The following is a 144179-nucleotide window of genomic DNA, read 5'->3' as shown; positions in this document are numbered from 1 at the left end:
GAAAAGTATTTGTACCTATAACTGACAGACGGAAAATCGGATGCCCTTTTTATTTCTCTCTCTCTTTTGCTTTCTTTTCTTTTTCATTTCTTCTTCTTTCCTTGCTTTCCTGAGTGTGTGTGTCCTCTACTCTGGGTTACTGAGGGGACTGTACTCACAGGAAGGTGATGGTTGGCTGGTGAAGGACCCGATATGAGACTCTGATTCTAAAAATCTGCTGCTTTGTGTTAAGTTGTGGGTGAACATATCAGACGACACAGCGATTCTTCAAACAGCTCTTGTTTATTCACAGGCCAGAACTGAACTAAACTGAAGGGTTCAGTCAGCCTGCTTATATAGAGCTCCACTAGAACGCAACAGTAACCACTTTCTGTAACTGTCCAATCACTGAACATCACTTTCGATCCCTTATTTGCATAACTATTTACAGTATCCCCCTGCTGGCCCAGGGTGAGAACTTCAGTACATAACACTTTGCAGGACATCTGTGAGATAAGAAAAGGCTAAGGAGTAGAACCTACACAAATCTGGAGTGGAGTCCCTAAAACAGTTGGATGGTGCCTTGTACACCTCCTTCCAGCAACTCCTGCAGCCAAGCTGGTACCAAACATATTGCTCTGCTTTCTTTGGACCAGGCTTGCCCCAAAGAAGTCACTTTGGTGTTGCTAACACAGTGATTTGACTTCACCCCTGGAGGCACACTCCATTGTCTCTAGAGACAGATAGATGCCAACAAGGCAGTTGAAGGATGACTGAGGGCAGGCTGAGGTTGATGAAGCAGTGCTCTGTCTGCTCCAATGGACCAGCCTCCCCCCACCTCTAAGCCATACTCCATCTGGTACGCAGGATGAGACCCTACCTGTCTTGCCAGCCTGGTGCATGCTCGTTATCTCCTGCTTGGACTACTGCAATGCACTCTACGTGGGGTTACCTTTGAAGGTGACCCAGAAACTACAACTAATCCAGAATGCGGCAGCTAGACTGGTGACTGGGAGCGGCTGCCAAGACCACATAACACCAGTCTTGCAAGACCTACATTGGCTCCCAGCACATTTCTGAGCACAATTCAAAGTGTTGGTGCTGACCTTAAGGCCCTAAATGCCCTTGGTCCATTATACCTGAAGGAGCGTCTCCACCTCCATCCTTCTGCCCGGACACTGAGGTTTAGCGCCGAGGGCCTTCTGGCGGTTCCCTCACTGCGAGAAGTGAGGTTACAGGGAACCAGGCAGAGGATCTTCTCGGTAGTGGCACCCGCCCTGTCGAACACCCTCCCACCAGATGTCAAAGAGAAAAACAACTACCAGACTTTTAGAAGACATCTGAAGGCAGAACTGTTTAGGGAAGCTTTTAATGTTTAACAGACTACTGTATTTTAATACTTTGTTGGAAGCCGCCCAGAGTGGCTGGGGAAACCCAGCCAGATGGGCAGGGTATTATTATTATTATTATTATTATTATTATTAATAATAATAATAATACAGTGGTACCTCGGGTTAAGTACTTAATTCATTCCGGAGGTCCGTACTTAACCTGAAACTGTTCTTAACCTGAAGCACCACTTTAGCTAATGGGGCCTCCCGCTGCTGCCGCGCCGCGGGAGCCCAATTTCTGTTCTCATCCTGAAGCAAAGTTCTTAACCTGAAGCACTATTTCTGGGTTAGCGGAGTCCATAACGGGAAGCGTATGTAACCTGAAGCGTATGTAACCTGAGGGACCACTGTATTATACTTTGGCTTACTGTGATGTGTGAACCAGGCCAGAGACTTTCACCCAGCTGAGAACTTTACAGTTGAGAAATGGATCCTAGTGTTGAACCTGAATCTACACTTGTCCGGTCAGGCTCTCTAACCACTGCACCACCCTGCCTCTCAGATGGAAGCGATGGCTGCATTCAGCCTGGTTAACCACAAATCACGGAGTCTTGCCGGGCCACCGTGCTGCCCAAAGCCATTCCAGTTAAGCAATACGTGACTAATGTGATGCTAAAAGCCTGCTGAGAAACGAAACAGCAGCTTGTCAAAAATGTGTGGAGATTTTTAAAAACTCAGGAACAATAACACGATGCACAAACAAACAAAAAACCCAAACAAAAACCAAGACTCTCTTGCGAAATTTGCAGTGGCCTTTTCAGGCATTGATGAATCTGTTGAGGGAACATTGTCAGGGCAGGAAGACATTTGGATTCCAAACTGTCAGCAAATACAGCAAAGCGATGATTGGGGTTAAGGTGTGCGCTGGTAATAATTGCAGTGGGTTCTAAAAAAATAAAAATAACAGTAATGGCATAAAACAGCGTAAGAAGAAGACAGAAGAAAAAGAAACACGCCACCTCCCCCTTACTCAAAACAGGCTTCATGTAAGCTCTCCCCCTCCTCCTCACCATTTCTGCCTTTTCTGGTTGTGAGTTGGCTTCTGAAAAATCCTGGAGCTGTAGTTAAGGGATAAGTGGATTTGTATCACACTGAAACATTCCCACACTGTGTTTCTGTGGGCGTTACAAATTGCTAAGCAGATTTCAAGTGTTCTTTTGAGTTGTGAGCTGCAGATTTTCTGCACATACTGATCATTCCTTCTTCTTCTTCTTCTTCTTCTTCTTCTTCTTCTTCTTCTTCTTCTTCTTCTTCTTCTTCCCCCAAAGCACTGTGGGCATGATCCTACAATTGTTGTCCCTATTAAAAAAAATAAAATTAGGACTAGGAGAATCCCCCCCCCCCGCTCCTTTTGGATAAGGGTTGTAGGATTAGCCTCAATTAGCTGAGTTATAGGATATAATTTGATGAATCTACTCTGTGCCACCGCCTCTCGCTTGCATAAGGATCAGGCAACAGGGCACAGAATCAGACAATAGAGTCTTCCATTCACACAGCCCACACAGCATGCGCACAATGCAAGCCCATGAACGCCGTGCGAAATGGTGCATTTAAGCACAATAGTGATGTGTAGTTTAAGTGGAGATGGCAGCACTAGTTCTGCTATAGCACCTGTTTACGCTGCCATGAAAGCTTCGCCAAGCTGATTATAGCATAGAGACCGACCCTTTCGGGACTTCAGAATTAGCTTCTCTGCTCACACCCACTCGGTGCTGTTGGGGTCCCGTGTTCCACCGAGAAGGAGCGGAGCTCAGAGCAAAAGATGTGGGCTTGCTGTCTTTGTGGGATCCAATTTGAAAGGAGGCAGGGATCCGGCATCGTTGAGTTAGCCGTACCATAGAGTTAATTCCCCCCTCCTCATTTTATAATGGAGCAAGGATGACTCACAACCGTGTAGGCCTTCAAACTCTGTTGGTCCAGAGCTCTGGACCGACGCAACTGATTTTATGCAATTTTACTCAGAAGTAAACCCAACAGAGTTTGGCAGAACCAAGGAAGCATGCACAGGGCTTCAGCAAGAAGCAGGGTGGCCCACTCACACATTGCAAAAAAAAAGAAAGAGGACATGGAAGGGCTTTAAAAGGGATGTTTGGACTGACACTTTGCCTGAGCAGCAGTGGTCTTTCTGGCTCTTGTGTGTTTCCAGGGCCAGCCCAACCGTTAGACAGAGTGAGGCAACTCCCTTAGGCAAGAGATGCTGAGGGGAGGGTGGCCACAAGGTGTTGGAAGGCAGGGCTGTATGTGCCACACTGAGCTAGCCAGCTGCCATCACTTTTGTATGCGAAACGGGGAGGATGCAGCCTTGCCTTTTACCTAGGGCAGAAAAATACATTGCCCTGCTCCTGCACACGTGTCAAAGGAGCCAGTCAGTAATCACACAGTTCAAAGGTGGCCCTCTCCGCAGATTTGTTTGAGTGTCAAGCCTAATGAGCAGAGCAGCTCCTTCCCATGAAAACCAGCTTACTCCATGAAAATCACTTGCCGAGACTGAAAGTCCCCTGCATCTTCACAGCCATCTATGTCCCCTCTTCTCCAGGGTTTTCCCAAGCAATTGGAGACTGCGCCTGTTGCTGCTCTGCTCTTTTCATATCTCTTCTGGTTCTGGGAGACCAGAGGGGATGAGAGCTTTTTGCAGCAGGAGGGGGAGACACCTGTAACCCTTCCCCAGCCTAACTCCTCTCTCTCTGCCTCTTCGCCTCCCTCCTCCCACTCTACTGCTTCAGCTTCTGTCTCTGATTCTGGACTTCTCTCTGCCTCAGACTCTACCAGCTCACTGAGTCCTGTTACCTCTTCATCTTCCAATGCCTCCTTCTCTCAGTCTTCTTCCTCTGACCACTCATCACTATCCCACCACTACCCCTTGGGCTTTGAGCCTTCTCCCCTTGGTGGTTTCCCACTTGGTTCCTCCCACCGTTCCTCTGTGTCCAACCAGTCTGTGACAACACGTTTCTGTGCCCCGCCCTCTTGTCTGACCCCCCCCCCAGCTCAGTCCTTATACTGTTGAGAGTTACCATTTGAAAAAAGTTAGTAGGACCCCTTGCCAATTTGACTAGCAAGACTGCATGTCTTTCTCTTCTCTTTCTGTACAGTCCCCTCCAAAGGAATGGCTAAAGATTACCATGTTACTACTTTACCTTATCTGGGCCAATGTTAAAAGAGCTTGCAAAGTGAAATAACATGGGCAAAATGTGGCCTTACAGCTCAATCCAAGTGCTAGGAGCCATACAATATAATGTCACAGAAATGAAAAGCAGCATTGCTTGTAATCCAAAACCAGGGTGATGCCGTGTAGTGGTTAGAGCAGGAGTAGCCAATGTGGTTGCTGTTGGACCACAATTCCCATCACCCCTGACCATTGACTAGGCTCGCTGGGGCAGATGGGAACTGTAGTCCAGCAACATCTGAAGGGTACCACACTAGCTATTTCTGGGTTAGAGGGTCAGATTAAGATTCAGGTGCTGTAGGCTCATAACCCCACTGAGCATCGATGCTCACCGAGTGGCCTTGGGCCAGTCACAATCCCATTGCCTAACCTATCTTACAAGGTTGCTTTTGTTCTGATATTCGGTTCCACCTTAACAGATGTATGGAGTTGTTGTATGTCACATGTCTGTTTACATTCCAGCACAGCTTACTGGTAACTTCCGTTGTGTGTATAGCTTTTGCTTATGCTGTTTGCTTGGACACGAAGGGGAGAAGACATGTTTTTCCCTTTGTCCTGATGCTGAATAAAATGCCTGTAAATACGCTTTACACAGCCTCTATCTGTCCTTCTGTTGCGAAGAGTTATTTGCTGATTAGCGCATGCTCCAGTTTCTGAAGGCTTCTGAAGCTGTGGGTCACTGTTTCATGCTGAGCCAAAGACCGGAGATCACCTGGCTACTGGCGGGTGGGCTGGAGCCAGCTGGGGCTTGCTAATTGCCCCCGATTCCTTGGAAGTATCCCAACAGTTTTGCGGGGTAAAAAGTGGGAGGCAGAAGGCCTTGTATGCCATGAACCTAGGAAGAGTCTACTGACTCAGGCACATAGCTGTCAACCGTCCCTTATTTGGCAGGAAACTGCCTTATCCCAGCGCCGTTTCCCACTGCTGTCCCGGATTGATGATGTCCCTTAAATTTCCCGGGTTTCAAAGGAAGCAGCTCCTCTCCCTTCCTCCCTGCCAGAGGAAGGAGGCTCCAATTGTGTTGCTTGGCTGCGTTGCTCACCCAATAAGGAGTCTAAGAATGGCTGGGGGGTGGAGCTTGCATGCCTTGTGCCCGCCCCGTTGCCTTTGCTCAGCGCTTCCCAGCGGAGAGGTGACGGTGGTCTTCCTTGCTGCATCCCCTTTGCCGGGTTGCTGTTCTGTGGGAACCACCGCTTGAGGCTTCGTTTGGCTGCTGGCTGGGCTTTCTGCCTTTGGCTCGGAGGGGCTCAGAAGTTGAACATACCTGTGCTTAGAATCGGATGGATATGACATCGACGGCCCACTCACCCTTGCCGGGGAAAAGGTCTGTCTGGAGTGGGGGCACATGGTGGGGGGAAAGGAAAGGAGCTGATTGAGTACAATGGCGGGCGACAATCTCGTGGGGGGGGGGGCGGGCTTTGGATTTGTTTTGGAGGCTCCTTTGATTGACTGGTTTGGGGAAAAGGAAAGGAGCTGGTTGACTAAAATCCCTTATTTTGGCTGCTGGTCCCTTATTTTCAAATCTGTAAGTTGACAGCCAAGGGCCCATCTAGTCCAGCACCCTGTTCTCACAGTGGCCAATCAGATGCCTGTGGGGAACCCCCAAATGGGACCCGAGTGCAAGGGCGCTCTCCCCTCCTGTGGTTTCCAGCAACTCATATTCAGTAATCATTTCCTGCCTCCAACTATGAAGGCAGAGCGTAGGCATCATGGCAAGTACTTATTGATAGCCTTCTCCTCCACAAATCTGCCCAATCCTCTTTTAAACCCATCAAAGTTAAACAGGGGGATAATAAACAGTAATAAATGTTTTCAGGTCCCAAGTGCAAAAAGGCGGCGGCGGCGGGGGGGGGGGGGAGAGGTAGTGGTACAATCTGAGAAGAAACTGGTGTTCTATTGAACATGTTTGTACAATACACACACACACACACACACACACACACACACACACACACACACACCCCTCTCTGTCAAAGGGCATCTTGGGATTAAAAGCTGAAACGGATGCCAAGCCGCCCTTGAATTAATCTGTGGGTCCAGGAGACACAGCTTTTAAAAAGAAGAAGATTCTGGTCCAGTGTAGAAACAGTGACCGATCCCTTTCACGATAATCGCTTGCCATCACTTATATCTCACGCTGAGAACAATGACCATGAGAAGCAAGGTGAAGGCCTGCGGAAGAAACAGCATCTTCAGTTAAATGCTTGTTCTGTGGCTGACATGTAACACCAGGATGAAGGAGCTGAATTCTCGTTCCGTTACTAAGGAGCCGTCGCACAGTATTGAATGGGGAAGGTGATCCAATCACGGAACGAGAGAGAGAGAATGAGAGAGAGAGAGAGATGATCACAGCAGGGGTAAGGAAGCTCATTCCTCTCCTCTCCTGCACACACCAATTTGAAAATGGTTTGACATAAAGAGATGGTTTCTTTCTCCTCTGAGGTGCTGTTGCAAGCCCGATACTGACAAGAAATCCTACATGTTGAAAACAACAACAACAACAACATCTCATTGAGAAAACCACAGGTAGCCATGATGGACCCACAGTAAGGTGGGAGTGGGGGCACAATACAAAGCTAACTGTAGGCTAATAGTAATATGTAACAATGAAGTTAGTTTGAATCAGTTAAAACTTTATGACTTGGGTCACACACACGGCAGCAAGACAGGGACACACCAGATTTAGGGTGGTATGGGCAGTCGTTCCCCCGGCCGGGTGTCAAGCTGAGGGGGCACAAAACAACAATAAGCTATATTATGCAGGTACCTATTCAAAGTACCAAAGGTTTTATGTATTGAAGTTCTCACCCTGGCCACCAGGGGTATTGTGTATATAGTTTTCACTCAGGTCCATGTAAGTTAATTTAGGTGTTAAGTTAATTTGTTGTTCATTTGTTGTTACAATGCTGACAGCCAGTTGCCTACAAAAGCAGGCTATCTGAGCTGTTCAGTTCAGTTCAGTTCAGTTCAGTTCCAGCTTACTTATAAAGAACTGCTTGGAGAAATCTCTGTGTCGTCTGCTATGTCCACCCACTACTTAACAAAAAGGAATATTGCGAAGATAAGAAATATTTAGGGGGGGGGGAGCGCCAAATTTTGCCCTCACTCATGATGCCATATTAGCAAAATCTGCCCCTGGCTAGGAGTTACCAGTCTAATTACTTCATTGGTGCCCCCAGGAAGGGCCCCCCGACTTGGAACTTCTTCTTTCTTATAAAGTACGTCTCTGCCCCCCCCCCGAAATAAACTTATGAAGCAAAATATGCATATACCCTTCTAAGCGATTGCTGTGAAATGAGTTACCTGGCTGCTCACGTCTGTCAGTGTTATCAGTCAAGATGGAGATGCTATCAGGCAAGTTGTTTAGACACAAAGCAATAGGAATCCCTGGGATCCTAAATTGCTGCTGTTTCTCCCTCCCCTTTAACACCCTTTTCCTGCTTCTGTCTTATTTTCTAGGCATAAATTCAGCAGGCTAAGTCTCTTCTTGTATGGAAATATGATTATAGAAACCTACTTGTGGAATGCTCTCCCCAGAGACGCTTGCCTGGTGCCTTCATTACATATCTTTAGGCACCAGGCAAAAACATTTCTCTTCTCACAGGCCTTTGGCTAATTAAATAATCTATGATCTTTTAAACTGTGGGTGGGGATTATTGTTTTTTGGTTGGCATTATGCACCTTTGTGTTTTTATATTTGTAAACTGCCCTGTTATCCTTAGGTAAAGGTGGTATAGAAATTTAATAAATAATACTAATAATATGGGGGGAAAGCTTCGCCGTGACTGAACTCTCTCTAGTCTGCTATGCCTTGATCCCCATGGCAGCCATTTTGTGTTATGCCACCGCCCCATGGCAGCCATTTTGTGTGATATGCCACAGCAGAGCTTTTTCACGTTGACAACACACTTTTTAGACATGCATCCTTTCGCAACACAGTAATTCAGATTTACTAGCAAACCAGAGGTTAAACTAACACCTTTCCAGCCCTGGGAGGAACACAGGGAGTGCTTGCGCGACACACCTACACACTGCAACTGACACACTAATGTGTTGCAGCACACAGTTTAGAAAGCTCTGTGCTGCAACCCCATGGCAGCCATTTTGTGTTGGGCACCCACAGCACTGTTTCAAAATTCAAAATGGTTGCCAGCCCCTGCAGTGAGCCAAACTATAGCTTTCAGGCTCCAGGAGAGTCACTTTGCTTCTCCCTGGTCCATTTTATTGCCACACTGCACTGAGCTAAGCCAACATTTGACTTGGCATGTTATTAGAACCTGTAGCTGGGGGGGAGGGAGGGGGTTGAAATTCAATTCTGTCCACATTTATAGGCAAATCTACCTAATTTGCCTTTTCCAAAACAATGCAAAGTAAAATGCAGCCATCCCTCGAAATTCACACTTTTCTGAATTTTGCAACGCAGTTCTTCCTCCAACTAATGTGCACAAAAACATACATATTAGTGAAAACAGCATATACAAAGGCATCATATATGGGGAAACTCCTTTGCAAAGAAATCTTTGCTTTGCAAAGAACGTGTATTAGGCAAGATTCTATCCAAAGACGTGTATTTTGGAAGCAATTTGCACTGAGCTGCTGCTGAATTTTCATGAGGACTTGCTTCTTAAAATAAATATGCAAATTGAGGTGGAAATGTGGAGGACTGAACTTATGGTGGGGGAAAACGAGAAACTGAGAGAAACTGAAATTGACAGATTTGCCCATTCTTAGCTGTAATTTTCTTCTTGGCTACAGCTTATGGCATGGGTAGGCAAACTAAGGCCCGGGGGCCGGATCCAGCCCAATTGCCTTCTAAATCTGGCCCACAGACAGTCTGGGAATCAGCGCGTTTTTACATGAGTAGAATGTGTCCTTTTATTTAAAATGTGTTTCTGGGTTATTTGTGGGGCAAAGGAATTCGTTCATTTCCCCCCTAAAAAATATAGTCTGGCCTGAAGGACAGTGGACTGCTGAAAAAGTTTGCTGACCCCTGGCTTATGGTTAATGATCTGGCTGGCATCCATCTATTGTCAGGATGATACGTGGGTGATATGTCGAGAAACAATGGAGGAGTGCACCTTTAATAATAATAATAATTTTTATTTATACCCCGCCCTCCCCAGCCAAGGCTGGGCTCAGGGCGGCTAACAAGCAATAATAAAAACAAGTTGAATGAATATAACTTAAAAACAAAATTAAAATACAACATTAAAACACTGAAACATTAAAATGCAGCCTCATCGCAGGAGGAGAAAGGAAAAAGAAAGAGGGGGAGGGAATCAAATTGGCTCCAAGCCAAAGGCCAGTCGGAACAACTCTGTCTTACAGGCCCTGCGGAAAGAAATCAGATCCTGCAGGGCCCTGGTTTCATGAGGCAGAGTGTTCCACCAGGCCGGAGCCAGTGTTGAAAAGGCCCTGGCTCTGGTTGAAGCTAATCTGACTTCCTTAGGGCCCGGGACCACTAGGGTGTTGCTATTTATGGACCTTGAGGCTCTCTGTGGGGCATACTGGGAGAGGCGGTCCCGTAGGGGGATGAAGTCAAACTGTTGGAAGATTACAATGGCTGTAGAGACATATGTGGGAGAGACATGTTTTGTTGCAGCTGCGGCAGGCAGATGAAGGCGTCTGGTTGTATTGCTGCAGATGCAACAGGAGATTTCTTCTCTCTGTGCTCCTCCCAGTGCTCATTCCTCCTCTGGTCACTGCTGTGGATACACAACCTGACTGTCTGTCTCCAGGCCCTGTGGTCATCTGCAAGGGATTGCTACCCAGCAGGGTTGAGGTTGCCAGCCTACATGTTGGCAAGGGATATCTTTGTGACACAGAGTTGGTCTGCCAGCGGGCCTGGTGCCTGAAGCCAGCTCCCCACAGAGCACATCCTTGGGATCCTGCCATCTTCCATGCTGTGGATATGACCAAGCCAGCTTAGATGTCACTGAGACAGGAATGTGAACATGCTGGGAATGTTGGGCTTGGGACAGCTTGTGGTTAGTGAGGAGAGTGCTTCATTACAAGTCCTGGTTCCGATGATATGGGCAACACAGCAGTAAAAAAGATGAGGAGTGCTGCACGGTTGCCCAGTCACAGTGGACTACGGTTTGGCCTACCGTGTTGCATGAACCAAGCCTACGACAGCCTGAAAGTTAAGCAAAAGAAAAACTAGCCAGGGCAGAGGAGGAAGGGATATGCCTGGGCTAGAAGAGAGAAAAGGCTGTGCTTTACACAGGGCCAGATTTAGGTCTGAGGTGGCCCTAAGCTACTGAAGGTAATGGGGCCCTTTGTATCCCCAGCTGTCCTTTGTCAACAACAAATTGCCGCTGTTTTTTGTGTTGAATATATGCTATATGGTCATTTATGGACCTAATAGGTATCTAAAGCCATTTGCACATAACAAAATATGTATTTTATCAAAGTAATTGATATAGAAATGAGAAAACCAGTGATATTTTAGGGAGCAGGCTAGCAGGCGAGGCCCATTACGTACCTCATAGGAGCCTACACAACACAAAACACTGTTGCTGTATGTGGGTTTTATTTTATTTGTTTTTTATCTTATATTTTGGAAATGTGCATCCAGGTTTTTTCCCTTTAATTTTTTTGGGGGCCCCCAAGAGAGCAGGGCCCTAAGCTATAGCTTGTTTAGCTTATACATAAATCCGGCACTGGCCCTACAGTCCACAAGTATTAAGAGAAATGGCAGTGGTGTCACACTAAAAAATATTGCTCCTATGCTGACACGTTTTTTCTGGAATTGTCATTCTTTATTTTCACAATTTTTACAGATATTTCAAGAGATGTGATCATCAGTTCTTGTTGCAGTTCAGTGTGTTCTCCTGTTACTTTCTCTTGAGATCTCAAGTTTTTGTTTTGCCGTAGAATTACAGCACCACCCTGTCCACGGTGTATCCTGTCCTTCAAAATATTATTAAGTCTGTTCAGGACTCTGGTGCCTTTAATTAAGTTTCCTGTTTGCAGATCCCACCTGTTTTATTGCTTCCTGTTGAACTTGGCTGAGGAACTCGGTGATTTTGAATAAACTCTTAATAACCCCTTGGATCGCTTCTCTTAATTGTCCCAGTTGTAGTTTCTGTTCCCTGGTGAGGGGCAAGGAGGTAGACTTTTGTTATTGGTTTCCTATTCAGATTTAATATAGCCATGTTGCTCTTGCTATAAAAGTGAAAAGTGAAATAAAACCTAAAGCTTTTCCTCTTGCAGAAACTGGTGCTGAGGCAATTAAGGGAGGCTACTCAAGGAATAGTTCAGAATAGTCCTCATTAAACACCCCAGCCATGTTCAACAAGAAGTAATAAAATGGACAGAAGATGTGCACAGGAACCTTTTAACGAACAGTGGAAAGGAACTTTGTGGAATGAGACTTAAAGAGCAATCCTCACCTCTCCTTGAAGGTTGGGTGAAAGAGGTTAGGTTGGAGTGAAAGCCCCCCTCTGATGGTGGAAAAGAGTTTTGCTAGGTGGTGCAGCAAATCTATCCTAGAGGCCCTTGGAACACCCACTGAAAACTCTGTAGTCACAGATCTATCGTTTCCAGTGTTTCTGCTGGAGGTGGAGGAGAAAAATCTGATATTTTGGAGCAACCTTGGGGCCACCAGATTCAAAAACCCCTTGTTTCCCTGATGCCAGTGAGAGGGGGGAAAACAGAAAAATAAATGAAAAAATAGCACAGTGGGGAAACAAGCAACACCACCCACACCCACACCACCCACACTTTCAGGGACTGGGGTGTGCACTGGGGGGGACGACTAGAGTCTGACTCAGAAGAGGGGGGCAGTAGTAGTCTGTCAGAACTGTACCAGCCAGGAAGCAAGAGTTGGAGGCAGGGGGAGGTTCAGAGCTGGAGGGTGGGGCACAGGATGGGTTGGAAGAAGAGGAAGAAGAGGTAGGCCAAGCAAGCGAAGGGCCAGGTGCTCCCCAACCTCTCCTGCACCACTGTCTCCCAGAACCAGGAGCGAACTGAAAAGGGAAGAGCAGAGGAAGCTTCCACGCAGGCACAATCTCTGGCTGCATGTGTGCAGCTCATTATGGGAAGGTACATAAACTAGTTGAGGGGGAGTGGTCCCCAGTAGCTGCAAATGCTCCATAGAGTAGGGTTACCAGACGTCCCCAGTTCCTGGGGACAGTCCCTGGATTTGCAAATCTGTCCCCGGGAAATGTGGCAGCAGCAGTCTCAGCAGCCCAGAGCCAGCCTGGTAGTGCAGTTGGCTCTGGCTGGCTTCAAGAGCTGCTCGCTGCCGCCGCCACTGCCGAAGGGGAACCAGGGACATCCGGCGGTACAGATCTCCTGCTCCCTTCCCCCTTTGTTTTGACAGATCGGAGGAGGCTCGGGAGTCGCAGGTGGGCGGCCGTTGCCCAGGAGGGGCGCAAGGCGCACGGTTTCTCTGCCGGGTAAGGTGCAAAGCCCTTATTTTGCACCCTGTGAAACATAAATGCGCAGAATTTTAAAAAAAACTGGGCAATGGCCACCCTACGACTCCCGAGCCTCCCCCATCAGTCAAAACAAAAGGGGAAGGGGGAAGGAGATGGGGGGGGGCTCGGGAGTCGTGGGCTGGTGGCCATTGCCCAGTTTTTTAAAAAAACTCTGCACATTTATCTTTCACAGGGTGCAAAAGAAGGGCTTTGCACCTTTATACAATATGCATGTGTGCTTGGGCCCAGGGTCTTTTGCCTCACCATCCCCACTACTGACTCCTGTTGCTACTCAGCTTCAAAAAAAAAAAAAAAAAAAAAGAGGTGTCCCCGGATTCATTGAAAAACATCTGGTAACCATACCATGGGACGTGGGTGGCGCTGTGGGTTAAACCACAGAGCCTAGGACTTGCCGATCAGAAGGTCGGTGGTTTGAATCCTTGCGATGGGGTGAGCTCCCGTTGCTCAGTCCCTGCTCCTGCCAACCTAGCAGTTCAAAAGCATGTCAAAGTGCAAGTAGATAAATAGGTACCACTCTGGCAGGAAGGTAAACGGCGTTTCCGTGCACTGCTCTGGTTCGCCAGAAGCGGCTTAGTCATGCTGGCCACATGACCTGGAAGCTGTACGCCGGCTCCCTCGGCCAATAAAGCGAGATGAGCGCTGCAACCCCAGAGTCGGTCACGACTGGACCTAATGGTCAGGGGTCCCTTTACCTTTACCTTTAACCATACCATAGAGCAGTGACCAGGGAATAGCTGCCTAGATGCGAGATTGGTGTGTGTAGATCTTCAGAGCTGTAGAAGCGACTTTAAATGTCAGCTTTGACAATAAAGAGCTAACTCTCGGTCCTGTGCATTTCTTGGTGGGGAAGTGCCCTTGGCACTGGCTGGGGCAAGCTATCACAGCTTTGAAGGTGATGTTGGCTCTGCGGTGGATCTCACATACACATTTAGGATCGTTCTGTCCATAGCGGGAAAACCTCATAGAAGGATCTCAACCATGGGGAACGGCTGTGAGGAACCTCCATTATAATCCCACCTCCAACTAATTATGGAGAAGCAATGCCTAACTGGCCTTACAGAGGTCTAGCATGTGGGCCGCCATCATTAGATCAGGGCGTGCAGAAAGAAAGAAAGGCAGAATAAATCCCTCCGGTTGCACCAAAGATATGACAGCAGAGATGCGTGGCTGTTCTCTGCATGAAAATGTACAAGCCAGCAGTGATTCAGCTCTAGCATGGATAGGAGCACACAGGTCCCTGGCAGTGAGGTAGTTCCTATCTAAATGCCTTTATTGGAACAAACTTAAAGGTCACCGAAAGAGAAGCAACATTATGAGTTCATTAATTAAAAGTTTTAATCTGGCTGTGTTTTAAGCATGTAGAGAAGCGGGGCAAAGAATGCTGGTGGAAAAGATGGGGAAGGAAGTAAGTTCTAGCTTGCAGTTTTGTAAGGCTGTGCACCTGCAACATTTTATTTTAGAATCAACGGACTTTGAGAACTTGTTTTTTCCTCCTACATAGCCCACATATAGCCTAGGTCTATGGCAAGCTTTTTTTTTTTTGCCCCTGGAAAGTGCTTCTTGAGAAACTAGTTCATTCCAAAAATAAAAGCTCATTGCAGAAGGATTCTGCATGACTGCAGTGTGTTCATCTGAGAACAAATGTAGGTGGTTGCAGCTATGTGTATGCTTATCTGCACCTGAACACCCTGCAAGCTTCCTGGAAAAACTGGGACATCCCATTTTTTCCCCCTCCTGTGAGATCATGGCGGCTATTTTGGTCGCCGTGATTTTGCGTGATTTTGCGCTGCAGTCTCACCCCGAGAAAAGCGCCCTTGGGGCTCCATGATATTGTGCAGGCCACGTGACTCGTGCGGGACCACAGACAGGAAGACACACGTCCTAATTTTCAGGCTGAATGTGTTGGAGGGTATGCCTCTGCCCAATGACATTGTGGGTGGGCGCACACCAACCTCACAATTGCCACTTCCATCTTCATTCACCTGGGCCATGTGCAGAGAAGGAAATGAAACAGATAATCTAACCAAAGGGAAGGTTTGCAAATGCATAACAAGTAACCACACCCATTCTTTTGGATGTCAGGATCTTCTTCTTCTTGTTGTTTAGTCGTTTAGTCGTGTCCGACTCTTCGTGACCCCATGGACCAGAGCACGCCAGGCACTCCTGTCTTCCACTGCCTCCCACAGTTTGGTCAAACTCATGTTGGTGTTGGGATACTGCCGGGAAGACGGGGGCATCAGGCAGGCATCAGGCAGGCCCCCAGTTGGCTCCAGCCACCAGCCACCAGCCGGTCTCCCTTGGAACAGCATCAATCAGTGACACGAGCCTCAGATACGTTTAGAGACCTGTACACGCTCTATCACGTTTGTGTGTAAATCTTATCACAGCAGAAGAGGCGGACAGAGAAATGTGTAAGCATAATGCACAGCATTTTATTCAGCACAGTTCAGGAACAGAGGAAAACATGTCTGCTTCCCTTCGTCTCCAGCAAAACAGCAGTAAGCAAAAGCAATATACAAACGGAAATTCCCAGCAGATCTATGCTGGAAGTAAACAGGTATGTGACACTCAACAGTCATGCCTGTACCCTTTTAAGGTGGAATGGAACTATATCTTAACATCTGGTAGCTTCGAGAACACTGTCCAACAGAAAGTAGCATGCTGAGGATGAGCACGAGTGATTCTGGATTGAGAAAAACTACGGTATATTTTCACGCTACAAATGGGTTCTTAAAATGGATTGGTGGATTTTAAAAAGACATATTCTGTTCACCATTGCGTTCTCCTGCTCCTGTTCTTTTACATGTTTATTCTTTGCATTGTTGGCCCTTAATGGTGATCACGCACTGCAATCCCTATGCACATTGTCTTGATGGGAGTAACCTCAACTGAAATCAGTGAGATTTTCTTAGCTTCTGCTATTTATTAATTGAACCTTAGGACTTAAGCAGAAGAGCTGGGTTGTTTTTTAATCATTCCAAAGTCTGTGCCGAGTGCACTTTTGTAATTGTGCGGCATGAATGCCACCCAATCTACACTGTCCTTGGTGTAGCCTATAACATCACCGAATCTTGCCAGTGAAGGGTGCAGGAGCAAAGCTGGGTCAAACATGCTTCTGAATACATGTGCATGGGATGGGGTAGGGGAATATAAATCATTCTCCCACAAGATTAACATAATGTCCCCTATCCCTATTCAACAGCATTCAACACTGTAAATATTCTCCTATTCAATAGTGCAAATAGGAACGGCTTGCCCATTTAACTGGCAAAGTGTACCTATTTAATTGGTACAACATATTTTCCGTGACCGTGTGTGTCATCCGGCCCTCTGCCAAATTTCAACGGAACAGGGAACTCTTGGGTGACTTGCAAACAAGTGAATTTTGAAGTGCCAATAGTGTTTCCTGCAAAAGTTAATTTTTTTTAGTAGTTAAGAGTGTCAGACTAGGACCTGGAAGAACAGGGTTTGAATCTCTACTCAGCTATGAAGCTCCCTGGGTGATTTTGGGCCATTTGCAGTCCTTCAGCCTAACCTACCTCGCAGGATTGTTGTGATCTATTCCAAGGATTACCCTTAGACAAGTTAAAAGCAGAGCAAAAGTTACATCCCATCAGTCTGCTTACTTTAATTTTTCTCTTTTTGCTGCCGCAGTCAAAAATCAGAAGGTGCCAGGGTTCAGTCTTTCCAATGATGGTGAGGTGTGTATTGTGTTGTGTTGGCATCCGACTGCCTTGGGAGACGATGGAAGAATGTGCCTTTGTGGGTCAAGTCAAACCGTTGGAAGAGGTAAAGCCTGCTGTGGCTGCAGAGGCCGATACAGGAGAGACATGTTTTGTTGCATCTGGGGCAGATGAAGGTGTCCGGTTTCTTTGGGGCGGATGCACCATGGCGCTTCCTCTCTCTGTGCTCCGTTTATTTATTTTCCGTTACGTTTATTCTCCCCTGTATTTCCATTTAAATTACAGTAATTCTTTCTAAATCTGCATCTACACATATAAATTAGTATATGCACATTCTATGCGAACCTGTAGCCTCTCTATTAGCGATGGGTAGGCATCATTCTTGGCTGGCAAGCTGCTAATACTAATTAAGCTGTTCTGCTCTTTAGCAAACACAGCTCTGATGACCCCATCGCTCTGTCTCTTCCTCCCCGGTGCGAAGTGACACATGCCTCCAGGGGTATTCCAAGGTTAATTCAAGGAGCAAAGGGAATTAATAATACGTTTTAGTGATTCACCTGAGCCATGGTGGGAACAGGCATAGAGAAATCTCTCCCGCTTTCGGCAGGCTTTGATCTGCTTCGGGGAGCTGAAGGCAAGCATCCCTTCTGCAGCCTGTTAAAAAGTGCCGAAGGTATCCAGGCAACATTCCTGCTCCGGAGCTCAGAGAAAAAGAAAGCTATCAAGAAATATCTGCTAACCGACAGAGAGTTCAGATGTGTCCCTTTGCCTGGTTTGGCCTCTTTCAAGTCCCAGTTCAAGGGAGCAGTGGGTGTGGAAGACTTCAACTGCTGGCACTTCCAGACCCTTGCTATTTGGGGGCAGGATTCAATCCCATGCCAGCAAATTCGCAATTAAAGCTGACGTGGAGCTTGTGCGCATTTACTGTGCGTAATAATTGAGGCTGTAAAGAAGGTGATGGTAGCTGTTGGGTCTCGAATCTTTGGTGAGTTAAGGACTTCCCCTGCATGCGAAGACAGGCTTGGGTGGATTTTAAAAGAATAAAAACTGCTCCTTTTCCCTTATGAGGTACCCAAGAGCCTGTATAGAGTCCTTTTTTAGGTTGTCTATCAGTAGGAGAAAATAACAGAGGCCAGCCAGAGAATATTGAGAAGCAAAGCAGCTAGTAAGCCTGATCTTTATTAACTGTTGCAACAGGGTGCTCCCCTCACACGCAGGAGAGAGGAGGAGGACCCAGAACAAAGGTGTGCCCGCCCTTATACAGTGGTACCTCGGGTTAAGTACTTAATTCATTCCGGAGGTCCGTTCTTAACCTGAAACTTCTTAACCTGAAGCACCACTTTAGCTAATGGGGCCTCCCACTGCTACCGCGCTGCAGCCACGCGATTTCTGTTCTCATCCTGAAGCAAAGTTCTTAACCCGAGGTATTATTTCTGGGTTAGCGGAGTCTGTAACCTGAAGCGTATGTAACCCGAGGTACCACTGTATAGACTTTTGGAATTACCCGCCCTCAAACTCCAGACCACCCACAGAAACATCATGCCCTACATCACAGAAGGGGTGTAGCCCAAGACCACCCCCCAGATACATCATACCTACATCACAGAAAAGGCGGTCAACAACAGAAATCTGAGTGCGTTGTTTATCTCCTGTCTGGCAAGTTACCTGATTGCATTATCTGGGTTTTGGCCACTCTTTTGTTATAACTACTTAATTCCTGAATCTAGGTCACAGGTCACAGGCTCACCCTGTTCATATCTTGAATGTGCCCTTAAGACAAGATTTGTGAGGACAGGATTTGTGAGGAAAGAGACAATGGGGAGGTTTCTCACTTTGACCTTGAGGAAATATTTGAGGTCAATTTGTTCAGGACCTTGTCTATGGGGTTTCAGACATGTGGTTTATATATACAGTTATGAACATTTTATATATATACAGTATATATATATATACAGTATTTATAGGAACTCAAACACTGAGATCCCGCTCTGTTCCAGTAACAAGAAGCCGAAAGCACCAGCCTGAAGATGACGAGTGAGACCTCGTCGAAACGTCGCCTAGACACCCCAACTTTTACACGGGAAGACACCCGAGGACACCAAAACCTGCATTCCTGTACCCGTGAAAATCTACGATAACAAGAAGCCGAAAGCACCAGCCTGAAGATGACGAGTGAGACCTCGTCGAAACGTCGCCTAGACACCCCAACTTTTACACGGGAAGACACCCGAGGACACCAAAACCTGCATATATATATATATATATATATGACTTTAGAATTCATATAACAGGACCAGTAATGGGGCCTTTGCTCCTTTGCACTGAAATGAATGGGGTGGAATAATGTAATTACTCCTGCCCCCATTCATCCATTCAAGACATTTCCATGCTGCTTCATTATTCAAATGAGGAAACAATCCACAGAAAACAGGACAACAAAACAATAAAAACTTATCACAAAACCAGAACACTACCTTAAAATGCCTGCTGGAACAAGGAAGTCTTCATCATGTGCCCAAAATTCAGCAAGGAGGGCAATGACAACCTTATGTAGGTAAATTGCATGATTTCCTCACAGCAAGACACATAACTTTGGTTTTGCCCAAAGATGAACAGCAGCGCAATAGAAACCTGAGCTTAGAATGCAGGGTCTCGCTGCATTAACACTCCCCAAGATCTTGTTTTTCCTTCAGATTTCCAGGAAAGTCCCAAAGCCCAGCACAGGGCAAGACATGTCTCTTTCTCTGTGAAATATACTCGGAGTCAAGAGTGGATTTCATGCTCTTTATTCAGGTCATAGTGGTGAGGAGGAATGCAAGTTCCCCCAGAATGTCTGCTTTATATACATTATTTACACAATGGGCCCCACGTGATTGACTAATTCCGGGATTCTCCTGTAGGCCAATCAGGTTGTGGATTCACTTCCACCTGGAGCTGGATTGGGTGGCTCCTGTGGACCAATCAGACTGCTGCACTCTGAATCCTATTGTTCTAGAACCAATCAGACTGCTGCATTTTGGATCCTGTTCAACTCAGTACTTCTGTGGAACGCCCTCCCACCAGATGTCAAAGAGAAAAATAACTACCAAACTTTTAGAAGACATCTAAAGGCAGCCCTCTTCCCAGGAGAGTTCAGGAAAATGCCTACCCCTTTTCCTGGGGACATCATAACTTGGCTCATTCTTTGAGATGCTGATGAGCACATCACTGGCCACCTAAAGCCATTACCTTGACAAAGGGACTAGTTGGCAGGCTTCCCCCAATATACATGCTACCCTCACAGGTACAATTTGACAGTTTGTAAGGGTGACAGCAGTCACAAAATTAAAAGATACCTTCTTCTTGGGAGAAAAGCAATGACAAACCTAGACAGCATCTTAAAAAGCAGAGACATCATCTTTCCAACAAAGGTCTGTATAGTTATAGCTGTGGCTTTTCCAGTAGTGATGTATGGAAGTGAGAGCTGGACCATAAAAAAGGCTGATCTCCGAAGAATCGATGCTTTTGAATTATGGTGCTGGAGGAGACTCTTGAGAGTCCCATGGACTGCAAGAAGATCAAACCTATCCATTCTGAAGGAAATCAGCCCTGAGTGCTCACTGGAAGGACAGATCCTGAAGCTGAGGCTCCAATACTTTGGCCACCTCATGAGAAGAGAAGACTCCCTGGAAAAGACCCTGATGTTGGGAAAGATGGAGGGCACAAAGAGAAGGGGATGACAGAGGACGAGATGGTTGGACAGTGTTCTCAAAGCTATTAACATGAGTTTGACCAAACTGCGGGAGGCAGTGGAAGACAGGAGTGCCTGGCGTGCTCTGGTCCTTGGGGTCATGAAGAGTCGGATGCAACTAAATGACTAAACAACAACAACAAAGGGCTACCCAGGGCATCATCCAGACTGACCCCCGCAACTCCTAACAATACATTTGTTTGAAAGAAAGTCAGAATCTGTCCCGCCCTGTGGTACCTAAAACTATTACCTCAAACAGCTCCCCACCACCACCTCCAGCTTTCCAGAGTCGTTTGAATCTCCCTTTGTATGCAGTGCATTTGGAGAGATGACTTAAAACTCCATTTAAGAGGGTGAGGAGGGGGGAACAGTTTGAAAACAACATGGATTTCAAGGGGGCTTATTAGAGAGGCATTAAGCAGCAAGACGAAAAGGCAACGCTTGCATCTGTTCTTTGGTAAGCTGTAAATCGCCCTGCCTCCTCCAGTGATTGGCAGAGTTCATGGTTTGTTGGGTAATTATTGCCCTGCATTAGATGCTAAGCTGCTAAATAGTTTCATTTTGTTTTGTAAAAAGGAGGACCCCCCCCCCCCAATTAACAGTGAGCAGCTAGAGAGCAGTCCGAGATGAGTTGTGGAGCAAAATAAAACAAAACCCGTTCCTTAACCGGGTAATAGTAATAGTAATTTATTATTTGTTCCCCGCCCACTCTGGGCGGCTTCTAACAAAGATTAAAAATACATTAAAATGTCACCCATTAAAAACTTCCCTGAGCAGGGCTGCCTTCAGATGTCTTCTAAATGTCAGGTAGTTGTTTATCTCTTTGACATCTGATGGGAGGGCGTTCCACAGGGCGGGTGTCACTACCGAAAAGGCCCTCTGCCTGGTTCCCTGTAGCTTAGCTTCTCGCAGTGAGGAAACCGCCAGAAGGCCCTCGGCACTGGACCTCAGTGTCTGGGCAGAATGATGGGGGTGGAGACGCTCCTTCAGGTACCGAGGTCTTTGGTCTTTCAGATTTCAGCGGCGCCCTGTGCAGGGCCAAAATTGGACAGCCCTATGCCCCCTCGCCTTCTGTTCTGCTCAATTCAGTAACTATGCTATAGCTGAAATGCCCGGCAGTGCCCTCTCGGGTTGGCGCCCGGTGCAGTAGAACCAGTTGCACAGCCCTGAATCCGCATCTACCTTAATAGTAATTCAGTGACAGCTTTAAAAGAAAACTAAGGACCTTTAGGAAGGTAGAAAGCTGCTTTATAATGAATCAGACCGCTGGCCTATCTAGCTCAGTGTTGTCTACACTGACTGGCAGAAGCTTTCCAGAGTTTCAGGCAGCAGCCTTTCTGCAGTGTCACCTAGAGAAACTGCAGACTGAAACTGGGACCTTCTGCATGTAAAGGAATTCTGGCCCTTTCCCTTCTCTCTCCCCCCCCCCCCCGTTTTTGAGGCCCTGTCTCATTGGCTGCTGAGTACAGTGTCACAGTTTTATCAACTATAGCCAGGGTGGCCACTTTCTCCTCTGGTGGCAGCAGCCAAGAAGGAATTGAGACAATTGTGAAAGTAGCAGGGGGTGTCCTCTTTTCCCGGACACCACAGCTCTGACTTCCTCATCATTGGTGTCTTCTGATATTACCTGTATTTAAAAAACACACACACACAGAAACAGAAAGAGAGAGAGAGAGAGAGAGAGAGAGAGAGAGAGAGAGAGAGAGAGAGAGAGAAACAGAAAGAGAGGAAAAGAGGAATCTGCCAATTCAGGTGTGCCAACTCTTTGGGGCTGAGGCCTCTACAGCCCCCACAATGTCCGCTGGGACGGGGCTCAACCTCTTCCCCCAACCTTGAGGAGGCCTGGCGTCATGTCGTCGTGTACTGTGCAGCATCAGGAGAAGTTGTGTGGACCAGCATGGCTTCGCACATGAATGTCGCATTGGGAGGAGGCCTGGTCAGCCCCCCCCCCAATGTTGGGTGCAACTTGACACCTGTGAGCTGCCTTGCACCTAATTGGATCACTGTCCCAGCCAGCCTAGTAATATAGACCAGGACAGGCAGCCGTTGTGCAGGTTTCAGGCTGGGGACAATCCCAGCTCTACTGGAAGATGCCAAGAACTGAACCTGGAACGTTCTGCATGCAAGGCAGTTGCCTTTTCACCGAACTACAGCAACGTGCATTTTCTGTATCACACCTGATTTCACCCTAAGTCAGTCACACATAGCTGTCAACTGTTCCCTTTTCTTGCGAGGAATCCTATTCGGAATAAGGGAATTTCCCTTTAAAAAAGGGAAACGTTGACAGCTATGTATTAACAGTTTCAGTCAAGCAAAGTGGCCCAGATTTTTTAAACACACAGGAGAGAGAGAGAGAGAGAGAGAGAGAGAGAGAGAGAGAGAGAGAGAGAGAACCCTCTGAATCCAGAGTGTTTTGTGAACATTGTTTCAGAACAGACAAGAATAGCTGCAGCAGCAACAAGAACAGGGCTTGTTAATAACATCAGATGCCATCTAGATTTGTCAAAATTTGGCATCCCTGGCTATACACATGCCTGCAAAAAGTGCATATGAGTACATGGGAGAGAAGTGGATAGTTTAATGAGGTTGCTTCTACTTTTTCCAGGAGTTACTACATAAACCTAGTATTAGCTGAAAAAAGGCAAGACCATTGCCACAATAAACCAGATAAGCCCAGTCTGCACATTCAAAAGCTTTTTCTTAACTACCACCATCAGTTGGTAGAGCGCAAGACCCCTAATCTCAGGGTCGTGGGTCCAAACCCCACACTGGGCAAAAGATTCCTGCACTGCAGCGGGTTGGACTAGATGACCTTTGTGGCCCCTTCCAAATCTACAATTCCACGGTTCTATTATTTCGGGCTGCAGGCATTACAGTGCATGTTAGAATGCTCCCAGGTTTAAAGCAAGCAAGCAAACAAACAAACTACTGCATATAAATTCTGGCATTTCAAGAAACAGGAATCAGCTTCTCTCTTCTCCCTGCCATGCTAATGTTCTGCACATGAGGCGAAGAGTTCTTTTCCCACAGGAGTGCAAAGACGCAGTCCTTCCCTGCATTCTATTACTCAGGAAAAGCTTCACTTCTTGATCCTGCCAACTATATGAACTGGTCCTTGCAGTCGATGGCAAGGGTTGCCTTCTGATCACCAGTGGTCCGCAAGCTTCTATTCATGTGGTCCACGATGTGTCTTATATAAGAAGTACTTATAATCTGGATTCTATGGAATTCAAATAGCAATACAATAGATTGCATGATAAGAATGCAAATATAATATAAATATAAAGAAGCAATGCAAATATAATTGAAGATGGCCCAGCAGCATTTAGCACAGTGCATTGCAACTGCGATTAACGAGCAGGGGGGAAATAATAATTAAGTGGTCCGCAAAAACCTTCAGCAATTTCCAAGTGATCCATGGGGGGCAAAGTTTGGGAACTGCTGATGTGTGTGTGTGTGTATATTCTGGGTGTGTGCCTCCCTCCTGCCCCCCTAGTATTTGCATGCTAGAAGAAAAGGTCAACGGGCTCCTGTGTATTTGCCAGCATTGAATTACAAGCTGTTGGGATACAGTGTGAAAGCAAGCACATTATTCCCAGCTTTCCACCACCACCACCTACAAGGAAACAGGCTGGCAGCGAGAGCGGTACAGATTGCTTACAGAGCCATGCAGCTCTAAAAGTCACATCGATTTGCTGCGAGCTACGAGGTGACACCCACATCCGTTGCCAGTGTAAGCTCAGTTTGTGGGCCGGAAGGCCAAAACAATGCAGCCCTGCCCCCTTCTTTCCCCACTTCTCCCTTGCACAACAACCCCAGATGCAGCTTCATTGAAGGCTCAACCCGGAGAGGGGCCAAATCTTAAAGCGTCCTCGGAGCTGAAGCAAACAACACCGTTTTGCTCCAGGGAGGAACAGGAGTACGTGGGGAAACTTGCAAACAAGACCAGCTCAAACGACACAGAATAGAGAGGTTGCAGATGTGTCATTCCTTTAAATCTCATCTGCCCCCCGAAAATATCTTGGGAACTGTAGTTTGCCCCTCACAGAGCTACGGTTCCCGGCACCCTTAACAAACTACAGTTGCCAGGAGTCTGGAGTGCTTTAAAGATGTGGTGTGGACATAGCACAAGTTAAACCATTGATCTATCCAACTCAGTACAGTGGTACCTCGGGTTACATACGTTTCAGGTTACACACGCTTCAGGTTACAGACTCTGCTAACCCAGAAATAATACCTCGGGTTAAGAACTTTGCTTCAGGATGAGAACAGAAATCGTGCTCCGGCGGCGCGGCAGCAGCTGGAGGCCCCATTAGCTAAAGTGGTGCTTCAGGGTAAGAACAGTTTCAGGTTAAGAACGGACCTCCGGAACGAATTAAGTGCTTAACCCAAGGTACCACTATATTGATTACACCAGGGTTCGCTGACCTTTCTGAGTCCGGGGACATATGGGCAGCTTCCGTTCTGACTTGAAATGTTAATCTTGGGCTACTCAGAATAAGAATAAGAATAAGAATAAGAATAAGAATAAGAATAAGAATAAGAATTTATACCCCACCCATCTGGCTGGGTTTCCCAAGCCACTCTGGGCGGCTTCCAACCGAATATTAAAAACAATACAGCATCAGACATTAAAAACTTCCCTAAACAGGCCTGCCTTCAGGTGTCTTTTAGAAGTAAAATAGTTGTTTATTGCCTTGGCATCTGCTGGGAGGGTGTTCCACAGGGCAGGTGCCACTACCAAGAAGGCCCTCTGCCTGGGTCCCTGTAACCTCACTTCTTGCAGCAAGGGAACCAACAGAAGACCCTCAGCGCTGGATCTCAGTGTCCGGGCTGAACGATGGGGGTGGAGATGCTCCTTCAGGTATACAGGACCGAGGCTGTTTAGGGCTTTAAAGGTCAGCACCAACATTTTGAATTGTGCTTGGAAACATGCTGGGAGCCAGTGTAGGTCTTTCAAGACCGATGTTATGTGGTCTTGCCGGCCGCTCCCAGTCACCAGTCTAGCTGCTGCATTCTGGATTAATTGCAGTTTCTGAGTCACCTTCAAAGGTAGCCCCACGTAGAGCACATTGCAGTAGTCCAAGCGGGAGATAACTAGCACATAATGGCAAGAAGCAGCTGAGGGGAGTGCCAGCCTGCAATGCTACCCACCTGAGAGGTGTCCGAACTGTGCTCAGGTGTGCTCTGGCTGGAAAAAAGAAGCAGCCCTGGTTGGAATCCAGATGTGGATCTGTAACATACAAAGATGTCCTAGGAGGCACTCTCAAGTCTAAGGTCATACGTTGTCTTCCAGGTGCAGAAACAACACCATTCCTGCTACAGGCTCATTCTTAGGTGGTTTCCAGGCTTTTCAACTTCCATTTACTTTGGCCCACAACATGTGCACTTCTAGAAAGTGATGCTTTTATACGGTGGCTCATTTGCCTACTGGATTTCCTGTTTGTAGCTTCAGGCCTCCACTACTCAACATTTATTGCGCTCCAATGATGGGCCAGCTTTCAGGAAAATGGAATTATTATTTGTCATGTTTATATTTAAAATTTATCAAGTTACCTTTTTGTTATTCTCTCGAGGTGTATGTTTTTTTCTTTTTTTAATGTCACTCACATAAAATGAGCAATAAAATGTTTAAGGTGCGTAGACCAGCAGCACATTAACCCATGATCTGGTGCTTAAAGCTATTTTTGTATTTATTGTTAAATGTACGTCCTACCCTTCCCCGCCAAAGGACCTAGGGTGGCATTGTAGAGCAGTACAAAATCACAAAGAAGATTTCACAGGCAGACACACTCTAGGGATAACCGTTGTAACGTACAGTTACTGACTCACACTTGTGTGCATGAAAGGGTTAACCTGAGCCCTGCGCTCAAGTTGCCAATGTGGGTGTGGCTTAGCAGGTTCTCAGCAGCCTCTGCTGCCACCCCCTTTCTCTCTCTCTTTGTGCTTCCTGGAACAAGCAAGGAAGGAGCCATGCGGCCATAGCTCCCTGGCAAGTGAACTGAATCTCTCTAAAGAAGATTTTAAAGCCTGTATCTTTGCTAACCCAAAGATTGTATTATCCTTTTTGTAAGGAAAACAAGTTATTTTCTTTTAAAAGTTGTTCGGAACTGTATTCTTCTTTATTTTTTTGCCAGAGGATGGAAATTTGTTTGCTGTAATTTGTTTGCTGAAAACTTGGTGAGTAAAACATTCACATATGCAAGGCTAAGTGTCTGTGATTTATTCTAGCCTAAGTATTTTCATGGCAGACATTTGTTTAAAGGTAGATAGAAATCTAACAAAGTTTTAACGTGCTTCAATCAATCATCACTGTGCTTAACTCTGCTACTGAAGAGTAGGCTCTCTCTTCCAAATCTCTTAATCTGACCCCTATGGACTAATGTGGCCATGTGTCCTATGTTACAGAGGACTGGTCTAAATTTTGAGAAGTTCTCTATTGACAATCTGGGTCTGGTTTAAAGATCAATAATCCGAAAATGGGAGATCAAGTGGGTTTTGAAATCACATCAACTGTCGACAGATGGACAGCAGACCGGGGTGGGATTCAGTCACATTCTGGCAAATTCAGGTTGCACAGTTATAGTTGACTGAGAAGTCTTGCACAACAAACTCATTTCTCCAACAGATCGGGTTTTGTGTTTGCTTTGCAAAAAGTGATTGAGGGGGAAATGCATCAAAAAGGATGGGGTAACACTTGCTTTGAGACAGCATCATCTAACCTCTCCACAAACAAATCAGGATGATGAATCTTCATTAAACAGCCAACATCACCTAATCTCCCTGTGAGCAAATGATGATGAACGCTCAATACTCAGATTGTATGGAAATGTCCCAGGGTCACGGTCTTCCCCACTTTCTAATCACACTATAGTAGTTATTTTTCATCTGCATCTGGACATATAAATTACCATGTACATTTTTAAATGGAAACCTGTGACCCTCTTTTTTGATAATGGGTAAGGGGCCACTTTACTATTTTAATCAGTTTCAAATGCATGGAAAAGGGGTGGCTGGGTAAACTCATTAAAAGTTGCAAGAGATGGAGTCCACAATGTTATATCCAGGGCTTTTTTTCCAGCTGGAACTCGCCAAAGCTCAGTTCCAGCACCTCTCAGGTAGGCACCATTGCCATTATACGAGAATGAGGGAGGTCTTCATGATGAGTTCCGGCACCTTTTATTCTAGAAAAATAACACTGGTCATGACTGGATGCTCCATAATTTAAGCCCTTCATAGTAGATGGACATCAACATCCTGAGCAAATCTAAATCAGCCAGTGTCTCCAAACATATGCTCAGCACCCAGACCATTGCCTGGAAAACAGAGCAACCTCTGAAAGTGCAGAATCTATATTTACAATGGGATAATGCCCTTACAGCTTAGCAACCACCTTGTGAAACAGGTTCAGCTGACACACAGCTGAAGAGAAGTCATCCAGGGAGTTTAGTGGCTGAGCAGATTTAAACCTGCACCCCCCCAGTCCCACATTCTCCACTCTGCCACACTGGCTGTTCCCAAAGAGGAGCCAGGATGCCCATTTCAACATACGGTTGGTGTTATGTACTGGGTTGAATAGGATCCAAAATGCAGCAGTCTGATTGGTCCTAGAACAATAGGATTCAGAATGCAGCAGTCTGATTGGTCCTAGAACAATAGGATCCAGAATGCAGCAGCCTGATTGGTCCACAGGAGCCATCCAATCCAGCTCCAGGTGGAAGTGAATCCGCAACCTGATTGGCCTACAGGAGAATCCCGGAATTAGCCAATCACGTGGGGCCCATTGTGTAAATAATGTGTATAAAGCAGACATTCTGGGGGAACTTCCATTCCTCCTCACCACTATGAGCTGAATAAAGAGCATGAAATCCACTCTTGACTCTGAGTATATTTCAGTTGGGCAGCTATCTTTACAGCAGGGATTGCCAGCTCAGCAACCTGCCAGTACCTCCAATGGCACCTGTGAACAGTCTCAGTAAATGTCGCCCCAAATATCCATAATGCACAAGAGACTTATTGCTTTTCCTGCTCACTTCCTGTTTGCATTGGTAATAATAATAATAATAATAATAATAATAATAATAATAATAATAATAATAATAATAATAAATAATACTTTATTATTTATACTCCACCCATCTCAGTGTCTGGGCAGAACAATGGGGGTGGAGACGCTCCTTCAGGTATATTGAGCCAAGCCCGTTTAGGGCTTTAAAGGTCAGCACCAACACTTTGAATTGTGCTCAGAAACGGACTGGGAGCCAATGAAGATCTTTCAGGACCGGTGTTATATGGTCTCGGCAGCCGCTCCCAGTCACCAGTCTAGCTGCCGCATTCTGGATTAATTGCAGTTTCCGGGTCACCTTCAAAGGTAGCCCCACATAGAGTGCATTGCAGTAGTCCAAGCGGGAGATAACTAGAGCATGCACCACTCTGGCGAGACAGTCCGTGGGCAGATAGGGTCTCAGCCTGCGTACCAGATGGAGCTGGTAAACAGCTACCCTGGGCACAAAATTGACCTGCGCCTCCATGGATAGCTGTGAGTCCAAAATGACTCCCAAGCTGTGCATGTGGCTTAGCCTCTCTCCTTTAAATATGCCACATTTCATTGAATGCCACAATTTGACACCCACCTTCCCATTTGTTCTGAACAAAGAAGAGGCACAAAGATCTTCTCTGTGTAAGCAAGTACAGTACAGGCAGATATAGGTGCCTTTCCCCCATTGTTGTGGTGGGGGAGCAACACATGCCTGCACTGTTTTGTGGCCCTGAATTTGAGCTTCATTAATGTGTAATATTGACATTTTTGGATCCCCTCCAAACCGTGGCTCTCTAGGATTTCAGGCAAGGAACATTCCCAGTCCTTCCTGGACGTGTCAGGAACTGAACGTGGGATTTTATTGCATGAAAAGACAATATTTTACTAGGCCTTTCCTGTACCTACAAACTGAACGTTGACTGTCAGTTCTGAAGCTGACTTATCCTTCTTGCATAAAGGCAGCAGACTTGATTTATAATAATGGGTTTGTTTGGATATCTTGAAGTAACGTCATCCTCTGTGTGATGGTGGTGGGTAGATTTATTTATTTGTTTTTTTAAAAAAGAGAAAAATATGCAAATATCTTAAGACCTGAATAAATAGGAAGGCAGTCCACCAGCTGTGGTGGAAATGTCATGGTATTCTACCAAAATGTCTCCAAAATCCGTCTAGTCTGTTAGAATCCTTCCTCAGGTTGAGTTTTGTCCTCAGAGGTTTCTTTTTCAAATGACATCTCGATTATTTCTAATACTGGAGGTTTAAATCTAAAGAAGTTGTTTTCAAACTTTCTGGCTTCAGCTCAGGAAACCATTCCCACATCTAATTATCTGACAAGTACCTCTGCAATAGAACTGCCACATCCTGCAGAGGAGCCTGGGAAGTTTTCAAGACCAGAGTTCTTCAATCCTGGGTCCTGCGCTGTGGGATGTTGTTTACTCAGAAGCAAGCTTTGCTGGGTTGATGGGTGGCTTACTCCGAAGTAAATGTACACAGGATCGGAACTCTTTTTATATATTTATATAATTTTTTTTTAATTAATTTTCCAATACATTTATACATTTTTAACCAAACTGTAACAAAACATCTCTTTTGGACTTCCTTCAGCTTCCCCGTCAATCATCCATGTTTATCTCTTAATTACGCATTCCCTTAACACATATTGCCATTTGTCTTCCCTCTCCCTTCTATTTCTTTTTTGACAATATCTCTCAGTTTTTACAGCGCCTCTCAAAACCCCACTAGCGTTGTTTGTATATCGCATACATTTTTCAGATACTCTACAAACTTTCCCCAGTCTTTGGTCTCGGGCATATCTGATTTTCCCAGTTAATTTGTCCAGTTCCGCATAGTCTGTCAATTTCAATCTCCATTCTTCTATTGTCGGTAATTTCTCTTGTTTCCATTTTTGAGCCAATAAAATCCTTGCCACTGTAACTGCATACTGAAAGAGTTTACAGTCTTTTCTTCTTATATCTTTTCCTGTAATTCCTAAAAGAAAGGCTTCTGGTTTCTTCACAAAAGTAAATTTTAACATCGTTTTCAATTCATTATAAATCGCATCCCATAAACCTTTCACCTTCTTACATTCCCACCACATATGGTAAAATGTTCCTTCTTTTTCTTTACATTTCCAACACTTATTTACATGTCTTATACATTTTTGCTAATTTTACCGGTGTGATATACCATCTGTAAAACATTTTCATAACATTTTCCTTCAACGCAGTACATGCAGTAAATTTCAGGTTTTCTTTCCACAATTTTTCCCAATCGTCAAATTGTATATTATAACCAAAGTCTTTGGCCCATTGTATCATTACCGATTTAACCTCTTCATCTTACATGTTCCATTCCAACAGTATTTTATACATTTTTGACAGAATTTTACATTCATTATTTATTATATCTACTTGAAACTTTAATCTTTTTCTCCATATCCACATTCTTTTATGTCTTTTTTAAACATGTTCTTTAATTTGTTCATATGGCTTTAACTTCCATTTTCCCTCCTCTTTAATCACCATTTCACCATATGTAATCCAATTGCCTCTCATATTAATTTTCTTTACACTCATAACTTCTAACGGAGATAGCCAGTGTGGAACTTTTGGTTCCAGTAAATTTTTGTACCTGTCCCATACCTCTATCAACGAATTCCTAAAGATGTGGTTCCCAAAACCTTTATGAATTTTCTTCTTATCACACCATAGGTATGCATGCCACCCAAATCTGTTATCAAAACCTTCAAGGTCTAATAATTCCTTATTGTCTAATTTTATCCATTCTTTTAACCAGCAAAGACATACTGCTTCATAATATAGTTTCATATCTGGCAGGGCGAAGCCTCCTCTTTCTTTTACATCTGTTAATAACTTATATTTTATTCTTGGCTTCTTGCCCTGCCAGATATACCTTGAAATCACTTTTTGCCACTCTTTGAAAATCCCTATCCCCTTTATAATGGGGATAGTCTGAAATAAAAATAACATCTTTGGAAGCACACTCATCTTTATCGTGGAAATTCTGCCCCAAAAGGACAGTTTCATTCTGCCCCACACCTCTAGATCTTTTTTTCTTTCCTTCCAAACCAGTACATAATTATTCTGGAACAGGTCAATATTTTTAGGTGTTAACCAAATCCCCAAATATTTTACTTTTTTCACAACCTTTATCTCTGTCTGTTGTTGCATTGTTTCTATCTTATTTTGTTCCATATTTTTAGCAATTATTTTGGTCTTTTTCTTATTCAATCTAAATCCTGCCATTTTTCCAAATTGTTCTATTTCCTCCAAGACTTCTTTTACACTTTCCAGTGGTTCTTCAATTGTTATAACCAGATCATCGGCAAAGTCTTTCACTTTATATTCATTCTGCCCCACTGTTACCCCTTTAATTGATTTATTTTGTCTAATCGCACTTAAAAAGACCTCTAGGACCGTTATAAATAATAATGGCGAGAGCGGACAACCCTGTCTTGTTCCTTTTGATATTTTTATATCCTCTGTAATTACGTTATTGACTAGCAGTTTAGCTCTCTGTTCTGTGTATATTGCCTTAATTCCACTGAAGAACTCTTTCCCCACATCCATAAACTCTAAATTTTTCAGCATAAAATCCCATACTATATTATCAAAGTCCTTTTCTGCATCCACAAACATTAATATCGCTTGTTTCTCATTCCTGGCAGTCAGATATTCCAAAATATTAATTATATTCCTGATATTATCTTTCATTTGTCTGCCTGGAAGGAAACCTGCTTGATCTTTATGGATGGTTTTCAACAGTATCTTTTTCATTCTCTTCACTAAAATTCCTGCAAATATTTTGTAATCCGTATTCAATAATGAAATAGGCCTATAATTTTTTACTTGTGTTAAATCCGAATCTTGTTTTGGAATCAAAGTGATAAATGCTTCTTTCCATGTATCTGGGATCTCTCTTTCTTTTAAAATATTATTCATAACTTCTTTCAATGGTGTCAACAATACATCTCTCATTTCTTTGTAATAACCTGATGTAAATCCATCTGGTCCCGGGGCCTTTCCTCTCTTCAATTCTTTTATAGCCTCCTTTATCTCGTCCATTTCTATTGGGGCATTCAGCTGGTCTTTTTGTTCTGCCGGGATCACAGGATGGGAACTCTAGACCTGCAGATCCAAATGCATATAGGAGGTACATTTAAAGAAGATTGGAAAATGTTCACTGAATATATGGGGGAAATTGTGTACATTTGAAAACATGGGCAGCATTAAGATAAATAAACAGTGTAAATAAGTTTTGATGGATGTAATAATGGAATACTGAATGGTTTAAAGGTAAAGGGACTCCTGACCATTAGGTCCAGTCATGGTCGACTCTGGGGTTGTGGTGCTCATCTTGCTTTACTGACCGAGGGAGCCGGCATACAGCTTCCAGGTTATGTGGCCAGCATGACTAAGCCGCTTCTGGCAAACCAGAGCAGCGCATGGAGATGCCATTTACCTTCCCGCCGGAGCGCTACCTATTTATCTATTTGCACTTTGATGTGCTTTCAAACTGCTAGGTTGGCAGGAGCAGGGACCGAGCAATGGGAGCTCACCCTGTCACGGGGATTTGAACCACCAACCTTCTGATTTGCAAGTCCTAGGCTCTGTGGTTTAACCCACAGTGCCACTCGTGTCCCCACTGAATGGTTTAGTATGTATAAAATATGCAGAGATTTATGTTATGCAAAATGAACCATGCAAAGAGAAGAAGAGAAGTCATTGATATTTTGAGGTTGTTTAAATGAATATTCTAAAATGTAAATCAGAAAATTTAATAAGAATTATAGAAAAACACACAAAAATGCATATAGGAGGGAGGGTTGCTTTAAGTCATGGGTAGGCAAACTAAGGCCTGTGGTCCGGATCCGGCCCAATTGCCTTCTAAATCCAGCCCACAGATGGTCTGGGAATCAGCGTGTTTTTACATGAGTAGAATGTGTGCTTTTATTTAAAATGCATCTCTGGGTTCTTTGTGGGGTATAGGAATTCGGTCATTCCCCCCCCCAAATAATAATAGTCCGGCCCCCCACAAGGTCTGAGGGACGGTGGACCGGCCCCCTGCTGAAAAGTATGCTGACCCCTGTATTAGGGGGAAGTGTGCACAGCCACACCCATATGATGTACATAAATGCATTACATTAGGCTTGCAAAAAATGTTCACATTAGGAGGAATGTGTGTATTAAGAGAAACGTTTATAAATTTTCATTATTTTCATTATTTCCCCCCTTAAAGTTTGCAAACGGATGTGGAAATTGGGTGAACTAGATTGGAATACTGAGAAAAACCAAAATGGTGCATCTCTACCTGGAATAAGCTGATCATTTAAGATTCTGACTTCAGTACCCACTAAGTCATGGGTAGGCAAACTAAGGCCCAGGGGCCGGATTCGGCACAATCATCTTCTCAGTCTGGCCCACGGACGGTCCAGGAATCAGTGTGTTTTTACATGAGTAGAATGTGTCCTTTTATTTAAAATGCACCTCTGAGTTATTTGTGGGGCATAGGAATTCGTTCATTCCCGCCCCGCCCCCCCAAACAGGCTGGCCCCCCACAAGGTCTGAGGGACACAGCCTTTTGCACACCGCCAATTTGCAACGGGAGGGAAGTTCCCACTGACATAAATGGGGTGGATTCTTACTGGGGTCATGATGGGACAAAGAGTTACATGCACTGCACCTATGAATGGTTAAACGACGATAACAAAAATGCCAAACTGTGTGACAAACTTACAAGCACTGAGTGCTTAGTAGTGTGCTGCTTGTCCTGGAATTCAGCAAGGATCCTGGCACCTGCCCTGACTTCAATTTTCTAGTCCACTTTAGCCCAGTCATTATTAATATTACTAATTTCTCTGCTTAGTGTGTCGCAAAGTGCTTTCAGATTAACTCTCTCCCTAATCAAAACAGTTCCGTGAAAAGAGGTCCTTAATATAGACTCTGAACAAATGCTTCCGCAGAGGGAGAACGGCAGCGCTCAAGGCAATCGCCTCGAGAACGTGGAATGGATCCCACTGAGAAGATCCAGACCGATCCCTCTCTTTTCTGGCCTTTTGGAGAGGGAGGAGGAAAGGCCAGCTCCTTCCTGGTAGGATTCAACTGCTTAGGATTTGACTTGTTTTCTAATATTTTATTTTGCTTACTTTAAATGTTACACCACACTTTGCACAAGCCGCACGCATGTGTGTGTGCATGTTTTGCAAGACAGATTTTTTAAAATGCACCAAATAACACAACCCTTAAAAATACATATCAAATCACGAAAGAACAATTACTAACAGCAGCAGGTCTATCCTGCTCCAAACACTTGCTGATAAAGTTGTGTCTTAAAACTATAAAATGATGGTGACAAACACACCTCAGTAGGGAGGTAAAGTAAAGGTAAAGGGACCCCTGACCATTAGGTCCAGTCGTGGCCGACTCTGGGGTTGTGGTGCTCATCTCGCTTTATTGGCCAAGGGAGCCGGCGTACAGATTCCGGGTCATGTGGCCAGCATGACTAAGCCGCTTCTGGCGAACCAGAGCAGCGCACGGAAACGCCGTTTACCTTCCCGCCAGAGCTGTACCTATTTATCTACTTGCACTTTGACGTGCTTTCGAACTGCTAGGTTGGCAGGAGCAGGGACCGAGCAACGGGAGCTCACCCCTGTTGAATGGTTTCTTTAAATGTAAAGGTTCATCATTGTTCCACTCGATGTGTATGTCTTTAAGGGGCCAGAGCAAAATAACAAGACCCAGCTTTACAGCTGTGAAACATAGCAGGTGCTGCTGAGTTGTATTGATTAAGCTGTGTCAGCAATTGGGTGTAGTATATAAGGAGCAGCACCTAGCTCTCCCATTACCCTGGGGGATGGGTTGGTGGTTGGGTCTGGTTTGTTGTTGATGTATTTAGTGTGTAAGGAGTTTTTGTAATTAAAACCTTGTTTAAGTTATTTTTGAGTCCCTTTTTAATGCATGGTCTCCCCAGCAAGCTCTCTGCAGCGCTACTATACTGCAAATAGCCAACAACCCCGTTACGGGGATTCGAACCGCCGACCTTCTGATTGGCAAGCCCTAGGCTCTGTGGTTTAACCCACAGCGCCACCCACGTCCCAACATACAGTGGTACCTCGGGTTAAGAACTTAATTCGTTCTGGAGGTCCCTTCTTAACCTGAAATTGTTCTTAACCTGAGGTACCACATTAGCTAATGGGGCCTCCTGCTGCTGCGCCACCGCTGCACAATTTCTGTTCTCTGTTCTGAAGCAAAATTCTTAACCTGAGGTACTATTTCTGGGTTAGCGGAGTCTGTAACCTGAGGTACAACTGTATTGCCATAGTGGAGGCCAGCCACTGGTATTCATAGAAACACAGACAGGGATGCCAACTTGAATAAAATATTGGGGGGTGGCCCAAGGAAGACCCACCCCACATAATCCATCACGGCACACCCCCCCATCTGGATGCCAATGCCCATCAACCTTGAGGGGGGTGGGCGAAGGGACCTCGGCCCCTAGGAATCGGCTATGATCACAGAAAGGAACAGTTGGAAGGGGCACCCAGAGTCATCTAGTTGACCCCGCACTACAGGCACCTGAACTAGGTCGTCCATAGCAGATGGCCACCCAACCCCTGCTTGGAAACCTCAAAGGAAGGAAAGCCCACGGTGAAGCGGCTCTTGCTGCCTCCAATTGCGGAGGCAGAGCCGAGCCATCGGGGCTAGCAGCATTATTATAATTATAATTATTGATTGGGTTTATATACCGCCTTATACCCGGAGGTCTCAGGGCAGTAATAATTTTTATTTATACCCCGCCCTCCCCAGCCAAGGCCGGGCTCAGGGCGGCTAACAAGCAATAAAAACAAGTTGAATGAATACAACTTAAAAACAAGATTAAAATACAACATTAAAATATTGAAATGTAGCCTCGTCGCAGGAGGAGAAAGGAAAAAGAAAAAAGAAAGCAGGGGAGGGAATCAAACTGGCTCCAAGCCAAAGGCCAGGTGGAACAACTCTGTCTTACAGGCCCTGTAAGAGGCCTGTAAGAGATCAGATCCTGCAGGGCCCTGGTCTCATGAGGCAGAGCGTTCCACCAGGCCGGAGCCAGTGTTGAAAAGGCCCTGGCTCTGGTTGAAGCTAATCTAACTTCCTTAGGGCCTGGGACCACTAGGGTGTTGCTATTTATGGACCTTGAGGCTCTCCGTGGGGCATATTGGGAGAGGTGGTCCCGTAAGTACGAGGGTCCTAGACCGCGAAGGGCTTTAAAGGTCAAAAGCAGCACCTTAAGTCTGACCCTGTACTCCACTGGGAGCCAGTGCAGCTGGAAAAGCACTGGGTGAATATGCTCCCATGGCAGAGACCCCGTGAGGAGCCTCGCTGCAGCATTCTGCACCCACTAGTTTCTGGGTCAGCTTCAAGGGCAGCCCCGCGTAGAGCGAATTACAGTAGTCAAGCCTGGAGGTGACTGTCGCATGGATCACAGTGGCCAGGTCGGGGCGGGAAAGGTAAGGCCGCCAGAGCGCTGTGCTCCCGGAGAGAGAGGGGCGTGGATGCCTTCTTCCAGTCTCCAGCGTCGGGGAACTTCGCCAACCCCAGCAGCCTCGTCCGCACTCGCTACGAAGCGCCCGGCAAGAGACGGCGTCGGGTGGAGAGGAAGAGGGCGCGCCGGGATCGCCAAGGGAGGAACCCAACCCCGACGTGGGGCTGCCGCTCGCCCGAGGGCTCGCCGCCGCGCACAGCTCTCCCCCCACCCCAGCCCGAGGGTGGGGTTTGCTCGTCTCTCCTCCGCCCCAGCTCTCCACTCCGCCCCCTTTCCTGGAAGTCTCCGCGCTGCTTCGCGTGCCACGATCGAGGCGCAGCGGCTGCCAGCTTTGCGCGGTGCCCGGTGCTGCGCGTGCTGAGTCGTCGTCTCCCGCTGCGCGCCCCGCGCTTGGATCGCCGCCCCGCGCCTCCTAAAGCTGCCTGGCCGATTCTTTCCGCCTCGGCTGCGCGCGCGCGGAGGAGGAGGAGAAGCAGCAGCTGCGACGGCGGCGGCAGCGGCAGCAGCGCCTCGGATCTTTGCGCCGCGGACAGGTAAGCGCAAGAGCCGCGTGGATTGCGCCGGACTTGCCAGGGCAGCGGAGACGTGCTGGTTTCCCGCGTCTCTCCCCGCCCCAGGAAAAGGGGATCGGGGTGGCCGGTTCGAAGGAAGGATGCCGTCCCGGCTCCCGGGGGCACAGGGAGAAGGGGGAGCGGTGGGGAGGGGCAAGGGAGGGGGACAAGGGGGGCCGGGAGGGAAAGGGTGCTGGGACCCGAGGCAGGGGGAGGCAGGAAGGGATCCGCATAGCTGCCAACGTCTCCCTTTTTTAAAGGGAAATTCCCTTATTCCTAATAGGATTCCTCGCAAGAAAAGGGAAAAGTTGACAGCTGTGGATCCGGAGGCACGACGAGCGGGGCAGGAAGAAGCGGGTTACAGTTGAGGGGCTGGAAAGGAGGTAGGAAAAGAGGCATTCATAGAATTCATAGAGTTGGAAGGGACCCTGAGGGTCATCTAGACCAACCCACATGCAGTTGTCCCATATGGGGATCGAACCTGCAACCTTGGCATTATCAGCCCCATGCTCTAACCAACTGAGCTATGCAGACATAGCTGGAGGGCAAAGCGGTAGCTGTGCCTGCCAGTGCTGTTTTTCTCTAAAACTCACCATGAATGCAATCACCCTTGTTCTCTGAGAATGGCCGTGGTACCCACCTGAGAGGTGCCTGTGAGTTCCTCTGGTGCTTGGCATGCAGAAGGTCCCAGGTTCATTCCTCAGCATCTCGGGGGGGGGGGGGGCTTGGAGAGAAGCCTGTCTGAGACCCCGGAGAGCTGCTGCCAGCCAGTGTAGGTGATACTTGGCTAGATGTAACTCACTGTAAGGCAGGTATGATATAATGATCCCCCTGCCTGATCAAATGTTGGGGGTCTCTTCACATTTGCTCCAGGGAAGCTCATAGGCAGGACACAGGGGCAAGAGCTGTAGCCAGAGCTATCCTTTGTCTAGATATGGGTATTCTGGTTCACCTGTCTCTGATAATGTTACCTGCAGGTGATTGTCTGGCCCTTTAAAAACAGCAGCAGCAGCAGCAACAACAACCCTGCGCTGTTGGCTCTCTCTGGCAGTGGCCTTTGGAGCAGGGGCGTGTGGAAGTGTCACAGCGCAGAAGGAAAAAGCAGAGATGGGGAGCAAAAAGAGTAGGCTGTAAGCCACATTTACTCCAAAGTAAGCCCTGTCGATTTTACCGGGACTGTCTTCCAAGAAAGCATGCTTTGGATGGCGGCTTGAGGGGTGGAAGGAACAGAGGTGAGGCAGTGGAAAGGATGAGGTAGAAGCAGAAGAATCATAGCATTGTAGAGTTGGAAGGGACCTCTGAAGGACATCTAGTCCAACCCCCTGCAGTGCAGGAATCTCAACTACAGCATTCAGGATGGAGGCGGGGGGTGGGCATCCAAACCTCTGCTTCAGAGCAAGCACAGGGGCAGGTGACTTGGGAGCACAAGGGAGAGTGCTGAATCTGGGCTGATGTAAGGAAAGTGTGCAGAAATTTGAAGGAAGTGTGTAGAGAACTGTGCATAGGTTCAGGAGAGCTAACCTGGAGGTTGCCAGGAGCTTTCTCAGCAAATGCCTTTAAACCCAAGCAAGCCCCCACCCTTCCAGTAGTCCCTACTCCAGGGCTGGGCAGAAGGTAGATTGGGCTGTACTGGGAGATCTCTGCGTGTTTTGCAGTAGATTGTCAAGGGCTGCTGACTTTCGACTGATTAACATCAGCAAGAGCAGGAAAAAGAAGGTGCCCTTTTCCCCTTTAAAGAAACAAAGAGCTCTTCTGGACTGGCTGCTATTTTTGGGTGGGATTCAGCCATATACTGGCAAATCCAGGTCTCACCATGGGCGTTGATTAGGAAGTCTTGTGCAACAGATCTGCTTTCCTGAACAGATCAGGCTTCTTGCGATAAGGAAAGTGATGGGAACATTTACTGGCACGCGGGAGGGAACTTTGACGCCATGGGTCCTCTTACCTCTGCACAAACAAATCAGAAGGAATGCTCCTTAAATAGCCAACCTTCGTCCGGAAGTGCTCCGAGGAGCAAACGGGAGCGGGATTGTGACTTTTGTGCAAAAGGACGAGCGAGCCCTCTTCAGTTCTGGTTCCCAAAACTTGTTCCTGAGCTCAGGAAGGTGTTCAGAGGCAGTTGGGACATTTTCTTAATTTGGATTGAAGCTGGTTTAAAGGGTGGGGTGGGGAGTGTGTCAAAACACTAGAAGGGACCCCAAGGGTCATTTTGTCCAACCCCCTGCAATGCAGGAATCTTTTGCCCGACATTCGAACCCAGAACCCTGAGATTATGTGTCTCATGCTCATAATGACTGAGCTATGCTTCCCAAACAGCACTGGGAGATCCATGAATGCAGAATAAACTGGGTTTGTACGCTAACCTATATATCTTTTGCACCCGGCTCATGTTGGTGAATGTAAGAATAAAGGGGGGGAGAGTAGATCCAAAAAGTCATAGAATTGGAAGGGATCCCAAGGATCATTTAGTCCCGCCCCCCGCAATGCAGGAATATGCAGTTGTCCCACATGGGGATCAAACCTGCAACCTTGGCGTTACCGGCACCGCGCTCTAACCAACTGAGCTATGCCCAGGGAAGTCAAACACTTACCGTTTTGGTAAGCACAGATCGGTGGCAGAAGGAAGAGGTGCAGCCCGAGAATGCAGAATGCCAAGACTGAGCGGGGGGGGGGGGGGAGGAATAAGTGGAGAGGATATGAAGGAAATTGGTAAAGAACCAAGGTTAAGTATCAACAGCAGAACTAGCACCACACATGCATGATGGAATCAGAACAACAGTAGCTGTTAAACCTGTGAGTTAGGATCATTTTTGTGGTCAAGGATTTTCTTTGGAGAGTTAAATCGGAGGATCTGGTAATTTCCCTTCTCCTAGCGCTTACTTTCCCAGAAGTTAAACCAGGGCGATGCTTTCCTCTGGTCTATCATAGGGGTTTGTGTCTTATGTACAGCAGTGGTGAAAGGTTTTAGGAGAAAGTTAAGATTTCAGCGTCAGTTTGCTAACAAGAATTCATTGGCACGCGGCATCGCCAGCCGAGAACTGGCAGTGCTGTCCAATACATGTCTATTCAGAAGCAAATAGAATTTAGCTCAACAGGGTTTAGACCCAGAAAAGTATGTTTAGGATTGCATCCTGCAGCACGGAGGAGCAAAATGGGAAGGAGAGAGGAAGAATGAAAACACTTGTGACTCCTAGCTCCAGTTTTTGAGTGGAACCTTTTATTTGTAGAAATAAGATGGGTATATGGAATCGTAGTCTAATCTACAACCTGCAGCTTTTCGCCCTCAGTCACGAAACATCCTGTGTGTTGCATGAAGCGGAAAGAGAGAAATGGTAAAGATTTGCAACAGACAACCCAAAAGGGAACAAAAATGACGGTAATAGCAAACTGGCTTCTGTAAGTGTCGGAGCAAGCAACTGCTGTCTGCGTGAACATCAGTGAAATAATTGCATGTCTCCAATTTGCCATTATTGATAGTTTGCATAGTACTTGCAAACGGAGCACAGAGAAGTTGCAGCTATAATTATCAGCTTGTCTTGCATGTCCCAGCTCAGGAGCCCTCAGAAGGCGAACCAAGTCTCAAAGCGAAGGATTTGCCTACAGAACTATTGGAACGCGTTCTGCAGTTGCAAAGCCAGACTGGCTGCTGAACATACCCAAAAGCGACCCTCAATTCCAATTCTGATTCTCTGTATTTGTGTGATGTATGGGTTTGTAAGCAAGTGTAGTGTTTCGCTCTCAGGCACATTCGGTTTCAGTGCGAGCACCTAAAAATGTATGTGGGTGAAATAGTCCACAGTGTGATGTGGCAGATCCTAGTACCACGTCTTTCAGGTTTAAGGCCAAGGATGGTGAAAGGGGAACATGTAAAACAGCTTTCAGCAACCCTGTAGGGCATTTGGCTTCAACTCCAGGCTGTATAAATCTTTCAGCCCCAACCAGCACAGCCACAGTGTAGCCTAAAAAACAAACCTGGAGAACACCTGGCTGGCGAAGGCTGGTGTAAAAGTTAGGGATGCTGCTAGTAGCATCCTTCCAGCCGCATCTTTTTTGAGCCATTGTTTAGCATCAGTACTTTGCAAATTGCACACCCGCCTCTTCCTTAGCCTTGTGAAAGCAGAAAACGAGTGGGCGCAGATTCCTGTGCATTGTATTACGGCTGCTTGGAAAAGGCATTGTGCTCCTTCCTGTAAGTGCTTGTGTACCTTGAGCACATAATATCTGAAAGAACAAATACAAGCACATAAAACTCCCTTACACCAAGCCAGAGCGTTCGGTGCAGCTAGGCCAGGCATACGCAAACTCGGCCCTCCAGATGTTTTGAGACTACAATTCCCATCATCCCTGACCTGTTAGCTAGAGATGATGGGAGCTGTAGTCCCAAAACATCAGGAGGGCTGAGTTTGCCTATCCCTGTTCAAGGCCAGTAGTGTCCACTCTGGCTGGCAGTCATTCTCCAGGGTTTCAGAGCTCGTCTTTCCCACCTGTACCAAAGTGCCTGCAAGTGCATGACAAGTATGTTCGCCACCGCCATTCCACAAAATGAGGAGGGGTACATGATTGCATTTGGTATAATGTACTGCCAGCAAGAAATGATGTGCAAGGAGTGATTTTTTTTTTGGAGGGGGGTGGTGGCAGTGGGAGAGAATATTAAGCAAAGTGTTTGGCAATAATGGTGGTTTCTCTGGAAAAAGTCTCTGTTGTTGCATTGAGAAAATGTGCTGCCCAAACATCCTTGATGAATGACAGCAGTGTTTAAAAGATGGATCTTTGGATGCTAGGAATGTGAGAAACCTGAAGCTTTTACTTCTCTCGAGTTTCTTGCTTTGGCTCGCTCTGTGTTCTCAGTTCATGTCTTTGGAAATTCCACACCGTGTCTCTGATGTTTCTGCTTTTCTGAACAACCTCTGAGTTTGCAGGGGTACTTGGCCAGGGGCAGAGCTGTAAATCTTGCCGCAGGTGGTAAAAGCAGCATTGCCGCCCCCATCCCTCCACCCCCATTGTGAACTCACGGGGCGGGGGGCGCTCCTCATTTGTGGCTGTGGAACTAAATTGCCACCTGCAACATGCAGTATGTATATATATATGTATATACGTGTGTGTGTCTCTCTCTCTCTCTCTATATATATATATAATGCTGATTGATGCATTTGCATGGTGCAGAAGTGGCTCCTAAACTAGAAGCTACCAAAATATTATTACTGTATTATTTATTATTATTATTATTATTATTATTATTATTATTATTATTATTATTAATATTAATTATACTAGAAATCTCTCTCTCTCTTGATCCCCCCACATTCCATCTCTGTTCACTCTTTCAAAAGCCCCCACCCCAGTTTTGCTCAAGAGCCGGGGGGGGGGGTGGACGGACAGATGAAGGGAACGTGTGTGTTTTTTGCCCGGCTTCCCATTTGGTCCCTGCTTTGCCAAGGCTCACCAGGCTGTGCTCCAGGGCCCTCTAGTGGGCTGCTAAGGAACCAGCGGCGATGGCAGGAGCCTGCCAGGAGGAGGAAGTGATGGAGCAGTGATAGTGCCCCCCAGAATCGCCAGCGCAGCCTGCGAGTTTGTAGCGCCCGCTCTCAGCCTCTCTAGCTGGTCTCAGTGGCCCAGCCAGGCACTGCCTGACACTGCTGCTGTTGCTGCTGCTGCTGCTGGCAGGGAGCTCTGTTCACTCCTCTCCTCCCCTGTGAAGCTCCCGCCAGGTGCCACCTTGAGCGCTGGCACTGATGGGTCCTGCCCATCTGTGAAGACACGCAGTGCTTGAAACCGACTGCGCCTTGCTTTCCCCAGCCTCGAGCCCGGTGCACTGCCTGCTGTGGCCACACAGCCAAGCTTGAGGATGGCCTCGCCCCTAGCTGCCAAAGCGGAACTCTGCTGCTGGATGGGGGCAGTTTGCACGGTCTAGGAGTCAGGCGCTCAGAGTTGAGCCCCACCAGTTGCACCGGGGCTTCCGCAGAGAGGTGCCGGGGGATAAAGAAGCAGGGCAACATGCTGGCTGTTTGCCATAATCAATATTGATAAGCAGTGGAGTTGCACCGCTCCCATGCAATCTGGTGTTAGTCCTTGCTAGAAAGGCTGTGCATTCTTCTTTAGTCTACCTGCTGTGGTTTGGGGTGGGGCGGGGGGAGAGCCAAACTGAGAATCCATTTTAGTGCTGCTAAGAAATGCCGCCCCAGAAGGCAGAGGCTGCTTCAGCTGCGCACTTCCAGGTGGGGAACAGGGCAGCACTTCCGCAACAAGCCAGTAATCTTGCCACCCCCTAACATGCCCCCCTAGCAATGTGCCCGCTTTTACCCTCCCAGACCCAGCACTATTCTTGGCTTCCCTCCTTCCGAAAAGCAGCAACTGCACACACTGACATGCATTACAGCAGTGGACTAGCTTGTGTGCACACCTGGGTTTAAATGCATGCACTTGTGTGTACATCCTGCCTCTTTTCTCTCCCATTCTTCTCCACTTGGTATGTACAGGCAGTGCTTTTTTCTTTCTTAAAAAAATGTTTAGGGACGTGGGTGGCGCTGTGGTCTAAACCACTGAGCCTAGGACTTGCCGATCAGAAGGTCGGCGGTCCGAATCCCCACGACGGGGTGAGCTCCCATTGCTTGGTCCCAGCTCCTGCCAACCCTAGCAGTTCGAAAGCATACAGTGCAAGTAGATAAATAGGTACGCGGGTGGCGCTGTGGGTTACACCACAGAGTCTAGGGCTTGCCAATCAGAAGGTCGGCGGTTCGAATCCCCGTGATGGGGTGAGCTCCTGTTGCTCGGTCCCTGCTCCTGCCAACCCAGCAGTTCAAAAGCATGCAGTGCAAGTAGATAAATAGGTACCGCTCCGGCGGGAAGGTAAACGGCGAGTCCGTGCACTGCTCTGGTTTGCCAGAAGCGGCTTAGTCATGCTGGCCACATGACCCAGAAGCTGTACTCTGGCTCCCTCGGCCAGTAAAGCGAGATGAGCGCCGCAATCCCAGAGTCATCCGCGACTGGACCTAACGGTCAGGGGCCCCTTTAGCTTTACCTTCATTTTCCTCCTCATATTGAAATACTGCCCCTCAATGAGGCCAAGCTTAGATTCACAAAATGTTTAGGGTATGTGTACCCCTGCATCCCCCCAGGAGAAAGCACTGCGTACAGAAGTCTAGGCATCTTAACTGCTGATCCTTCCCACCACTGAAAGTAAACTGGGTAGAACTGGGTGCAAGGAAGGTTTGGGGATATTTTTTTTACCGCACCAGGGGCACCACCACCACAACTATGTCACAAATGGAACCTGGCAAACTACCACGGCATCTATGTTTAGCGTTCATTTGTTCCACCTTTTCCCAATTCTTCAGAAACTCCATAGGCTCCAAATTTAGTCAGCCCAGCAGTGCTCTCTTTCTCCCTTGCAGTTAACCTGGTGGTGTGAAAAAAAGCAAGCCTCACCCCCGCCTTCTGACATTTTCCCATCAGGTTGGCAAATTTCACACCTACAATTACATTTATAGAAATAATGAATCCACTATGCCCTGTAAAACTGGCAGCAACGTTCATTTCTGGTTGAAGGTATGAACTCTCTCCCTGGTTTGACAAAGTCCCCCTGTGATATTCTCGCGAGGAAGCTGGTAAGATGTGGGTTGAGCGAGGTAACTGTTAGGTGGATTTGTAGCTGGTTGACTGACCGAAGCCGAAGGGTACTCATTAATGGTTCCTTGTCATCCTGGAAAAAAGTGATAAGTGGGGTCCTGCAGGGTTCTTTCCTGGGCCCCTTGTTGTCCAATGTCTTTATAAATGACTTGGATGAAGGAATTGAGGGGATGCTCATCAAATTTGCAGATGACACCAAACTGGGTGGGGTAGCTAATGCTGCAGAAGACAGAACCAGAATTCAAAATGACCTTAACAGATTGGAGATCTGGGCACAAGCTAACAAAATGAATTTAAATAGGGACAAATGTAAGGTTCTGCACTTAGGCAGGAAGAACCAGATGCACAAATATAGGATGGGGGACACCTGGCTTACTAGCAGAACAGGTGAAAAGGATCTAGGGGTCTTAATGGACCACAAGCTGAACATGAGTCAACAGTGTGATGCAGCAGCAAGAAAAGCTAATGCTATTCTAGGCTGCATCAACAGAAGTATAGTATCCAGATCAAGGGAAGTAATAGTACCACACCTGGAATACTGTGTCCAATTCTGGGCCCCACAACTTAAGAAGGACGTTGACAAGCTGGAACATGTGCAGCGGAGGGCAACCAAGATGATCAAGGGTCTGGAAACTAAGCCTTATGAGGAGCACTGGAAGGTGAAAAGGATCTAGGGGTCTGGGTGGACCACAAACTTGACATGAGCCAACAGTGTGACGCGGCAGCTAAAAAAGCCAATGCAATTCTGGGCTTCATCAATAGGAGTATAGCATCTAGATCAAGGGAAGTAATAGTGCCACTGTATTCTGCTCTGGTCAGACCTCACCTGGAGTACTGTGTCCAGTTCTGGGCACCACAGTTCAAGAAGGACACTGACAAACTGGAACGTGTCCAGAGGAGGGCAACCAAAATGGTCAAAGGCCTGGAAACGATGCCTTATGGGGAATGGCTAAGGGAGCTGGGCATGTTTAGCCTGGAGAAGAGGAGGTTAAGGGGTGTTCAAATATATAAAGGGGTGTTCAAATATATAAAAGGATGTCACATAGAGGAGGGAGAAAGGTTGTTTTCTGCTGCTGCAGAGAAGCGGACACGGAGCAATGGATCCAAACTACAAGAAAGAAGATTCCACCTAAACATTAGGAAGAACTTCCTGACAGTAAGAGCTGTTTGACAGTGGAATTTGCTGCCAAGGAGTGTGGTGGAGTCTCTTACTTTGGAGGTCTTTAAGCAGAGGCTTGACAACCATATGTCAGGAGTGCTCTGATGGTGTTTCCTGCTTGGCAGGGGGTTGGACTCGATGGCCCTTGTGGTCTCTTCCAACTCTATGATTCTAAGATTCTATGATTCTATGAGCTGGGTATGTTTCACCTGGAAAAAAGGGGACTGAGAGGAGATATGATAGCCATCTTCAAATACCTTAAGGGCTCTCATATGGAGGAGGGAGCATGCTTATTTTTTCCTGCTCTGGAGGGTAGGACTTGAACCAATGGCTGCAAGTTGCAAGAAAGGAGATTCCAACTAAACATTCAGAAGAACTTTCTGGCAGTAAGAGCTGTTCAGCAGTGGAACAGACTCCCACGAGAGGTGGTAGAATATCCTTCCTTGGAGGTTTTTAAGCAGAGGTTGGCTGGCCATGATTCTATGAATCCCGGAGACTGACTGCCAGGCAGAAAAAGCACTGTAAGAATGTTCCCGTTAATTTGCACAGATACCTGCTTTTATTCTCACCTCCTCATGTTAGGGAAAAAGCTAGCATTTCCCCTGTATGCTAACAGGCTTAGGGGAGTTGGGTGGGTGGAGGATTAAAACCCAATCCCTTAAATTGCAATACAGTGGTACCTCAGGTTAAGTACTTAATTCGTTCCGGAGGTCCGTACTTAACCTGAAACTGTTCTTAACCTGAAGCACCACTTTAGCTAATGGGGCCTCCTGCTGCTGCCGCGCCACCGGAGCACGATTTCTGTTCTCATCCTGAAGCAAAGTTCTTGACCTGAAGCACTATTTCTGGATTAGTGGAGTCTGTAACCTGAAGTGTATGTAACCTGAAGCGTATGTAACCTGAGGTACCACTGTAGTTTAAACAGCAATGGCTGCCCCTAAAGATTCTGTTGGACATAAGGAGTGAGAACCCATTTTCTATATTTTGGAGTGGTTTTAGGAATTGTTATTTTCATGCCATTAAGGGAGTGTGATTGAGCTATTGCTGGCTGTGATGAGCACACACTTTTCTTCCCCCCCCCTGTTAATTGTTGTTTTGCGGAGTTTAGTAACAGCACCAAAACATGCACAACTTTGTGAACAAAAATAGATCGCTGATGCCGCTGTTCTTGAGATGAGACAGTTGTGGTTGGTACCACACAACCACTGTTAGGACATAGGAAGACACCTTACACTGGCTGCGTTTGCCTGTAACGCTGAGCCAAGGTGGGTTGTTTGCTTAAACCACAATGTGCAAGTGTTGCATGTTGGTGCATGCAGCTCAAGCGCTTCTCTTTGCACGACTCTCTTCCTCCAGCTGGAAACAAACAAACAAACAAACAAACAAACAAACAAACAAACAAACAAACCACCGGCTGTCTGATGTCTGAACCAGCATTGGTGCTTTGCTTCTCTCTGAAAGCCACAACCAGTGGGAAGCCAAGAACAAACCTTGGCTACACATTGTGGCTTGGAGAGTAACAAACCATGAATGTTGGTTTGGGCGTCATGTTAAGTCCGGACTTACTCCTGGATGGGCTAAGGGGAAAGTGGAATGGGAGCCCTCCAGAGCTCAATCATGCAACATCATGGTTTAAACCATCGTTAGAAATTCAGATATATAAGCTAGGCGCCGAACGGCTCCTTAAACCAGGGTTACAGTCGCAAAAATGGAATGCCTAGCTGCCGTTTTTAGCCAGACGGCTCAAAAGTCAATACACCTTCAATACTTTTGGTTCCTGAATTTCGTTCTGATTGTGCAGCTAAAATAGAGCGGATAGAATTCTACAGGATGTGTTGCTAGTGTGTGAAAACAGTCACGATCCAAGGACCCCCAGGCATGCACCTCCAGATGGTGACGATGTCAGACGCCATCCTGGCGCCCGGGCATCTTCACTTGGTGTGAAATGCGCCTTGTGCCCTGGCGAATTTTGAACCCTGGTTTAAACCAGTGTTAGTCAATGTGCAACTCTCCAGGTGTTGCTGGACTCCAGGTCTCATCAGCATGGCCAATGAATCATAGACTCATAGTTGGAAGGGACCATGAGGGTCATTGAGTCCGGCCTCCTGGAATCTTTCACCCAACATGAAACCCACAACCCTAAGATTCAGAGCCTCATGCTCTACCAACTGAGCTATCCCCAGAGGTCAGGGATGACTGGAGTTGGAACACCCCACAAAAGATTTCTGTTTTGTTGACTCTCATCTGTAACCCTTTATTTCGATATTTAGCAAGTAGATATTTTGTCTAGCTGGTAATGATGTTTCAAAACGTGGGATTTTAATTGTCTCTTTGTAGCTGTTTTCCATGTGCAGTGCTTGTCCTGAGGCTTAAGACGATGCCCTGATTTGTAAGGTGTTTTACAATGTGGGATTTTGTTGTACTGGTCTTTATTTATGATGTGTTAAGATATGTTGTAGGCCGCTTAGGGATTCTCCCCTCCCTTAAAATGCAAGCAGCAAATAAATTCCTAAATAAATAAAAATATATATAGTCTGGAAGGTACCACGTTGGTTGCCCCTGGTTTGAACAAACCATGTGCCACGACTGAGCATAATAATAATAATAATAATAATAATAATAATAATAATAATAATATTTTATTTATATCCCGCCCTCCCCAGCCGAAGCCAGGCTCAGAGCGGCTAACAACAGTAAAATGATACAACATTCTAAAATCAGTTCATTATAAAATCAGTTCAAATCAGATTAATGGCAACCATTGGGCTAGAGTTCTGTGAGGATTGCCAGAGGAGGGGGTCAGGTTGTGCCCTGGCCAAAGGCCTGGTGGAACAGCTCTGTCTTGCAGGCCCTGCAGAAAGATGTCAAGTCCCACAGGGCCCTAGTCTCTTGTGACAGAGCGTTCCACCAGATCGGGGCCATGGCTGAAAAAGCCCTGGCTGTGGTTGAGGCCAGCCTAACCTCTCTGTGGCCTGGGACCTCCAAGGTGTTTTTGTTTGAAGACCGTAAGGTCCTCTGTGGGGCATACCAGGAGAGGTATGAGGGTCCTAGGCCTTATATGGCTTTAAAGGTTAAAACCAGCACCTTAAACCTGATCCTGTACTCCACCGGGAGCCAGTGCAGCTGGTATAGCACTGGGCGAATGTGTTTCCACAGTGAGGAGTCTCGCCGTGGCATTCTGCACCCGCTGGAGTTTCTGGGTAGCCCCACGTGGAGCGAGTTACAATAATCCAGTCTGGAGGTGACTGTCGCGTGGATCACAGTGGCTAGGTCAGGGCGAGAGAGGTAAGGAGCCAACTGCTTAGCTTGGCAGAGATGAACACAGCCACTGATTCAGACCATTGGTGCATCTAGCTTGGTATTGTCTGACCAGAGTCTTCCCCAGCCTGACCTGAAGATGTTGGGGATAAATCCGGGACCTCCGTTATGCAATGCATGGGCTCTTATTGTCTTGTTGACTTCTGTCTCCATCCTTGCAACTTAGCAGCTGCCACACCTGGGGTGTGGAGGGCCCCTACTCTTAAGTCCCTATTTACCTGCACTATAAAGCCATCCCTTAATTTGCCACCATTGAGCGATAAGTTGCTTGACAGAAGCCAGGGATTGAAAGAACAGTTTTCTCGACTGAAGTGCCTTGAAGCGGAGGTGGAGGAAGGGAGCAGGGAAACTTGTGCGTTGCCCGCCTACACGTAACCTGGACAAAGGCAGCATTTTATGTCCCCGAGCTGGGCGAGCAAGACATTCAGTGCTTGGTGGGAAGAAAGGGAAAAAATGTCACACAGCACAGCCTTTTGAGAAGCGATTCCTGCCCCCAGCACACACCTCCGAAAGCAAAACAGAGCCTAGACGGCTGATTTTGGAGTCAATATTATGGGTACAGAGGACGCTGCCTGTGGGTTCTGTTAAGCAACAGTCGTTTTGCATGCACACCCCCACCATGCAGCTAAACTATTTAACACAGATTCAAATGAATTAACATGGGCAACTGATGAGCCCACTTTTAGTTTTTCTACATGGATGTATGACGGTGCCTTACATAAATGTATGAGTCAGGCCACACTGGAAGCAGATTAGATAGACCTTGATAACTCTCCAGCTCAGCGTGGCCTCCTTGGACATGCAACGACTCTCTTAAGCTCTGCTAATGGGGATATTTTAATTGGGCATGCTGGGAATTTTGCTGAAGATCTCGGAGTTCGTTTGCTCTGCCTCAGAGCTGGTGGATCCATCGCCTTTTTAGCTGGGACAGATAGTTGGTTAGATGCAATCTCCAAAACCAAGGCGCCAATCACAGGACTTAATAATAATAATAATAATAATAATAATAATAATAATAATAATAATAATATATTTATACCCCACCCATCTGGCTGGGTTTCCCCAGCCACTCTGCACGGCTTCCAACAAAATATTAAAATACAGTAATGCACCAAACATTGAAAGCTTCCCTAAACAGGGCTGCCTTCAGATGTCTTCTAAAAGTCTGGTAGTTGTTCTCTTTGGCATCTGGTGGGAGGGCGTTCCACAGGGTGGGTGCCACTACTGAGAAGGCCCTCTGCCTGGTTCCCTGTAACTTGGCTTCTTGCAGTGAGGGAACTGCCAGAAGGCGCTCAGCACTGGACCTCAATGTCAGGGCAGAACGATGGGGCTGTGTGTTCTCACTGCCCATCTTGAAATTGAACAAGCTCAGGTCCCAATACGTGGAAGGCTATGGATTCTGTGAACTGCCCTGAGATCTTATTATGAAGGGCAGAATATAAATCTTTTTCGTTTTTTAATACATGGCTGCCAGTGTTCCCCCCCCCCCAACATTTCAAACTTTTGTTGTGGGTTGGAGTTGAATTCCTGAAGAGGGTTTGGATTTACTATCTTACCTTATGCTCATTATTCCCAGCTTAAGCCCTACAGGAAACTGGCACCGAACAATGCCTAGATTGGAGGAATCAGAAAATAATCGATCCTGCCAATTTTGTCTAATCATGCGCTATCTGTCTCTCTCACCTTTAGCTCCTTTCCACTGAGAGCCGGCACAGTTTGTTTTTTTCAAACTTTGCCTGGGATTCAAGAATCATAGGTCCAATTCTGGGCATGCCAAGCTGACTTGTGGATATAAGTTGCCATCCTTCCTAGAGGAAATGGGCAGTGGGGTGGGGTGGGGACGCCTCCGCAACCCCCTCTTCAGGCATGCATGCTCATTTGCATGTGCTAATTGATTTATGCAAGGAAACCGACTTAAAAGAAACTGTTGTGCGGAGATGTAGGGGCAGGGAGGGGAGCTGTCAGAATAAGTACAAAACAAGCCAGGTGGCAAATCAATGGTGTCTGGTTCTTCAAACACTCTTTGTTGAGGATGATTTCTAGTCTCCTTTCTGATGTTTAAAGCCTTAGCATGGCTAGGGATTCAGGTAACTTGAAGAACGTCCAACACCCTGGCTATTTAGATCTTCTGTAGAGGTCCTTCTCTGGTGCCCCTGTCATCCGAAACCTGCTTCGGGTGTTCTCGAAATTCAGGAATCCCTGGTCCCCATCACTTCTGTGAGTTGCAGGGAGTCAGCTTTTACTCGTGGAGGATCCCTGCGCTATGCAGAACTCTTATTTCCCAGAGTTCTCCATTGCACAGAGAACATCTACAAGTCCGTGCTTCCGACAGGTGGCCTTCAGCTCATGGACAGCAATGGCAATGGAAGGGAGAGGGGACCAAGCTGGCATGCTCGTTGCTGAGATCCTCTCCAATGATCTTCTCCTGGATTAGAAGAAGGCTAGACATAAAGCAGGACGCAGATGGTGCTGTAGGTTAAACCACAAAGCCTAGGACTTGCCAATCAGAAGGTCAGCGATTCGAATCCCCGCGACGGGGTGAGCTCCATTGTTCAGTCCCAGCTTCTGCCAACCTAGCAGTTCAAAAGCACGTCAAAGTGCAAGTAGATAAATAGGTACCGCTCCAGTGGGAAGGTAAACGCCGTTTCCATGCGCTGCTCTGGATTGCCAGAAGCGGCTTAGTCCTGCTGGCCACATGACCCAGAAACTGTACGCCGGCTCCCTTGGCCAATAAAGCGAGATGAGCGCCGCAACCCCAGAGTTGGCCACGACTGGACCTAATGGTCAGGGGTTCCTTTACCTTAGAGAGAAAGCAAGTGGGGACCAGAGTAAGGGCCTTTTCAGCTGCTGAGCCTGGCTGGTTCAGGCGAAAGGCCCAAGTTGTCCGGCGTCCTGTTCTCACAGCAACCAACTGAATACATATGAGAAACCCACAAGCCAGACTTGCAATGGGATATCCTCTAGGCAAAAACCCTTCTTAGCCTCCCAGACTTTGGAATCATTTTTCACGTACTTCTTAAACACAGATGGTTTTATTGTGCGATGATGATGTGACTGTGTTGTATGCATAGGCACTTTTAGTGCTTTTGCTGTTTGCTTATGAACCTGCGCAGGTCAATATATAAATTCTCCCAATAAATAAGGATAAAGATAAGCAAACAAATAACCCCTGATAATTTTCAAGGGGAAGATAGGAGCCCAAGTGCCAGTCTCCTGCGTGGAAGTACTTTGTCCTGTTACCATAGCAACCGCTGAGCCTCCTTTGCATAGGGCATCCAAGTTCTGTGCTGTTCAGTAGGCCTCATACTTCTGGCAGGCCATTAAGCAAATCAAGCCTGGTGTGCTTTGTCGTATTTCACATGTGCTCATGGACTGGTTTGAATTTGGAAAAGTTGTGCGTCTTCTTGTCAGCATCTGTCTTTGCCCACAGCCTGTAAACAGAAGTCTTCAAGGGAAAGGCACCTTTCTTATGAGGAAAGCTTGAGACTGAGATGGGGTTGGCTGGTGAGGAAGGGCAATCTGTTCATGCTCAGAGGCACTTCTCGGTCTCTCCACCCGTCTCTCTGGCATGGGGGTGTGCGTAAGCCCAACCAAATTAATCAAACGAATTCCTATTTTGCATTTATTTGTTTATGAAAGTATTTATATACTGCTTATAGTGTGGTCTGGTAGAAATCAGCTTCCTGTTTCTTCCAGGGCAGTGCTTTCTTGAAGGCATTCTGTAACTACTTTGGAAACTTTAAAAAAGAATTCTATCAAAGAAAGCGCTGGGGGGGGGGGGGGAATAAGGTATGGGTCCTTGTTTCATGATAAAGCTACACCCAAAAGCAAAAGCAAAAACCATTTCCCTAGGACTCCCAATGCCAAATGGGAGCGCAGGATCATGACCTTAAAAGCATACATCAAGTTGCAATAATCTAATGGTGGCAGGCCTGTCATTTTCAGTTCATTCTCTTGCTTTCACATTTACCTTCAGCACATCGGCTACAGTTTCTTGCTTTGGAATCCACAGGGCTGGGGTTTTTTTTGTTCACTAACAATTTCCTTTCTTTTTTCGCCCCGTGGTCGAGTGCAGCCTTTTCTGTGCAACTGAACTAACTTCCAAGACACTACATTACATTGCTCTGTGGCAATCCTTATTTCATTGGAAACTGAGTTTAAATTGATTTTAGCTTTTTGTAAAAAAAAAAGAAGAAGAAGAAGAAGAAGAAGAAGAGAAAAGAAATCACAAGACACCCCCCAATTCCTTATAATGGTACAAACCTAACCATACATACATTGTTCGAAATAAACTCCCATAGAACAGAGAGTACCTATTATAACTGTAATCTGTGGGTTCAGTCTGTAGTTAATTGCAATGATTGACAGATGTCCCATTAAATTTTAGTGAATTGCACTCTAACCCATCTGTCTCTTTCCCTGTGTTCCCGCTAGAGCTGAGTGAATATTGCCTACCCATATTCAATATTATTTTTGTCGCTGCCATAAAATGCTCTTTGCTTTTGACATTTGTTTATTAGGCGACTCACAATATTTGTCCAAGTTGGTCTGCGTTCTGAATTGCACACGGTCAACAACGATGCGACGGCACCCACTGTTGTCGGTGCGGCATGCTGTATGCAGTCTTGACTTAATAAAGTTCTGCACTTTCGTGCAACTATATGGTGCTTCTTACGGTCTGTGCAGGTGGAAGTGAATGGAGTCAGGGGATCCTGTGCCCCAGTTGATGGAGTGGCCTGCTCTGCGGCTTTCAGGTCCGACAAAGCAAGAAGTGTTTTGGTTGAGCATGGGGAATGAGCATTGTGTGCATATAAGGCCAGGTTGTGGTTGATCCAAGCAAAATGTAAGCGTAATACAGTGGTACCTCTACTTACAAGCACCTCTGGTTATGTATCCTTCGGTATATGCACGCGGCAAACCCAGAAGTATTTTTCTGGGTATCACCATGCGCGCATGTGCAGAAGCACTCTACCGCACCAGGCGCATGCGCAGAACAGGCACCTCCAGTTGTGAAAATCTCAGGATCCGACTGGAGCTCCGGAACGAATCCCATCCGCAACCGGAGGTACCACTGTCAGGAGTTCAGCCTACACTCAAGTAGGACCTTGGCAGAGACACATGCACGACTGGCATGTTCCCTCCCTCCTGGTCTTTCGTTCGGGAGCTTCAAATCTTTCTTCAGCCCGAACATCTCAGCGACCGATGCTAACCGACACCGGCACACTTAGGGATCCGCAGAGTCTTCGCACCTTGCATGACAGACCTCAGCAACTTAGCATTTTGGCTAATCTACTTTATTTACATATAAACACACACGGAGCACTGCAACATAACATGGCTCCCCCTCTCTCTAGCATCAGACAGCAAAGAGAAAAAGAACAAAGGACAACAGTCCCACTTCATGGAACACAGTAACACAAACATCCTGTCTCCGCCACTTCCCACTCTGTGGAGTCAAAACATACACCGTCATGTGACAGACAACAATCCCATGACTGCAATCATGGAGCAGGAATTCGAACAACCACTGTATGCATGTTTCCTGGGTAGGAGGAATGGCTGGTGGAGAGGGGTGCTGCTGTGGACATCTCCTCCCAGCAGTGGTGTTGCTCCTTCATATCTGGATGGTGGGGCAGAAGGCAGAGAGGTCATGGTGGCTCAGTTGCGCCAGCAGAGCCAATCTTTGTGACCAAACTGTCCTAACCTTGCTACCACCCCACCCCCTGACATCCCAGTTAACGGTAGGTGGCCAGGTGGCCATATATGCAGCACCATCCCTCCCCTCCATCTCCTCTGTTTCACTGGATTGCATGAGACTTATTCTAAAGGAATTGTGCACATAGGATTACAGCCTTACAGTGCAATCCTACACGTGTGATACGGAAGCAGTCTTTTTGCTAGTGACACCAGTATTCTGGAAATATGAGGCGTCATCTCTATTGGCATTCCGCCGGCTTTTGAAGACACACCTATTTATGCAGGGATTCCACCGGTCTCTCGACCCAAGTCTCTTGTTCTACTTGCTGTATTGTCTTAATGGGATTGTTTTATTGTTAGCTATATTTACTCGAGTCAAATATGCCATCAAATCTAATGCACACCTTAATTTTCGCAGCGTGATTTGGCCCCAAAAGGTAAGCATTAGATTTAAGTAAATATGGTATTTTGGATATGGATGTTTATATTTTAATGCTTGTGTATTTGGCCTTTTTACTTCTTAAACCACTTAGAAGTCTGATTTCATTGCCCATTGTTGTAGATACCAAGGACACAACCCAGTCAAAGATTTCAGGACTTCAGTGGGGGATGGAAGTACAGTGGTACCTCAGGTTACAGACGCTTCAGGTTACAGACTCCGCTAACCCAGAAATAGTACCTCAGGTTAAGAACTTTGCTTCAAGATGAGAACAGAAATCGCATGGCAGCAGCGTGGCGGCAGTGTGAGGCCCCATTAGCTAAAGTGGTACCTCAGGTTAAGAACAGTTTCAGGTTAAGAATGGACCTCTGGAATGAATTAAGTTCTTTACCCGAGGTACCACTGTACTGAACTTCATCCAGTTTGTGCCCCAAGCTTTTAGTAGTATGTATCACCAGTGAACATACCGTATTTTTTCCGTGTATAAGACGTTCCCACGTATAAGACGATCCCTATTTTTAAAAACCCAAAATTAAGAAATTAAGTTATTTAGCTTTTTGGGGGAGGGCGAGGTCACTTCCACCAGTCACTCACCTGCCTGCCCACCACTGCCGATCGCTTGCCACAGCCACTGCCGATCGCACACCTCGCTGCAGCCACCAATTGTCTGTCCGCTCGCTGCCACCAACAGCCCAGTCACCCGCCCACTTGCCACAGCCGCCAATCGCCTGCCCAATTCCCGCAGCTGCAGCCAATCACCAGCAGGCCTTGCCGCAGCCACCAATCACCCGCCTAATCGCCGCTGCCGATCTCCTGCTTGCTGCTGCCATTAATTGCACATCTCCCCTCTGCATCCACTATCCATGTATAAGATAACACCCAACTTTTGCCTATTTTTTTAAGCAAAAAAATCGTCTTATACACAGAAAAATACAGTAATTTGCTCTTTTCTTGCCGCAAATAATTTGCCTCTGTAGCTTAACTGTGTGGAATGAACAAACTGGAACATTATTTGCTGGTCAGGGGTCAGGGACGGGAGGAGAGAGAGAGGGAAGCAGACATTTTGGAGTCTCTTGTGCTTCTTTTTCTTCCCCCTCCCCACATTTTATTTCCCTCCACTGTCTTGACAATTGTCTGGTCCTTGCTTATGTTCCGAAAGACTTGCCCACACAGCCTTCTGCTCGGGGGAAGCCATGTACAGACATTTGGTCGTTGCACTTCAAGCTCAGTAAAGAACAGTGAGCAGCATGCGTCTCTGTCTGACGGATTGGGAACATTCGCATTTCTAAAACCCTGTCCAAAATTAAAATGAAATGAAGAGGAGATGGTGGTGGAGGAACTAGGATCATGTCTGCCACCAGCTCCCTGTAGGTACTGAAAAATGCAGTGCAGCCACAGAATAATAAAATTGTAGCATTGGAAATGAACCCAATGGCTATCTAGCCCAAACCTTTGCAATGCAGGAATCACAGCTAAAGAATCTCTGGCAGATGGCCATCCAACTTCTGTTAAAAAATCTCCAGTGAAGGAGAAAATGATGTTGATGATTCTTCTTCCATGGCATGCTAGAAACTTGGGAACCAGGAAATAAAATATATATATGAGTCAGGGGTCCTTTACCTTTTTATGTTCCAGTGCTTGTAGAACCACCTTTCCTTCTGCACTTAAAATGTTTCTTCACCCTTGAATGTTGAGGGAAATCCTAAGTTAATCGAGATATAACTTAGTCCAGTAATGGTAGCGAAAGATGCATGCAAACTATAAAATAATTGCAGAAGAGATAAGTTTTTGGGACAACGCTCTGGTTAGCATACGAAAGAACATCCTAGAAGTTGCCATGTTCAGCTCAATGGAGCATGGGGTTTTTCATCACCTGTTGTCAGGTTGCCATTATTAAAGGTAAAGGTAAAGGGACCCCTGACCATTAGGTCCAGTCATGGCCGACTCTGGGGTTGCGGCGCTCATCTCGCTTCATTGGCCGAGGGAGCCGGCATACAGCTTCCGGGTCATGTGGCCAGCAGGACTAAGCCGCTTCTGGCGAACCAGAGGAACGCATGGAAACATGTTTACCTTCCCGCTGGAGTGGTACCTATTTATCTACTTGCACTTTGACGTGCTTTCGAACTGCTAGGTTGGCAGGAGCAGGGAGCGAGCAACGGGAGCTCACCCTGTCGCGGGGATTCGAACCGCCAACCTTCTGATTGGCAAGTCCTAGGCTCTGTGGTTTAACCTGCGTACCCTCCTGCCCTTATTACAAAGAAAATCCCCTGTGTTACAATACGAAACAATCTAATCAACAAAAGGCAACACGTGGGCTAATAATGTACAGTCATACCTCATGTTACGTTTGCTTCAGGTTGTGCATTTTCAGCTTGCGTCCCGCAACTAACGGAATGGGTTATTTCTGGGTTTCGCTGCTCACGCATGCACAGGCATGCAAAATGACGCCACACGCATGCGCAGAAGCAGCAAAGCGTGACCCGCGCACACACAGACATGGGTTGCGAACGGGCCTCCGGAACAGATCCCATTTGCAACCAGAGGTACCACTTTGGCAATATTTATGAAACACTATCGTTTCTTAATTCATAAACAAAAGCCATATAATAAGGGAGCTGGGCATGTTTAGCCTGGAGAAGAGGAGGTTAAGGGGTGATATGATAGCCATGTTCAAATATATAAAAGGATGTCACATAGAGGAGGGAGAAAGGATGTTCTCTGCTGCTCCAGAGAAGCGGATACGGAGCAATGGATCCAAACTACAAGAAAGAAGATTCCACCTAAACATTAGGAAGAACTTCCTGACAGTAAGAGCTGTTCGACAGTGGAATTTGCTGCCAAGGAGTGTGGTGGAGTCTCCTACTTTGGAGGTCTTTAAGCAGAGGCTTGACAACCATATGTCAGGAATGCTCTGATGGTGTTTCCTGCTTGGCAGGGGGTTGGACTCGATGGCCCTTGTGGTCTCTTCCAACTCTATGACTCTATGATTCTATGATTCTATGATTCTAATACATGCAAGAAGTCACGAACTAATAGATGTCAAATAAATATTCCATCAACAGGAATGCATAGAATGGTGAGTAACCACAAAGAAGCGCTGAAGTTGAGGCAGAAAGCCTTTCCGAGGTTCATATCTATATCAAAGTTTGGTTGAGAATGAACTGGAGCCGGGTGGTGCTGTAAGCACAGCAGCAACAAACAGGAAACACAACAGTTCTTCCGGGATAATGAACTGCGTCAACGATATTTCTTCATCAGCAAGTTAACAGTCCCCAAAGGTACATAACGTGATTGTGGATCAGCTCTCACTCAAAAGTGTACTACAGTTCATTATCCCAGCAACTTCAATTGTTTCTTTGTGGTCACACACCATTCTAAGCATTTGTGACTTCTTTCACGTATTATATGGCTTTTGTTTATGAGTTAAGAAACAATTGATAGTATTTCATAAATATTGCCAATACATTATTAGCCCTTTTGTTGATCAGGCAGCTTGAAATTGCATCCGGTCCATTGTTTTGTTTTGAGCGCAAGACATTGCCCTGGTTCAGGAGGCACGGTAAGGCAAACTATGGCTCAGCGCGAATGCTATGGTTCCTAAAGGGGAGGTCGCAGTTGCTGCACTCTCCCCCTCCCCCCCCCAGATCCTGTGCTGTAGTGAGCTAAGCCACTGTTTGATATAACATGTTTGAACCTGGACTCATGGTTTATCTCCTCCAGACAAAAAGGGTGAACTGTAAATCCCAGAACAAACCTTGGCTGCAGCTCATGGTTCGTCTGGAGCAAGGCAAATCGCGAGCCCAGGTTTTGGCGATGCACTTGGCTGTGAGCTCTAAGTCAAGCTGCAACTTAGCTTGCAGCAAGTGCACCAGCAGCAGAATTAAATTGATTTCTGAATTTTGAATTTTATTGCTATTCATGAGCCAGTGTGGTGTAGTGGTTAAGAGCGGTAGACTCGTAATCTGGTGAACTGGGTTTGCTTCTCCGCTCCTCCACATGCAGCTGCTGGGTGACCTTGGGCTAGTCACACTTCTCTGAAGTCTCTCAGCCCCACTCACCTCACAGAGTGTTTGTTGTGGGGGAGGAAGGGAAAGGAGATTGTTAGCTGCTTTGAGACTCCTTTGGGTAGTGATAAAGCGGGATATCAAATCCAAACTCCTCCTCCTCCTCCTCTTCTTCTTTTTATAGTGTATTTTATGCTGCTTTTATAATTAAGTGTTTTAAATTTGTTGTTAGCCACCCTGAGCCCGGCTTTTGAACTGGGAAGGGCAGGGTATACAAAAAAATATTATTATTATTATTATTATTATTATTATTATTATTATTATTATTATTAATTGGGGTAGGAGCAACGCCACTGTGACCTCAAGGAGCCTCTTGGAATATGCGTGCAGGGTAAACACGCAGCCTGAAAGCTGAACCAATCACTCTGTCCCTGGTGGCAGGAGCATGCTTCACCCTTGGTTATGACCACATTGGAACTCTTAAGTTTGGGAAAATAAAAAGTTAACTGTGTTAACGAAAATACATACTTGATAAGAAATATCCTAGTTCTAGCTAACTAAGGTGACAATACAAAGAACTGTGCCTTGTCTTTGTTCTCAGATGCTTCCTCTCCAAAGGTACCCTGCCCATCTGGCTGGGTTTCCCCAGCCACTCTGGGTAGCTTACAACATATCTAGAAATATAATAAAAACATCATTCCTTAAAAACTTCCCTAAAATGGACCGCCTTCAGATGTCTTCTAAAAGTCAGGTAGTTGTTTATTTCCTTGACACCTGAAGTGAGGGTGTTCCATAGGGAGGGGGCCACTACTGAGAAGGCCCTCTGCCATGTTCCCTGTGATCTTGCATGAATTCCCTTGTGTGGCACCCCAAATTGCATGTTTCTGGCCGCTGCACCCTTGAAATGTGTTTTTTTGTTTGTGGGGGGTGAGCTGCAGTGTGCAATCAAAATGGCCACAGTCCTCATGCGATAAAAAAGGGGAAGATGGCATCTGGGAAAGTGGCGCCCTGGAATTTGGCTTCAAAGTGTTGGAGGGTATGGGCGAAAGGACAGCCTAGGAAGCTTAGAGGTTCGTCTCTCTGTCTGCTTTCTCCCCATGCAGACTCAACAGCCTCCAGTACAAACTGAGTTGCATTCCAACACTTGCAACACACCCTGTGTTCATTCACACAAAGCCATAGTCTGACTTAGCATTATGTTCTTAATTTGGAGTGCGCACAATAACATCAGAAGAGCCCTGCTGGATCAGACCATAGGTCTGTCTCATCTAGTATCCTGTTCTCACAGTGGCCAACCCAATGCCTATGGGATGCCTTCAAGTTCCTTGTTCACCTGTTTATGGGCACGAACCAGCTTTTTAAGGACACGAAGGGTCCTTGCGCCAACGTGTCTTGTGCTCAGACAAAGTCTTGAGCCGGATGAGACTGTGGGCGAGAAGATTATGACAGTGGCAGTTAACATAAACAGCAGTTAAGGCTGATGCAGCAAAGGAAAATTACAAGATTAGTTTCCAACATGTTGGGTTTTTCTAATTGTTGTTGTACTGATAAGAAAGAGAGACAGATTGCCTTGCTGACATGTTTAAACGTTTGAAAAACTAATTTAGAAAGAAAAGGAGGTACTCGCCCCCAAATATGGAGATTATGGGTTGTATTCAACTAAGTGTTACTCAGAGTAGACTCACTGAAATTAGATTACCTAAGTTATTTGTGCCCATTAATATCTATACCATGAGTATTATTAGTATTAGTATGTAATTGCTTTATACTTCACACTTTCCTACAAAGGAGCCCAGGGCGGAAACCATATCAATACAATTAAAACCACTATTTAAACAGTTTAAACCTAAAATTAATGACTTGCTCTCAAGCTAATAATTTCAGGGTTTCCATGCATAGAACTTTCAGCCATCAAATGCCTGAGTAACAGGAATGGTCCCATGCTGGGAGACTGAGGCACCTCACTAGGGAAGGCATTCCACCAATGTGGGGGACACCACCAAGAAGACAGTTTCATAGCTCACAGCCAACCAGACAACCCCCAGTGGAGCCACCACCAACAGGGCCTCTGTATGGCCAACATTGACCACAACCCATTGCACTGTCAAGGGGTAGCTACTTTTCAGCCATTTCCAATGGCAATCAACGATGAAAAAAGCTGATTCCGCATCAAAGTGGACATTCATTGCAACTTTCAGTAAGTATGCCAGCCCAGTTGTGGGCAGGCAGTTGGTTGGGATCTACTGTTAGATCCCTGGGCAATTTGTGGTATATCTGCAAGTTGTTTCGCTCCAGTGACCCCTGCAAACTAGGCTACTGAATTGAAGAAAGTTTGTGAGGAGGAGCAGAAAGTCAGGAGTTCATTTTTCAGAAACTGTTAACAGATTTGGGCCACATGTTTGAGCCACATGTTCAAAAGCACCTCATTTATTTATTTATATTTAGGGAAATGCACAGAGCACTTAACCAACCCCCTCTTAAGCTGTCTAAATAATAAAATAATTACCAGCTAAAATTCTAGGGATGTGTCTTTCCTCCTGAGCTCCAGCTGAGGTAGACCTTGAGGTTCTAGTAGACCCTGGAAGTCGCACTTGTGCACTAATCTGACACCCCCCCCCGGAAATAATTTCAGCGTTATTTTTGTGGTGACCTAGTTTTACCTCACAAATATATGCAGCTTTCCATTGTGGCTCCTGCAGGCTAGGATTTGCCTGCAATCCTGAAATGCCCCCAAATTCTTTTATCCCACGTATCGCTTGTTGTCTCAGAATAATGACGATGAGATAAAAACCTCTTCACTTAAGTTCTTATGTAGCTCTGCATTTTAAAGTCTAGAAGTTAAGAGTGCTACACCCAGGTTTTTGCAGCATGAATTGAGATAAGCATGAATGATGGATGAGTGGTTTTTCATTTTTTGGAGGTCTAGTTAGAATTGCCTCAGAGTGTTCTGTTTATATAGGCCGAACACGCACCAAACATTTAGAACAAAATGCTATTGTGAATGGTCCTCCTTGCAATCCACGGCGTACATGTTTAGAAAATTGTGGCGATTTTCTTAAGCTGCTATTGTGAATCTGGCCACTTTCTTTGTATTGTAGCCTGAAGGAGCATCTCCACCCCCATCGTTCAGCCCAGACATCGTTCAGCTCTAAGGGCCTCCTGGCAGTTCCTTCACTGGGAGAACTGAGGTTACAGGGAACCAGGCAGAGGTCCTTCTTGGTAGTGGCGCCCTCCCATCAGATGTCAAGGAAATAAACAACTATCTGACTTTTAGAAGATATGTGAGGGCAGCCCTGTATGTTGTTGTTTAGTCGTGTCCGACTCTTCGTGACCCCATGGACCAGAGCACGCCAGGCTCATGGTCAAACTCATGTTTGCTTCGAGATCACTGTCCAATCATTTTGTCTTCTGTCGTCCCCTTCTCCTTGTGCCCTCAATCTTTCCCAGCATCAGGGTCTTTTCCAGGGATTCTCTTCTCATGAGGTGGCCAAAGTATTGGAGCCTCAGCTTCAGGATCTGTCCTTCCAGTGAGCACTCAGGGCTGATTTCCTTCAGAATGGATAGGTTTGATCTTCTTGCAGTCCATGGGACTCTCAAGAGTCTCCTCCAGCACCATAATTCAACAGCATCAAAGCCCTGTATAGGGAAGTTCTTAACATTTGATGTCTTACTGTGTTTTAATTTGTTGGAGGCCTCTCAGAGTGGCTGGGGCAACCCAGTCAGATGAGTGAGGTACAAAGAATAAAATTATTCTTATCATTATTGTGGCCTACCTGTCAGCATGCAGAGGGTTGCGAAGTCAGCTGGCTAGCCCCAGCTGGGTCCTCTCCTTCCAGCCGTCCTGCTGCGAAGACCCATTGGCCTCTGCTCCGACGTAAATCAGCGACCTGGGCTTCAAAGCCAGGGCACACTATATCAGCAGAGCAAACTGCGCACACAGAATAGGTGTGAGGCTTGTGGAAGCATACTACAACTATGGATTTATTAATCATAAATCAGGACAAAGAAACATGTCTCTCTCTTTGTCTTCTCGGTGAGAGAGTCAAAAGCAAAAGCAATAACACAGCGGAAGTTCCGCTAATGCCAGCAAAACAATGCTGGAATGTAAACAGACATGTGACACGTAACAGTTCCATGTCTGCTCCTTAAGGTGGAATGGAAATTTCCCAACATCCAGTAGGTCACAAGTAATATCAGACAGGCTCCAACCTTCTGTAGATCTCAAAAAGTATCCCAAAAGGCAAGCTCTGAGATCTCTATACAAGGTACAATGCAAAAGGTATCTTCTACTGTATCTTCCACCTTCCCAGTACCCCAAACATGTAGCTGCTGCATATTGGAGAATACTTTCATTCTTTCCCTCCAAGGAAGATAAAGGCATTGCTTGGAAATCAGGGGCAGTAAAGGCTTTTTCTGAAGCAAACAAAAGTAAGAGCTATTGAAAATATGGATCCCTCTTCAATAAACTAAATCGAGGGGGAAACGCTTTGAGTTGGCTGGCGAGAACGTCTTCATGAGAATCTACCTCAAAAATTCTGCTTCTAGTTTGTCCTTATGGACTTGGAGAATCTGAGCACCCCCAACGCAAGATGGCAACAATCGTAAGCAATGAAGGACCCATCCACCCGTGGCAAGTTGTTCAATGAATTGGTGTGTCGATATACTGATAAACAGAGGGTATCTATTGGTATACAGAGGAGCCTAAGTTGCTGAACTGCTTTATATTGTGCCTATTTCATTCATAGGCAAGTTAAGCATGGTTAGCCCTGCAGTGTTGGTAGGCCTGGCCCCAAAAGAGGTGACCCAAAAGAGTACCCTCTGCATATACAGGTATCTAGCAAGCGCAGGTAAAGGTAAAGGACCCCTGGACTGTCAAGGCCAGTCAAAGGCTACTACGGGGTTGTGGCGCTCAGCTCGCTTTCAGGCCGAGGGAGCCGGTGTTTGTCCGTAGACAGTTTTTCGGGTCATGTGGCCAGCATGACTAAACTGCTTCTGGCACAACGGAACACCGTGACAGAAACCAAAACACACAGAAATACCATTTACCTTCCCGCCGCAGCGGTATCTATTTATCTACTTGCACTAGCGTGCTTTTGAACTGCTAGGTTGGCAGGAGCTGGGACAGAGCAACGGGAGCTCACTCCGTTGCGGGGATTCAAACCACAACCCACCACCTTGAGATTAAGAGTCTCATGCTCTGCCAACTGAGATATCCCAGGGATAGATTTTGTAACCCTTCCAGCAGAATTCACTTCAGATCAACAAATAGTTTGGGACGGGGGAGGCATGGAGATGTACAGCACCCCAAAAAGGTGCCTTGCATCCAGCACTTGAATGCGCATCACCCAGTGTGTACATGCCCTTAGAAATACATGCGGCATTTATATTTGTATTTACAAAGTGTGCTGCCGAAAGCCTCTTCTGTTTTCTCTACTGCGGAAAGAGATGGCTTTGCCTATTAAAGGCATTTTCCAACCCCCAGAAGATTTGTAGGATCCCCCCCCCCACTATATTATCCAGAAAGAGCAGCCTCCCACTCCCTTTCGCTCTCTAGAACATGCCGTGTGCTCCATTTGGAGACGTCTGAATCTTCACATCAATAAGTTGCTTTATCTCCTTGGCTCTTGGAGAAAGAACCGACATCATTAGAGCTAATCTACACATCTGTGTGGAGGAAGGTATCTCCGGCCGTATAGAAACCAGGGGGAACTCAAGCACAGCGTGGGTGGGAGGAGACAAGAGCAGCTTCTGGAAACAGAGAATAGAAAACAACTCTCTAATTTGTAGTCCCTGACATTCCTCGCTTTCCCCAGTTGCTTAGGAGAGAGAAGGGAGGAAGAGAGAAGAAGAGATTTGAATCCAAAAAGGAGTGGGAGGTTTTAAACAGGATCCCCCACACGAGGGAGAATTTATCTCTGCTGGGTCGTGTTCGGAGAATAATTTTACACATTTTATATCATTGCCACTGTTGGTTTCAGGAACCTTCCAAAGTGCTAAATGTTCATATCTGCCCACCAATCCCTCCTGAGAGAGTAACCACAGAGAAGCACTCAGCACACAGCAGATAAGGATCAGAGTCAGCCAGAGAACAGACTAATTCAGCACTTGGACTGCAAGAGCCTCTGTGGGGATTAGAGAGGCCTGAATTCGTATCCACACTCGGCTATGAAACTGATGGGGAGACCTTTGGCTATTCAGCCTTTCCTACCATACAAAACTGGCGTAAGGGTGAAATGAGGTAACACATGAATGCTGCTTTCAGATCCTTGACAGTAGGGTGGGAAACAGATGGGCTGAATGCCTGCAAAAAAAGACAAAAATTAAGACTTGGCAGATAGTTGTTTATTTCCTTGACATCAGATGGGAGGGCGTTCCAAAGGGCGGGCGCCACTACTGAGAAGGCCCTCTGCCTGGCTCCCTGTAACCTCACTTCTCGCAGGGAGGGAACCGCCAAAAGGCCCTCGGAGCTGGACCTCAGTGGGGGTATACTGGGCCAAGGCTGTTTAGGGCTTTAAAGGTCAGCACCAGCATGTTGAACACCAAAATGCCTGGTTTATGGAATTCACTCCCACAAAAGGTAGTGGTTATCACCAACTTGGATGGCAATAATAATAATAATAATAATAATAATAATAATAATAATAATAATTTTATGCCACCCATCTGACTTGGTTGCCCCAACCACTCTGGGCAGCTTCCAACAAATGAAAACATCAAACACAGCAAAAGATCAAGCATCAAAAACTTCCCTATATAGGGCTGCCTTCTAAAAGTCATATCGTTTTTTATCTGTTTGACATCTGATGGGAGAGTGTTCCATGGGGTGATACTACCAAGAAGGCTGGTTCCATGTTTCCTCACTTCTCACGGTAAGGGAACTGCCAGAAGGCCCTCGGTGCTGGACCTCAGTGTCTGGGCTGAACGATGGGGGTGGAGACACTCCTTCAGGTATCATCCTTTTAAAAGATGATTAATGGGGGATAATGATATCAGTGGCCACTAGTCGCAATGACAATGTTCTACCATGGCTGAATGCCAGTCTCTGGGAAGCACAAATCAGGTCTTGCTTGTGGAATTCCCATAGACCTCTGGTTGACCACTGTGAAAACAGGAAGTTGGACTGCATGGACTACTGGCTTCATGGAGAAGGTTCCTATGTTCTTACGTATTCTCATCCAGATAGATTGCTCCATGCACAATAGCAGCTTTTGTAACTGCTTGCCTTTTCACAGAGCAACATGAGGTCAACTGGACCAGGCAGAATTTTGGCGGGTGCTGATAGCATGAGCAGAAAGCTTTCTCCCAGGGCTACTGTCCCTGGTCTCATTTTTCAAAACAGATGCTAGCAACTTGAACTGGGTGATGAATTTCACAAGGAGGAAAGATGTCATCGTCTTTGATTTGATAATTGGGTGAAATTGCCTGGAGCTTTCAGCCGAATTCTGGAAGGGAGTTGGGGGCGGTGGCGGGGGGTGGGGGTGGGTTGTGTTAGGAGGGAACAGGATTATTAATATTAGCTTGGAAACACGGAGGTAATTGCTGTGCACTCGCACAACCCAAATGCTGCCTGTGTGTGCTCTCTCTCTCATTCTAATGGGCCCGGGGCTTGGTCAAGGAATAGGCATTAAAGACAAGGGACAATTTTGCCTAATCACCCTTTTTGAATGAAATTCAGTGTGTCGTTAATCTGCTATTATGAATCCTGGCAAAAGAAGGGGTTCCTAAACAAGAAGGTTTGTTTAATCGCTTGGGCTGGGATCCAAGTCACCGGAGGACACGCAGCGCGCAAACTGCTGCTATTCACTTTGGCGAAAACGCCTTTTCTGCGTCTGAGGAAATAGCTGTGGCTGGCATAAAAATACTTTTGGCAAAGGATTCCTTGGGGGTGGGGAGCAGCAAAGCGTGTGTGCTGAGCAGCTTTCATGACTGCGGCTTTTCACGTACTTTTCAGAATGCGGGAACTTCGTAGAAGCAAGGCCCTGCTGTAATTCTACCAGGGGGAAATAAAACTGGGCTTATTCAGTACCCATGTGGCAGTGATAAGCTGTTCTGTGGCCGTCGTGTGAGGGAACCTGGGCTGGAAAGGCTATGAGGGGAAGCAGCACCAGGGGTGATTTGGAGGGGAGACACAGCCGGTGGGAGGAGGGATGCCCAACCCGTTGTCACCTGCAGTCCACTTCCATCTGTAACTCCCAGCCTGCTGGGGTTAGAGAACCATATTTATATCCACGGGCTGGGAGATCGATGTGGAATATTGCAAAATTAAAAGTAGGAGTATCTACCAAGTAAGCAATGTTTAATGCTTGAGAACTACCCACCCACTGAAAGGGTAATCTCACGCCTTCTTTCTTATCTTTTACGCTCCAGGCAAAGTCTGTCTTGCTTACTCAAAGTTGTTTTTTGGGGGGTGGAATTAATTTGATTTACTGCATTGTCTGTTGTTTTTTTTAAAAAAACACACATTCTGTTCTTTGCTTGCTTTGTCTTATTGGTTCAGTTTCCTAGCTGCTGGTGTTATTTCATTTTGTTCCAATTTAGTATGTGCTTTTGGCAGGGGGGCTATCCTTGTCCGTTTTAATAATTGTTTAGATCAGGGGTGGGAATTGTTTAGGCCTTGTGAGATGGACTCCATTTTCTTTCAGCCAGAATCTCCAAATCCGCCAGCTCGAGTCTGTTGCAAAAGCCATACACTTAAGAACTTAAAAGTTCTGAGCCCAGGAAATGGATTAACAGAATTGAGTGGAGTCTTGAACCTCTTGTACATACACCAACCAGCACCTTATTCCTTGTTACCCGAAACTCACTTCATTTTAGCAGTGTCCCAGGTTTGATCCATGAGATCTCCTGGTAAGTCTGGGAGAGAAGAAGAAGAAGAAGAAGAAGAAGAAGAAGAAGAAGAAGAAGAAGAAGAAGAAGAGAGTTTGGATTTGATATCCCGCCTTTCACTCCCTTTAAGGAGTCTCAAAGCGGCTAACATTCTCCTTTCCCTTCCTCCCCCACAACAAACACTCTGTGAGGTGAGTGGGGCTGAGAGACTTCAGAGAAGTGTGACTGGCCCACGGTCACCCAGCAGCTGCATGTGGAGGAGCGGAGACGCGAACCCGGTTCCCCAGATTACGAGACTACCGCTCTTAACCACTACACCACACTGGCTCTAAGACTCCCATCTTAGACCCAGTATAGTCAGTCTAGACAATACTGAGTTGGATGGACCATTATTATTATTATTATTATTATTATTATTATTATTATTATTATTATTTATACCCCACCCATCTGGCTGGGTTTCCCTAGCCACTTTCGGCAGCTTCCAACAAAATATTAAAAATACAATAAAACATCAAATATTAAAAGCTTCCCTAAACAGGGCTGCCTTCAGATGTCTTCTAAAAGTCAGATAGTTGTTTGTTTCCTTGATATCTGATGGGAGGGTGTTTCACTGGGCAGATGCCACCACTGAGAAAGCCCTCTGCCTGGTTCCCTGTAACCTCACTTCTCGCAGTGAGGGAACCGCTAGAAGACCCTTGGTGCTGGACCTCAGTGTCTGGGCTGAACAATGGGGGCGGAGATGCTCCTTCAGGTATATTGGGCCGAGGCCACTTTTTCACCATAGGCAGCTCCTTACCTCCCTATGATGAATCAGCTTTTGGGTGGAGACACCCCAGGTATTGCAGACTACTCAACATCACCCAAAATAGCTTTGCCAGGTAAGTCTTCACAAAGATAAGGTGACAATATCATTTCTACTCATGAAAGGAGAGTTGGTTGGTCCCAGCAAATTTATACACCGGAACTGGCATTTGGTTTTCTTCTTGGCTTTGGAATTGTATGAAACTTCCAACGCAGGACTTTCTTCTCTCCTTGTCCGTCACGTTCGTCACACTCATCCTTCCTTGCCATTTCTCCAAGCTTCCTCACTTTCGCTACATCCTCTGATTCACTCCAAGGTTGTCATTTTCAGATACGTCAAGTGTTTGACGCAATTTGCACAAACACTTCCTCCCCAAAGCGAACATTGGCAGCAGGCATAGGTTTTTCTGGAGACAGCATCCATTCATGTGCTTGGAAGGTAAATGTGATATTTATGCTCAGATGCTGTGGCTGTTAGCATGTGCTCAACCTCCTCTTCCTGTTTTTGTCAAAAAATAATATTAATTTTTTAAAAAACAACCCCCCCAAAAAAAACTGCTTCATGTGTGGTTTAAACTCTCAAAATTAGATCACGTGTCCTCCTGGCAGACTGGCAGACTGCACTCTTGAGAGCATTTGTACCCAGTTGCAAACTTAGCCCCTTTTCATAAAAGGGAAAGGGACCCCTGACCATTAGGTCCAGTCGTGGCCGACTCTGGGGTTGCGGCGCTCATCTCACTTTATTGGCCGTGGGAGCCGGCGTACAGCTTCCGGGTCATGTGGCCAGCATGACCAAGCCGCTCCTGGCGAACCAGAGTAGTGCACGGAAACACCGTTTACCTTCCCGCCGGAGTGGTACCTATTTATCTACTTGCACTTTGACGTGCTTTCGAACTGCTAGGTTGGCAGGAGCAGGGACCGAGCAATGGGGGGCTCACCCCGTCACGGGGATTTGAACCGCCACCCTTCTGATCGGCAAGTCCTAGGCTCTCTGGTTTAACCCACAGCGCCACCTGCGTCCCAGCTCCTTCTCATAGAAAAGAAATAATGCATTTGTGGGGTCGCAGAATCATAGAATCGTAGAGTTGGAAGGCATCGCCAAGGTTCATCTAGTCTAACTTCCTGCAATGCAGGAATCTCAGCTAAAGCATCCATGACAGAAGACCATGGATGGCCATAGGTGGTTCATTGGCAGAACAAGAAAGCTGCATCTATCTATGTTATTGTGCAAACACTTGGTAGCTTCAACAAACTACCAAGGATTAGACAAATTCATGGAGGAAAGGGCTATGGATGGCTACTAGCCAAGATGACCAAATTCTACCTATGACACTGTGGTCTAAACCACTGAGCCTCTTGGGTTTGCTGATCGGAAGGTCAGCGGTTCGAAACCCCGCAACGGAGTGAGCTCCCGTTGCTCTGTCCCAGCTCCTGCCAACCTAGCAGTTCAAAAGCACACCAGTGCAAGTAGATAAATAGGTACCGCTGCGGCGGGAAGGTAAACGGCGTTTCCGTGCACCTGGCATTCGTCATGGTCCTCTGTGCGCCAGAAGTGATTTAGTCCTGCTGGCCACATGACCCGGAAAAGCTGTCTGTGGACAAACGCCGGCTCCCTCGGCCTGAGAGTGAGATGAGCGCCACAAACCTCATAGTCGCCTTTGACTGGACTTAACCGTCCAGGGGTCCTTTACCTTTACCTTTCTTACCTTTTACTCTACCTCCACTGCTGGAGGCACCAATGCTTCTGAATATTGGTTGCTGGGAATGACAGGAGGGGAGAGTGTTGCTCTTGTCCTCAAGTTCTACTCGCTTGTTTCCTGGTTGACCACTGTGAGACCAGGATGCTGGACTTCCTGGGCTATTGGCCTGACCCTGCAGGCTGTTCTTATGTTCTTACATTATGTTCTTATGTAACTATATGTGATAGTTTCACTTCCCAAGTGAGGGCTGTATACCAAGCACATATTCTGAACGAGACCACAGGTCCGTGCTAGAAGACTTTGAAGATACTTGCTTTCACTGAATAGCATAGCAACCATTTTTCCTTTCCAGACAAGGCGCAATAGCAGCAGATCCATGGGTTTAAATCCAGGTCTGTGCCATGGAGGGAGGTGTCCAGTTTTAACATCTGAAGCTACACATGGCTAAGGAGTGCAGAAACCTCGCCAGGCCCACTGCTGACCTCTCCAAAGCTCCTCTTCCAAAGTGACCCCCCCCCACCAAAAGAGGGGAAAAAATCAGTTATAAAAAATATTTTTGCATTCCAGTTTAACTAGGCCTGCAGGTAAGTAGAAATATCCCAAAAGTTCCCTGCTAGAAGACAATAAAGGCTGCATATGAGCAGCTCATCCGTTGAAGGAGAACTAAGTCCTTTGCTTCATTAGGCACTATTTATTGTTTTCATTTCCATTGCTATGGCTACTATTTATTACTGGCAATTTTAGCATTTACTAGTAATGTGAGAGATGGTAAAAAGTGCCATTAAAATGGGAAATGTTTTATTGTGCATGAGCAATTAGTGTTTTAAATTTTAGACAAAGACTGGAAGAAATTTGCACAACATTGGACAGTGAAATGGGGCCTGGGTGAAAGATTAATTTTACATCTAGCGAATCATCTCATATTGACTGAGTTCATTATGGATGAAGTTTGGTGGCCTTCTGACAGCACTTAATGAGGATTTCAGAATATCTTTTTAAATTTTCTCTAATTTGTAGGTTTCTGTCTCTTTGTTGCCAGTTTGTTGTTGTTGTATAGTCATTTAGATGTGTCCGACTCTTCGTGACCCCATGGACCAGAGCACGCTAGACACTCCTGTCTTCCACTGCCTCCCGCAGCTTGGTCAAACTCATGTTGGTAGCTTCGAGAACACTGTCCAACCATCTCGTCCTCTGTCGTCTCCTTCTCCTTGTGCCCTCCATCTTTCCCAACATCAGGGTCTTTTCCAGGGAGTCTTCTCTTCTCACGAGATGGCCAAACTATTGGAGTCTCAGCTTCACGATCTGTCCTTCCAGTGAGCACTCAGGGCTGATTTCCTTCAGAGTGGAGAGGTTTGATCTTCTTGCAGTCCATGGGACTCTCAAGAGTCTCCTCCAGCACCATATTTCAAAAGCATCAATTCTTCGGTGATATTGCCAGTTACAGGAAGCTTAATAAAGAGATTTCAGAACCAAAACGGACTTCCATTTCACCGTGCCTTAGACCAGAAACATTAATTAAGTTTGGATAAGCCATACACAAAACCACAAAAATCACTCTCTTCTCATGCAAATAGGCAAGGTAAGCAGAAGAGGCCTGTGGGGCTGTGCTTTTTGCCTTGGTCCTATGGTTGACCCCTCAGCTCTCCCTCTGCCATCCATGAACTGGCGGGACTGTCTGAGGTGGCACATTTCCTTTGTCCTTTGCAGGCTTCCCTGGATCCTGGAACCCTGACTGAGGTAGGCCTCACTACTCCCTTTCATAGTGTGAGCCGATTGTTTGTTTTTAGAAACTATGGTTTGGCACACAGTCCGAACACAGCCTCTTCCTCAGCTTAACCTGCCTTAGGCAATTTGTTGTGAGAATAAAAAAGAATATGAACCCTGAAATCTGCCCCCCTCCGAATTGTCTTCTAACTGCACTGCCAATAGGCAACCTTTTCACATGCACTGTTTTATTGCGGGGAGCTGAACCCTTCACTTCCCGTCCTGAAGTGGTACAGTCCAGAAAGGACTAGGGCTGCCACACATCTGGGATTTCCTGGATATAGATGGGATTCGTCTGTCGAAAATGGCATCTGGGCGGAATTTTCGAAAAGTGGCAAAAATGTATGGGAAAACCAGACCCATATCGGAAGTGTTGATTTTTTAATATTTTTTTTGTGAAATTGGTAAAAACTATTTTTGGGAATGGGGGAGATTTTGTAGAAAAAATGCTCAATGACTTTTGTGTCTGGATTTTCACTTTTTAAAATATGGCAGCCCTAGAAAGGACTGGAGAATGGGCTATTTCTGTATAATGCCATAAACCTTCAAACCATGATGGATCAAATGGTGCTAGCATGTGCATTTATTATTATTATTATTATTATTATTATTATTATTATTATTATTATTACAAATATGAAATATCAAAAAATGAAAACATCATCAGCTGACATTAACAATATAAATAATCTGTCATTCCTGACTTCGTATAAGCGGTCCATACATCCAAATTGAAATCCAGATATTGGCTATTACAAGATGCAGAAAGGGCAGTGAGATTTTCAGTCTACTGAGAAATGGATGGTGAGTGTTTATCCTTCCAGCCTTGAAGCATAAGTCTCTTTGAAGCCATAAGGGCTCTCAGGAGTCACTTCTGTTGCCCATCTGTTAGTCCTCACATCGCAGGAATATAATTTAAAAGTGTGGGAACATCCACAAAGATCAAGGATTTCTTCTAAACCAAAGTTTACAAGAAGAGTAATTATTGACCTGAAAGAAGGCACTATAGGACACAGCAGGACATATGCCTGAAAGAGGCATGGTCAACATTATGTTGCCAGCTTCTATATGGCGAACCAGGTTTTTTTCCTATCAAGGCACTGTGGGCTGTTTAATTATTATCATTATTTGTGTGTGTGAGTGTAAAGATAAGGTAGAGGTAAAGGAGCCCTGGACGGATAAGTCCAGTCAAATTTGACGATGGAGTGCAGCACTCATCTCCACTTCAGCCGGCGTTTGTCTGCAGACAACTTTTCTGGGTCATGTGGCCAGTATGACTAAACCACTTCTGGCGCATGGAACACCGTGACAGATAGCAGAGCTGTTTACCTTCCTGCCACAGTGGTACCTATTTATCTACTCGTGCTGGTATGCTTTCAAACTTCTAGGTTGGCAGGAGCTGGGACAGAGCAACGGGAGCTCACCTCGTTGTGCGGATTCGAACTACCAACCTGATGATCAGCAAGCTCAAGAGGCTTGGTGGTTTAGACCACGGGGCTACCAGCATCCCTCTGTGCATGTACACACACACACACACACACACACACAGGCAGTGCTTTTTTCTAAAAAAAATGTTTAGGGGTACTCTCATTTTAACTCAAGAAAATCACCATTTTATAGTTCAAATCGGGGAAAATAAATACAGTAAATGGACAAAAGCAGAAAGATTCACAAAATGTTTAGGGGTATGCGTACCCCTGCGTACCCCCAGGAAAAAAGCACTGCATACAGGCAACCTCTGCTTTGCATGGGGGTTGCATTCTGAGTCATTGTGCATGTCAGCAGAGCATGCTTAAGTCTGCCCCACTGTGCCCATACCCTGCCCCTGTTCCACCCCCATTCCTCCCTCTTCCAGGTCCGAAAATGGCCCACAGCCTACTTGTGCATGGCTGCCCATTCTTTGAATGGGCACAAAATAGGGGTAGCCTGTATATATTCATGATTTTCTCTGTAGTCCCCCCCCCCCAAAGGCAGACTATTCAGCACATGTTTTTGATGCCTGCTGCAGCAATTGCGGAGAGAAAATTAGAACCAGCCAGGTTTGTTACAACTCATGGTTGATGAGGAGAGAGCTTCACCACGAGCCTCAGTTGGGATGGCACACTAAAACAAACCTTGGTTTAGTGTGGCATGGCAGCAAAAGAAGACCACTGAGGAGCTTGCACAGTCTTGCTAAGCTGATGTTTGGCTTAGTCTGCTGTGCGAACCAAACCACTGAGAGAGTGGCTCTTCAAGGCTGACCCTGTGACCTTGCGCAGGCAAAGCATATCTTCTACCACTGAGCCACAGCCCTTCCAAAGTAGCTTCCAGAAATGCCATCATATTTTAAACCTTTGCTTTCCATGTGCAGCTGGGGCTCTTGTTTGCTGGAATTCAATCCTGGGCCCTGATTTTGAAAGCCATCCTTGCAACATGTTAAAAAGACGACAAAGGAAAGATGTCCGTTGAACATCTGCGGAGTGGCATTTGTCACTGTGGAGTCGCTACAGATCCACCCCTGACATTGGATGGCGCTGTGGTCTAAACCACTGAACCTCTTGGGCTTGCCGATCGGAAGGTTAGTGATTTGAATCCGCGCGACAGACTGAGCTCCCGTTGCTCTGTCCCAGCTCCTGTCAACCTAGCAATTTGAAAGCACGCTAGTGCAAGTTGATAAATAGGTATCGCTGTGGCAGGAAGGTAAACAGCATTTCCATGTGCTCTGGTTTCCGTCACGGTGTTCCGTTGCACCAGAAGCGGTTTAGTCATGTTGGCCACATGACCCAGAAAGCTGTCTGTGGACAAACGCCGGCTCCCTCGGCCTGAAAGCAAGATGAGCACCGCAACCCCATAGTCGCCTTTGACTGGACTTAACCAGTCCACAGGTCCTTCACCTTACCTTACCTTTACCCCTGACATCAGTGGTCAGGAAGACCAGCACCTTACATATTTAAATCATTTATTTATTTTAAAATCTTTGGTTTTGAAAATTCAGCCCTCACATTACTACACGCTGCTATGCACACCACATTTCTCTGCTCCCGAAGCAATTAAATTCTCCCTGCCAGTGTTTCCCACCAAGCCGCAGTGCCAAGTTGCAACAATCTGGATTTCCTGGAGACCACACTAGCCAGAAACCGCCAGCTCCCAAGCATCCTGTGCACATCATTTTTTATTCTGCCAGTTGTCCGAGAGCTCTCCCCCCACTGCTTCCCATTTCCCTTGTGGACTATAAGGGAGGCATCTTATGGTTTGACCTCAGTCTAGGACAGTGGCTTCAGTCCCTCCCCATCCTCAGGGATTTTGAACCTCCTGGTGACTGACAGTCAGCTATAAAGAATTCTTAGCATGGAGCCCATTTGTTATCTTGCAACTGCATGGATGGGCAAGTGCAATTCCTCCCCATTAGCCGTATTTCTGCGGAGTATTTTTCAGGAGATACCTCGATATTTAAGCCTCGCTGCTCTTGCAGGCAGCATTATCTACTCCCGCGCTCCTTGCCCACCTCGCCTCTTCCCTCGGGCAAGCACTTCTGTGTGGAGTTCGTGAGCCGTTTTTAATTCCTCCTAGCTCAAACCTGATCCTCTGCCATGTATCTGGTTTTCTGTTCTTTTTTCCCCCTGGAATGTCATAAAGTATAACCCGTCCTGCCATCTTGCGCCACAAAATTCCCCCTTTACGTGCAACGGAAGCAGGGAAGAGAGAGGAGAATGGTCTAATTTAATCAGCACAGAAGCTAATTCATTCAGGCATCTGTTGTGGCTGTGGCATGCAACATTCTCCGCTTTCCCCCTCCCAGACGGAGCCATTTGTCTCTCCTAATTCTGGGCATGTCTGCAGCAGCTGTTTCTTGAGGGATAGGTCCCGTGGCAAGCAGCTGGGATGCCAGTAGCATCTCATTACAGGCCCCGATCTAGTCTGCTCATGAGGTTTTTCGCCCTTGGAAAGTTAGTGCCTCCTCCTTAAAGCGGTACTAAGTTACTCCCAGTGGCATTGCCCCTTGTCTCAGTGTCCCAGACAACTGAACGCAGTTCGCCAGCGATGTATTGCATCTCAATTTCTGCCCCCTTCCTCCTCCTCTTCTCCTCCTCCTCTTCTTCTTTCTTTTGGGGGGTGGGCCCTTTTATTTCTGCAGTCTCTTGATACTTGGCAACACAGGAGACTTTTTGAAACACTGGAGATCCACCATACATTGCAGATAGGCTGCATCTGGCTTAGAGGTTCGCGGATGTTTTTAGGCCTGTGCTAAACATGGTACAGGCGATTCTCCACTTACGCTTGCTAGACTCACACGACGTAGCACATATGCACGGCAATGGGAAACAATTAAACCCGGAAATGGTGGGAGAGAGCTGGACGGTCCTCGTGGCTTGCAAGGAGACCATCCTAAGGGCTGGAAGAGGACATCAATGAGGCTGGAGTAAGCCCCAAAGAAACCGGAGGTGCAGCAAGTCTTGTTTCAGCTGCTCAGCCTCCCCGCCTAACAGCTGGCGTGCGTGGTAGTGCAGCAGCAGCAGCTTCTTTCCTGCCTGTCCTCCATCCTCCCAGTCCCAGAGCTTTAATTCTAGTTGTGGATATTTTTGGATACCGTATTTTTGGTCTGGATTGGAGAGCATGTTGCAGGGAGGGTCTTTAGTTTCTCAACCAGGAGACATATGGCTCCCTGGGAGCCCCCCAGGATATTTTAAGGGGGGCACAGGTGAAAATTGTGCAAATGGGGGCCCATGGCACAAGATTAGGGAGCCACAGACTAGAGGAAAGTGAGAAGTGAAGAAAAGAGAGAAGTGACCAAGAAAAGAAAACATTCATGGCATTTTGTGTTTGGGAGAATGAGGTTTCAGTCATGTGAATTTATTTATTCAACCTAACACGGAATCGCCTTAACATAATGAACAGAGGTGATCTCCGGTTATCCCTCACAACAACAGAACCAGATATTAAAAAGTTTGTTTCTGGTCATCAAGCCCAAGGGTCACATTGATTGAGAAATACCTAAAGTATAAATTTTTATGTAATTGTATTTTGTATAAATTATAAAAAAATTAAATAAAACATGTTCTATTTACAAACAAAACATTTAAATAGCTACCTTTCTACTGGTAGGATGGGGGGGGCACAGGAAGGAAACAAGGTTGGAAGGGGGCAACAATCAGAAAAAGGTTAAGAAACATTGGTTTAGAGGGTGCTCCTCACTTTATTTGATTTCACTTATGCGCACGGACACCCTCTCCAACTGTGTCGGTGGGGCGTCGCATGTACTCCAACTGGGGGTACAACCATTTGCTCAGTGGCAGGACACTTGCTTTGGGTGTAGAAGGTCCCAGGTTCAGATTCAGCCTCGTGCATCTTCAACTAAAAGAGCTGAGTTAGAAGATCTGGAAAAGCCCTCTTGTCCGTGTACATAATAATAATAATAATAATAATAATAATAATAATAATAATAATAAATTTTATTTATATCCCACCCTCCCCAGCCAAAGCCAGGCTCAGGGTGGCTAACAACAATCAAATAATCAAACAATCAAATAATCTAACATTCTAAAACATTTCATTATAACAATTAATTAAAATCAAATTAATGGCAACCGTTAAGCAAAGTTCTGTGCAGGTTGCCAGAGGAGGGAGTCAGGCTGGGCCCTGGCCAAAGGCCTGGTGGAACAACTCTGTCTTGCAGGCCTTGCGGAAAGATGTCAGGTCCCACAGGGCCCTGGTCTCTTGTGACAGAGCGTTCCACCAGATTGGAGCCGCAGCCGAGAAAGCCCTGGCTCTAGTTGAGGCCAGCCTAACCTCTCTGAGGCCTGGGACCTTCAGGATGTTTTTATTTGCAGACCGTAGGTTCCTTTGTGGGGCATACCAGGAGAGGCAGTCCCGTAGGTACGAGGGTCCTAGGCCGTATAGGGCTTTAAAGGTTAAAACCAGCACCTTAAACCTGATCCTGTACTCCACCGGGAGCCAGTGCAGTTGGTATAGTACCGGATGAATGTGATCTCACAGCGAAGACCCCATAAGACTACATTGCAGTAGTCTTAGTTGTCTTAATTACCAATGGATGGCCATCTGTCATGGATGCTTGAGCTGAGATTCCTGCATTGCAGAGGGGTTGTACTAGATGGTTCTATAGTCCATAGCCCTCTCCCTGCCCAGAAATCATTGTAGTTGGTTGAAGTTGGCAGTTGGTGCTGTGAGGTCACCTGGGCTTGTAATGACAGTTAAGGATCTCAGACCCAGTGATACACCAGCTCCTTTACAGGCAGCTCAGGCCCACCCAGAACTAGTGTACAATCCAGTTTCCATACCTGGGAATTGACTATCCATAGCAGGCATAGGCAAACTCAGCCCTCCAGATGTTTTGGGACTACAATTCCCATCATCCCTGACCACTGGTCCTGTTAGCTAGGGGTGATGAGAGTTGTAGTCCCAAAATATCTGGAGGGCCGAGTTTGCCTATGCCTGAGCCTTGCTGAAACGATGCCTTATGAGGAACGGCTAAGGGAGCTGGGCATGTTTAGCCTGGAGAAGAGGAGGTTAAGGGGTGATATGATAGCCATGTTCAAATATATAAAAGGATGTCACATAGAGGAGGGAGAAAGGCTGTTTTCTTCTGCTCCAGAGAAGCGGACACGGAGCAATGGATCCAAACTACAAGAAAGAAGATTCCACCTAAACATTAGGAAGAACTTCCTGACAGTAAGAGCTGTTCGACAGTGGAATTTGCTGCCAAGGAGTGTGGTGGAGTCTCCTTCTTTGGAGGTCTTTAAGCAGAGGCTTGACAACCATATGTCAGGAGTGCTCTGATGGTGTTTCCTGCTTGGCAGGGGGTTGGACTCGATGGCCCTTGTGGTCTCTTCCAACTCTATGATTCTATGATTCTATGATCCATAGGGTCTTTCGTATGATCAGGATTCAGGCCCAGTTTATTAGCCCATATCAGACCTGTGATTGCATCCAGGCACCAGCTTAGGACATGCACACAGCCTCTCTTGATTCAGATGTTACAGAGAAGTAGAGCTGGGTATCATTAGCATCCCGCTGACACCTTGCCCTAAATCTCCTAATGATATGCTTCACAGAGTCCGTGGCAATGAACTGGATGCATATCAACATGGTGAGCAGCCCGCGAGGCTTGACAGCAATTATTATCTGTCCTGAAAACATTTGCCTTCGGAATCAAAATGATTTTTTTTCCTACACTAGAATCTCACCAGTGCAGAGTATTGCTCAGGAGAGTGGGTGGAGGGTGGGAGTAAAAATTGTGGGGCTAGGTAACTCTTATGATTACGGATACACATGAACGCCTGCTGTTTTGGTGCTGAATGAGGGACAACTTGAGGGTTTTGGTGGGGCAGGGCAGGAGGAGGAATGAATCTGGCCAAAGGGCCAGGTAGCTATCTCCCCACACACACACCTTGTGGGCCGCATTTGACAGGCGGGGGGAGCCAGACACCTGTTACAGTGTGATTTATTTTAATTTTTATTCCTTGCCCACACGTGTCTTCAGAAGGCCCTTTCAAAGCTCTTATCTTGCCCAGCATTTTGCATAGGCCTCTGCAGGCACCGCCAATCAGCTGTTCACCAGTGCCAGCAAAACGCCTTTCAGCTGAGTCAGAGTTTTACCTACCCTACATTGGAGGCCGTGCAGCAGCAGCAGCTCCTGGCCACAATGGCTATCTTCTACCTCTGCTGTCAGAGGCGTTATGCTTCTGAATACCAGTTGTTGGAAACAAGAGGCGGATTGGGGGCAGTGCACAGGGCGCTGAGCTGCCTGCTTCCCAAGGCCTACTAAGTGCTTGCTTTGGGAAGGAGTTGCGAGGGCTCTGGTGGGGTCCTGACTGCGTGCTTAGCTTTGGAAAGAAGACTAGAGGGCTCTTGGACCCTCCCAGAGCCTCGTGCCTCCTTCCCAAAGCCTGGCACCTTGCTTACCCGGCTTTGGGAAGCAACAGAGGGGGCTTAAAGGTAAAGGGCTCCCTGACCATTAGGTCCAGTCGTGGCTGACTCTGGGGTTACAGCGCTCATCTCGCTTTATTGGCCAAGAGAGCCAGCGTACAGCTTCCGGGTCATGTGGCCAGCATGACTAAGCCGCTTCTGGCGAACCAGAGGAGCGCACGGAAACACCGTTTACCTTCTCGCTGGAGTGGTACCTATTTATCTACTTGCACTTTGACGTGCTTTTCAACTGCTAGGTTGGCAGGAGCAGGGACCGAACAACGGGAGCTCACCCTGTTGCGGGGATTCGAACCGCTGACCTTCTGATTGGCAAGTCCTAGGCAAGTCCTAGGCTCTGTGATTTAACCCACAGTGCCACCCATGTCCCGCAGAGAGGGGGCTTAGGGGGTGCCAAATTTTGGCCTCGCACAGGGTGCCATATTACCAAGGTACACCGCTGCTGGAAACCACAAGAGGGGAGAATAGCTCTTGTGCTCAAGTCCTGCTAATGGGCTTCCCACAGGCATCTGGTAGGCCACTGTGAGAACAGGATGCTGGGTGGGCCATTGGCCTGATCCAGTGAGCTCTTCTTATGTTCTTATGGTGTAGGGCAGGTGGGTGTGACTTGGGCGAAGTGGCCTAGCAGGCCAAATGGAGAGCCCACAAGACAGAGGTTCTCCACCACTGGCGTAGGGGGAATGGTTGTCCTGCCATCTGGTTGTCCTCTGCTCCCGATGTTCAGCTACAGCAAGGGAACTTTTGATTTATTTATTTTTATTTCAATATTTTTATTAATATTTTGCTAAGAGAATTTCATTTATGAGAAGACAGAGTGAGAAAAAGAAGAAAGTGAGTTAGAATGAAAAAAGAAACAATAGTGTTACATTACCATACGTTAATATACAGATATGTGTGTTCTTATTATCCTAATACACATATACTTTTTGATAACCTAATATATTCTGTGTCAACTCATTCCAAATAGCATTGTGTTTATCCAAAGAAAGTCTGTGCCTATACGGTGTCTGCTCATTTGTTGCCAATGTTGTCATGCCACCCCGTTAGGGTGTGTAGAATCCATTTTCTCTGTCCCGTTGTCCATTTCCGTACAATGAGTATATAGTTAAAGAGCATATTCACCTCTGAAAATCTTACAAGTGTCCAGCACCTTCTCCCAAAACTTAGTAAGTGTGGGAAAGTAAAAGCATATGTTTCAAAGAAGCATTGTCCATGTAACTTCAATCTCTTTCCTAGCGTAAGAGTTGACAGCTGCATTCCCTTGGGGGGTCATCTGTTGGGGCCACGTATTGGTGGTGGATAGGGCTGAAGTCAAATGTCAGTGGAGCAGTTGAAAAAGGCTGGCATGGACAAAAAAGAGACCCTAATAATGTGGGTGAAGATAACAATATGTTTGGCGTGGTAAGGCAGAACATTGCCTACTAAAAATTTTGTATAGACTTGAGCTTGACTCAGATTAAGTCCACGTCGACTGTGTACAATTGTCCTTAGCACAGAATTCACGTCTCGCTGAGGTCATTACCGCTTTCTGGAAGGGCGCCAGAGCAGGTGGGGAAGGAGACAGGTGTTGGCAAACTTAACCCCGAATGTGTTCCCTTGTAATGAAGTGAATGAGGCCGGGGGGGGGGGAGAGAGAACTGACAGTTCACCTGTTTCATAAAACAATTGCTCCAGGCTGTTCCGTTGGGCAGAACCTCAAAACACCCTAGAATAGCATCAGCGTGCCTATGAATTCCAAGCATACCTCATAAGGGCAGGATTCTTAAAGAGCTTTGCATAACAGAACCCAGACAGAGGAGCAACCATCTGGCAGAGCTGTGAGCAGGGCGGTTCAATTGCATGGCTGCAAGGTATTTATTCTGTGCTGAACAGTTCCCCCACAGTTCCATTTAATGGATCTACAGTTGTTATTATGCTGCTGGTGATGATTGATTGATCGATTGATTGATTGATCACTCTTCGCCCTGAGATCTAAGGGTGGGACACAACCGTTGAATGCACAACATTACTAACAGTTCAAAACAAATTATAGCTTCAAGAATAGAGTAGCATCTAAAAATATGCACCTCAAGTGTCAAAGGTTACTTCACTTGTATAGTGTAAATATAAATTCTAAAGGGGCACAGTTTTATAATGTATATGTATATCGGGGTAGGAAATTCAGCTCAGTTCTTACTTTAATGCGAACCTATCAGTTTCACAGTTCCTGAAATATTCACCTCTCCGAATTTTGTTTAAAAAAAACGTTTACAAAAATGTATATACGTGGGGAAATTTTGCATACAGCGTTACGATGCATTAGGTGCAAGTACTTGCAACTATGTGTAAACTGGGGAGAGCTACATAACAAAATGTGCAAAAGCAATTATTTTTGTGAGTTTTTGGGTTTTTTTATATAATGGGAAATGATGTAGAAATGTGGCAAGCTGAACTTAAGACTGGGAAAATGAGAGGCGGAAAGAAACCAGCGTTGACACATTTGGCCATCCCTCGATGTAGATTTTTAAATTGTGTATGGAATTCATCCAAACCTCTCCTAATTGCAGCATGACGGAGGTGATGAACACACGCGAACCTGTTATGGAGGAATTTACCTTGAGCCAGCCTGAGGAAGAAGGAGGCACCTCCAGCCAGGTAAATGTAGGCAAATTACACACCATGCTACAGCCAACTCATTTTATCTATTTAATGTTTGTCAAAAGTATTTAGCTTCCTGGAGCCACTGAGAAGGGCATGCTACAGGTACACCGTATATATAAATAGAATACTTTTAAAAAACGTTTTATAAGGAGTACGAGCCTGGCTTTCTTCTTTCCTTCTTTTGCTGTTCCTTTGAAGCCTGGGGCGAAATTCATGTCGGCTTCAATGGCAGCTAACAATGTTTCATCATAGCCCAGGCGGAGCAGTCAGGTGTGCAGCCACTTGGACGTGTCATCAGTTAAGTGCATAAAACCGAAAAGGTATACCCAGGATCTACAGCAGGGATAGGGAACCTGTGGACTTTCAGATGTTGGAATCCAACTCCCATCAGCCTCTTTCAATGGTCAGGGATGATGGGAATCATAGTCCAGAACATCTGGAGGGCCGCAGGTTACCCAATCCTGATTTATGCATTGGAATGGTCAGCACTTGGAATGGGTACCCCATTCTGGCTGCAGCGATTTTGGACAACTGTTTTTGGACCTCTGCTTTAGAGACTGGAGAGCTGCTCTCTGTCCTGGCTGGCATCCATTTACAGGGGATTAACATGCAAAACAATAAGGTGAGAATGATGCCGTCAGAGCAATCCATAGGCATCCCAAGGTGTTCCCCAAATGAACTTTTTTCAGACTGAGTTAATAACCACAGAGGTTTAGTAGGCCAGGCTTTTACCTGAGTCGAGACCTCGGTTTTCCCCCAGGACCCAACAGTAGTAATTCAATAAACTTTTGCAGCTTGGTTTAAAAGCATTCACGGTTAAGTCTAATCCTACTCAAGGGTAAGCTTTAGGCAAGTGTGGATAGGATTGCAGTCTTAATGTCTTTAAAGCAGGGGTCAGCAGCCTTTTTCAGCCATGGGCCAGTCCACCGTCCCTCAGACCATGTGGTAGGCCAGACTATATTGGGGGGGGGGGATGAATGAATTCCTATGCCCCACAAATAACCCAGAGGTGCATTTTAAATAAAAGCACACATTCTACTCTTGTAAAAACACCAGGCAGGACCCACAAATAACCCAGAGATGCATTTTAAATAAAAGGACACATTCTACTCATGTAAAAACAAGCTGATTCCTGGACCGTCCGTGGGCTGGATTGAGAAGGCGATTGGGCCGGATCCGGCCCCTGGTCCTTAGGTTGCCTACCTCCATTAAAGCAACATACACGTCTTTATAATAATTTTCACCTTTATGGCAGCCTTCATCAACCTGGTGTTCTCTAGATGTTTTGAACTACATCAGCCACAGCCAGTGCATGTTCAATAAACAAATGAATAAATAAGGATCCTCGTTTGGAACTCATCCTTGCCCCCAGTGTAAATCCTATTATACACAGTGGAACTTACACCAAATTAAATGAATGTAGAATTGCACTGTTACCAGGCTAAGCATGTCTACTCAGAATTTAAGCCCAACTGAGTGTAGAGCATTGAGGTTCTTAGAGATTTAAGTTTTTAATTAATTTGGGGTTTGGAACAAGGTACGAAAGGTATGAGCACTTCTTACCCAGATGTTGCCACAGATCTGGATGGCATCTTTTGGGGAATTATGTCTGATGCTAGAATATCACATGTTTCTTCACGCCTCTGATATTACTGGTAACAATTCCTGTGCCTACTGTGTGAATTCTTCTCAATATGTGTTAGTTACAGTAAATGTCAGAACTTGGATTGTGGTTTATATTTACTGGTAATTCTTAAGAGTTTAGGCAGCCTACTGGGAATTGTCATGAATGTATTGAGGTTTAACATTTATACGCCCATGGTGCGTGGCAAATTTCTTCTGCCAGCAAGTGATGAGAATGAAGATGACATTTTGCTGAGAGCTGTCAGGAGGACTTGAAATTTACTGATAGACCTTCAAATATTTCTGACCAGTTCCTCCAGACCTCGGAAGAAACTCAAGAACTACAAGTAAATGTCACGATCCACCAAGTTTCTGGAACTTAGTGCAACAGAACATGTACACCCACACAGACATATTAACTTACTAAGTGTTTTTCTTCTTCTTACAGTTCTCTCCTTCAGTGGTACTTGGGTATAAAGGACTCATGTAGTCCTTCACAACAGAACGAGCTTTTATCATTTTGAGTGTTACACTTAAAAAAAAAAGGGGATTCTTGCTAACTGCATAGGCAGCTCTGAGATTGAGAATAGCTACCATTGCCACTCAACAGGTGGTCAGGCAGACGACACATATTTATTCAGGGCTGAGGCCAGAAATGTGCTCGAATGAATGAGGCATCTTTTCCCTTGCAGAGCTACATTCATTCTCCTGAATAATATGATCCGACAAGTGGCATTGACAGCACCGAGATGAATGAGAAAGCATATAATGGTGGTGGCCTGGCACAGAGTGTCGTATCTAAATAAGTCCTACTTGGGGTAGACCCCTCATTGAGATCTGTGGACTTACATTAGTCATCAACTTGAATCAATGGATTCAACCATCCCTATTGATACTGATGGATCCATTTCAAGTATTTGCTACCTCCACTGTCGGAATGCTAGCTTACAAGAGTCTTCTAGTTGGCCACTGTCAGAACAGGCAGCTGGAACTGATGTTCTGGCAGGCTCTTCTTATATTTCCAGCTATTTATTTATTTGGCTCACTGGCAATCCTCTCTGCACCTACCAAAATATATTTCTTAATCGAGCATACACCGTGCTTTGGGTTGGGGATTGTCACGCATTTTCACAGCGGGTTATTAAACACCAGTTGTTGTTTGCATTGTGCCATATTCTTCCCCAGAATGGTGAGGCGTCGATAGCAGCGCATCACAGCAAACGACTGTTGCCCCAAGAAACCATGAATAACTCATAACGCAGCACCGCTAGTAAAGCACAAAGGGTTGAAGATGAAGGTCTTGATTTAGTAGTGCAAACGTTGCCTTTTGTTACCAGAGACCGAGTGTGAATGTTAAACCGTTTTTCCTTTTCAATTGCCTCCATGGCAACCATGTCTGGTCGGCAACTACTTTAGCCAGCAGGCAACGTGGAGGTTGTGGGTGGAGGGACCCCTGGCTCTCGTTCCAATGAGAACAGCTTCAAATCATTAATTTGTAGAGAGGCAACCACATGGGTGCAAGGAAGGTTTTCTTTAAAACTCATTTTCTCAATGTTCTGGCATGTTTCAAGCTGACGTGTTCATCCTTGAGTGAAAAGGACTCCGCATTCAAATTTAGAAAATAAACCTTTATCAGTTAAATCCACTCTCCTCCAGATTAAAGGTAAAGTAAAAGGACCCCTGACCATTAGGTCCAGTCATGACCGACTCTGGGGTTGCAGCGCTCATCTCGCTTTATTGGCCAAGGGAGCCAGCGTTTGTCCACAGACAGCTTCTGGGTCTTGTGGCCAGCATGACTAAGCCACTTCTGGCAAACCAGAGCAGCGCACGGAAGCGCCGTTTACCTTCCCGCCGGAGCGGTACCTATTTATCTACTTGCACTTGACGTGCTTTCGAACTGCTAGGTGGGCAGGAGCAAGGACCGAACAACAGGAGCTCACCCCGTTGCGGGGATTCGAACCACCGACCTTCTGATCAGCAAGTCCTAGGCTCTGTGGTTTAACCCACAGTGCCACCCACGTCCCCTCTCCTCCAGATTACTCTCTAGTAAAATAACTTTCTCAACAAGGCATACAGCCACAGGAAGACACTGCATTCAAAGCTACTGGTCATGAAGAAGCTGCCCCTTCCACAAACATGATAGGTATTTATTTATTTTAAAGGTAGGTGTTGTTAGGGCTTGCCGATCGGAAGGTCGGCGGTTCAAATCTCCGCGACGGGGTGAGCTCCCGTTGCTCGGTCCCAGCTCCTGCCAACCTAGCAGTTCAAAAGCACGTCAAAGTGCAAGTAGATAAATCGGTACCGCTCCGGCGGGAAGGTAAACTGCGTTTCCATGCACTGCTCAGGTTTCGCCAGAAGCAGCTTAGTCATGCTGGCCACATGACCTGGAAAAACTGTGGACAAACATCAGCTCCCTCGGCCAGTAAAGCGAGATGAACTCCACAACCCCAGAGTTGTTCACGACTGGACTTAACTGTCAGGAGTCCTTTACCTTTGCCTTTAGATGATGTTAAGTCCTTTCTTCTTTTTTGAAATTTGGAAAATCAGCTTGTTAATGAATCTTTGCTTTTGTCTTCCGCCATTCAAAATCCTTTTGGTGTGTGAAGCAGAAAATGCAAATGGTTCTCAACTTCCACTCATTAATATGGAGCATGATCCACAGAAAATTCTCCTCCATGTGCCTCCTTGAGCTGAACGGGATCTGCACAAGAACACCCCCCCTTGCTTTTGTGTAGTTCACGTTCATTTTCGGAGGGCCTCATGTCCTGATGAATTCCTCAGTGGGTTGATGTGCCTGAGAGCCAGACTCGTCTGCCCCTTGCTCTCTGTTGAGAAATGTCAAAAAATAATAAATAATGTAAAAAATGAAATGAAATATCACCTTAGGCTTTTCCAGAGGCACACGAAAAGTACCCCAAGCTGTCGAAAAGATTACCCTCCATTGTGGTGGAGCCATCCGAGACGGGGGATGTTGAAAGCGGAGAGCTTCGTTGGCCACCGGACGACCTGAAATCCATGGAGGACAAGAAGGCTCTCGCTGCGCAGAGGGCTCAACAGCAGAAAATGGATCTTGAAAGTATGGGTCATTTAATTTAACCTCTAGCAGGGGGTGGGAGGGGAGCCTGAAACGACACTTTCAAAATGGCGGAAGGGTAGACCATGCCTATATACCAGCTCACTGTTGTGCAACATTTCTAGGAAAAGAGTATGACAAGATGGTGCCTCTTCATTGACTGTCCCTAAATATTGCCCCTAGTTGCTGCATTGATTAGTTGGTTGGTTGACCGTAGGTCACCTTTTATAGGGCAAAGCTTCTTTCTTCACCCTTCAGAGTACAGTGGTACCTCAAGTTACAGACGCTTCAGGTTGCAGGCGCTTCAGGTTGCAGACTCTGCTAACCCAGAAATAGTACCTCGGGTTAAGAACTTTGCTTCAGGATGAGTACAGAAATCGCACAGCGGCGGTGTGGCAGCAGCAGGAGACCCCATTAGCTAAAGTGGGGCTTCAGGTTAATAACAGTTTCAGGTTAAGAACAGACCTCCGGAACGAATTAAGTACTTAACCCGAGGTACCACTGTACTGAAGTAATAAAGTAACATAATCATAGAGTCGGAAAGGATCACAAGAGTGTAGGAATATTTTGACCAACGTGAGGCTCAAACCCACAACCCTGAGATTAAGAGTGCCATGCTCTTCCTGACTGAGCTATCCTGCTCTCATAGGACTGGTTCTTTCTTTGCCCCTCAGAGACACGAAGTGCCATGGAACTTGCTTTGCACCTCGTGAGTCACGAAATGTTACGGAACCTCTTTTACTTCACCCTCAGAGGGCGACTGGAATTCATTCTCGCTCTTTCCTCGGGCGCAAGAGGTCCTGCTCTTCATTGGGGAGGAAGAAGAGCAACCCTCCTGGCTCCGCTCAGAATCCCACATGCCCCTTTGCCTCTGAAGCCACAGGGACTGTGGGCATAATCTGCCGATTTCCTGACATCCCTTCCCAGCTCTTCCCTTCCAAGGAGAGGCCTGCCCCCTCTGAAAGGGATACAGCAGGATGAAGCATCTCTACCCTGGTGCGTCCCTTTGACAATTGCCAGAGTGCTTTCCTAGAAGGCTTTGTTGACTTCTGGCAACCTTGCTGAGGTAGATTAACTGGTGCTCTGATGAAGGCCCCATCTGCACTCTATATTGCTATAAGGTTGTGTCATGCCACTTTAAACAGCCATGGCTTCCCACAGAGCTAAAGTTCCCAGACTTTTCCTGGGAAGAGGAATTCATTGTTGTGTTACGGCATGAGCAGAGCATAGACAGCTCCATGTCGAATTGTGTCATTGAACCATAGCTGTCAACGTTCCCCATTTTTTAAGAGAAATTCCCTTATTCCAAATAGGATTCCTCACAAGAAAAGGGAAAGGTTGACAGCTATGCATTGTACACAGGACGTTGCTTGTAGAAGAAAATATGCCAGATAGTTGAGTACGGTCAGCAACAGTATATTTTTACTGACAGGTAGTAGAAGAACTCAAGGGACGCAGGTGGCGCTGTGGGTTAAACCACAGAGCCTAGGACTTGCCGATCAGAAGGTCGGCGGTTCAAATCCCCGTGATGGGGTGAGCTCCCGTTGCTCGGTCCCTGCTCCTGCCAACCTAGCAGTTTGAAAGCACGTCAAAGTGCAAGTAGATAAATAGGTACCGCTCCGGTGGGAAGGTAAACGGGGTTTCCGTGCGCTGCTCTGGTTCACCAGAAGCAGCTTAGTCATGCTGGCCACATGACCCGGAAGCTGTACGCCGGCTCCTCGGCCAGTAAAGCGAGATGAGCGCTGTAACCCCAGAGTCAGTCACGACTGGACCTAATGGTCAGGGGTCCCTTTACCTTTAGCAGAAGAACAGTTCTCTAGCATTCCTAGGGTCCTCAGAGGTTTCAATCGCTTGTGTAGTTAAACACATTTAGGACTGTAATAGAAAGGGGTCATACCTCGGTCTACCTCTCATTCCAGACTGGCAGCTTGCAGAATAGAGCAATGAAGTGTTTCCAGCAAAGCACTCTCACAGCAGCGACCCAACACAGGAAGGTTGGGTTCCATCCCACCACAGATTGTTGATAACACAAGACCACTTTTACTCTCCTTAGAGCAGTTATTTGCCTCTGACACACCTCACAAGTTCATTGAGCTCGTGACCTTGAGCTGCAGGTGGAAGACAAGAATGCTCATTTAACCATTTCTTGACTTTTCTCTCTGCAAGGATGCGCTTATGCACCCCTCTGACACATTGAACCACTTTGGGAATTGCAATTCTGCAAGGGGATTCGGGCAGTCTCCTAACAATGCTCAGTGCTGCTGACAAACGACACTTCCCAGGATTCCTTAGGGGAAGCCATGACTGTTTTAGGGTACAGCAGCACCTCGGCTTACGTAACCCTCTGGTTACACAAACTTCATGTTACAAAAGCATCAAACCCGGAAGTATTGGACTGGGTCTCCCATATGCGCATGTGCAGAAGCGGTCTGCCGCTGCACACATGCGCAGAACAGTGATCCTCCGGTTGCAGAAACCTCGGGATCCCACTGGACCTCCGGAACGGATCCCGTTCGCAACCGGAGGTACCAATGTACAGTGGACGCTCGGGTTGCAAACGTGATCCATATGGGATGCACGTGCGCAACCCACAGCGTTTTCAACCCGCAGCGGTGCGTCTGCACATGTGTGGGTTGCGATTTGGTGCTTCTGCACATGCGCAAAGCGTGATTTAGCACTTCTGCACATGCGCCACTGCCAAAACCCGGAAGTAACCCGTTCCGGTACTTGGGGGTTTCGGCGCACCCGTAACCCAAAAAAATGCAACCTGAAGCGTCTATAACCTGAGGTATGACTGTACTATGAGGTTGATTTAAGTGTGCAGATGAGGTCTCCATATAAGACAGCTTTCTGTGTTCCTATGAAGAGGCTGAAAAAGGGGTAGATGACATGAGTATTATTATCCCTTTGGAGCCGTATCTTCGTATTTTTGTCCTTCCCGGGGGTGGCACTTTACATTTTTGATACCCCCTCCCTTTTGTTCTATTGGCACTTTTAAAAAACAAATTGATTAATTTAAAAAAGAGAAAGGGGTAGATAAATGGGGACTGCTTCAGGCGGCTGAATGTTGCAGACGAGTGAACGTTCATCTGAAACTAAACAGCCAGTACATGTTTTCTCCTCCAGGTGCTTCGCCACACCAGGACATGGGAGACAGTACAGAATCCGGTGAAACCAGAACTGAGGGTGATGACTGAGGAACTTCATTCAGGGGGCCAGAAGTCGGAGATTTGGTGTGAACTTAATCAGAAAGCTAGCATATTCTGAAGACATGTCAGAGTGATCTATTTAAAAATTGCAAAAGGGTTTTTTTTCCTTAAAAAAAAAAAATTAAGTTAGTATGTGACCAGGAATTTGTAGGCTTTAGAACTGTTCCTTTCAAAAAGTTTACCTTTTCAGGCTGGCGTTCATATCATTTAAATCTCCTTTGGGAGGAAGCAGATCGCATTGCGGAAATACATTCCAGTGATTATTAAAGTAAACACGAAACATGTAAACTAAACATGAGCAAGCTGAATTTGTTGCAGTTAGCACTTTTAAATGAAATTGCCTTGTTCGAGTAAGGCTACGATCAGCAATTCGTGGCAATGCGAAAAGGGTTTGCATGGCTACAGAACTCTTTAAATCTATTAAGCCTCTCTTCTCTTAGCCATTTAAAAACTAGCACTGTGATATTATGGATAATTGATGTAATATAATGGCACCATTTGACTTTGTACCTTTTTTTTTTTTGTATAGAGACACGAGCTTAACTTTTGAATCTGGGCTATATAGAATATTTAGGACTGCCTTTTAAGTGGCGCAGAACAAGGGAAATATACCTAATCCCATTGCCCAAACTCTCTTTTTGTGTGCAAATCAAAATGAACCAGCCTTTTACTGACGAAGTGTATTTTAAAGACAACGAAACAAAAGTTTAAGGAGTTCTTTATCAGTGTGCATTTACTAGGTGTTCACCAGTGCTTGTGAATCGAATCAGTTCTGTGTTAGTTTGGTTGGCTGGGCTTTGCTTACAACTTGTGCAAACGATGCTCTCGTGGTCCAAATTCTGCCGTGGTGTAACTGAGCGTCCCCTGCCAAACCAGGGGAACAATTGCTGCTATTTACATCAAGGTCGAATTTACTCCAGGGTGTTGATAGGAAATAGTGTTGCTATTTTTATGACATTCTAAATATACAAATATATATATCTACACACACACACACACACACACACACACACACACACACACAGAGTTATAGATATATACACCCTGCTGACTTTTTTACATACATTTTTGGGGTCTCAAGACTGGCTGGAACAGGTAAGGGGTGCATCTTTTGCCTAATTAGTACTGTCCCTCACACCATAATGTCTTATTTTGACTATTTAGTCTGCTGAGGGTTTTGTGCGTGTGTGCGGCCAGGTCTGAGGCTTTAGTACAGGGGGCGGAAAACCTCAGGCCCCGGGGATTGAATGTGTCTCTTCAGGACTCCCTGTCCCTGCTGCCCTCGGGACTGTCAATAGGCCACACCCCTAACTCACAGGCCACACCCCTCACAGGCCTTGATCCGTGGCCTCCTCAAGTGCTTTTGCCTGGCTCGAACTGTGACAATGCCTCTTGCTTGCCTGCATGGAAGACAGAGAGCTGTGGCTGCAGGAACCTCTGACTTTTGTGTGTGGCTGGAATGTATTATTATTATTATTATCATTATTTATTCAATTTTTACACTGCCAAAGATCCCAGGGCGGTGTACAACCTTAAGAAGACATTTCACAGAGCACAATAATGAAAACATAATAAAAAGCATAACAACGGACAGAATAATACTAAAACAGTCATAATAACAGTCCCCCTACCCCACAGCTTTAACAGCCCATAGATTCAGTGGGTAGAAAGGAATGTTCTTCCTAGCGCCTAAAGACATGTGATGATGGTGCCAGCCAGGCCTCTCTGGGGAGAGCATTCCACAATCGGAGCCACCACAGAAAAGGCCCGTTCTCATGTTGCCTGCTATTTGAAAGTAAGAGTCACATATCCACTGGATTTTTGCCTCTGGTACCATCCATCACCGCCATTTGAATGTTCCCTGTGAGGATATGCAGCCATTGGGTTGAAAAAGGTTCCCTAAATTGGCAGGTGCCGTGAACAGAGCCACTGATACTAGCAGCCTTATCTGCACCGTAAGCTTAAGGTGGCACAAGAGTTCTGTGTAGTTTCCTGAGTGACGCCTAGTAATCTCCTAATTGTCAGCCCTCTCATCAAGCCACAGTTCCCAGGATTCTTTAGGAGGGAAGCCATGACAGTTTGACTGGGATGAAACTAATAGAGGTTTGTATGGTGTGTGCTTTGACAGAGGAGCCCGGTTGCACCTCATTCTTGCCCTCATTTTGATGTCGCAAGGCGATGACCCTCCCCACAATCTGTTTCAGCATGAAGGACCTTTCATTCTCAATGTACTGTTGATCTAATATTTTGAAAACCTTTGATGACCAAAGTTCTCCAGGACATGGTGGAAACCAAAGTTCACTCTTTATGTGCTTGGGTACGGGGGAATCAAACTCTAAAGAAAATGTAATCTTCCGCAAATGATGGGCCTAAGTCAGTCATGTCTATTCCTTTCAATAGATCTACCGTATGTATGACTAACATTGCACACAACCCAAAGTCTTTTCCTCAGTCATCCTTTCATGCTTCCCCCCATTTTTGCATCACTTGCTTCCCTGCCTCCCCCCTTTCAATGACAGGCCCTGAAAAATAAGGCTGAAGAAATATCTGACATTGTAAGTGTAGCAGGCGATTTAATAACATCTCCAACCCTCTGTGTAAACAGCTTTTTCCTCCCACCAGAGGCGGTTTAATAACAATCCTCTGTATTAAGTTTTTTTTCTCCCACCTCTCTTGAAAACCCACATATGAAGGGTTTTTTTTAGAGTGCTTTAGCTGGAATTGATGGAGGCTAGCATGGAAGGGTACCTATTGGCTAGTTCCTGTAACATCACCAACTCTCCCAATAGTGGCTTTTAAGTGGGGTTGTGTGTTTTTTAAAGTAAGATGAAGAATTAACACATATGTCCATAGACATGTGCACAAATGTGCATCTGCTGCTTTTTCTTTTTTTAAGGGATAACTCAGTTTACAGAGTTAGGCTTCACCCTGGTGTGACTGCTCTTAAAATGCTGCTGCTTCTCTGTTCATCCTATAATGAATATACAGTGCTCAAACTCTGTTATATATTGTGCAACAGAATAAAGCAGGCCAGTTGAACAAACTCACAGAACCAGGGTTTTCTAGTCTCCGAACTTTGGAGTTACCAAATTCTAGATTTTTCTACTGGTAAGTGATACAGACTAATATTGCTCCTGGCTCCTTTCCAAGATGTCTTACGGACTTGACATTTTCTCCCCAGCGCATGGGGAACTTATTGAGATATTTGACCAAGAAATGCTTTAATAAGACAGTTTTTTATACATTCTTAGTAGCTGGATTTTAATATACTTACTTAAAGACTTCTGTGCAGTAGACGTTTTAGTAGTAGAGGGGAAAGAAACATTTTCTCCATTAAAGCAACCTTAGTGTGTAAAGGTGTGGTTTATTTTGGGGGCACTGAAGGTTGGTGTGCCTCCCCCTTTAAAAAATAAAGTAGTTGTCCTGGAAAACAATATGTTAAATTCAGTTGAATTTTGCATTTTTATTGTCACCAAATGACCTTGTGGGCTGAATGTGTTTTGCCAAAGAATATCTGGAACCCCCAGTTTATAGTGTAATCGTTCAGGAGTGTCTCAGATGCCTCCTTGGTACCTGCCAGTTCTCTCCTGTCTTTCTTTCACCAGTTGCTCTGAATAACTTTGCACTGACCAAAAATAAATGGGGAAATACAAAATATCAGAATATCCCTCCAATTACCAATGTAGTCCATGTATGCCCTGTGGGAAAAGCATTGTACATTATTCCCAGGGGGGCCAAAGTATTGACCCTTGGAAGACATCCTTCCACCTGCCTGCAGCTGTGCACAACCTCTGCAATCTTGCATGTGGCTTGAAACAAGAATGATCTAAGCCAAGGAGGGGCAGCCCATGGCCCCCCAGACTCCAACTCCCATCCGCCCAAAACATAGCATGGCCATTAGTCAGGCACAGTGGGAGTTGTAGTTCACTAACGCCAGGCAGGCCACAGGTTCCCCATCCCTACTCTAAGTTATTTGCAATCTTCCTGTGCTTAAGGAGGTACAGGGGTTTGAAAGACCAGAATCCTTGTGCGACCACCATAGGAAGCATTCATTTCAATAGCTTCTTCAGGCATCTTGCTCCCTCTAAGTTTCTCTAAGTCTTCTCCCCATTATTTCAAGGGGTTGCGTGACTTTGTGGGGAAGCGCCTGCAGGCATGCGAAGATGCAAAGCATGAGTCTTTTCCTGGATTTGCTTGCTACACTGCTGCTGTTCTTAAAGAAGTGAATATAGCCGTGCTTGTCAACAAGAACGCATCTCAGCGCAGCCTTGGGAGCCATGGATGTGTTTAAGCATTGAGGCTTGGAGCTGCTTAGCAATCTTGAGAGCAGGGTCTCCAAAGCTCCACAGTACTCCACTCCCATTTCCCTTTCGATACTTGGCTTGTTCAAGGAGGCATCACTTTAGCAAATGAGACATGATTCAGAAGAGGGGGACACTGGACTCAGCTGTTTCTTAGGTGAGGTTCACTTCCAGAGTAAATTAAGAGCTTACCATCAGCAACATGAGCAGAGTAAGAGGGACGCGGGTGGCGCCGTGGTCTAAACCACTGAGCCTCTTGGGCTTGCCGATCGGAAGGTCGGCAGTTCAAACCCCCGCAACGGAGTGAGCTCCCGTTGCTCTGTCCCAGCTCCTGCCAACCTAGCAGTTTCAAAAGCACACCAGTACAAGTAGATAAATAGGTAACACTGCAGCGGGAAGGTAAACGGCATTTCTGTGCGCTCCGGTTTCCGTTAACGGTGTCTCGTTGCACCAGAAGCGGTTTATTAGTCATGCTGGCCACATGACCCGGAATGCTGTCTGTGGACAAACACTGGCTCCCTCGGCCTGAAAGCGAGATGAGTGTCACAACCTCATAGTTGCCTTTGACTGGACTTAACCCTCCAGGGGTCCTTTACCTTTGCCTTTTTATAGGAGGACAGTCCAGTGCTTGTGAATCCAAATAGCCTTCATTTCCTCTCTAACGCTTAAAAGAAAACCCTGCTATATGCATTTAGCAAATTAATAGCTTCTGACCCTCATCCAGTGGTGTGACTCAGAGTGGAAACCTACACATTTACCCAGAGAGACGTCCAACTGTGTTCAGTAGGGCTTTCTCCCAAGTAAGTGTACATAGGTTTATAGATTAATCCCCATTAAAACCAGTAGGTAATGATGTAGAACTGCATCAGAACTGTCACTTCTTCTCCCTGACTTAGAGTGGGTAGGTGGAGCACACCTTACCTGCCTGCCCACCAGCACACCTGCTCCAACTCCAGCCACCATACCCTGGTTGTCGATGACAGGGTATGACTTTTTAATGGGGAATCACATCCTGCAATCCATACATGCATAGGCTCAGATTGCTTGGCCAGTTTACCAGAATTGGCCTGAATCACTGCTCAGTTCGAATGGGTTTACCTTAATGTATTTTCCCCCTTCTCTTGAAGAAAATGCATGAGTATAGGATCTACTTTTTTGCAGTTTCCTGCGTTCCGGGTGGCACAGAACACCCTTCTCATATTTTACCCCTCTGGGGACACAGTTAAAGTACTGATCCTGGACTTAAATGTTTTATCACTTGAGTACTTTTTTTTTTACCTCCTTCTCAGCGAGAAGCAGTGTAAGATCCTGTGCAAGGAATTGAGAAGAGAAAGAGGGGGAACTGTTTAGGAAAACAAATCTTTTATTGAAATCGCATATATCACATTGTTTTATCAGTGGTGTTGTCTTGTCTGATAAACCTAATGGTGGTTCCTGTATTATTATTTTTGCTTCTAGATAAAAATGCTTTGTAGAAACTTAAAAATGAGAAGAAAATCCCCCTTGAGATGTTTGATCATATTTTTGTAGTATATTACATGCAGTGCATTTTTTTTGAAGGGTGGGGGGGGGGAGATTTTATGGAATAATATATTGTTGAAACCTGCTCCTTTGTAGTTCTTTCATTTTTTTGTAATTTGCCATCTGTATATAACCTTCAACAATTGCGTGGCCTGTAGACGTATTTGGTCAATTAAAAAGCCTACAATGGAGCTGATTTGATGAGCTGGTATAATAAACATTTCTTTAAAAAAAACAACCTGTTCTTTTTTAAAAAAAAGATTTATTTCCACTCTCCTCACCCCACAAGCTGTTCTGGGAGTCCTCCCAACCTCTCCTCAGAGCACACACACCCCAAAACAAGGAGCTCACTCCCCACATTGCTGCAGTGGTGTAGCGTGGGTTGCCAGCACACAGGGCTACACAGAGGTGGGGTGGGAGGGAGAGAAACAGACAGAGTACGCATGCTCATTCAACTGCCTAACAGCATCCACATCACCCAGGAGATCACAGCCGCAGAGATAAGAAAAGAAGAGTTGTTCCATTGTCTGGAGTGGTCACTTCCTGGTTCCCATGGAGAAGCCGTTTTCAACAGAACCCAGCAACAGAAGTGTCATGAATGAGCCAGCTCCCAGGAAAGGTTTGCAGCCAGCTGGAAAAAGCAGCCAGGAACAGAGAGGGTTAACTGCTAGGCAGGCTGAGCATCGGCTAGTGCCAATTCCCCCGCCCCTTGGAATGCCAGTTGACAAGGGAATGGCTGAGAGCGGGCAGAACCCAGCCAATGCTCTCAAGAAGTGCAAACTGGCGCAAACAGAGAAGGAAGCAGTTTGTCAGAAAGGGAAGAGATTGGAGCTGAACCAATCCCTCCTAAGATTAGGCTAGGGGGAGGACTGTTAGACTGGAAACAAAGCAGGAGGCGCAAAGTGAGAAAGTTCAATATCTTCTGTAACTGGAAGGAATCTTCAGAAGGGTCATCGTGATCTGGGAGGTGCGTTAGAGCCTTACGGAGCTGTCTGTTGTTTTGACAATAAATCATCCTTTTATGCTTACTGTGTGATCAAGCCGGGGACTGGACTCCTGACAGAAAGTGTGCAGCACCAGATGTTGAAATTTTGTGCCCCCTAACAATTTTGCGCCTAGGACAACTGTTCCATGCCCCCCCCCACTATGCTGGACATGCTAAACTGGCATCGCTGGACTCCTGGACATACAGTGTTATTTTTCTTTCAAAGATCTTAACATGTGGGGCGCAGCTCTCCCACCTAGAAATAGCCTTACCCCTTCTTTGCTGCCGCCCCAGTTTATTATTATTTTTTCCTAGTGCTGCCACTGGTAACTACATTTGGGGACTGAAACCCACAGTGCTACTTTTTTAAAAAAAAGGCCAAGGCAAATTCTTAATCTGTCTCAGTGTTTCAGACACATTGAGAAAGCGCTTGTCCTTTCCATTATAAGGGACATGTGCCTATTTTTAAACTTTTCAAAATCGGCACACTACATGAGATTGTGCCGGCATATTAGGAAGTCTATTAATTCTGACAGCCTATGAAAGGAGCAAATCGTAACCTTCTCTTTAAAAAAAAGAGGGGAAAAAAGGATTACAACAGTTTAGACTCCCCCCCCCCTTAATGAATGAACTGGTAATTAAATTTATGAATCATACAGAATACCAACCAGCTTCTTCCATATTATTAGACATATGCAGTACTTTTGGGTGCTAATATACTTAAACTTATGGGATGCGGGTGGCGCTGTGGGTTAAACCACAGAGCCTAGGACTTGCTGATCAGAAGGTCAGTGGTTCGAATCCCCGCGACGGGGTGAGCTCCTGTTGCTCGGTCCCAGCTCCTGCCCACCTAGCACGTCAAAGTGCAAGTAGATAAATAGGTACCACTTTGGCAGGAAGGTAAATGGCGTTTCTGTGCGCTGCTCTGGTTCACCAGAAGCGGCTTGGTCATGCTGGCCACATGACCCGGAAGCTGTACGCCGGCTCCCTCGGCTAGTAAAGCGTGATGAGCGCCGCAACCCCAGAGTCGTCCGCGACTGGATCTAACGGTCAGGGGTCCCTTTACCTTTACCTTTTATGCTTAAACTTAAAATAAACTGCAGATATTGCTAGGGGACAGGGGACTGACTTGCGCTCAGCTAATACAAAGTCCAAATATTGCTTCCCTGCTCTCCTTAAAGTAGCATTACTGGACCTATTAGATATCAGGGTCAGAAAGAGTGAGTGAACTTGCTTTTTCTCTTGTGTTTTTTCTTGCCCCATCAAGCCAACCCACACAGTCCCATCAATGCTAATGATCATTTCACTGCAGGGGACCAGAAACAGCCCATGAACACAACAGTTCTCTGACTCTCTCAGGTAAGTGGGAGCATTTCTGTCTAAACACACAACCAACATTTTTTTTCTCATCCTCTGGAACTGATCAAGACTTTGACTCTTCTATGTGGAAACATATAGTGAAGTCATTTGGCTTGCAGGCAAGGCTATTTTGATCATTTCCTGTCCTTTTCATGAGGAAAAATGCAGTAATCAGAAAACCAGCCAAACAGCTCCTTGTGCTGATGTAGCAAATCACTTTTTTAGACTTCTTTCCGAATCACTTTGGGAACAAGGCAGGGAGACATTAGCTCTGTGTGTGTGTTCAGCGCCGGAGAGGGAGGAAGGGCTGAGACACATGCCTCTTTGTCCTCTTTGGAATTCATCTAGGATCTCACCGATGAATAAGCCACTTTATTTAACTTGAAGTCTGACTAAAAATAGGTACGAGTTCCTTAGATCTGCTGGTTCCTGACACATTTCCCCCGCTTTACTGACTGACTTTGTCATGGGAGTGCTGATGGGAGACGATACAAATCAGGCTTTGCCAACCATGGGCCCTCCAGATGTTTTCACCTGCATCTCCCATCATCCAGCCCTGCCTCCCAGCCAGCATAGTCATTGGGAGCTGGTCCAAAAAATCCAGATGGCCACAGGTTGTTGAAAGGCTGATGGAACGACTGGGGACAAGCTCAAACTGTATTCCGAAACATCTGCAGGGACTCAGCTTGGTGAACCTGGATTTAAAGGACGAAGAGCTCTTTGATGCTGCCACAAAACAGTTGCCCAGCTTTTTGCCGTGGCAGTTTTTGCATTTTCTATCCATCAGGAAGTTTAGATATTTCACTCACACAGCACTTTTATATTTGCCAATACTTGTCTTTCCCAACAGGCCCAAGAACCCAACTTCTCTGGGCAGTTTAGAAAAAAAGGTTAAAACCATAAACAATAGCTAAAATCTAAAACAGAATTAAAAACTATGTTTTTAATAAGATTGCCAATACAGGACACCAGCAGAGTGAAAGTTCTAAGGGGCATGAAAATGTTTTCTAAAAAACCTGGAAACAAACAAACAAACAAAAAAGGTCTCTATCTGGCACCAAAAAGCCACAGCATGGATACCAGGTGAGAGACTCCGGGGAAGGCGTTCCGCAAATGGAGAGCCACCACAGAAAAGGCTCCGTCTTTAGCTGTCTGTTTGAACCATGGAGTTGAAAGAGATCCTGAGGATCATCTAGTCCAGGGGTCTGCAACCCACGGCTCCGGAGCCGCATGTGGCTCTTTTACACCTTTGCCGCGGCTCCGGGGCGGATACTAGCGAGGGGATGAGGCGCATTGTGCGCCCCGACACTCCCCACTGTGGCGGGCGCTGTACTGGCTGTGACGTCGCATGGGGGTGGTGCGTGCGTTAGTCACGCACCGTCCCGACATCACCTTCCCGCCCACTACATTGTAAGGGGCATGTACGCTGGTCACTGCATTGAAAGGGGGCATGTACGCTAGTCACTGTTTTGAAGGGGAGTGAAGAACACACACACAAAAAATGGTAACTTGTAAATTTAATGTTTATTTCTATGAGGAGGAGTAATTCTGAGGGGTCAAACAAAGAAATAATAAAAAAGTGAAAAAAACCTTATTTTTATAGTGACGAATTTTGCGGCTCCCAGGTTTTTTTCCTTCGGAAACGGGGCCAAGTGGCTCTTTTTGTCTTAAAGGTTGCAGATCCCTGATCTAGTCCAATCCTCTGCAGTGCAGGAATCTTTCACACAACAGAGGGTTTGAACCCTGAGATTAAGTCTCATGCTCTACCAACCAGCTATCCCTCAGGAGTTGGTTTCTGAGTCTTAGAAACAAGTTGACTTAGTAGTTCTCAAAGGTTGCAGTGAACCCCACTGGTGTAGCAAAGCAGAATGACAAATGTGGCAGGAAGATTCAAGGGCAATTAAAGAAACAATCAAACATTTCAGAATAACATAGTATAGCACAGTATCAGTGCCAGATTTACGTTTAAGCTAAACAAGCTATAGCTTAGGGCTCCACTCTCTTGGGGCCCCCCCAAAAAAATTAAAGGGGAAAAACCTGGATGTACATTTCCAAAATATAAGATAAAAAACAAACAAAACCTACATACAGCAACAGTGTTTTGTGTTGTGTAGGCTCCTATGATGTAAGTAATGAGCCCCGCCTGCTAGCCTGCTCCCTAAAATATCACTGGTTTGCTCATTTCTATATATAGGGTGCCTACATTCTTCATGTGCAAATGGCTTTAGATACCTCTTAGGTCCATAAATTAGCATATAGCATATATTCAACACAAAAAACAGCGACAATTTGTTGTTGACAAAGGACAGCTGGACATATAAAGGGCTCCATTACCTTCAGTAGCTTAGGGCCTCATCAGACCTAAATCCGGCCCTGCACAGTATCAAAATAACATTCTTTATTTTCTGAATATGGTTAGATGTGGAACAGGGATTTTTAACTCTGACAAATATGAAAGATCAGAAAAGAGGAGTGAAAAATCAGTGTGGCACGAGCAAATTTTTGTTCTGAATGTGATTAAAAACTTTAGAAACACTGGGTTAACCTATTTATATTGTTTTATGCAATGTTGCATGGATTGGGGTTTTTTTTAACTCACTTATAGATATTATTATAAGGTACGCGGGTGGCGCTGTTGGTTAAACCACAGAGCCTAGGACTTGCCGATCAGAAGGTCAGCCGTTCGAATCCCTGCAGCGGGGTGAGCTCCCGTTGCTCGGCCCCTGTTCCTGCCAACCTAGCAGTTCAAAAGCACGTCAAAGTGCAAGTAGATAAATAGGTACCCCTCCGGCGGGAAGGTAAACGGCGTTTCCATGTGCTGCTTTGGTTTGCCAGAAGCGGCTTAGTCATTCTGGCCACATGACCCGGAAGCTGTACGCCGGCTCCCTCGGCCAGTAAAGCGAGATGAGCGCCACAACCCCAGAGTCGGTCAGGGGTCCCTTTTATAGATATTATTTCTACTTGATTCTAATACTTCTTAAAGTGTTCATGTGATTTCCTGTTAGCCACTTATTAGCCACTTTGGGCACTGTGAGGCGTACAAATGGAGAGGCGGCCATGACTCATCAGCAGCCTTGGCTGCACCTTGCGCTGCTGGAAAAGTTCTTGCTTTTGAGCACAACCGAAGCCCACGATAAACTTATTAAAATTTCACAAAGAAAGTCCTAAGCAATGACGCCTTCACCAAAGGCACCTTGCCCAGCGTGGCGCAGCTGCTTTCATTAACACCCACCAACAGACTGAGGGACTCGGAGAGCGCAGAGCTTCCTTTGGCATCTTCCTTGCCAGCTTTCTTCTGGCTGAACTTTGCCGGCTGTGTGAAGACGGTCATAAATGTTTCAGAGGAGCCTCATTAGCCAGCGAGCAAAGAATGAAGGCTGGTGACAGAGCGATTGCCGTTTTGACCTCTTTCTCTCATGGTGGGGACTGCGAAGCTGCATCTGGGATTCAGGGATGAAGAAGACCGCAGTGCAGTTAACATATAGCGAGAGAGCAATTACAAACCTAAATGACAAACAGGAATGTTAATAATAATAACAACAATAATTAATAATAATAAAAATAAAAATTTCTTTGTATCCCTCAATAGATATAATTTTATATCATTGTATTATGGTTACAATAGAAAAGGGCAAAGATAGGGTGCAGCAATGAGACTTTAAAAGCAAAACAAAAAACCCACAGAAAAATGGAACAGGAAATCGATAAAACAAAAGATTTTTTAAAAAATGTACAGTGGTACCTCGGTGCTCAAACTTGGTTCCGGAAGTCTATTCCAAAACCAAAGTGTTCCAAAACCAAGGCACGCTTTCCCATAGAAAGTAATGCAAAACAGATTAATCCGTTCCAGCCTTTTAAAAATAACACCTAAAACAGCAATTTAACATTAATTTTACTATCTAACGCGACCACTGATCCATAAAATGAAAGCAATAATCAATACACTGTACTATAAAATAAATAAGACAGTATTAAAATTATTATTTTTTCTTACCTGCACGGCATTGTTTTGATGGGGGGCTTTTATCCATTTCCGCAGTCACTCAATCAATCAATCAATCAATCAATCAGTAGCCAAACTGGGTTCCACACAGTCACAAAAACAAATTAACCAAAAAAGCTTCAAAAACAAAAACGCAAAATAAATAGCAAAAACAAAAGTGCCAAACTTAATCCATTCCAGATGTCCATTCGACTTCCGAAATGTTCGAAAACCAAGGCGCAGCTTCTGATTGGTGCAGGTGCCCCGGAAACAATAACTGACAGCAGCATTGGATGTTCGGCTTCCGAAAAATGTTCGAAAATCGGAACACTTACTTCCGGGATTTTGTGTTTGAGAACCAAGGTGTTTGAGTACCAGGGGTACCACTGTTGGAATTCTATGTGAAATTTGCAGAAATTTAATAAAATATATTAAAAATAAACTATGAACTGCATCAGATTTCGTTGCCACCCCTATCAGTAAGGAATCCAAGAAGTCAATGTATTTTGCTTCACTGAGATGCCTTTCCTGTGCCTTTTTTTCCAACCCAAAATTAAGAAGCAGCGGTTTCTGTGCCTGACATTCTGAACGAGGGTTTAAAATTAATAGACTACAGAGTAAGCCTTGTAATGACTAGATAATATGACATGGAGCACTGTCACATTGCAAATTAGGGAGTGCCATTAGAGGCTGTGTAGGAACAAGCTCACCATGGGAAATTTATTGCCTGCAATTCCTGCAAAATACCGCAGGTTTGAAGAATAAATGGTAGCTGGCAGATTAATATGAACATATGATACTTTCCAAAGCACACCATCACTGTGCAAACTTTCAGGGCAAAATGTTCAAACGAGGTGGTGCTAGTACAATTTTTTTTTAAATAACTGCTGAGCTCACATGAAATTCATTTAAAGGGGGGGGGGGAGGGAATAGCAAAGAAATACAGTATTTCAAATATATTCTGTTCCAGTCAGCGCCAGTAGAATTGGGGCAAATTCAATGTTCCTTTTGCCTCCCCCACTTTTAAAATGATGTGCAGTTAAGAGGTTTTTAAGGTATAGACTTGAAAAACACAAAGTGTCAACAAGAAGCTGAGTGGGAAATTGCAATCACATCTGTTACACTTAGCTGTTGTAGTGTGCCAGTGCTTCTGTTCAGGGATTCAGCCAGACATGCCCTTCGATATGAAACTCCATTCCTTCCTGCCATTTTCCATTCCTACTCACCTTGCCAACAAAGGTCCGTATAGTTAAAGCCATGGTTTTCCCAGTAGTGATGTATGGCAGTGAGAGCTGGACCATAAAGAAGGCTGATCGCCGAAGAATTGATGCTTTTGAATTATGGTGCTGGAGGAGACTCTTGAGAGTCCCATGGACTGCAAGAAGATCCAACCTATCCATTCTGAAGGAAATCAGCCCTGAGTGCTCACTGGAAGGACAGATCCTGAAGCTGAGGCTCCAATACTTTGGCCACCTCATGAGAAGAGAAGACTCCCTGGAAAAGACCCTGATGTTGGGAAAGATGGAGGGCACAAGGAGAAGGGGACGACAGAGATGGTTGGATAGTGTTCTCGAAGCTACCAGCATGCATTTGACCAATCTGCGGGAGGCAGTGGAAGACAGGAGTGTCAGGAGTGCTCTGGTCCATGGGGTCACGAAGAGTCGGACATGACTAAACGACTAAACAACTACAACTCTCCCCCAACAGTCAGCCAGCATTCTATGCCCATTGAGCTTGCTTGCTGATCTAAACACGGTTTATACCTAGGACTGTGTTTGCCAGAAATCATAATCTTGGTCTTAAGAGTAATTTATAGATAGGCTTTCCTGTTTACAACATGTGCTGATACACCTCCAAGAGGTTTTGAAGTCCCAATTGGGAAAGAGAGAAGGGCACTAAATCATCTGCATATATTTCTGTTCCTAATTCTTGGAGGGGTGGGGAGTTTTCGTTGGCTAAATATGGCACCAAAAACATTAATATAAAAGAAAAAGTGGGAGCCAGAATGCAACTTTGCTTCACTCCTTGCAACATTTTAAAAGCACCAGTCATCCCACCAAGTAAACTTACTCTGACCCTCTTTTCTCAGATCAATAGTAAATGTCTGCAGTCGGTACTGGCGATTTGAAATTTCTCCCGCCGTCTATTTCGATTAACAGAGTTGAATGCAGCAGAAAGATCAATAATGGCTATGCGTTTCTTTTGTTGTCCATTGTGGTTTTAGATTTTAAGCCACACTTACAGAAACAACAATTACCTTGAAAGGCAGCCCATATATTGATTTAAAAACAAAGAAACAAAAAACACAACATCACTTATTGTTGTTTTTCTGCCAGCTAAGCTGCTGTCGTAGGCAGAGAAGCGTTTTAAGGTTTACTAGAAGACATCCATTGCTTGCCACATAACCTCATTGCTTAACTTGCCCCTAAACAGCAGGGGCGGCCCTTAACTCAGTGGCAGAGCATGTATTCTGCATGAGCCAGCCCAAGACATTTTGCTGCCTGAAGCGATGGACAAGATGGCATCCTGCCGGCCATTCCACATTGCTTTGTAGGCAACAGGACACAGTCCTCCACCACCGCTAAGGCCAGCTGCCTAGCTTATGGGATGGAGGTCACATCTTCAGTGGCACACACAACTCTGTCCTCCCGCCATCTTGTTCTTGTGCTACGTTCCCCACGCTGCCTGAAACACCTGATTCACTTTGCTAAATGGTAGGGCCGGCCCTGTAGGCCAGCCAGCATGTCCCTCCATGCAGTTGGGCCTGGGTAGGGCTTAAAACTCACCCTCCAACATCTCACAGATAAAAATAAGGACAGACTTCACAATATCCCAACTGTCATACTAAAGATCACTGTCCTGAACATTTTCCCCACCCTCCACATAAACACATAGTGCCAAATTACCAAAAAGACAGAGTAGGCACTGGCCTATGCGCCCCACACCTTTTAGGGGCCCCATGACAACGGATCAAAATAATATTGATTTGATCTTGAAAGAAAACTGCAATTAAGCTTTCTTAGTTCAATGTTATTCCACTAGAGCAGGGGTCGGAAACCTAAGGCCCATGGGCCACAAGCGGCCCACATGGGTTGTTTAACTGGCCCATGAGCCGCCCCTGAACTGAGCTGCTCGTTCGGCGAGTCCCCGCATGCTGCACTAAACCGGCACAGTGCGGTGTGGGGACTTGCTTCCATGGTGCCAGAAATCACGTCTGCGCATGTGCAATCCAGTTCATGGAGGAATATCCAATGGAGTGAACAGGCCCCTGCACTACAGCTCTTGCACAAGAGTAGCCCCGAGATTTCGACTGCCTGGGAACCTCCACTGGGTTTAATCCAGCACGGTACACACAACTATACAATGCTGGCATCTCTACGGTGTATTGTAATTTTGCTCTGCAATAGTGTGCCTTCCACAGATTTTTAAATATTTGACCTAAAAAGCGCTTGGGAGGCCTTGGGCCTTCTTCCTGGTGAAAATGAAGCAAAGAGGAGCAGCTTCGTAGAAGAGATTCTGCAATCCATCCCTGGGGGGAATTTTCTCTGCCGGGGGTCAGGGAGTGCTGGCTGCCTCCGCGATCTTTCCTTGCTCTGCACCAGGTGAGTTTCGGGACTGTTGAGCACTCTCTTTGCTCTTGCAAGACATGAAGCGCACACACACACACACACACACACACGCTGTCAGGGGTCAGGCTGAGGGGTAGAAGAAGAGAAGAGTTTGGATTTGATATCCTACTTTATCACTACCCGAAGGAGTCTCAAAGCAGCTAACATTCTCCTTTCCCTTCCTCTCCCACAACAAACACTCTGTGAGGTGAGTGGGGCTGAGAGACTTTAGAGAAGTGTGACTAGTCCAAGGTCACCCAGCAGCTGCATGTGGAGGAGCGGAGACGCGAACCCGGTTTCCCAGATTACGAGACTACCGCTCTTAACCACTACACCACACTGGCTCTGAGGAGGAATGGTGGGAGCAAGGCTGGGATCCTGAAGCTCCACACGAGCAGGAGGATAGTATTGACCTAGAGCAATGGTTTGTGGAGGGACACAGTTCGGAGACTGATAGTTGGGCCGAACTGGAAGGAGAACAACAAGGGCAAGAAGAACGGGAGGGGAGAGAGCTGGTTAACTCTCCCTCACTAGAAAGTGCACAGCCTGTCAGTCCTAGAGCTAGACGATTGGATTAGGTGGCCTCTCAGAAGGCTTATTGGTGGAGAGATCACGTGGCTAGGAGACAGGAAGATGGAAGTAGCTAGAGGGAAGTGGGAGGAACTCAATTGGGAGCACCTGCATAGTAAGAACGGATGCTGGATTTTGTGCTGTGTTTAATAAACCTTTCTGATGCTGGAAAAAGACTACTTTCGCTCTGTGCTGGTATCTACAGAGAAGGGGGAAAGGTAAGCCTTGCCTAACAGCCTGACACCACAGCCCTTGCAAGTGACTTCAACATTTGGAAAAGGCCAGTCCCCTTTCAGGCGCAGCAGCAAGATGTTGTGTTTGCCCACAAGAGGCACCCACATCCCCCTTTGATATATGCACTCTAGAGATCCTGGGAAGGGAGGTAAACCCTGAAGGATGATCATTCTCGCAACTCATGCTAAGAATGTTCACAAGACAACCTCAGACCAGCAAAAGCAGGCTTGTATCCTGGCAATCTGGAGCAACCCAGGTAAATAAGGACAGTTCTAGCATGGTGAAACCAGCACAGAATGTTCACTTTCCAAATGTATTTCATGAAACGCCCCATCAGTTTGTGTCCAGAAGGGTGAACAAATCAATAAAAGCTGCTCTTCGAGGTCAGCCAGTGCTCAGGTGAGAAGTGGCTCTCTTGTGAACCTGTTTTCTTCCCTCACCTCTCCAGCCAAAACCTTTTAAAAAAAAAATCTGCTTTTTCAAGCGACGTTTATAAATACCTTCTCACATTTTGTCACGGCCATATTCATAGGAGTTCCGTTATCAGTTTTTCCTACTTTTTCACAGTTTGGATAATTATACACTGCACTGAGCAAAGTCATCTGAGATGTGTTGATGGCACAGAAATAGCTGTGTGTGTCTAATGGGGTGTTTGCAGAAAAGGAGAGTGTAACATAAGCGGAAGAGAAAAGGGAGAAGCCATTGATAGCTTATAGGATAGGTGGCCTGAGGTGCCAGTGACCTTTCAATCAGCCAAGTGGAAATCATTAGCAGAGAGACCCCGCTATGCAGGGAACGCAGCAGCCGCAGCAGTGCCTTCTGGTGGCCTATGAGTCGTTAACATTGCTAGACTTGTTCAGCAGAATCCCTGAACCTGATCTTGTGTAGGAATAAATGAGCTTTCCACCCCAATAATGAGTTTCAAAGTTTTAGTGCAGAATAATCTTAAAACACACACATATAAGCATTACAGTGGTACCTCAGGTTACGTACGCTTCAGCTTACAGACTCCGCTAACCCAGAAATAGTGCTTCAGGTTAAGAACTTTGTTTCAGGATGAGAACAGAAATCGGGCTCCGGCGGCGCGGCAGCAGCAGGAGGCCCCATTAGCTAAAGTGGTGCTTCAGGTTAAGAACAGTTTCAGGATAAGTACGGACCTCTGGAACGAATTAAGTACTTAACCTGAGGTACCACTGTATATGAACAAAACAACAAAGTAACGCACTGCAAACAAGCAATGCAGTTCAGTCCTATGTCACAGAATCATAGAACTGAAGAGTTGGAAGGGACCTGAGGGTCATCTAGTCCAACCCCCTGTGATGCCGGAATCTCAGCTAAAGCATCCATGATGGATGGCCATCCAACCTCTGCTTAAAAACCTCCAAGGACGGAGAGTCCACCACCTCTCGTGGGAGTCTGTTCCACTGCTGAACAGCTCTTACTGTCAGAAAGTTTTTCTGTATGTTTAGTTGGACTCTCCTTTCTTGTAACTTGAAACCATTGGTTCAACTCCTACACTCCAAAGCAGGAAAAAAACAAGCTTGCTCCCTCTTCCATGTGGCAGCCCTTAAGATATTTGAAGGTGGCAATCATATCTCCTCCCAGTCTCCTCTTTCCCAGGCTAAACATACCCAGCTTTTTCATTTATGCAGTTCAGTAAACTTTCCTCTCTCTGCTCCCAGAGAGAGATCCTAAGCTTTTTCATCATTGTGCTGTGGGTTGAAACACAGAGCCTAGGACTTGCTGATCAGAAGGTCGGCAGTTCGAATCCCCGCGACGGGGTGAGCTCCCGTTGTTCAGTCCCTGCTCCTGCCAACCTAGCACTTCAAAAGCACGTCAAGGTGCAAGTAGATAAATAGGTACCGCTCCGGCGGGAAGGTAAATGGCGTTTCCGTGCGCTGCTCTGGTTCGCCAGAAGCAGCTTAGTCATGCTGGTCAAATGACCTGGAAGCTGTACGCTGGCTCCCTCGGCCAATAAAGCGAGATGAGCGCCGCAACCCCAGAGTCGGTCACGACTGGACCTAATGGTCAGGGGTCCCTTTACCTTTATGAGCCATCTCTGATCTCTCAAGTTTCCTCTCTTGCTGTGAGATCTGAAGTTCAGATGTCCTGCGATGTATCACCAGGTAGTTTAGCTCACTGAAATGAGAAAACACCAGCTTTCTGCTTTCTTCAATTAATGTTCTTGGTTGTTTGTTCTAATGCTCTGGTGGGCATCATAAGCCCCCCCCCCCCCAGTTAGGAATGTGATAGAAATTGATTCAGTTAACATTTGAAGCTGAATATACCTAATCCATGTTTTTCAAAATAATACAATAATTGGAACACAGCCATCCTTTGAAATTCAAACTTCTCAATTTTGTGATGCAGTTTCTGCTTGGACAAAGTGTGTACAAAAATACATATATTTGTGAGAATAGCTACAAACATGTGTTCTGTTGTGGTTTTAACTTTCTGACTGTAATTTTTTTTTAGTGATAATTTTATTGTTATGTTGTTGTCATATATTCACTGCAAACTGAAATTACTGTAAAGGAAAATGCAGGATTAAAATGACTGTTGAAAGATATGTGAAAGCGTTTTCAAGTTAGAATCCAGCCTCTCTGTTGCATATTTCTATCTAAGCTCTTTTTTATTATTCCAAATCTTTTCTGAGTAGCAAGATAATTTCAGATAGAGATTGTGGAAGCTGATGAGCTGAGCCTTTGGGGGACACTTGTGCAAACTGCAGTTGAAACAGGTGATATTTAAACAGAAGATGTTAAGGAGATGAATCGAGATTGACAGGTTTGTGTCACCATGGCAACAACCTCTCATGAATACCAGGATCAAATGCTGAGGGTGCATCGTGCAAACAAGCATTTAATCAAGAGATATCATTGCCATCCTACTTCCTTCAATTTTATCTCTGCCTCGCAGTTCTGAGAAGGGGCTTGGGTTTATACGAACCCTCAGAGATTTCTAAGAAAAACACACAGCAAGCGCATTCAGTAAGTCAAAAGGATTCCATATCTCATATATGGTGTATCATTTCCAAGCAGGCTAGCAAGATTATTTCAAGTGACACAGCAGCTACTTGCAAGTAGCTGTAGCTCAGGGGCAGAGAGTCTTTGACTCTCTGGGTGTTATTGGATTCCAACTCACATCATTCCAGAATCACTGGCTATGCTGGCTGAGGTTGGGGAGAGTTGAGTTCGCCAACATCTGGATGGCCACTGGTTTCCTGCCTCTTCCGTTACAGCTCCAGCTGTTACAAACCATGGCGGTGATGCAACAAGAGATATCAGTGATTCACGTTTTCTCTTCATCATGCGTCTCTTCACACTTCAGTACCATAATAATGTACGAAGTTGGGTGGGGGGCATTAACTTGTGACCCTGGTTTGCTGTGTCAGTTACTCAGTTTGTGGGGTGGCACAAAACGTGGTTTTCAGGGCACTGTTGTTGTTGTTTAGTCGTTTAGTCGTGTCCGACTCTTCATGACCCCAAGGACCAGAGCATGCCAGGCACTCCTGTCTCCCACTGCCTCCTGCAGTTCGGTCAAACTCATGCTGGTAGCTTTGAGACCACTGTCCAACCATCTCGTCCTCTGTCGTCCCCTTCTCCTTGTGCCCTCCATCTTTCCCAACATCAGGGTCTTTTCCAGGGAGTCTTCTCTTCTCATGAGGTGGCCAAAGTATTGGAGCCTCAGCTTCAGGATCTGTCCTAACAGTGAGCACTCAGGGCTGATTTCCTTCAGAATGGAAGGGGACAACAGAGGAGGAGATGGTTGGACAGTGTTCTCGAAGCTACCAGCATGAGTTCGACCAAACTGCAGGAGGCAGTGGAAGACAGGAGTGTCTGGCGTGCTCTGGTCCATGGGGTCACAAAGAGTCGGACACGACTAAACAACTAAACAACAACAAGCCACCTTGAGCATGGTTTGAGCTATGGAAAGGCAGCATATCAACAAAAGGATGGATGGATGGATGGATGGATGGATGGATGGATGGATGGAGTTGACCACTGTGAGAACAGAATGCTGGACCAGATGGGCCTTGACTTGATCCAGCTGTGTTTCTTCTTACGCTCTTACACCATAACAGTTGCAGAATTTATCCCACCCGTTTAACACAGTCCTTTATCCTCATCCATCTGAAATGCGGAAGCCAATTGAAAACAGCTTTTCATGTAATGCGTCCTCTTGACCTCTCCTTTCATTGTGCTTCACGAAGGGATTGAAGAGGGTGGGTATAAATAGGAGACAGGCACAATAGAGCAAAGCATCTGAAATAAACACTGAGCAATTAGTGCAGGAAGTTCTGGTCCCATCAATGGAACAGAAACATCTCCCGCCTCCGTGGTGCGGTGATGGCACGTCGCCCCAGAGCACCACTTTCTTCCCATCTTGCCGAGGCGCTCACAGGTGCTAAATTTGAAAAGAAATCCCTGGGCAGAGCCAGCAGTCTAGCAGCAAAGGCTCGTACTGGATTAATATCAATTATTTGTAAAGGGCAAATGTGAAGATAAAAACACCATGGTAAACGTTTTCATAAGTCATGATGGGCGCTAAGGAGGTGCAAGACTCTGGAGAGAGGCGAGGGTTTTCAGGGGGACCCAGCGACCTCACGATGCTGTCCTCATTCCCTGCTGCAACAAATGGCCCAACTGCGTGGGATGCTAAGAATGTCATTAGGAGCACAGGAAGTGGCCTTCCCCTGAGTCTGAGCCTTGCTCCATCTATCTCAGTACTGCCCACACAGACTGGCAACAGCTCTCCAGAATTTCTAGGCTAGGAATGTTCCCATCTCTTCCTGAAGGTAGGAAGTGTCAACATGCAGAGGGGCGAGGAGGCCAGCTGGCAAGCTCAGCTCGGACATCTCCTTCCATCGGCCCGTGCTCCAGTGTAAATCAGCGACCCGAACTTCAAAAGCCAGGGCACGCAATTAGCAGAGTGTGGTTCGCACGCAGAAGTAGGCGTGAGGCGTAAGTCATGCTACAGCTACATATTCATTACACATAAATCAGAACAAAGAAACATGGTGTCTCTCTCTCATGTCGTCTTGGAGAAAACAGCTAAAGCAAAAGCTATACACAAACGGAAGTTCCCAGCAAGCTGTGCTGGAATGTAAACAGACATGTGGCATGCAACAATTCCACACGTCTGTTCTTTAAGGTGGAACGCAATTCTCAACAGGAAGGGGTTGAACCTTCTGAAGGCTAAGCAAATGGCCAAGCCTCTATGAGCTAGAGTTCTTCCCCAAACTACAGCAGCATCCCACCCCTTGGTTAGCAGAATGGACAGGGGGCTGGTTTCCATAAGTACAACTGCATGCAGGATGGGATACTGAACCTTTCCCTTTCCCACCCTTGTTTCTGCTGCATTTGCAGCACCAAAGTCACCTCCCCGGACTGCAAGTGGAGGTCCTGGGCTGCCCAGATGACAAGACTCCCCTCTTGGCCTGGATGATGTGGTCCAAAGGAAAGCCCCAATCTGGTGGAACGCTCTGTCACAAGAGACTAGGGCCCTGCGGGACTTGGCATCTTTCTGCAGAGCCTGCAAGACAGAGCTGTTCCGCCTGGCCTTTGGCCAGGGCACAGCCTGACCCCCTCCTTTGGCAATCCTCACAGAACTCTAGCCCAATGGTTGCCATTAATTTGATTCTGAATTGATTTTAGAACGTATTTTAATTAATTGACTGTGTGATTTTATGTACACTGTGTTATTTTTACTTGTTGTTAGCCGCTATGAGCCCGGCTTTGGCCAGGGAGGGTGGGATATAAATAAATTATTATTATTATTATTATTATTATTATTATTATTATTATTATTATTATTGCCACCAGCTTGGTTGCAGAAGTTGCTGGAAGGTTACAAGGCGCCATCCAACCATCTGAGGAACTCTGGATTTGTGTAAGGTTTACTCTTGAGCCTTTTCCACCCTTGAAGATATCTCGCAAGGCAGCAGAGTGTGTGTGTTTGAGTAAATGAACGTGGGAGTTGAAGCTGAAGGCAGCCTTGACATTCTGGTGGGATTTTGCCTTCTGATAATTGGGAGTGAGAGAGGCATGCAAGTCGAGGGGATTACTTGGGCAGAGATGAATCTGGAGGTTGTGAGTTCCACACACTGCTCTGGTTTACGGTGAATTTGTTTTCATTTTCTCTCAAATAAACACACTGTCTGCTGTTAACCCTGAGAAATTGTCAGTGAAACCCACACTCAAAGGGCTTGAACACCTACCCGATGCTACGTGACAACAGGATATTACAGTGCTGGAAATGTCTGGAGGGGAGACAGAAGTTGCCTTGCCGAAAGGTGACTGGGGAGAGTCTGGGACAGAGCAATTTCAATGTGGAAATGTCAAGAACGTTACAACAGCCTCGCTGGAGAAGTCCAAGGCCTCATCTATGCTATTCCAATTCCTAAATTGAAACTCAGAAGTTTCTGGGAGTTCGCAAGTGAAGCTAGTGACTTTCTCTGCTACTTGCTCATAGTGTCTGCTTTTCAGCTATGCATAATTTTTACATGTGCTTTCATCTGGTTTTTTTTAGCTCATTGCCGATTTTAATTATAATTTGAATGTTTTCAGTAGCTGTTGTTTTTACTGTTTTATTCTTGTGGTAAACCACTTTGAGGTAGGTTGGTTGGTTTTCACAATCAAGAGGTATATAAATTGTACGAAGTAAATAAATAAAGGTACACTGCATCTGAACATGAAGCTTCTATTTGGTTATCCTATATACAGTGGTACCTCGGGTTAAGTACTTAATTCGTTCTGAAGGTCTGTTCTTAACCTGAAACTGTTCTTAATCTGAAGCACCACTTTAGCTAATGGGGCCTCCTGCTGCCGCTCCATCGCCGGAGCACGATTTCTGTTCTCATCCTGAAGCAAAGTTCTTAACCCAAGGTACTATTTCTGGGTTGGCGGAGTCTGTAACCTGAAGCGTATGTAACCTGAAGCATATGTAACCCGATCAGCTCCAAGCGGTATGGCCCAGCGGTCAGGGAAGTTGTAGCTGAACGACATCTCGAGGGCTACATGGAAGCACTGATAACAGGGAAAGGGTTTGCCTGACTTGTATGGATTATGCAATCAGGAACGTAACCCTGCAGCACAAAAGGGCAAAAGTACAGTTCAGTAATTTCAATTACAAATATACACGCACTGTGAATGCCCTCAAGGCTACCAACAGCAGCAGCAGCAGCAGCAGCAGCCATGGCTTCAGTTACAATAGGGGATATTATTTAAATTTATTGGTCGCCTTTTTTGCCATGTAGCAACTCCAAGCAACTTTCAATAAGCTTTTCAATAAGCATATTCCCGCCCCTCAAAGAATTCTTGGCACCGTAGTTTTTTAAGCCTTTCTGGGAACAGCAGCTCTCTGATGGGTAAACTACAGTACCCAGAATTCTTTGAGGGAAGGAATGTGTTATAAAGATCTAGTTGTGTGCACAGCATATAACATGCATCTCTATGCTATACACAGATTCAGAACAGAATCTTTGCTTCAGTCACATCAACTTGACCAGGCTCCCCTTCTCTGCTGTATAGGAATAGCAAGATTGTTTTTTCATCAAATTAGCACCATCCATGAACCAGAAAGAAAGGCATTGCCACATCTGAGGGAGAAGCAAGGTTAGCAGAAGGAAACCTAGGACGGGACCAAATAACAGGGGCAGAGTTTTGTAGTCTTTCACATAATACAGTGGTACCTCAGGTTAAGTACTTAATTTGTTCTGGAGGTCCGTTCTTAACCTCAAACTTTTCTTAACCTGAAGCACCACTTTAGCTAATAGGGCCTCCAGCTCCCGCCGCACCACCGGAGCACAATTTCTGTTCTCATCCTGAAGCAAAGTTCTTAACTGGAGGTACTATTTCTGGGTTAGCAGAGTCTGTAACCTGAAGCGTGTGTAACCTGAAGCGTATGTAACCCAAGGTACCACTGTACTGAGTTGGATAGATCAATGGTTTAACTTGTGCTATGTCCACACCACATCTTTAAAGCACTCCAGACTCCTGGCAACTGTAGTTTGTTAAGGGTGCCAGGAATCTACTATTTCTGGGTTAACGGAGTCTGTAACCTGAAGCATATGTAACCCGAGGTACCACTGTATTGTGCCCTGGGCAAGGCCAAGGTTTGGCGCCCCAAATGGATCTTCTCAATCATGGATCTTCTCAATTTTGCGCCCCCTCGGCTCGATACCCTGTGTGGGGAACTGCTCACACTGCCCCAAATCTGACACTGCCAAAGACCGACCAATGAAGACTGTGCATGCTCAGTGGACAGAGAACAATGCCTGGCTATTGACAGGGGGAAGGCAGTGAAATGGTGTAGCTTGGGAAAGGGCATGGCTGGCTCGCACCTTGAACAGGATGGCTGGCTCTGCTTGAAACTGCAGGCCAAAATATCTGGCCGGTACCTGGTTGGCAGGCTATGGTGCTGTATCTTCCATGAATTCAACACTGCATCTTGCCTGTATTGCCGGGCGTTGGACTCAGGGCCGGCCCAACCATGAGGCAAGGTGAGGAGACTGCCTCAGGTGGCAAGATCCACCAGGGCAGCAGATCTTGATGTCAAACTGCTCTTCCCGCCTTGTTCCTGAGGTAGATCTTTCCTCACCCTTCTTCCTTGTCGCCATTTTGGGGTCTGCCTCAGGTGCCATATCTTGGGCCATCCCTCGTTGGACTAAATAACCCTCGAAAGTCCCTTCCAACTCTACAATTCTATGATTCTTAAAATGAACCTGTCAGTATAGAAGCCACATGCATAGCTGGCTTTAGGGAATGAAACGGGGAGCAGGTGAGGACTCCAACAGAGACATATTCTGTGTGATCCAAGGCTTTATATCAATTTTTGTCTCTTTGCTAAATGTCACCCTCATCAGTTCCCTATTAAGCTAGCTCAGCAGAGCACACCATTATTTTTTAATGCATCCAATTACTCGGGGCCTGATCCTTGTAAGCCTTTGTCCGTGCCTGTGGCCTTTCGTTTCACTCAGTCGTGCTTTCCAGTAGTCGCCACCACTGTCCTCCACAGATGTCGAATGGAAACTGCATAGATATTCCTTGCCAAAGGACATTATTTACATTTACATTCTGCATGCTCAGAAAAAGGACAGACCTTTTCCTGGCTGCCACTCGGCAAACACCAAGCATTTGCTCTGTGGTAGGTAGGCAGCACGGCCCCAGAAAATAAGAACTATTTTTACTGTAGAGGAGATTCTTGCTCATAATTCAGAAGTTCACCAGAAAAATACATTTCTATCTGCTTGACAAGGAGAGATGTTTAAAGCAGATTTCTTTCATTCTGTCTTTGGTCACATCCACACCATGCATTTTATTATAATTATTATTATTTATTATTGTTTATTATTTATAACCTGCCCACCTGGCTGGGTTTCCCCAGCCACTCTGGGCAGCTTCCAACCGAATATTAAAAACAATACAGTGTCAGACATTAAAAACTTCCCTAAACAGGGCTGCCTTCAGTTGTCTTTTAAAAGTAAAGTAGTTGTTTATTGCCTTGACATCTGCTGGGAGGGCGTTCCACAGGGCGGGTGCCACTACCGAGAAGGCCCTCTCCCTGGTTCCCTGTAACCTCACTTCTCGCAGCAAGGGAACCGTCAGAAGGCCATTCGTGCTGGACCTCAGTGTCCGGGCTGGATGATGGGGGTGGAGACGCTCCTTCATGTATACAGTACCGAGGCCATTCGGAGCTTTAAAGGTCAGCATTAACACTTTGAAAGTAATATGATACCACTTTAAACAGTCATGGCTTCCCCCAAAGAATTCTGGGAGCTGTAGTTTGTTGAGGGTGCTGAGAGTTGTTAAGAAACTCCTAGTCCCTTCCCAGTGCTACAATTCCCAGAGTGGTTTAACAATCAATCCCTCTTTCCAGGGAACTCTGGGAATTGTAGCTCTGGGAGGGGGAGGGGGAACTTCTAATAACTCTCAACTACCACTCCCAGATTTCTTTGGGGTCGCCTTGTCTGTTTACAATGGTATCATAGCACTTTATGGTGTGCATGCGTCCCTTGTTGAGCAGTGAGCATGCAGCCCTGAACCCTTTCAAGTACTGTTGGACTACAACTCCCATTATTCCTGAACATTAGCCATACTGGCTAAGGCTATCTGACCCCCCTCTCTTGCCATGCAAGCTTAACTTTTCCATCTTGAAAGTTTGCTTCAATACCTGTTGAAAATTGTGTGGGACATTAACAACAGCAGCAAGAGTATTGTTAGCCCAGAAATGGAAGCAAGAAGAGATTCCGACGAAAGAAGAATGGCAAACAAAATTAATGGACTATGCAGAATTAGATAAAATGACAGGAAGGATTCAAAACCTGCAGGACCAGAGATTTACAGAAGATTGGAGGAAATAGACGAACTATTTGAAAAGCAACTGTAACCAACAAATTACGCTAGTAGGATTACTAAAAATGTATGAAGCATTGCAAATTAGAGAAAGAATAGTGATATTAGTTATGAGTTAAAAATAATTGAATAATAATAATAATAATAATAATAATAATAATAATAATAATTTTTATTTATACCCCACCCTCCCCAGCCAAGGCCAGGCTCAGGGAGGCTAACAAGCAATAATAAAAACAAGTTGAATGAATACAACTTAAAAACAAGATTAAAATACAACATTAAAATATTAAAACATTAATATTTAAGAAGTGGGAAGTGTGTAGTGATTAGATTGGAAAATTTACAGATGAGATTGATGGAACTCAAAAAATAGTATAAGATGTTAAAATATGTTTAATTACTGTTGAAAATGATATGCTGAAAATTAATAAAAAATTATTTTTTAAAAAATTGTGTGGGACATTATTGCAGTCAAACTAACAAATCACGTTTTGTCAGATAGGCGCATGGAGATGCTGAGGCTCACAGAGCTTTCCTGCAAAATTTGCTAGAGAGAACTCTGTAAGATCACTTCCCTTGCCTGTCTTGGCAGGAGGCTGTAACGCTACATCAGGCATAGGCAAACTTGGCCCTCCAGATGTTTAGGGACTACAAGTCCCATCATTCCTGACCACTAGTCCTGTTAGCTAGGGATCATGAGAGTTGTAGTCCCAAAACAGCTGGAGGGCTGAGTTTGCCTATGCCTGCCCTACATACTTCCTGCCTGCCTGGACATCTTTCTTTTTCTTCGTTATGCTTCCAAGCTGACCACACGTGCATGTCTGAGCTCTGCAGCTCAGGCACCATTTTCGAATTTACATTTTGTACTTTTGTAACTTAGATAATAGTTTTAAACCTGCCTTCATTTTGCTACTGTGATTGCTTCTTCAAGACCTAGTTTATGTAAGTAAATACTACTTTTATTTTTTCACAAAACCATTTGTGTGCAATTGTTTTTAAGGGGGACGGAAAGGGCTAATACAAGGAAAATCCAGTCTGCCTTAAAGCATCCTGGATTATTATTTCTAGAAGGTTAAATCAACCTCAACTTAGCTTCAAAGTTTGAGCTGCAAAGGATGGTCCTCTGCTGATCTCACTAAAGTGAGCAAGGAAAGATAATAGCTAAACAATATATCCTCTCCTAGTGTCAAAATCCACTCCTACACTCGGGTGGGGGGTGGTGGTAGATGTGTCGCTTCCACCAACAGTGATCAGAATTTATTTGTATGTTTTTCTTCTCACAGTTAAACCATTACAACATCAAGAGAGTGATCTAATTACGAAAAAATGACAACATTTGAATAGTCACAAAAAATAATTGAAAGCATCAGTATACAATAACATTAAACCACCTTGTCAGGGAACTGCCATCGGCTCAGGGGCGAGAGGGGAAAGGCCGGGTGGATTACAGAGAGCCCCCAAAGATCGTGGGAAGCAGCACTTCCTCAGCGGAGGAGAGTAACCACGCCTCCAGTGGAGAGGAGCTTCAGGGCTCGGAGGAGGCAAGGTGGTGCCAGGACACCTTGCCTGAGCAAAGCAGGGAGGAGAGAGGTCCCCCGTTACCCACGCCTTCCTTGCGCAGAAAACTTCCGCGCAGAGAGGGGAGGTGCAGACTGGGCGTCAAGAAACTACTCTGCTGGGGAAAGTTCAAGGACCGCCCACTCTCAGATTCTGCCAGTGAATGAGCAAGACATGGAATACAGGCACTCTGCATTCTAAAGATTTTATCACTAATAAGAAAGCCTTAGAACACGCTTTGGAGGCATATTGCCTGATTGCTCTCGAGCAACCAACAAACTGATACCTCTAACACACCTCCTCATAATTAACAATAAATTATACCAATAAAGATACAAAGACATAATATGCTGAAGAATGCAAGCTGCTGTTACATCTGCAGCTTGCATGCCCTCCATTCACAAGTTCCTTCTAGAAACATCTCACTAGCAGCACAAAAGCTTTGGATGTGTGTGTGTGAAAACTCTTTTTATCCCTTTTCATTTCTTCTTGAACCCCATCAGAGCTGATGCGTAAGTCGCCCCCTGCACATTCTCGCCCCCATTCTAAAACCCTGAATGCTTGCCCAGGCTTTATGACTAAAATGTCAATTTCAAAAGAACCAAGTTTCGTTGTATTCTCTTTCTGTTTTGTTTTCTAAAGTGGGATTTTTCAGTTTGATCCTACACATACCCCTTGGGGAGGACTTCATTTGCACCCTGTGCTTGACCTCGGATAGATGTTCCTGGAACACTAATGGCAGAGCGGTACATATTGTGTGAGCTTCAGAAGAACTGAATTCTCCTGGAAGGTAACTGGAATTCCGCCATAAGAAAATATAAAGGGTACCATTCACTTTCAGGCGCTAGGTTTTCTGTGGGCGCTAGGTTTTCTGTTGGTGACATTCCTGAAGGCAGCCCTGTATAGGGAAATGTTTGGTGTTTTACTGTGGTTTTATGATTTGTTCGAAGCCTCCCTGAGTGGTTGAGGCAACCTGGTGGGATGGGTAGCATGTAAATATATTAACAGCCATCTGTTGGGGGGAAAGAAGCACCAAATAAAGGTTATTGTAAGGGAGAAAAGACTGAGCTAGAAGAGAGAAATTGAGCAGTTTCTTCATAGTAGCTAGATTCATCATAGTAGCCTCAGCTCAGTATACCTGAAGGAGCGTCTCCACCCCGATCGCTCAGAGGACTGAGGTTCTCCTCCGATGGTCTTCTGCTGGTTCCCTCACTGCGAGAAGCGAAGTTACAGGGAACCAGGCAAAGGGCCTTCTAGGTAGTGGCACCCGCCCTGTGGAACACCCTCCCATCAGATGTCAAGGAAATAAACAACTTTCTGATTTCTAGAAGACATCTGAAGGCAGCCTTGTATTGGGAAGTTTTTAATGTTTGATGTTTTATTATGTTTTTAGATATCTTGTAAGCCGCCCAGAGTGGCTAGGGAAACCCAACCAGATGGGCAGGGTATAAAATATATTATTATTATTATTATTATTATTATTATTATTATTATTATTACTATTACTACTACTACTACTACTACTACTACAGTGGTACCTCGGCTTACAAACACTTCAGGTTACAAACACTTAGGGTTACAAACTCCGCTAACCCAGAAGTAGTACCTCAGGTTAAGAACTTTGCCCCAGGATGAGAATGGAAATCGCGCAGCGACGGCATGGTGGCAGCGGGAGGCCCCATTAGTTAAAGTGGTACCTCAGGTTAAGAACGGTTTCGGGTTAAGAACGGAGCTCCGGAATGAATTAAGTTCGTAACCCGGGGTACCACTGTATTATTATTATTGGATTCATGGTCAAACCAGCTCACTCGGTTCTTTTTCCACTGCCAATCTTTTGTTATTAATGATCAAATCACATTCTAACATGGACATGATCCACCCGACGTGAGTTATAGTCAGGCTGCAATCCATGGACCTCTGTGGAGCTTCCTCCTTCTGAATTAAACTGGCACCCACAATCCTGAGGGTGAGATGGCGCCCCTGCCAAGGGGGCAGTGTGGAGGGTGTTCAGAGGCTTTGTAGGTGCCAGCAGAAGACCTGAAGGGTGCCATATTGATAAATCCTGCACTAGCACATGCTGGTGATGAATGTTCACAGGCCTCTGTGAAGCCCCTCGTGAGACATCTATGTGGCAGGAACCCTCCCAGAGTGAGAAAGAGCCATGGGTTGATCCCCTGAAATTCCACCTGGCTGGACACCTAAAATCTTGCTCGAGGTCCAGGTTTTGTCAAACTGCAGTGACAACTCATATATATATATTTGATCAAGCATGACCCATTTAGAAAGTCTCCCCAGAGATGCCGTTCTCTTCAGCACCGATCCTTAAATAGAAGCCTGGCTGTCAAATTGTGATAGATAAGTATCGGGCGCCCAGAGTGCAAATAGCAGCGCTTTCATTTTTCTGTCCTTTGGCCAAATTAATGCCATCCGAGCCATGTGGCACTGGAAAGATCGCCAGCAGGGCGTTCATTTGAAAAATTGTGATATCGCTCCAAGCAGAGACTTTCTGAAGCCGCTAGACAACTTCAGATTTCGACTCAGAAACACGATAGTCCCTTGGCAACCAGAGATCACGAAAAGAGAAGGCAGGACATGATGATTGTGCCCGAAGAGGATGGTTGGTGGAGAGGTGGACCGTGTGGACGGTTTGGTTTAACGAATGCTAACTGTGTGGTTAGTGATGTATGGAAGTGAGAGCTGGTCCACAAAGAAGGCTGATCGCCGAAGAATTGATGCTTTTGAATTATGGTGCTGGAGGAGACTCTTGAGAGTCCCATGGACTGCAAGAAGATCAAATCTATCCATTCTGAAGGAAATCAGCCCTGAGTGCTCACTGGAAGGACAGATCGTGAAGCTGAGGCTCCAATACTTTGGCCACCTCATGAGAAGAGAAGACTCCCTAGAAAAGACCCTGATGTTGGGAAAGATGGAGGGCACAAGGAGAAGGGGACGACAGAGGATGAGATGGTTGGACAGTGTTCTCAAAGCTACCAGCATGAGTTTGACCAAACTGCAGGAGGCAGTGGAAGACAGGAGTGCCTGGCGTGCTCTGGTCCATGGGGTCACGAAGAGTCGGACACAACTAAACGACTAAACAACAACAAACTGTGTGGTAATTTCTCCATTTCCCTCAATATCTCAGGTGGGGAAGGAACCCCTCTGCTGCACATGAGAGGCAAGAAAACCTTCACAGAAGGTCCTACTATCACAACAGTCACAGAGCAAAACTGGCTGTGGAATTTCACCACCAAATTATCCTGTTGAAAGTGCAGTGAGAACCGGTGTGTTGGCTTGGGCGCCTGCATTCTGCCCCACAAGGCCCAATGGGCACCATTGCCACTGTCTAGAGCAGGCATAGGCAAACTCGGCCTTCCAGATGTTTTGGGACTACAACTCCCATGATCCCTAGCTAGCAGGACCAGTGGTCAGGGATGATGGGAATTGGAGGGCCGAGTTTGCTGATGCCTGGTCTAGAGTTACAATGGATGTACACATTAGACTATGTACACATTAGTGGCTTAAGATGCAGCGAGGTTGTTTGGTTTCTGCCACTGCATTTCAAGTCATATTTCTGCCTTGATGTACGCTGCAGAGAGGCGGCGGGGGTGTCTCCCCCCAGCTCACATTGCCTGTTTGGTTGCCCTGCCCCTGCAGCACCCTGCACCCCAGAAGTGAAGCAGTCATCTGCACATGCGCAGCGACTGTCTCAAATGTGCACACCTGGCTTAACTTCAGAGCGAGTGTGTGGCTTCTGTTCTCTCGTCAGGTTGAAGCTGGTTTGAGGAAAAACACATCAAGCAGTATTTCTCAAGAAATGACAGAATCCATATGGGTTGTGCCAGAAGTCATGCGCGTGCCGCTTCAAAAACCAGCAGTGGGAGCGCACTGGATGTGTGCAGAGCCTTAATCTACCTCCACTTACTCTTCTCACGGCTTGTGGGGGCAAAAGAATAGCTCCCACAGGTGGGATGCTTCAGGACAGGCAAACATGCCATGGGAAAATGAGGTGGTAGAAGTCATGGCCACATGACCCTATGTCTTGTTACAAAAGTTGGGTGCCTTTCCCTCTCTCAGCTGAGCAGTGGCAAAAGCCCATGGGGTCCCAGGCACTCACTCAGGGTCTGTGGTCCTTTGGAGAATGGAGAGACAGCAGAGACTGTCGTAGCTTTAAGAAATACGGTTCCTTCACCTATTTACACCTTCAGTCTGCATGGAGGGAATCCAGATCTTTCAGCATGGTCATTTCAAGAGGAGCTTGTCCCCTACAGCAGTGCAGTTAGCCTTCAGCCAACCTGCCCAAGATGGATTCCGGTCTTCTTTCCTTCCTCTTCCCAGTCACCCTTGCTCAAGACTCTCTTTTTGTGTCACCTCACACCCAGTTAGCTGGCAACCTTCCAGACCACTCCCCTCTCTATTCACACCTCAGGGCAGTCGGGGGGGGGGGGAGGAGAGAGAGCTGTTCTCTTGCATTGCCAATAGCCCTCATCAGCCCTGTATTGTTCTTTAATGGCCTTAGCTTGGCCAGCTTGCAGAGGGGTGGAGCCACTGCCCGCTACTGAAGTTTTGGTGATTGATTCCAGAAAAGCTCAATAACTTTTGTTGCTCCCCTTAAAAAAGCTGAATAACTTCTATTTCCTACAAAGAGCTGAGCAACTTTGGTCTGCCCCGGGCACTGGCAGGAGCTGCTACGCCACTGAGAATCCCTACACCAGGCACCCCCAAACTCGGCCCTCCAGCTGTTTTGTGACTACAACTCCCACCATCCCTAGCTAACAGGACCAGGCATGATGGGATTTGTAGTCCCAAAACAGTTGGAGGGCTGAGTTTAGGAGTGCTCTTAACCCAGAAGCCTTCTGCTCTGGGACACTCTTATTCAAAAGGCCCAGAAGCAAGAGTTTCATCTTTTGATTTCCTCCTCCACTTCTGTGCTCGGATGGACATTGTAACAGGGACGCCTTTGTTGCCTCATTTCCTCCTCTGTGCTGTTCCGTCCTTTGGCGATGCGGCCAGCATCTTTGCCAGCAAAGCAGATAATTGCATTTGCCGCACCTAAGTCACGCCATGCCGTCCTTGATCCAGCGCCGCTTCTGCACGGCGGTGCAGTGGGAGGGGTGGCCTTGCCCCGTGTTCTCTGCGCGGACGAGGCCCCGGTGCCTTGAAATGGAATAATCATTAAGCAAAGAGAAAGGCAAGCGTGCCTTTGTTTGCCTCCCACATGATCGCTTTGAATCACCATCTGGTTGGCGCATCATGCCTTTTAGTCTTCTAATGACACACCAAGTCCCGGGAGTTAAATAGGATTAAATACTCACCATTCAGAACTGGCAGGAGGAGGCACCATTAATCAGATGAATCACGGGGGGAAATTAAGCTTGCATTACGAGACGGGGTTCGTACAAAAAAATAAAAAATAAAATGGGTGGGGGAGAGAAAGGAAATAAACGGGGCTTTTTTATTTTTACAAAAAATATAAAAAAATCTATAGCATTTTCTCCAAGGAGACAAAGCCTACACAAACTCGATTGTGTACATCTCTGCAGCACCCACCACCCTTTCCCATACTTATGTATGAATTGGAGGAACAGCCTAGTAGGATGGAGTGGTTAGGTCAAATTCTTCCATCCATTGGTTTCCATGCAGAAGCAGGCTGCTGACCCACAGTTGAGGACCACTGACTCCTGCAGTTCTTCTGGGCAAGAGGAAGAGTGGCTAAGCCCCAAGGAGCCTGAATCCAGTGGAGAATATTCACAGAAAACACATGCAATGCTCGCCTCTCCGCAACCCACGCAGCCATGCAGTTCACGATATATTTTCCCTGCGCCTCTCAGCGATGAATGTGCGGCCTGATGGGGGCTTAATAACTTCACACACAAACACACACACACCTGCTGAGTCCTTCACAAAGGCGATTCCTTCAATGGAGGGCTGTTTGGTGCTCCTGGAATATGAGACCCATTCCTACCCCCTCCTCTAAAGAGATTAAGCCACTTAACGAGCAGTACTTTCCACACACATTCCTGGAGGCTTTTGACATTGTAATTGCTGATCAGGACCTGAACTGTACATGCTAGTAACTTAGCAAGAGGGAGTTACCATGCCAACTCACACAGGCTACTGTGTGTGTGTGTGTGTGTGTGTGTGTGTGTGTGTGTACAAGAACACACACAACAGTAGGCAACGTTCCCTCAAGATCTGATGAAAGGCGATAGGAAAAAGCAGCGCCACCTGAAATGCGCCTCCCTCTTTATTCATTAGCTACAGGGGACAAAAAGCTCCATTTTTAGGAAGCCAAGGTAAAAGGTAAAGGACCCCTGGATGGTTAGGTCCAGCCGAATTTGACTATGTGGTTGCAGAGCTCATCTCGCTTTCAGGCCAAGGGAGTCGGTGTTTGTCCACAGAGAGCTTTCCGGGTCATGCGGCCAGCATGACTAAACTGCTTCTGGCACAACGGAACACCGTGACAGAAGCCAGAGTGCATGGAAATGCCATTTACGGGACACGGGTGGCGCTGTGGGTTAAACCACAGAGTCTAGGGCTTCCCGATCAGAAGGTCAGCAGTTCGAATCCCTGCGACAGGGTGAGCTCCTGTTGCTTGGTCCCTGCTCCTGCCAACCTAGCAGTTCTAAAGCATGTCAAAGTGCAAGTAGATAAATAGGTACCGCTCCGGCGGGAAGGTAAACGGCGTTTCCGTGCGCTGCTCTGGTTCGCCAGAAGCGGCTTAGTCATGGTAGCCACATGACTGTACTCCGGTTCCCTCGGCCAATAAAGCGACCGCAACCCCAGAGTCCACGACTGGACCTAATGGTCAGGGGTCCCTTTACCTTTTTTTTTAAAAAAGGAAATGCCGTTTACCTTCCCGCCAGAGCGGTACCTATTTATCTACTCACATTGTTGTGCTTTCAAACTGCAAGGTTGGCAGAAGCTGGGAGAGAGCAACGGGGAGCTCAGCCCATCTTGCGGATTTGAACCGCCAACCTTCCAATTGGCAAGCCCAAGAGGCTCAGTGGTTTAGTCCACAGTGCCACCTGCTCCCTTTTAGAAAGCTAGCCAGGTGCTGGCATTTCACCTTTACTCCGGCGTTCAGTAGCCCTTCCTCAAACCAGGAGCCCTCCAAATGTTGCTGAGCTGCAGCTCCCATCATTCCTGGCCATTGGCCACATTGGCTGGGGAAAGTTGAGTGTCGATTAAGACATTTTTTGCTGGTTTCCCCTGGTAGAAAGCAGCAGGACGAGAGGAAGTTTGGAGCTTCAAAACAGTCATTTTAAACCTTACCCTGAAGACCAGCATACTATCCACTACACCAGGGATTGCCAACCTTTACTTGGTCCTATGTGCACCTGTGGATAGCTCCATTGGTTAGAGTGTGGTGTCGATAACACCAAGGTTGCAGGTTCGATCCCCATACCTGTATATTTCTGCATTGCAGGGGGTTGGACGAGAAGACCCTCAGGGTCCCTTCCAACTCTTCTATGACCAATGCTAATATTCTAGCAGGGGCAAATCACTACTGATTGCCTTCATCTCTGCAAACCTGGGCAATGCATATCGAGACAAACCTGAAATGGAAACAATATTCCTTTGTCATGTATTCATTAAGCAAAAACAGCGAAGGAGTTCCAAGCATCGCCTTTATTCAGCGCCCAACATGCAGGCACATAGTTCCTTAATTCAAGAGTTCTGAGGGTTTGTCAAGGATGAAGAGTAGAGATAAATATAATCTATGATTTGCAAATGAGAGAAGCTCTCTCTCTCTCTCGCTCGCTCTCTGTCACACACACACACACAAAGAGAGAGACACAGAGAGAAATGAAGCGCATAACCTATCCTATTGGCACGATTTAATTTCAGCAGGAGAAGGGGGCCGTGGGGGTGTCAGAGAGGGCCTCTGCAGGTGCCCCATTCACGACCCTGCTCTACATGGTAACGGCTCTTTGTTTAGCTCCTTCATCCCAGAACGATGAGCTCCAACCTCTTACCACATCCCACCACAGCAGAGCAAAAATGTTTATTCCATGATGAAGCTAGGGACTGTTCACTCCTTATAAATAACCTATAAGGTGGTGGAGTTTTGTCCCTGGGGAATTTTGGCAAATCACTATAACGCTTCCCGCTGCTTAAAACCTGAATCCTGCCTATGTGTGCACAGGTAGCTGTTAGCAGACTGCAAAATAGAAGGCCTATTCAATTAACTGCTGGCATGGCCCCTTTTCTGGCAGCAATCCTGAAGTTCTTGGCACTCGGTGAAGCCCGAATACCGCCAAAGTGGCTTGTGCCTCCATGCTGGACAGTAGATGGTGTCAACATTGTTGTTTATTTATAAGGTGTCTCTAGCAGCTGCATGTAAATGGAACAGCATGTTCTGTTCTGCGGTTCCCAAGGGCAAGAGAGGTTTTGGTTACGACGCAAGGTGGGATTGGGAACAGGTTTGCTTGGTTTGACTTGGGGGATTGTTGGGTCTTGGTTATCTTTATTAATTGGTGTGGTTTTCTGAAATGGAAAGAGACAAAGCCTTGGCTACCTTTGAAGGTGACCCGGAAACTACAATTAATCCAGAATGCGGCAGCTAGACTGGTGACTGGGAGCAGCCGCCGAGACCACATAACACTGGTCTTGAAAGATCTACATTGGATCCCAGTAGGTTTCTGAGCACAATTCAAAGCGTTGGTGCTGACCTTAAAAGCCCTAAACTGCCTCGTCCAGTATACCTGAAGGAGCATCTCCACCTCCATCGTTCTGCCCAGACACTGAGGTCCAGCACCAATGGCCTTCTGGCGGTTCCCTCGCTGCAAGAAGCAAAGTTACAGGGAACCAGGCAGAGGGCCTTCTCCGTAGTGGCACCCGCCCTGTGGAACACCCTCCCACCAGATGTCAAAGAGAAAAAGAACTACCAGACTTTTAAAAGACATCTGATGGCAGCCCTGTTTAGGGAAGCTTTTAATGTTTAACAGACCGTTGTATTTTAATATTTTGTTGGAAGCCGCCCAGAGTGGCTGGGGAAACCCAGCCAGATGGGCAGGGTATAAATAATAAATAATAATTATTGTTGTTATTGTTATTATTATTGGCACTTGGTATTAGAGCACAGAATTTAGCTGGTTAGTCGGTGACTCGTTTTTGCCAGGATTTATGTTGTTGTTGTTGTTGTTGTTGTTGTTGTTGTTGTTGTTGTTGTTGTTTGTTGTATACCCCACCCATCTGGCTGGGCACCTAGGGAGGTTAGTGGGGCAGGACCCCCACCTGTCATCATCCTCTGTCTGGCTCTGTCTAGCACAGTATTTCTCAAATGTTGATGTTGTTGGACTACAACTCCCATCATCCCTGACCACTGGTCTTGCTAGCTAGGGATGACGGGAGTTGTAGTCCAACAACACCTGGAGAACCAAGTTTGAGAAACACTGGTCTAGCATATTCAGGATGAAATGTCTCAACAACTGTTGTTTTAAATTACTTCCTTTTGACCCCAAGTGCTCAGAAAATATTTCTACAATTTCTACTTTTAGTTAAGTATTTTTATTTATTTACTGCATGGGGGGGGGCAGCTGCCTCCCATCCCCAGCTGTGCCCATGAGGGTATGCCAAAGTGAATTACAGTAATAGAGTATGAAATACATTTTTAAAAATCAACAAAAATACAAATATGAAACCTCTAAAAGTAAAAAGTTGCCACATAGGAAGGCTACCAGTAGGGACCATCAGTGCTGCCCATTCAATAGAAAAAAATTGGGCTGGTGAGGTCAGCACCAAGCAAACTTCCTTGTGAAATTCTGTGCCACAGAAAAGGCCTGTTTTCTCATTGCCACCCTCTGAACCTCTCTCAGAGGGGCACACAGAGAAAGGCCTCAGGTGCTAGTCCTCCTCAGAGCAGACTCATGGGGCAGTTTTCAACTAGGTTTGACTCAGTGTAGACCCCCCGAAATAAAGGAACATGACTACATAGGAGAGGTGCAAGGCAGTTGGAAGGAAGGTTGCTGCGGTGCGGACACATCAGCAGAGTCAGTCCAACACTCCTGCTGGTGCATTTGCACCATGCTGACCTCCCAGCCCCTGCCTCTGCCTTCCCGCCTCCCAGCAGGCAACCAAGACCCACCTGCTGGGAAGCCAGCACAGCTGCTCCACCCCACCTGGTGAGCTGCTTCTCACCACAGGAGCATCTGTAGCTCTCCATCTCTGTTGGCAAGATCTTACCAAGAGACTAGGAAGATCCTGTTGCTGGCTGCCTTCTTCAAACGGTAGCTGCAATTTCAAAAGAGGCAATCTCCAGTATGAAACATAGCTAAATCCTTTCCCCTTGCTTGGCCAAATTGCCAAGGAAATAGGAAAGATGACACTGTGTGTTGCTTGGGGAGGGATCTGATTTTTCACGAGGGTTACTTTGGTGGGTGCATCATCCTACCTTCCTGAAATATGAAAATTCAGTGTTGCTCTACAAATCCCTGCTTAGTCCGCCAGGTTCTGCACCTATGCCAAAGCAATTATATTAATTGTGCGCAGTGATGCAGAAGCTTTGTTCCCATCCCGACAAGGTTCCTGGTCATGTTGTGATCTACCATACGATAAGTACTTTGCAATAATTCTGGAACTGTGTACCCAACAACCCAAAGCCTGTAATCACAGCTTTAGAAAAATGCGAACAGATTGTTAGCAGTGGATGGCAAGTGAGAGCTGGTGTGTGTTTGTTTAACCAAAAATAATATCCCCACCCCACCCCCAAGAATGTTTCTTTGCATGAAAATGGCCTGCTCTCCTTAGCCATTGATGCAGAGTGAAGCAAGTTCAACCATTTGATGGCAGGTTAAATGGGTCTGAGAAAACGAACAAGATTGACACTTCTGTGCGCTGTGGTGGAAAGGTAATCTCCCACTTGTCAATCATTTCTTTCAGCACCAGCGCAACAAATCAAACTCAAAGGGAAGCAGAAATGCAGGATTTTATACAACAGAAAATGCTATTTAGAATCTATTAGACTCCCTTAAAAAGGTAAAGGGGAACACGGGTGGCGCTGTGGGTTAAACCACAGAGCCTAGGACTTGCAGATCAGATGGTTGGCAGTTCGAATCCCCGCGACAGGGTGAGCTTCCGTTGCTCAGTCCCTGCTCCTGCCAACCTAGGAGTTCAAATGCACGTCAAAGTGCATGTAGATAAATAGGTACCGCTCCGGCGGGAAGGTAAATGGCATTTCCGTGTGCTGCTCTGGTTCACCAGAGGCTTAGTCATGTTGGCCACATGACCCGGAAGCTGTACGCCAGCTCCCTCGGCCAGTAAAGCGAGATGAGCGCCGCAACCCCAGAGTTGGTCAGTGGGGAGGATTCCTACCACTACCTCAGCTCACTGGTCCCACTCACATAGTTTCATTATCCCTACACGCAGGTGACACTGTGGTCTAATCCACTGAGCCTCGTGGGCTTGCCGATCGGAAGGTCGGTGGTTCAAATCTGTGCAACAGGGTGAGCTCCCGTTGCTCTGTCCCTGCTCCTGCCAACCTAGCAGTTCGAAAGCATACTAGTGCAAGTAGATAAATAGGTACTGCTGCGGCGGGAAGGTAAACAGTGTTTCTGTGCACTCTGGTTTTTCCATCACGATGTCCCGTTGTGCCAGAAGTGGTTTAGTCATGCTGGCCACATGACCTGGAAACTTGTCTGTGGATAAACATTGGCTCCCTCGGTCTGAAAGCGAGATGAGCACCACAACCCCATAGTCGCCTTTGTCTGGACTTAACTATCCAGGGGTCCTTTACCTTTACCTTTTTAACTGAACACTGCAGCACCTATAGCTTGTGACATGGACCAAGCAATAGCTGAGAATTGGTGCCCCCTATGACCCTGCCCAAGCATTAAAAGGACATGTGAGGAGGTAGCAGAGAACTTTCCATTGCTCATGCACCCAGCATCCATTCCCCAACACATTTGGCATGCACAGGAAGAAGCCACTGGAGGCAGGTCCTTCAAGAAAATGGGGCACTGCCTTACGAATCTCAGTCTACGTTCAACTACCCACCACTAACCTGCCTTCTTATTTACATCTAGTCCAGGGGGTTGTTCTTGGCCACCCACTTCCTCTTCCTGTCACAGACTGGATGGATGGAGAGGAATGGTGGGAGACACCAGCTGGGGAACCCTCATGGGAACCCCCAAAGAAAGAAGGCTTAGATCCAGGAGATCGGTGGTCAGGGGGGAAAGAGAGAGAAGACTGAGAGGAGGAGGATGTGTCAGAATCTGAAGAGGAAACAGGGTTTAGTGAGCAGGAAGAGGCTGTGGCAGAGGGCAGTCCAGAGGCTGAAGCAGAGGCAGGGCCAAGAGGTTGAGCTGAGACAGGCTGCTGAAGAAGCCAGGGTGTCTGCCCCGCCTGCGGTGACCAGCTCCCCTCCCCCCTCCCCTCCCAAGTCCAGAAGAGGGGTGAAGAGGGTGGAGCAGAGACAAACGTGTTCATGGAGTCTCAGGTTCCTTGGGAAGGACCCAGGGGAGGAGGAAGCTTAGAGAACTGTGGGAAGGCCGGGACCTTCAGTAACCCTTCAGCCTCTCCTGAACTGCAGAGGCTCAGGGCAGAGAGGCGAAGGGAACTGGTTTCTCCCAGGAGGAGTGCTCGCCTTAAGGCCAGGAGAGGCGGGTCTCCTGGGGGCCGGGACTGCCCCTGGCCTCAGAGAAGATAAAGGCCAGTCAGCCCAGTCCCAGGTTGCAGGAGCAACGTCGTTGTTGAGTACCTGTTCCTGCCCGGACCCAGACCTGACCCTCCAGTGTTCCTGTCCCCGCCCGGCTTCCTGCTTCGGACCTCGCCCCGCTCCTTGTGAACTGTTTCCAGGCTAGTGACCCAGGACCGGACTTTGACTACGCCAACGGTAACCTTCCCCCCGGGACCAGCACACTGAGAAACACCCACAGAGTTTGTTGATGTAAGGGCAGAACCTGATTGGCCCATGTTCCTCTCCCTCAAAGGAGCTTTCTGCTCATCTGTGGTACCCCTTCTCAAGCATTCCTGGGGGACAACCAGGAAACTCCTTTGTGGATTCTTACAATGCATGGCAGTGATGGTCATAGAAACCCCTCCAATATCTTAAATTGCCCCAAGTACTGCAAGAAGTAGGCTCTTGATGAGCTAATCAAGAAAGCTTACTCTTTCCCTTCTCCTTATTAAAGTAAGCTGAGTCAAATGAAGCACTCTCTGCGCTGGGCTATTAGTCAGTCCAGCTCGCCAGGTTAGCCTGACCAGCTCCCTCCAGAGTACTGATGGGTTCTTAAATTAAAGGTGATTAGACAATAATTGATTAGCTGGGAGAGGAAGGGAAATAGCTAGTTTTTATTGTCTGGATGGCACACAAGGCAATACAGATAACCCTCATGGGTGATTTCTTCACTGGCTGCAGAAGTGAGCTTTGTCCTTTAAGAATAGAAATCAATAATGTCAGGCTGGCCAAAAGTTACAACAATGACTAGTTTATGTCAAGTGCATTTTGGCAGGGAGGGCCATGAGAAGACTGGAGAAACAGAGTATACTGTTAGAGTATATTGGTGTGATGGCCTGGGATTCAGACTCAGAGGTTGAACCTGAGGAATGCCAGCCTGCACAGGATTCCCCGCCTCCAGAACCAGCTGAGCCGGGGCTGGGCCTGAGCCTAAAGGGTCCTCACCTGTGCTGGATCCTCAGGTGCAGCATCAGCTGAGTCTGCTCTGGATCCTGTGGTGATGGAGGACCCATTGCCTGTAGGCGCTCCACTCTCAGCCCCGTCAGGGGAAGAGGAGGTTGCCTCTGGGTCCGGTAACCCTCCAGCCTCTCCTGAGCTGCAGAGGCTCAGGGCAGAGAGGTGGAGGGAACTAAGTTCCCGCAGGAGGAGTGCTCACCTCCAGGCCAGGAGAGGCAAGTCACCTGTGAATCGGGGCCGCCCTATGCCTCAGGGCAGATAAAAGCCAGCCAGCCCCAGTCCCAGGTTGCGGGAGCAACATTATTGCTAGCCTGTTACTGCCTACACCCTTTCCTGCTCTTCTGCCAGAGTTCCCGACCCCACCTGACTCCCCGCCTTGGACCCAGCTACAGCTTTGATGGACAGCCTCCATACCGCACCATCGACCTCGGACTGGACTCGGACCTCGCCTCTTGGTTAGCCCCCAGGATCAGCACAATTGAACTGGCTAGATTAACAGAGGCAATTAGAGATCACACTAGACAAGAATTTCAAAAAGTATGGGGAAAATGCAGAGAATACTTCACAAAACAGTGCCCTAAAATACATACCTGGACTTGTTTCGATTAATGTCTGCGGGAGACTTTGTGGATATTTAAGTTATAATTAGAAAAATCTTAATAATTATTCATAAAGGAAACAGCTTATAAGAAGTAAATAAGGAAGCCAGATACAGGATAAAGGAAGTATTTTATTTGGTTGTTTGTATTGTTGTATGTTATGCTTATTGTATGTTATGCTCACGTTTAATGAGGGTGGATTTCTGTATTCGGGGGTGGGAGGTTTATGTTACTTTGTAAATAAAATTTCCAATAAAAATTAAAAAGAGAGAGAGAGAGAAGACTGGAGAAAAACCCCACAGAAATAAAGTGTGTCTGATGAACAATGCGCGGATTGTGAATAATACTTTAGGGGCAAATTTCTACAGTATTTATCTGCTAGCATGCCCCCAACTAGCAATGACAAACCTAGACAGCATCTTAAAAAGCAGAGACATCACCTTGCCAACAAAGGTCCGTATAGTTAAAGCCATGGTTTTCCCAGTAGTGATGTATGGAAGTGAGAGCTGGACCATAAAGAAGGCTGATCGCCGAAGAATTGATGCTTTTGAATTATGGTGCTGGAGGAGACTCTTGAGAATCCCATGGACTGCAAGAAGATCAAACCTCTCCATTCTGAAGGAAATCAGCCCTGAGTGCTCACTGGAAGGACAGGTCCTGAAGCTGAGACTCCAATACTTTGGCCACCTCATGAGAAGAGAAGACTCCCTGGAAAAGACCCTGATGTTGGGAAAGATGGAGGGCACAAGGAGAAGGGGACGACAGAGGATGAGATGGTTGGACAGTGTTCTCGAAGCTACCAGCATGAGTTTGACCAAACTGCGGGAGGCAGCGGAAGACAGGAGTGCCTGGCATGCTCTGGTCCATGGGGTCACAAAGAGTCGGACACGACTAAACAACTAAACAACAACAACAATGCCCCCAACTTCATGTGTGTGCTAAGCAGTGTGCAAACAGCTTTAGCATGACTGCGAGAGCTTCTCCCATATTCCAAGGGACACGGTCATTAAAACCTTCATTTAAACTGAAAACAGGGGTTGGGGGGAAGCAAGGTGTATCCTTTCCATCTAGCTTAGTATTGTCTACACTGATTGGAAGCAGCTCTCCAGGGGTGAAGACTGGGGATATTCCCAGCCTTACCTGGAGATACCAAGGATTGAGCCTTGGCCTTCTGCATAGAAAGCAGATGTTCTACCAATGAGTTATGGGCTTTCCCCATATGCTCCAGAGCCACCAACATGCCCTTCCCTGTTGGATTAATAGAAGTTCACTGAAGTTCATTGAATAGCACCAAAGTGTACTGATCTACACAACACAGCCATTTCATCAAAAGCAGGGCTAGTCAGAAAATTTGAAGACTGCATCTTATCTTGGCTGGCTGGCTTTTTAAAGCAGGGGGAGGGAGGGGGAACCTAATTATATTTTGTTTTAAAGGGCACTCAATAGTGATGCTAGCTTGCATGGTTACTATATGTTGAACTTAACTTGGTCACGATTTCTTTAATTCAGAAAGGCTAAAGTATAAGGTTTCAGAATTATATTCTGATGAAAGGCATAGTTTCTCTTAAGTGTGAAGTATCAAACAAAAGGCATAAACAAACAGAAAGCACTTTAAAAAGCCATCGTGTTAATATTAACAATCCTCAACATAGGTAGCAGATACGGATGGTGAAGAAACTTACAATATTCAACAAATGCCGCTTATTACTAGAAGGCAGGGGCCAAGTTTAATAGTTTCTTTTTCATTTTGGCCAATTATTTTACTGATTTTCCAAAATATTACAAATCGTTACCGAATTGATTCAATTTAATACAATTTCCCAAACCGCTTTCCCACTCTCCTTACAAGATATGTCCAAGATAGACCCCTGTTGTTGCGTCAGTTCTCAATTGATCTCTAGCTGATATTACTCTGTAATTGCCAATAATATTTTCCATCAGCTGCCTCTTTACAACCCTGCCATCAGCAAATAGATCAAATAAACCTTAGTGTATATATTCTATAACAGCATGTGTGGTATATCTATAAGTTCTTATTTCCAGATTTTGACTAATACTTTCCCCCCCATCCAAACAGGAAATAGGAATGTAAGACACCTCCTCTTACAAACACAGCCAAAATGATTAAACAAAAAATAAATACACATCCCTGGTGTTGAAATCCAGTATCACAGGTGCCCAACCTGTGCCCAACTTTTGGGGTGCCCGGAGTGCATGCATGATGTCACACACATGTGTGACATCATGTGTGATGTCACACATGTGTGTGACGTCATGCAGCATCATGCAACAGCTGCAGAGAGGCCTGATGGGGTCCGCTGCAGGCCACAGAATATTGAGGGGGACTGGCCCCTCCCTGAAAAATTGGGGACCCTGAGCCTCTCATCCTCCCCTAGATGGCACCCCTGTCCAATATTTCTGGGACTGGAATACAGTTCTTGTTGCTAGGAAGAAATCCACAGCAGGTTCATACTGAAAGGCAAAATATCCCCTAGCTTTTGACACAACCTGGCAAGGCTGTCGTTGTTGTTGTCTTCTTCTTCTTCAAATTTGGCCTTCAATATCGGTCCCACTAATTGACTGGCAGGCCGACTGAAACTCCGTGTGATTAATCCACCATTTAAATGGATTACAGTTGACAGCCCTAATTATTATGCACTGACAGAACACCCCCCAAAAAATAAAAAATAAAAGAAAGCATTGTTGTGTGCAAATTGAATCACATATTTGGGCCAGCTTTCGCCTAATGAGAATGTGTCTAATTTCGCAGCATCCCCAGAAACATTAGTATGATGGACTATGGAGGACAGCGCCGCAACCAGCAGAGGTGTCATGGTGAAGAAATATGGTGGAATTATAGAGTTCATCAAGAACTTCAGCTCCCTTCATTTGGGTCTGAATAGAGCCAATGGCTTCCTTTCCCATTACAGATTCTTCTTCTTCTTTGGCAATCACTCGTAGCTGAGTAAGATTGTCTTCCATAAACGAAGTCTTAACAATGAGTAGATAAGTGACTGTAGAGGCCAATTCTGGATCCACACGTCCTTCAACAGTGGGGACGTTGGTTTCCGGGCAGGAGTTGAGCACGGTGTGGATTTGCCAAGCGTGCCTTCCTCTTAGCATGTTTCTCCCTTGCATCCTGAGTTCGAGTATCTTCAAAGCCCATGACACCTTTGGTAAAGGCTGTTCTCCAATTGGAGCGCTCACAGGCAAGTGTTTCCCAGTAGTTGGTGTTTATACAGTTGTACCTCGGGTTACAGACGCTTCAGGTTACAGATGCTTCAGGTTACAGACTCTGCTAACCCAGAAATAGTACCTCGTGTTAAGAACTATGCCTCAGGATGAGAACAGAAATCACGCGGTGGCAGCGGGAGGCCCCATTAGCTAAAGTGCTACCTCAGATTAAGAACAGTTTCAGGTTAAGAATGGACCTCCAGAACGAATTAAGTTCTTAACCCGAGGTACCACTGTACTCCATTTTTTTAGATTAGCCTTGAGATGGTCTTTAAACCTCTTTTGTTGACCACCAGCATTACGCTTTCCATTTTTAAGTTCAGAATAGAGTAGTTGCTTTGGAAGACGATCATCAGGCATCCGCACAACATGACCAGTCCAGCGATTAATTACCTCAGCGCTGCCAAGATGATTGTTTTATCACCTGCCACTGCTGTTTTACCGAGTCACTGAGCCTATTTTGAACGCAGCCTACCTCTAATTGCCTCGTCCCTCCCTGTACTTCTGCCATTTTATTTCCTCCTGACCCCATTGCAGACAACTCAAATTACAATCCCTCAAATTGCGGTCATAAGGAAATATACCTGCAGTTGAGGAGTACACTTCATGCATCTGATGGAGTGGATGCTGGTCGCTGCAGCTCACACCACAATAAAAACTGGTGGTCATGAAATTGCCACAAGACTCCTGGGAACATAAGGAGCTATTGTATACCAAGTTAGAGTTTCATTCCATCTAGATCAATACAGTCTACACTGACTGGCAGCAGCAGAAGGAGAAATCAGCCACTGAAGTCACACAACGCTTGGCTCTGCTCTCGGCCTCCTCTACCCCCTGATTTTTTTCAGATATTGGGGGGGGGGCAAAAGGGCTTGGCCCCCAGGAGTTGGTGCCCCCGAAACTGGGACATTCTGTTCTACATCAGTATCACTTCTTGAGCATTTCCTCCTGGTCACGTACAAAATGTTATTAGGGGAAACGCACAAAGCTACAGTATTTTATACACAGAAATCTTTGAATTTATGCATTGCATTTAGGGAAATCTGAGGGGGAAAGAAAACCTCAAATCAATAAATACAGCTGACTGTGTGTGAGTGTGTGTAGACTATGCAATGCTATCATGCATTTGTGAGTATTTTGGAATCACCATTACTGTTGTGATTGTGCAGGTGTGTGAAATGGGTTTCCCAATGTTTATTTTAGGGTCTAGGAACACACAGACTTTTGAGTTCGGGGCTACATAAACTGCCCCCTTTTTTAGTGTTTCAAACTTCTGAGCAAATTAGGAATGTGCAGCTGCAAAGACCCCCACCCCCACCCCACAGGTATCCCCTCTGCCAACTGCCCTAGGACACCCCTTCACCCAAATGCACAAAATGAAGAGACTCATTAGATTTCAGAAGGTGCCTGCAATTCAGATCAATACCTTTGCCCCATCCACATTAGAAGCCAGGCAGGAAGCGTCTTTGGAGGGAGGCGTTTTTGCTCCAGAGGACCCCTCTGCATCTCCCCAAATCCCCTTCCTCTCTAAGAATCTAGTTCTGTTCATTTTAAGCCACAGATAGTGCCAAGTTGCAGGATCAGATCTCTCTGCATCTCTCTCAAAGCAGGAGCCAAAGAGGAAACTCCCGCTACACATACAGGTGGCGGCGGCTCAGTGACACTTCAGGTTCCCAAACGAAAATGGCAACAAAAGGCCATTGCACTGATGCAAAGAAACTGGGCAAGGACCTAAGAGGAGAGCAGACCCTCGCTGTTGTGTGAGGTGTTGCTGAGTATCTTTTGAGAGCATGCAAATGAGAACCTGAAGTAGGTTACGGCTTCTCTCTTTCCCTGGCCAGAAGATGGAAGAAGCAATGAATGAAAAGGTGGAGAAAGATTTTGAAGTTTTTTGAGCAGGGAGGAAAGGTTTGCATTTGGAAATTGGGGACTCTGCATGACGAAGTGAGAAGCCGTAATGGCCTGAGGGTTTTCGTGACAGTCCCAGCATTTAGGGGCCAGTTGGAGACTGTGTTATCTTCCATGAATTTGACTAAACCTCTGTTGCCATTTGGGGATATGGGTGGCGCTGTGGGCTAAACCACAGAGCCTAGGACTTGCCAATCAGAAGGTCGGAGGTTCAAATCCCCGTGATGGGGTGAGCTCCCATTGCTCAGTCCCTGCTCCTGCCAACCTAGCAGTTCGAAAGCACGTCAAAGTGCAAGTAGATAAATAGGTACCACTCCGGCGGGAAGGTAAACGGCGTTTCCGTGCGCTGCTCTGGTTCGCCAGAAGCGACTTAGTCATGCTGGCCACATGACCCGGAAGCTGTACGCCGGCTCCCTCGGCCAATAAAGCGAGATGAGCAACCCCAGAGTCAGTCACGACTGGACCTAATGGTCAGGGGTCTCTTTACCTTTACCTTTACTGTTGCCATTGGCTAATTATGAATGATTCCAGTCTGTTGATTGTAGCTTGCCCATCACTTGAATGCAAATCATTGCTTTTATGAAAGAAAAATGAGGAGGAAAAACCCTCTCACCTCATCTTACAGTGGTTTTATGAAAAAAAGAGTTTAGCTGCAATCCTGTCTAAAGAGTAAGAAGTCTGAATATATATGAAAAGAGAGAGAGAGAAGTGACCGTTTTTAACAATGTATTATTTCGTTCATCGGAGGCCCTTGAAGAAACTAAATATGCTGCCATCGTGTGGACTGAACACAGCAGCAAGTTAGAAGAGCGCAGTTCAAACAGCCGTCATGCATAGGCATTGCCAAATAAGACATTTCGCAAGCCCTGTGCACTGCTAGAGTCATTAAGAAAGATGTTGAACAATACCAGATCCTTGTGGGGAAGTTGCTGAATGCTTATTTCCAACGCAATTTCTTCAATCTATTAATTACCCCTTTTCAAATGTGACTTTTGTTCTTATTCTAATTCTAATTCTATGCAGAATTAGACAAACTAACAGGAAGAATCCGAAACTGGCGGGACCAGAGATTCACAGAAGACTGGTGTAAATTTACGGAATATTTGAAAAGCAATTGTGACGATCAGATTACGTTTGTAGGTTTGCAAGAAGTTTTGTGAGGTGAATTACTTGAATTATTGGAAAAAATGGATAAAGAGGAGGATTGTTAGTTAAGACAATTAAAGGCAATATGAATTTAAGAAATGCAGAAGAAATAATAAGAATGGTGGATCGTCAGAGGTGCTGATGGAAGTCCAAAAAGATTGTATAAGATGTGAAGTTTTGTGGTATGTACGACAATTAATATTCTAAAATTAATAAAAATTATTATTATAAAAAAATTGAATGTGAATTTTGTTCACACTTCATTTATCTGTTTCCCACTAGTTTCTTTTAAGCACACACTTCTCAGGCTTGGTTAATGAGGTGCCGTTCAGCTTTCCCCAAAGGAATCCTGGGAAATGTAGTTTGTTAAGGGTGCTGGGAATTGAAGCTCTGCAGTACAGTTCCCAAGATTCTTTGGGATGTGAGCTGAGTTCAAGGGCGTATTCCAAACAAGCAGAAACATTTGACAAGCGTGTGATGCAGCGCTAGGGAGGGATGTGGCTAATGGATAAAAGGGGAGGGTCCCAAGGGCCGAATAGGGAATTCTGGAGGGCCACATTCAGCCCCGCCCCCTCAGCTCCCGACCCCTTCATTATAGGAATGCTATAATGTGCTATAAAGCCATTGCATGTATGGGATGTCAGTGGATGGGAGGGGGATATTGTCTGCTGCTGTAAACTTGTGATGGATAGGACTCTTGTCAATCAGCTGTCACAGGTAGTTTTCCCGAAGATGCCAGAGGGATGGGCAAAACCCACCCCTGTGTGGGTGATTCATTGTGTCCCTGTCACTCCTTACAATCAAACCAAGCTCCAGGAACACAAAAACTCGTATCACGATAATAGCTCCTGTTATTGCTACTGTAATTCAAGGTTCTCTTATAGCCCCTACCGAGCCAGAGTTTTAAAACAGAAATGTGTACCGTATTCTTTTTGACAAGGAATTTGACACGTGGCCTGCCCAATTTCGGAAAGGCTGAAAGATACAAGGAGCGTGTTGCTGCTACAATAAGTCTTGTCCCACCTTCTTGCCAGGCGCGATGCCAATAGATCTATGGTATCTTTAGTTGGAACTTATAGCACATCTAAAGGACAATATAAACTATAAATCTTGGACTTTTCTCACACTGGACAAATTAACCCAGTTAAAGTGCTGGGAATACTACTGCTGCTGCTGCAGCAGCAGCAGCTGCTGCTACTAATAATAATATTACAGTGGTACCTTGGGTTAAGTACTTAATTCATTCCGGAAGTCCGTTCCTAACCTGAAACTGTTCTTAACCTGAAGACCACTTTAGCTAATGGGGCCTCCCGCTGCTGCCGCGCCGCCGGAGTACGATTTCTGTTCTCATCCTGAAGCAAAGTTCTTAACCCGAGGTACTATTTCTGGGTTAGCAGAGTCTGTAACCTGAAGCGTATGTAACCTGAGTTACCACTGTAATAATATATTACTTATACCTTGCCCATCTGGCTGGGTTTCCCCAGCCACTCTGGGCGGCTTCCAACAGGAGAGTTAAAATACAATAAAACATCAGTCATTTAAAAAAAACTTCCCTAAGCAGGGCTGCCTTCAGATGTCTTCTAGACGAAGAGTTTGGATTTGATATCCTGCTTTATCACTACCCGAAGGAGTCTCAAAGTGGCTAACATTCTCCTTTCCCTTCCTCCCCCACAACAAACCAGGGAAGATTCTGGAGCAGATCATTAAGCAAACAGTCTGTGAGCACCTAGAAAGGAATGCTGTGATCACCAATAGTCAGCATGGATTTCTGAAAAATAAGTCATGTCAGATTAACCTGATGTCGTTTTTTGACAGAATTACAAGCCTGGTAGATGAAGGGAATGCAGTGGATATAGCCTACCTTGATTTCAGCAAGGCATTTGACAAGGTGCCCCATGATATTCTTGTAAAGAAGCTGGTAAAATGCGGTCTTGACTATGCTACCACTCAGTGGATTTGTAACTGGCTGACTGACCGAACCCAAAGGGTGCTCATCAATGGTTCCTCTTCATCCTGGAGAAGAGTGACTAGTGGGGTGCCACAGGGTTCTGTCTTGGGCCCGGTCTTATTCAACATCTTTATCAACGACTTGGATGATGGACTCAAGGGCATCCTGATCAAATTTGCAGATGACACCAAACTGGGAGGGGTGGCTAACACCCCAGAGGACAGGATCACACTTCAAAACGACCTTGACAGATTAGAGAACTGGGCAAAAACAAACAAGATGAATTTTAACAGGGAGAAATGTAAAGTATTGCACTTGGGCAAAAAAAATGAGAGGCACAAATACAAGATAGGTGGCACCTGGCTTGAGAGCAGTACATGTGAAAAGGATCTAGGAGTCTTGGTTGACCACAAACTTGACATGAGCCAACAGTGTGACCCGGCAGCTAAAAAAGCCAATGCAATTCTGGGCTGCATCAATAGGAGTATAGCATCTAGATCAAGGGAAGTAATAGTGCCACTGTATTCTGCTCTGGTCAGACCTCACCTGGAGTACTGTGTCCAGTTCTGGGCACCACAATTCAAGAAGGACACTGACAAACTGGAACGTGTCCAGAGGAGGGCAACCAAAATGGTCAAAGGCCTGGAAACGATGCCTTATGAGGAACGGCTAAGGGAGCTGGGCATGTTTAGCCTGGAGAAGAGGAGGTTAAGGGGTGATATGATAGCCATGTTCAAATATATAAAAGGATGTCACATAGAGGAGGGAGAAAGGTTGTTTTCTGCTGCTCCAGAGAAGCGGACACGGAGCAATGGATCCAAACTACAAGAAAGAAGATTCCACCTAAACATTAGGAAGAACTTCCTGACAGTAAGAGCTGTTTGACAGTGGAATTTGCTGCCAAGAAGTGTGGTGGAGTCTCCTACTTTGGAGGTCTTTAAGCAGAGGCTTGACAACCATATGTCAGGAGTGCTCTGATGGTGTTTCCTGCTTGGCAGGGGGTTGGACTCGATGGCCCTTGTGGTCTCTTCCAACTCTATGATTCTATGATTCTATGATTCTAGGGTGCCTCCATCCAGCCAATCTTTTCCCTTCTCCACTTGGATCTGTCCATGGTAATTTCCTTAATTTTCCTCGCCTGCACTCTCAGCCAGCTTTCCTGGGTCTTGCTATGGTCTCTCTCTCTCTTCATTGTGGTCCAAAGACCCATAAAACAATTTTCTTTTACAAATTATCTAAAAAGACAACAAAATGAATTGGACTCCCTGGCAGGTTTTGAATAAACATGGTGGATAGATATGTAAGGATATGTACAATTTTTTAATATGCAGAGGAAATATGTGAAGAGAAATCAGGGAGAGGAGCTGAGGGAAGTCCTTGGTGGGGGGAAAAGGGGGGAAATAATGTATGTGATTATATGGTTTGATGATTTGTTATGTAGAAATTGATCAATAAAAAATATTTTTTTAAAAAAAAGACCCATACAACAATTTCAGAACAAAATACAGTTAAGACAGCCAACCACGAAAGAGAGAGAAACTGAGGCGGTCCTTTTGCTTTGTCTCACGCTTGATGGTCTTTGTTTCTTTTGACTCCCGAAAGAAACTTTGCCACGGCCAGTGTAATATCATTAGACCTGTCACCCAAAAGATATTTAATATGGGAGGCTTCAGACTTTCCTGGTAGATTTGCCAGTAGGGGTTTGATCAGTTGGTCCCTTGCTTGCTCGTACTGCCCACAATGCAGTAAGATACGCTTCATACAATCAACGTCCTAAGAACATAAAGGTAAAGTGACCCCTGACCATTAGGTCCAGTTGAGGATGACTTTGGGGTTGTGGTGCTCATCTCGCTTTACAGGCCGAGGGAGCCGGCATACAGCTTCCGGGTCATGTGGCCAGCATGACTAAGCTGC

At 46.1% G+C, this 144179-nt stretch overlaps 1 protein-coding gene and 2 long non-coding RNA genes across 4 annotated transcripts; 2 read left to right on the top strand and 1 right to left on the bottom strand.

Moving 5' to 3' along the window:
* The first annotated feature begins 37242 nt into the window (after positions 1–37242).
* Positions 37243–95124, top strand: LBHD2 (LBH domain containing 2). 2 transcript variants are annotated; one of them, XM_083458615.1, is made up of 4 exons: positions 37243–37502; positions 83324–83411; positions 87927–88116; positions 91240–95124. In XM_083458615.1, exons 2-4 carry the CDS (start codon positions 83325–83327, stop codon positions 91308–91310), a joined length of 348 nt encoding a protein of 115 aa, XP_083314741.1. In that variant the 5' UTR covers positions 37243–37502; position 83324; the 3' UTR covers positions 91311–95124. The 2 variants fall into 2 exon arrangements, with proteins under 2 accessions (XP_083314741.1, XP_083314740.1); XM_083458614.1 differs by lacking the exon at positions 37243–37502 and adding an exon at positions 82557–82627.
* LOC310685876 lies at positions 81651–82510 on the bottom strand. Its single transcript, XR_014515581.1, has 2 exons — positions 82427–82510; positions 81651–82117 (listed from the first exon to the last, which is right to left on the bottom strand). It is a non-coding gene; the product is annotated as an uncharacterized lncRNA (long non-coding RNA).
* Positions 95125–113076: 17952 nt separating the features above from the next.
* Positions 113077–114453, top strand: LOC310705001. Its single transcript, XR_014525150.1, has 2 exons — positions 113077–113148; positions 113708–114453. It is a non-coding gene; the product is annotated as an uncharacterized lncRNA (long non-coding RNA).
* The last annotated feature ends 29726 nt before the right edge of the window (positions 114454–144179 follow it).

This window comes from Podarcis liolepis, assembly GCF_965112155.1.
Source record: "Podarcis liolepis genome assembly, chromosome: 1".
Classification (NCBI taxonomy): Eukaryota; Metazoa; Chordata; class Lepidosauria; order Squamata; family Lacertidae; genus Podarcis; species Podarcis liolepis.
This window is presented reverse-complemented; position numbering and strand designations above follow the sequence as displayed.

Bases quoted from the DNA above. Each gene is read 5' to 3' on its own strand.
- LBHD2 (XM_083458614.1), top strand. The intron at 83,412-87,926 runs GTAAATGTAGGC...ATATCACCTTAG, and splicing joins AAGGAGGCACCTCCAGCCAG to GCTTTTCCAGAGGCACACGA. The intron at 88,117-91,239 runs GTATGGGTCATT...TTTCTCCTCCAG, and splicing joins GCAGAAAATGGATCTTGAAA to GTGCTTCGCCACACCAGGAC.